We start from the raw sequence: 110,454 nt of genomic DNA on the forward strand, positions 1-110,454 counted from the left end.
AGGGATGGACTTTCTCAGTTTGTCATCTCTTTTAGAGCGGCAAGGGATTTTATTGTTTGATATTGTGTTGGTTTTATTGTTTAATAAACAGGTTTTTTCCACCTTTCTCCAAGGAGGTATTTTTCTCCCCGACCAGTTGGGGGGAGGAGGCGATTTGGATCTGTTTTCCCACTGGAGCTCCTGTGGGGAATTCTTCCCCAAATTTGCTCTAAACCTGGACAGTCCATCTCAGTAAAACAACTCAGTCATGTAAAAATTAAGGACACGTTACACTTCTGAATAGTTGTCTTATACATCAAGAGTTCTATTATAATTATAGTGCAAGGATTTCATATCACCAGAGCTTCATAGCTCCTCGATGTTTCTCACTGGCAGCTCCTCTAAGCACTGATTGTTCCTGGTCCTCACAGTAGTCATCTCACTCCTCCAACTCCCACCAACCCACTCTTTTATACCACTGTTCTTATTGGTTACAGGTGTGGCCTGTTAAGATCAGCCCTGCTCCCAATCTTTAGTAATTGGTTCAGCTGCAACTCTTCAGGGGATAAGATTACATTCTATACCACCTTTGTTTACCCTACACCGAATATGTGCAATAAACAAGCATATACAGCTTTCCATTTTGGGGGTCCTTATTTAAATATACCTGTGCCTAAAACTGGTCATTAAGTGTGTTAGAAATTGAAGCCTCATTGAATTCCCAGCTTTGCCATCATCAATTGGCACTCTGCTGTTGACTTTTGTAGAATCAGGATTTCATCCAAGACACTACAATCTAAAACAAGTTCTGAGAAGTTTCAGCTGCTGTATTTATCAAAAGAGGGGTTTATCTTGAAATTATAAAAAGTGAGATTATACAATTTACATTCTTTTTCACTGCTAATAACTTTTATTATTGTGCATATATATAACCATTGAATCAAACAAGAATTATAGAAGTAGAGACTCCAGGCTTGCAGACTGTCATACATTTGTATAATACTCAAAGTTCACATTAGGTTCATTAGAAAAGTAGACAGAAAGAAAATAAAAAGTAACAAACTCTTCTGTTCTTTCTAGTGTGCTTAGAACAAAGGAATAACTTCCTCTCCATCATCCAAATAGGAACCACCAAATAAGAGTAAATAGCCTCCAACAATTTTCCAAGAGCCAAAAGCATCAATTATTCCACAAACAGATGTCTAATCCTTCTTCTCTACTTGTAACAATTTCTACAATACAGTTATGAGTTAGTCAAACAAAATAGACACAACAATACAAAACCTCAGGCATAGCATGGAAATGGAAAGGAGAATGTAGAATAACTAGTGAATATATTATGGTAGAGCCTTTGCATCCAAAGACTTGCCTATATTTCACCCACATCCCTGCAGAGATATCAGTATGTGTAATGGAATATATTATCTTTCCTTATAAACCTTTCCTATGGTAGTCAATATTGAACAGAAATTGTCCCTTTATAAAATGGTAGAAGGACTTCAGAAAGCATACTAACTGAAATATCTGCATGCTATATGAACTGTCCCCTAAACCAGAGAGGAGAAAATCAAGGTACAGCTGGAGAGTTCAGTTTCAGTAAAGAAGTCATAGCTCAAATACTGAGTGCAACAGAAATTCTCAGGCAAATCACAAAAAATATCAGCTGATACAACTATCAGGTTGTCTCAGATTGCTGGATTGTAATTTTCACATACCAAAAAATGTAGAGGCAAAGACAACAGATGACCAGCAGTTAATAGACTGTCCTTGACTTCCTCTTTGTCCTAGTTTACAGGAATTCTTACAGTAAAATTACTATAAAAGAAACCCCATTATCCTGAACAGATATGCCCATAGTGTTTTGTGTAGTATGGGACACAGCACATCTCTCATTACTGACTACTGATTTCTTCTTTTTGTGTCAGTTCTCAGCATATTTCCACTGATTTATGTGTTAAGTCAAAACTTTTCCAATCTTCCCTCAGAAATATTTTGTGGATAAGTATTGATGTCCATGTTTCCCTTTACACTGTCACACACAAATGAACATTTAACAGTTCACATACAGATGTTTATTTTGCTCAGCCATCTGTTCCATCTGAAACAAGAGAGATCACAGAAAATGAACTCCCACTGTAACTCTCCTTCTGAATGCATAAACAACATGATTCTCAACAAAAAGTCTATTGGTTTTCACAGTGTGTTGGGAAAGATTGCACTTTATGGATGACTCAGGAAGTCAGATCCCTGTTCTGAATAGTGTGGAATATTGGTAAGATAATAATGGAAAAATGATGAGTGATCATTTTTGATCGAGCTATGAGTGATAGCATAGAGATCACTCTAAAATTTTTGCTTGAAAGATGGTGTTCTGTGGTTTTGGTTTTTTTTCTTTATAGTTATAGGGGTTTGGTTTTTTCTTTTCAGACAAACCCAAAACTGAGAACTGGATTGGACATAAGCAGATGCAGTGAAGGGCAATAAATCTGTTTCTCTGAGAGGAACAGATTTAATGAGAGACTTGAAGAGGGAATGTGGTGGGCAGTGCCAAAATATAAGAGCCTGTTTTCAATTGCAGGGATGAGTTGGCCCATAAAGACTGGGTCACAAAGCAGTGGTCAGGTAAGAGGTACATGGAGAGGGGGCATGAAATGGGAATAATAAAGTTTGCAAGAGGTATACACAATAGTATGCAAAACAATAACAAAAAAGAATTCTAATTTGGGAAAGCCATTAAGAAATATTTGCATTTGAGTCAACAAGAGGAAAGGGAGAGAACCATAAGAGAGTAAAGTTTGTAGTGAAATCTGTTAACTAAAATGAAAGTTCAGTTACTTAGTGTGACGGGAAGACAGTAGAGGAAAGGGAAAAGAAAATACAGCTGCTAAAGTATTGTCAGAGAACTGCTTCTCATGAATATGGAGAGATTTTTTCCACCTGGAAATAGTTCTTATCCATTCCTGCCTCCTGATCATATATCTGCATGGAAATTGTACCTTTATTTGTTTCCTGGCCTCAGCTGTCCAAGGCTGTTCCAAACTTTGGTCCTGAAAGTTTTCAAATGCCCTCAACCTAAAAACTGGGCAGGTATAAATAGCTAACCTGGGGTATGATCTGACCCCCAAATAAATGAACATTAAGCAGATTCAAATCTCACTGAAGAACACAACAGTAACACCTTGAGCCAAGCAGGTTCACTGTAACTACTGGCCCTGTTTACAGTGACCTATATCAAGTCAAATTTCTTCACACCAGCCCAGTTCTCACTACAGGTTTCACTTGGGTCTTAGCACATTAGCTCATGCACTCCTGCATTGCAATGGGTATAGCTGTACCATAATACCTGACTTCAGGATGAAAATTTTCCATATTTTTATACTCTCTGAAAATAAACAACCTGACAAAGCGTGAAATTTCATATAATTTAGCCAATAAAATTCATGTCCTGATACCTGCAGTCAGACTTTAAACCAGAATTGTACATGGGGACTAAAACCCAGGCCTAGAAGAAATCAAGTAATGCAACCTTGCCTCCTATTTAACAAGTTAAGAAAACTAAAGCAAACAAAATCCCAGCAATGACAATACTTAAACCTGCAGTTTCTGTGGAGGTATTCCTACATTAAGTTTCCAAATATGAATATCTACCTGCCACAACAACCTACCTGATGTCCCTGTGTATTAAGTGGCAAGTAGTCACTAAATGAGGTAATTTTTTTTGTTTCTTTTTTATTTCTCAAGGGACACTGTCTGGTATTACAGCAGTAATTATTTTTTTATGAGAAATTATAATTTTGAAAAATATATCCATAAAATATTTGCACAATAAAGCAAAGAGTAAAACCACTTTATCTGTAATATTACATTTGAAAAATATTTTGGCATATTTGATGCACAGACAAGTTTGGAAAGTAAAAGTTGACACTAATAAGGTAATAATTTATAAATCTGTTTTAAATTCCCACATATACAGCCATTTAGAATTACATTTCTAGATACCCAAAGAAGCACTAGCCAAAGATGATCAGACCCAGGAAGCAGTTCAGTGATGCTGCTTGGGTATAAACCTACAAAAGCTGACTCATCTTGTGTTGACACAGCAGCTGTAGCTGAGTTAGCCCAAGAGGGTTAAGCCACACCAGACTGCAGTAGGAATTGCAGTACAGCACCTCGTTTATGTCTGCCTCATAAGCCCATGCACTGCCCTGCCCAGCCCTACACAGAAAAACAGAAACAGCCAAGACAAAGAAGGAGCTTTTGAATACCTTAGATTTTATATTTAGTCCTATTGCTTGTGGCTAAGTTTTCTATCTGACCTCCTGCACTATAGAAAGTGTTTGTCTTTAACATGTGAAGCTTTCCGTTTTTAGAATGGCCATGTTTTACCACAGTGAACAAGGTTTTATGGAGCAACACCAGTGAATGGGACACCCAAGCCAAAGCAACTCAGATTCATTCAAGTTCATGTTAAAGGGAAACTGAAGCACCTCTCCTCTAGTCCATTTATTAGGTCACATTATTGATGATGTGCTTTTTCTGATGAGGGCTTAGGCATGAAATGATAATGTTACACCACATATCCAAAGCAAAAAGAATAGACACTCTTAAACAGGAGAAAAGATACATCCACAGCTGCTTTTACTGGGTGCTGGTCTTGATATAGTCTATAACACCTGATCTCATGGCATAGAAAGACTCAAATAACTGAGCTTCATATCACCCTTGCTGATTCCCTTATTCATGTACTTCAACATCTTAGACATTAATCACTAGGAGTTTACACACAGATTAGTCAGAAACACCCTTATTTTAGAAACACTTGTTCAGTCACTGCCATCTTGCTTTCAGTTTGTTTCATTCAAAATAAAGCCACTCTCACTGCTAGCTTTGATTTGATATACAACCCTTTCAGACTCATTTCTGTTGTTCTTGATGCATTCTGTACTATTCTCTACCTGGATATAAGCACACAAATTAATGCTGATGCTGTTCTCAGTACAGTGACAGCATTAATAGAGCACTGTTTTGTTGTCCACAATAAGCTCCCTCTTGTGCCTCTGGTGTTGTGTAATTAGGCCCCTTCAGACACACACAGTTTGGTTATTGTGGTTCATCAGCTTATAATCCATTACTCTAAATAGCTTCATTTTCATTCTTTTTTTCCCCTTTTCCTTTTTTTGCTGTTAAATTGAAAAACAAAAACAGGTAATGGAAGTAAAAAATAATTACTCACCCTTCATCTCGATCTAACATAATGTTTATGGGCAGCAGGGAGAGCAGGAAGATGTTCTTGTGAAGAGAGGAACTTGAACAGCTTTATAGGACAACAACCTAGGAAGAAATGACAAGCCAATACCCACATTTACTGTTTGTAAATCTGAGCATTGATTCTGCTTTCACAAGTGGCTTTCATCAAATGCAAATCAGAAGCCTGGCATCTGCTTGAGTAACCAGGCAGCCCTGTCCCCCTTTCAAGGGAACAAAAGCCATACAATCAAAGGATTTGAAGAGGATGGCAAACTTATTGTAAGCTAGAAAAGGTTAAAAGTCTGCCAGGGCTTGAATATACCTCTCAGAACTCCCAAGTATGGAAGCACTTCTGACCTTTATGTTTTTTCCCTGTGAAATGTTTCTGTATATTTGAAATATGATAAAAAGTGACCAAACAGAAGAGAGACAAACTAGTCATGTTTCTTACTTCCCAACTGATTTTAAAGCTCCAGAAAGCAAACTCATACAGTTTTATTTATCCTCAGATTCCAAAAATCCAGTTCTGATCAACAACAGTCTGGCTGTTGTACAGGACCTACCTGTGCTCCCCTGAACAAGTGACAGATCTTCTTCTGTACAGATGGGTAACAACAGGAATTCAGTCCAGACATGCTTATTCCTCTCTCAGAAATCTTCACTATCAGTGGCACACCCTGGAAAATGGCTGAATAACATCTGGGTAGAGAAAAACATATTTTTAGTAATATTTTTATTTTAAATTAATATTTTAATGATATATAACCCTTTCAGATACCTTGCTGTTGTTCTGCTTTGAATTAACTGAAATTTCACTACTTCTACTTGTTCAGTCAAAAGCAAACTTTACCAGCAACAAAGAAAACCAGGTTACTGTTTCTACTGAAAATCTCTGAAAAATGTCTAATATTTCATATGTATATTCATTGTGAAAATAAAGCCTTATACTGTATGAAAGCAGCATAAGACAGAATTTTTTAAAAATATTTTAAGACATAATGAATTCATCAGAGTGTGTCTAACTGTCTCATTTCTCATTCACAAAACTTATCCCAATGATTATGAAGTTAGAAACCAACATTCAAAGATTTGTAATAAGCCTTAAGTGTCAGTTTGGTAAATTTTCATCTTTTTATTTAGTGATCGATTCTAGATTCCAAAACAGAATGTCATTTCACACACAAATTTTAGCTTTATATGAACAGGATTTGTCAATGCTATTAATGACTAGATGGATAATAATTCACTCTGAGTAATGTCTGAAGGACCCTGCCACTGTGAGGCTTCGTTGTAATTATAAGCAGTTTAAGTTAAAACAGATCTTGGTTCTAATGTTCTGAATGATCTAACAGAGCAACCTGTGCTTTCTTCTGAAGGAATCATAACTCTCTCAGGTGTTTAGAGACAACTATGAAGCCAAGTTTGGCAATTCACTAAGGCAAAACCAGAACAAAAGAACAGCAATAGGAAGGAGGTTTACGTTTGGGTTTTTAATATGCAGTAGGAACTAGATAGATCAGATTATGAAACTCAGTGTCACAACATGGTATCCACATGCCCTCTGAACAGAGAGAAGCTGTGGGAGAAGGAGAGAAAAGAATTATCAAAACAATTCTTATCTCATTTGCTGCTCCTGTGTTTGTGCCCATGTGGAATGTGTTCTGGAGATTGTTTACCTGAGGTGATTGCTTGACTGGAATCTGGTGATGGTGTTTTGGATTCACTGACCAATTGGATCCACTTGTGTGTGTGGGGACTCTCGGGCAGAAAGTCATGGGTTTTCTAGTGGTTAGTGATAGTTCTTGTTAGTGTAATATAGTGTAATATAGTTATAGTGCAATACAGGTATAATATAATTTAGTATAACAAAGTAATTAATTAGCCTTCTGATGTCCATGGAGTCCTCCTCAACATTTCCTGCCTTCGCAGGGTTGCCCTGAGTTTTGATATCACAAAATGTCATAGAGCCCAAAAATATAGATAGTACTGAAATTAAATTACATGAGCCAAAGGAAAAATCTATTGATACCTATTGGTCCTGCTGGTAGAAGTGTACATCTGATCTTCAGGTCAGAAGGATGTACTAAAACCCACCGGGCTTACCCTATACTTTGTCTCTTTTTAATTCTATGTTTTCAGCGCCTCATGTTGGCAGGTATCTTTGTTGAATTTCCCAAGGAATAAGCTTGAAACAAACAGCCTTCTCTCTGAAACACAGAATCTGGGTTTCAAGTAATGCAGATACAAGTGATGAAAATAAAAAAAAAAAAAACACCAAACACAAATCAAAACAGAAACATTAAGAAGAGGAAGAAGATTCTGTTATCCATTTAAATATACAGGTAAAAGACTACTTCAAGGAGGAAATAATACATGGAAACAAAGAGTGAATGGTAATTCTGGACTAAGCATCCTGCATTCTGCCCATTACATCTCAAATACTCTCCCCTGTTTGCTGCCAGTGAGGATTTCTCCCAGACTCAAACCCCTTACAGAGAGCAAGACAGCCACAGAAAACAAACTAGAAAAACCAAATGAGCCCAGACCACAAAAATTGAACTAAAGGAAGAGGTCAGAGCATCAAAAGTGCAAGAGCAAGGGAACTGGTGAGGGATGTAAAACAGAGCATTCCTGACAGCAGCCCAAGTAACTGACGGATGCTGCCAAGTGATGCCCAGGAACAGAGACATCGCTGTCAGAAGGGAAGTACTGAGCTGAACTCAACATCTGATATTGAGCTGACACTTCCATCCAACTTCTTAAGGCAACACAATCAGGAAAACACAAACAGAAGTTACATGATGCTGTCTTTCAATACAACATCTTGTGTTCAGAGATGATCTGCACCCACAGCAAGGCTTTCCCCACAAAGACCTTGTTGTTGAGTAATATTGCAAGACCTTTCTCCTCCTAAGATCAACATCTGGATTTAGAGTATCTATTCAAATCAGACCCAGAAAACAAAGAAATTCTGTGCTGAGTCATACTCAGAATAATTCTTACCTTCTCTGTGGTTCCTTTCAGCTGCAGATATTAGACAATGTTTCGCAAGAAAGAATACAAATAAAGTACTTCATCATTAGTCCTGCAAATAAGTCACTTTCACAATACCAGCATTGCATAACTTGTTTTCATGTAATACAGTCATCTGCATAATAACTGGTCTTCCAAAATCTTTTGACAGAACCACAAAATGTAAGAAGTGTTGGGGTGGCATGGTATGTTTGCTTAAGATGGCTATTCTAGAATGTCTGCAGCAATGCACAATAAAGGTGATAAATTTTACCAGTGCTATCCAAAATGCTGATGGCCTAATGTTAAGTACAGGATCCTTTTTTATTATGCTTACATAAGATAGACCCATGTAATATGAGCATGACACAGTGATAAAAATTAAATCATACAGACATTAAACTACCATATCATTGTTTTCCCCGAGAATCCTATGGTTTTAGCCAGATCCCACTGCACTATTATCAGATAATACATGCTAATTATTTCTTGAAATATGAGTCAGAATTTTTTGAATTATTAGTTTCTACATCTCATTAAATCAATGGGACACTACATAGGATAACACAGATTAAAGGTCAAAATCTTTCTAGTCTCTTTGATATTTTTGATGTTGTCTCTTATTTTAAAATCAGCGCAGTGATAGTCCTAACTGTAAGATTTTCAAAGGCACTTCAAACAAAAACATCAAATATTGAAATTGCTTTAACTTCTTCACCTTCTCTGCCATCATTGCATTCACTTCTTTCTCCTCCCATACACACAAATACATTCTCACACACACTGAAAAACCACTGAAAATTAGAAAAAGTCAACATTTTTTTAATGTGAAAATATAGAAATACTCTCTCATAAATGTGAAGCTACCATGGCTTGAAGTCTAAACATTCAGCACATAATTTGTAACTTTAATCAACACATCTCATTTTGCTAATGTGTACTGACTGGCTGCCTGAGTGCTAATGAGCGTCCCTGAATGCTAATGGCTCTGTGAAACTAGATGGCCTCCGAGCATCACATGGATTATCTGAAACTTATTTGCATCTCACATTCCCAGCACCATTCAGCTTCACCTCTCTTTGACCTTCACATTTTATAAACTAGGGAGAACAGTTGTGTTATGAAAGGAAAGCCAAAACTGAACCAAAAAATGCAGGCAGGCATATATCCATCTAGACTACCTTAGGAACAATTTAATGAGTTGAATATTCTCACACTAGAATATGGTCACTGTAAGTCATTATACATATTGTCTCCCTTTCCTTTGAACTTTAATCCTTACAAGACATATGCCTAGGAATACAGTGTGTGTAACCAGGAAATAGTAAGAGGATTGTGAGAAGAATTAATACCTTTTAGAAGCAATTGATTTTCCAGCAATAAAACATATTGAATATATTATACATTACTGCATGTACTACTGTGAGGAAATAACATATATATATATATATATATCATAAATTCAGCACAGCTGGAAAAAAAGACAAGGATTCAAGTACACAAGACCTCCTTCAAATCCCATCCCATGTATTAAAATTGTATATTCCCTTTTGTCCAACATATAACATTTCTTTGGTGATGGTCAGATGTGTTCTGCAACATCACAAAAGCTCCACTATCTTATTCCAGTCAGTAGATATTGCATCAATGCCCTGCTATACTCAAGGTATTATTTCACTGCCTACTGCATGTCATAGGACTCTATAAAAAGTCAGAAAATTTTCTGTGAAAGCTTTTTTTCTTTTTGAATTGTGTTTCATGTTGTTTTGGTTTTTTGGTTTTTGGGTGTTTTGTGAAGAAATCCATAGATACAAATATATACACGTGTACATGTACAATTACATATTTTCAGGAAAAGAAACTTTCTTGTCTGTAAAGAGACATGAAAATTATAATTGAAGAATATGATGTAAATATTCTTTTAAAATAAACTGTCTTTTTCCTTTTTACTACAGTCAGAATAAACTGATATTCAGATCTGTTTCCCAGCTTGAAATACAGCGGAAGCACTTGACATATTGTTAAAGTCAAAACCCAGGAGATGCCATTAGATCATCTGGTTTGATCTCTGCAATGTTCACTCCATTTGACCACCAAATTTAATATGGAATCCTTAAGATGTGGTTGACTCAAACATACCTCCCAAAAAGATGTGTGACTTTGATCTGACAACTTCAAGTCATGGAATATCCACACGTTCTCTGTGTGTTTGGTTTGCAATGACTTAATCACTTCTTCTTTTAAATTTACTATGATAAAAGCTCTTGATACATGGAGAAAATTGAAACTAAAGACTGTAGGCTTCTGTATCTTCTTTAGCATCCATCTGAACACATTAGCATTGGCTACCTTATCCAACAAGTTCTTTTTCTTCTACTATTTACATTTTCTCCCCTCCGCTCTTCGAATTTTGCCTAGTATTTCAAGATTTATTAAAAATTACCAGCATGCCAGATGTCTTTTTTAATTCTTTAAAGACTGTTTGGTACAAATTATCTGCAACTCTGAAAGTGTTTATCCTTTAATGTCTATCTATGCCCTGAAAAGCACTTCCTTATCCTCATGGAATGCAAACACATGGCTTTCCAAGTACAGAACAGAAAGTCTTACTGAATATTTCTTCATCTTCTTTATAACCATTAAGTATTAATTTATTTCCCATTGGTAATGGATCTATAGCACCTCTAGGATTTCTCTGACTCCTCATTATGATTAGCTTTTGGTTTCTCCCCTATTGTCCTTGGATTCCTTAAAAGTTTTCTGTATTTTTTATCTTCCAAATTATGCACACTGCTACTTATTTACCTAAAGTACTTTTCTTTAACTATAAAAAATGGCATGTCCTACAAGAAGACAGCTGACATCATGAAACCATCTCCAGAGACAGCTGCATAAAAATCAGGTTTGTATAAAAATGAGGACAAGTTTTTAAAAGACAAAGCTCTGGGGTTCATGGATTTTTTGGGAAGAATGCAAATTAGTGTCTAAAACAAATTATGTCACTGAACAATCAAGAAGCCTAAGACCCCTGCATTACAAAGGTTATGATTTAACCTTTGTAAAACACAAGTCAGTAATAGAAATTTGGTGAAACAATTAGATTTGACATTGTAAGGAATTTTAGCCCATCCTAACAAGGATGAGTGTGATATTTGTTATAATCATACATGGCAGGTACCAGCATCTGCCACAATGACATCAAGAATTTATAAAGAAAAAACTGTTCTGTAAGAGAAAAGCTAACATTTTAGCAGACTAAAGCCTATGTGAGTAACTTTATTGGAGAAGTTAATTGTTCTGGGTTCATGCCTAACACTTTTCATAGCTAGTTTTCAAATACAAAACTATACATTACAAGTTGGACAAAAAATGAATAAAAATGAAAACATCATCATTTATAAACACATTGTATCAGTAGTAGTCAAACAAACACAAGAGCATCTTGGACTGATGAGATTTATTCAGAAGATTCCCATCAATACCACTGGGACTTTATTACAGTAAAGCTTCTAAGCAGTAATGGTAGAATAATATTCTGTAACAAACTATATCAGATGATGCTAATTAATTTTGGAGTCTAAAAATGTTGCACTTCTATTCTTTGCCTTCTTATGTTAACAAAAACAATATTAAAGATCTGAAAAAATTAATCTAAAAATGTAAACCTTGATTCATTTTGGCTTTCAAATAATTTGTAACTAAGTTAATATGACATATACAAAAACAGTCCTATCAGATATTTAAAGAATTTTGTGAAGTTTTAATTAGCCTGACAATTTTCAGCAGCTTGTCATCTAATACCATAGTGTAGTCCTCACTGTTTCCCACTTCCCTGTAAACTGCCTGAGTTTCTCTCACATCAGACAAGAGCCCACACTGTAGGGTGGCTTTTGCAACCACTTATGCGTTGTTGCGGTGGGTTATGTAAGGTGAACAAAGGACCTTGCCAGATACTTAATTCCCCACTGTTTCTGACAACATTCTCAAGGCAGGCAAAAGTCAATTCTTCATGCCACGTTACCTTTGCTGTGTTACTCCAGCACAGGGACACCTGAAAGAATCCCAGTAGGACAGTGAAGCTCCTCCAGGCAGAGCCCACAGGGAGGGACATGGGGCAATTCACTCTTCTCAGAGTTGCTATTTCAGGCTTTCTGCAGACCTCTGTTTAACTTCAGCTCAATTCAAATAAATGTTTGGAGGTTTTCCCTACATGCATACAGCAGGTAACAATTTTACATGTTAAAAGAGGAAAAGAATTAGGGAAGCCAGTGGCATATCATCAGATTATTCAGTCACTGTGGGAGTGTGGGAGAAGAGAGGCAATGATTGCCTGTTTGAGTTTAATCTGTGCCTTGATCAACCTTTGCATTTGCCACTAACATTTCTGCCACCTCCAGGCTCAAGCAGCCAATGTCAAACACTACCTGCTGGAGGTGTTTGAAGCAATGTGAACCGGGCTACTCTGAACCTGAGCTGCAAAAAAATTCCCAATTTCAGTAAGACACCCTGTACTGATTATCATGGAAAGCATTTATTGTTATAAATACTGTGTTATTCAGAAAACAGAGGAGCAGCAATGACTTTAAATACTCTTGTCCTGCATTCTGGCATATGGACCATGTCAGTTTGACCTGCACACCTTCTGTGGGACACATTTGGAGCTTAATCAGGTAACTGATGCAGGCTGAATGAAATTTTAAAAGCAAAAAAATTAAATACTAGAGCTAGCTCAGGCCTAAAAATTCTCCTTTTGCCATATTTGTAGCAAGGGTACATCCCACATCAGAGCTAACTTTCAATACTCCTCAAAAAAAAACCTACTTTTCCTCAATTTTCCTTTTTCTTTAATAACTTTTATATTCTGTGTGTTGTATATGTAAGAAAGGTACTTTGAAAGTTTTCTGTTCTTTAAAAATCTTTCCCTTTATTTTCTCAGCACATTTTTCCTGCATAGGCAACCCCCAGGGATGAGTAAATTCAGACAGTTTCTGAAATATATTCTACCAGGTTAGATACCTCTGGAGCTTTGGGGCTGTATATGTACTGCTCATTACAGTAGCCATGTAAATGCTGGTTTATAATCTCTGAAACTTTTGTCTAATTCTCATGGAAACACATGAAGACCAGCTACACCTTGTATGACTGACAAAGTGAAGCTTATCCTTTTATGATTAATCTTATTATCTCTAATAATGACTTTAAAAGCTGCTGCACAAATAAAAGATATAATAATAAATTAACTCCATACAGCACATCTAAATCCCAGTTTAACCCTTCTGGTAGGAAAAGAAATCCTATTAATTTGTGAAAACTTTGTGATAGACAGAGCAAGGTGTTTTCATTCAAATCCTTCTCCTTCTCCACTCAAGACCTAAGGAGCAATAGAGAGGAGCAATAGAGAACACAGCAGATCAGCAAGGCAGTAATCCAATGGCCCACCAAGCACTTTTGTGAAATGTTACCCCAAAACACAAACTTTGCATTTGCTGTGTGAAGTTGTCTGAGACTTTTTGAGCATTGATGCCACCCTAGTCTGCACCCCTAGTGTCACTGTGTTACAGGTTTACACAGCTAAAACTATTTCTTTGGCTGTTTAGTCTGTGAATCATGAAAGCTTTATTGCTACCAACTGCATAATTTTGTGCACATTTATTTTGCAGATTAGTAAAATTATAGATTAAATAAATCTTTGGAGACTTTGATTGGGTTTTGATTTTAACCTAGCATTTTAATTTTCAGTCAGGTTGTCTTATAACAGTAGGAAATTGATTGGCAAATTTCTATATTTTAGCACTTTATTTTTTTATCATTGATAAAAGTTATTATAACTTCCCATAAATTCACAAAAATGAAAAATATTGAGATGTAATCTTTTTTTGAGAAAATCTGAAAGTTTTAAAATCACATTTCCATTTCTTGAAATCTTTTCATTCCATTCGTGCTTTGTAACCTAAATTACCTAAAAACAACAAGAGAGTTCCTTCTTAGCAGGAATGAAAGGGGACAAGTTACTCTCTTCTACATACAAACAAGTCAATTTCTTTTATATACAAACAAACAAAAATCCAGATCCAAATAAAAGTCTCTCAGCTACAGTTCTTAGAAACAACAAGTAATTTTGTTGGTTTTCCCCTGCCTCCCTCCAAGGAAACAGGGAGATCATTAATTCTACAGTCAGCAGCTGAAAACAGTTATTCTGACTTCAGACCCTACTGATCACATCCCTTGTGCTCAGTAAACCCCAGACTACAAAAGATATATCACTTTTTCTTTCTTACTAGGACTCAGCAATCAGGCCAGAACATTATTCCTAATACAAACATGCATTTTTAGTCTGACCAGGCACCTCTGTGAGTATTTTGATTCAAAATGCATGCCTTTATAAGGAAGGGAAGACAGAACATAGAGTCAGTAATGAAAGCTATGTATTACTTTTACTCATATAACTTTATACATTCAAATTTCAGTGCCATGGATTTAACCAGTCACACCTCACAGCATTGCAGAATTACAAAACAGGAACAATCCTTGCTGTAATTTAATTTAAAAGAAGCATGGGAAAAAAAAAAAAAAAGCTTTAAAAAATGTTGGTCGTCCTGGCCAAAATCATGAGTACAAACTGGAAAAAGCAGTCCTGCTTCTATGAAACAGTTAAACACTAAACAACTGCTAATCTAGAGCCTTTAGAGCACACTAATTCACCAGCTCTCAGAGTCAGATTAAGAATGATTCTAAGGACAACCATTCGAATTGTAGGATCTGTGATCATTCTGGGCTAATGCTGTAGAGGACAAGAAGAAAGAGAGGGAAGAAAAGCAAGAACATCCCTAATAAATAATATTCACAAGAGATTGACCATGCAGTGTGTTGTCATGATGAATCAAACCCATCTATCATGTGGTCACTCTGCAGCTTTCTATAAAGATTTTTATAAAGAATGCATCTTTTGACTTGCAGTTTATTTGAAACAGTGCATTTCTGTGGATCCAATCTTGACATTGATTTCTCAGCAACCTATGTGATGTGAAAAGTCACTTCAGCTACAATATTGTAAAATGGTATTTTGCCACATGGTATTTTACAAAATTCTCATGGAAGAATGTGTGAGAGCTCTTTAAAATGCAAGATTCACCACAGGGGAAACAGCGGTTAGCTCTGCAAAGGAAAGAATGTCACATGGCTGAACACATTCTCTCATTATTCCCAGAAGCTAAAAGAGTAGCTAGAGGCAGAAAACTGACAATAATTATATTGCCTAGAAACTGACAGCATACATAAATCTACTGTATTAAGCCTTTACTCATTGATTTACTTTCCAAAGCTCATTTCAGCATTAGCCCAGAAGTAACACTGTGCAAGGCACTGCTCTTCAGTTCAAGGGAAATTTGGGTAAATTTTTCTTCCACACACTGTGATAATTAAGGTTTTGTATGGTTGCTCTCTCTATCTTGTGGCAACCTGAATTGCCATGATTTTTGACTGCAATTTTCCTCCTTAGTAGATTGTCAGTAATACACGACACAGAAAGCAGACATGCTTAAAGGAAGAGTAATTCAGCCCTTGTTGAAATTGTTGTATTTACAGAAAAAGCCTGGAGTGATGGCAAGACAGCAATTCAGTCCTGATGTCTGTTTATGTCAAATCAGGAGAGCACAGTGCAATCAATCTAGACCCGGGAGGACCTTTTACTGAACTAATTTTGACATAACACTGGAAAATCCAAAATCAAAGGTGTAACTAGGAGGGAAAAATAAAGGCTGGTGATGCTACATAAAAAGCGTTAACACGGTGCTGTCAGAATGGCTCAAACATGTTCCTGAAATTACCTCAAAGGCCAGTAAATTTAAAGAAAATAACTTCCCTTTAGCACCCTGCACTATTGCTGCTCCTTCAGACACTTGCTGTAGAACATCACTCACTGGTGGGTCCCCTGATGGAGCAGGGAAGCAGACAAGCCCAAGTGGCAGCCAAGGGGAAAAAAAAAAACAAATAAGTTTTAAACTTCCCATGTTTATGAAATCAGCATTGCAATTTGCTGCCATTGCTTGAGTAAACATCATAGCTTTGGTATAAACAGATGGACAAATGCAATTAGAAGTCTGAAAAGATGTTCTATCAAATCACTTTATTACTTATGATGATTCTATTATTCTCAGATTTTTGTACTTATTTTCAGGCATTTCTTTCATTTTGGATGTCTAATTATTAATATGGTACCATATCACTTAATGATATTTAAAATTCAGAAAGAATGTTCAGAATATTGAGACTTCTATAGCAACATCTACTGTACAATACATTACCAAGTAAAATGTCCAGTTTTTGGAGTGATAAGTATTTTTCCTCTATAAGTTTTGTGCTATACTGTCTGCTTAAAGTAATGTTAACAGGTTTGCATATTTCTGATTGCACAGGTATTTAGTGTTATTTGACCTCATAATCAAGATGAAATAAAAATTGAAGTAATTTCAGTACCAGCTATTTTTATGGGTTTTTTTGTGAATAGAAAGTGATAATAGCATTATGTCTTGAATTAATCTACCCTGTTAAACACTTAAAAAAACCCTTGTTTTTGCACCAATTAAACTAACTTTTATAGACCATTCACTGACAAACTCTACTGTTTCAACATTTTCTAATATACTGTCAATTAAATATTTGGTTGGGTATTACATGCACATTGTCTACAGGTTGTGAGGAATAAGAAAGTGTCATAAATATTTTGGTTTACCTTTCTTAAAATAAGTTATTCTACTTAAGTATTTCAAGAAATTATTTTCTTCTTATCCTACATGGAAAACCTTTAAAATTAATTGACTAGGGAACAAGATTATTGTGGGTTGTGCATGTACAGATTCCCAGCAAAGCCAGTCAAACTCAACTTTCTAGCCCCATCAAATACAATGTCCAAACATGATCCTTGGCAACATACACCTCTCACTCTATAAGTACAGAAGTACTGTTCATATTTACATGAAAGGTAGTGGGAAAGAATTTAGGTGAAGAATCAGGATGCCCCTTGTTCCTCTCACTTGTTATGTGATCATGTGCTAGACAGGCACAGCCTTGTTCTGATTCTGAACAACCTCCTTCTCTTGTTGGCTGAATGGTGCCTGTTAATTCTGGCTAAAACTCCCCCTTCTTGTTCCAATGCTTCTTGAAAATTAGTATAAAATAAATCTGTCTATAACAAGGAAAGCAAAAAAAACCCCAAAACATTCCTTTCTTAAGAATATTGAAGGAAGATTCACAACTGGAGAGGTGGAGGGTGAGGATAAATTCTTGTGGTGTGATATGTTTGAATCCTTTTTGTCTAGGGAGATTCTACAAGTTTTACTCCATTAATCCCTTCTACTAGAAAAACCACCCCCTAATATCCGCTCTTATGCATTCTTTCCTCACTCATCCTTTAGTCAGATTCCTTAGTCCTAACTCTGCATAGTCAGAAAGAAAACAAACCAATGAGAGGACAAGTGGGTTTAGAATCAGTGAAATAAAAGCCCTATCATGTGAAAAGCTACAGCAACCATCTGCAATCTCCACTGGATTATGCTGACAGCACTGAACAGTAAATTATGTATATTCAGAGAATACAAGGAGCCCCCTGCTAACCATACTGACCTTGCTGCCACTGGAACAACGTCAGCGATGTTGGAAAAGGTTCTCAGTGATAGAGGAAAACCTTCACATAAACACTGGCAGGAGGACAAAGTATTGAAAAGGAATGAGGAGAGTTGGAACACAAATTGATAGATCTTCAAACAGAGATTATATAGCATTTTGCCACTGGGTGAGTGTAGGAAAAATATTTGTTTTATCTGGTGTGACTAAATGATTTTCTCAAGTTGGTTGTAATTTTGCACAATACAGCTATGTTATGTAAACAGAAATGTTTATTCAGTGTTTTTGTTCTTCTGTTTTATACTTAGCAGATTGTAAATGCACATTATCTTAATATTTCATGCAATCCTTGCCAACATTCAGATGAAGAGTTCTTTTCAAAGACACAGTGGACTGGAAGGGAATTTGCATCCTATGTATTGACATGAATCAGTCTTCCTCCTACTCCATAAAGGGGGATGCCACATCCTAAATATGATTAATCTTTTGAAATAAAAAAGAACAAAATTTTTTCAACTGCTTATGAATCAGTAACTAACTCAAAAGACAAGTTTCAGCATTTCTTGGTAAAACAGATGGGATTCTTTCCATCTGTTTCTTATAGAAAACCAAATTTGGTTTAGTCACAATTAAATTTCCTGTTTAATATTTACAGTTTTTACTGCATTTCCCCCATTTCCTTCTTTTTTAAGGAGGAAGAAAAGGGGGTACCCAAAAATTTCCTCAAGTGTACATTCTCACTGTTTCCTGCATTTTATATATTTTACACACCAAAAACATTACGTAGAAGTAAAGGAAGAGGACAAGTTTTTTCCCTTTTGAAAAACAACTTTTAAAAGCTGTTTGAAAGTTTAATGTAATATACATAAAAATAAAGTATCTTTTCTCCAATTTCACAAAGTGCACTTATAATCTATTTACTACTTTCAGTCAACTTGAATCTCCTCATTACAGACTTAGCTCTAAAAAAATAGGAAAATTTCATTCCATTAGTGCTAAAATAAACTGGCTAGTAATTTTGCCTTAAATCAAGCCTTTCAGACATTACAAAGTATTAAATTACCTTTTCTTTTCCCTAAATGAGCTTTTAAAAAGGATCTGATCCTCCTCATGACTTTTCTTTCTCTCTTTCTTAAAATAGACTGCATTTTAATTCGTCTGAAAAGAGAACTTGCTTTGGTAGATCAAGTTAACTACTGAACATAATTGCAGAAAAGAGCTGTCCAAACCAGAATATCCATTGTGCATTTGAGATAAACAACCAAATCTTCAAAATAAAACTTGAAACTTTTTCTGTCAATTTGTGTGCATGGATTCATCTCCCTTTTGATATCTTTCAGCACACATAGGATTCTGCCATTACATTTAAATTATTTAGAGAATAGCTGCTAATATGAAAATTAGTGATTTTATTTTTGTAATGATACCAGAACAACCATCTAAAGAATTTGATTAAATCCTTGTCAAAGACTTTTTTCCTAGGCTTGGATTTTAAAGAAACCTTTTACAGAAAGTTTCTTGCTTTCACTTTTGTATAGAAGACCAGTGAACCTGCAGTCATGAATTATTGCTTTGAAATACAGTATCTTCATCATAGTGTATGTAAATTCAGTTCCCACTTACCCCTGATGATCCTTTGTTTGCCTCCCAATAAAATTATTTTTACTGCCACAATATATAAATTCATGTCTTGTGGCTTTGATTGATATATAAATAACTATAGAGTGATATCTGATAATTAGCAGATTACATCCATAGTTTCCTTATGCTACCTGGTGGTTTCTGGCCATGGCTGGGAGATTGCAACTAGATGTTCTTTAAGGTTCCTTCCAACCCAAACTATTGTCCTGAAAGTTCATTTATTCACCAGTAACAAGCATCCCTAGAGAAATCCTGTGGGTTATGGCTCTAGAAGGTAAGGGGAAGCCAAGACAGCTGGTCAGCATTGAAGCATCACTTCCAGTGTATTCCAGTGAGCAAGAAATCAAGTAAAGTGGGCAGGAGACCTGCATGAATGAGAAGAAATCTTCTAGCAAATCTCAAACAGAAGAATGAAATTTCTGGGACATGGAGAAAGGGGTAGGCCAAATGGAAGAGCTACAGGAATCTGGTATGCAGGGTTCCGATGAGGAAGGCCCTCTTGGAACTGATTGGCAAGGGATATCAAGAAGGACTTCTACCAGTACATCACCAGCAAAAGGAAGACTAGGGAAAATATGGGGCTGCTGAGGAATCAGATGGGTGTCAGATGCTGCTGGAATCAGATGGGTGTCCTGGTGATGGAAGACAGAGAGGAGGTGGAATTACTGAATGCTTTCTTTGCCTCAGCCCTCAGGAGCCCCTGTCCTGGTAAAACAGGAATGCTGGAGAAAGGAAGACTTCCCTTTAGTCATACACATTTGAATTAGAGATCAGCTTAACAGATTTAACACCCATAAATCCATGGGCCCTGATGGGATGCACCGATGGGTGCTGTTGGAGCTGGCAGATGTTGTTAAGACACTCTCCATCATCATTGAAAAAATCATGGAGAATGGGAGAAGTGCCTGATGACTGGAGGAATGCCAATGTTACTCCCATCTTCAAAAGGAAAAGGAGGACCTGGAAAACTACCATCCAGTAAGCCTCACCTCCATCCCAAAGCATACAGGCTTAGAGGGCAATATAATACTCACAGAATAGGCTGTAATTTACATTTACCTTTGTCTGACAAGGCTGTGCATGGTAGGGGCAAAAAAAACATTGCTGCCTTTCTCTCAGGGTATTAATAATAGGAGGAATGGCTAAAAAAAACTACCAACAAAGTAACAGAGCAGTGCCTGGCTTTAAGGACTAGAGGCAAGAACTTAGAAACACTTCAGCTGTGATAGAAGTGGAACAGTTCTCTTCATGACTGTAAACCATCATTCAAAACATCAGCAACAGCAGAAATATTTCATGGAGAAATACAAGTAAATAATGGATTTTTCTAACTATTGAAGTTTTTTGTTGTTTATTTTTTTTCTTTCTGAATCCTATCTCCTGACCTTAGAAAAACCAGTGTCCTTGTTGAGCACAAGATATACTACCCAAATACAGTACTGCTGCTTACTCCAGGGGCAGAGCAGACACGCTGCTAGAATCAGATACTGCATGACCAGCAATAACCCACTGCAGCAATAGGAATAACACAGACATTTCTTAGAGCAGTGGTCTATGAGTTCTCCCACGGATATCTTCAACACACTAGCTGTCTGTGCTCCCAGCCCTGAAGTGCCTGCCCACATGCCAATGGCTACTCCCCCTCATTCTTGGACACAGAGCAGTTTTCCTTTTAAAAAAGAAAAGCAGTACTGATTGCACATCAGACATGATGCTTCATCACATCAGAATTTCCCTCTCCTCAGCAAAGAGCCAGAAACACATTTCCAAGCTGATGGTTCCCCCTCTCTGTGCAACTTTGCTCAGCACTCCACAAGGCAAGAATGAAACCACAGGAGGGAAGACACTACAGGGACAGCATTGAAGATACACCTGAAATCCACTGATCATGTAGTGTGTAGTGGCTGAGCAGAGTCAGCAAGAAGAACCTCAAGTAGTTTAAAGACTGAAAAGACACTAATTACAAAATAATTGCAGTTTCTCAAGGGCCAGAGCTGGTTCTCCTGCCTTGCCTCAGAGTTAATCTCTGTTTGAGTTGACAGTCTATAGGAAATTACAATATTGTGCTCCCCTGTATGTGGTACTTATTTTTAACCTGTGCTTTTCATATCTGCACTTTTTTTCCTTCAGAGGAAGTGAAAAAAAAAAGTGAACCTTTCCTATATAAACAGTTTGCAATTAAATTGGTAGTGTGAGTGGGAATTCCCCACTTTCAAGTTAAAACCTGAAAAAAATTTCAGTGATGCCAATTTATTTTGCTTTTTTTCTTCCTCTGTAATGTGTGTCTAACACACTACATTTTTAGTCCTTGCTGCAGCCAGCTACAAATCATGTGGCTGACAGTTAAATGGCCACTCTGAAGATGTTGTCTGATGTTGCTGAGGCTTTGGTATGCCCCAGGATGTAGGTCACTGTTAGTGCACAGCCTTTCTCATATTCTTTGCTCCCATGATGCATTTATATGATGGTGCTTTAATGTGACACTCTTTCAAAATAGAAGTCAAGAGATGTAAAATATGTTTCCTACATAAATTATTTTTAATCTGTAATTTCCATGACTTGACATCTGCCATCAAACGAATATATCTTGTTGTTTTATTCTCAAGAGAAAGGCAGATTGTTGCTCTCTTTACTGCCAGCACTCATCTCATCATCTCTAAACAGCCTTATTCCTGGTTTCCAGAGGTGCAAAAGAGACTCATAAGGAGCAGAGGGTTGTGGGGGTTTTACATAAAAAACATTGGAGTGAAGAAAACTCCTAGGATTAGCAAGGCTTGCCCCTCCTGTCACACGTGGTCATATCACAAAATACTTCCAAATGTAACAAACTCCACCTAGTAGACAGGACAGTATTTTACCTCTCTCTAATCCCACTGAAAAAGCTCATCCAAAACCTCATAGATCTAATGACTGGAACCCTATTCTAATTTCTAGATTCACCCTGTTTATTGTTTAGTAGTGAGATAAAAATACTAAAAAAACTAAGAACAGGTATATTACACCACAGCCAAAGTCCATCTGTCTTGGCATTCTGTTTCCAACCATGAGTAGTATAGGCCACTTTTGGAAAGAATTTTAGAATCAAGAACTAGAAGAGCAAGAAAGAGATGAAGTTGTGTCAGAAACAAGCATGCTAATTGAGACATTAATTTACAACTGCAACAAAACTAAAAATTAACTGACTATGCATATTTTCTTTGGTCCTGTTCCTTTCTGAACACACTGAGCCTCCGAGAGGCATTTCAGATAAGATTACAGGTGATTTGTGATAAATTTTTTTTAAGTATTTTTAAGTAGAGTAAATAGCTCAGGCTGAACCTTGACCTATGATGCCTGCACTTTTGCCATATCTGGGTTAATCTAAAACTACTCTGTATTCCAGCTGGAAACATCTGGCTTGTTTGGGTGACAATGGATGTCACTAAACCATGTTCAGGGTCTGTAGGGACTTCATGACCTTGTACAGGTAGAAGTGTATGGTTTTGAAGATGTTTGACTTTGGCATGCCTAAAGTTAATGCCACTGGCTAAAAAGGATCACAGATGGGACTGTAATACTGCTAGAATCTGATTTGAAACTCGTAAGATCAACTTTTTCTATCTTACACCTCTTCACTTGACAAAAACCATCCGATTAGCCAAAGTACAAGTGAAATGTTTGATTTACCAGTGCTCATTTTTCAGTGAATGGAAGACAAGTTGGCTTTTGAATACTGGCTCCAAAGAGCTTCATAGATGAGGCTCTTGACAGGGTAAGATCAATTGTGAGTAGCAACCTAGTGGACATTTTGTAGTTTCATTTTCACTTCACTTGCCATGAAACATTTTATAACTTCAGGTTATTAAGTTAGAAGCAGTGGGGAACATTCAGTTCTCAGGGCACTGAGAACTCTAAATGCCAGTTTCATGACCAATGCAAGCACTGAAGCATTGATAGTCACATTCAGTCTTACCCCATGATATTTCATACTGGTTATGACAAGTTATCTGAATGTCTTCCAAAAAACGGAAAGAACTGAAAGACTGAACTTCATCTCTTACACTCCTTAAAATAAAATGTCCCAAACTTGGGCATTATATTCTCTGTCAATTATTGTAAGGGAGACTTTTAATAATTTTAAGTTCTTGGAGTGAGAAGATGCTGACAGTGAAAAGAACCACATTTTTAATTTCTGCAGTGATATTCCAAGCATTCCATCTCCTGATACAAACAGAAGGATTTAGAATGGAAACCTATTTGTTTCCCTAGGTTCAGTGAAACCACATTATATATTTTATTCCAAAACACAACTTGTGCCACCATAAATACTTGATAGTCTTTTAATATTAATTTTGTATGGTTGGAGAAGGCTCCCATCAGAACAGCGGGCTGTTCTGGAAAACAGACAGTGTAATTCATGACACTGTGGGAGCTCTGCATTACCACAAAGAGAACAGGAATGGCCAGGATTAGAAGGGACTTTTAAGACCACAAAGGTGTAACTCCCCTGCCATGGGCAGGGACACCCTCCACTAGACCAAGCAGATCAGAGCTTCGTCCAATCTGGCCTTGAACATTCCAAGGATGGGGCACCCACAGCTTCTCTGGGTGACCTGTTGCAGCACTTCAGCATCTTCATCCTAAAGAATTTCCATTAATACCAAAGCCTACTCTTAAAGTTTGAAACCATTCAGGCTTGCCCTATCCTCACACGCTCTTGTAAATAGTCTCTCTGCACCTTTTTTGTAGACTCCCTTTAAGTGCCAGAAGGGCACAATTAGCTGAAAATGCCTTCTCTTTTCCCTCTGGATGTGACCATACAACCACTTTCTTATCCACCTAACACTCCTGCAGAGGGTTTTTCCCTGAGGGCAGCGATACAGGATAATCTTGTTTGTTCAGGAAATACAGATCAGGAGTTAAAATTTCATCTTTTCTGCTGGAACAGGTGCATTTTTTCTATCAACTCGCTAATAATTTGAACTGTATTGGACATAGACCAAGTTAGTTGATATTTTCAATGACTGCATAAAGAACAAACATGTGGAGTCAGTTCCCTGAACACAGAAAGAATCAAAAAACAGAAGAAAATACTTTGCTAAAATTCATGTTTATTTTAGCTAATTCTTAACTCAAATTCACCTCTCTCATGTATTTTTTCCCCTCTTGGACATATATCCATGATTTCCCTCTTTACCTAGAACATTGGTCCTTCAGTATGATGTTGATATCTTCACACAGAACCCTAAAAACTAATGCTAGTACAACCTTACGTTTATTTTCTTATTCAACATGAAAACAGGGGCATTGCACAGGTCCACTTCTTGCCATATACTGGTGTTCTGGGCTTTTATTCTTACCTTCAATTTGAAGAGTAACCCCTTCTTTCTCATGTTCATGTTCGTTCTTATTTCACTCATCCATTTTATCCCACTCTTCAGTATCACCATCATGCTCCAGTGCTGTTCCCACTTGTTCTCCATCAGAACAGACTGTGCTCTAAAGCTCTAGTGTAACTTCACCCACATCAGAGACCCTCTCTTGTTAACACTTCCACTTTGCTCAGCAATCCAAAGAAACCTATAATCACAGTGGCTGGAATCATGCCTCACACAAAGTGGTTTTGATTGAGATCTCAAAAAACGAATAGAACAAAGAATAATAAGTTTAACAACGAGTAAGTGGAACAAAACTACTTAAGATCAATCCTTCTTTTTTCCTGCTGAACTTCAAAATTACCCTGTAAATGCCACCCTCAGTGAAAAAGTATTACAGGAAAAAAACCTTAACATTAGGAATTTTCTTAATTATGACATGTTCAGCTGCAGTCAGAGTCTCTGCATGAAATCCACATAAGGCAGTCATACACAAAGGAGTTGCTCTGTCTTCATCGGTTCCCTGTTGACTATAGTTAAGGTGAAATTAATGCATTAAATGGAATGTAACTCAAATTTGCTACAGCTTTTACAAGTCTCAATACTGAAGGTATTTATCCAAGAAATTTTGTTGTAGCAGATGTATACAAAAGCACATGCATCTAATATATTTTCCTGAACAGAAAGTATTGGCTTTAACCATTTAACAATTGTGAAACAGAAGTTAGACAAACCAGAGGTGTATCCCCTTACCTGAAATCCAGTGGTTTTGGCAAGTAAAAGCCCAAGAGTTAAGGAGAAAATGTTAATTTGAAAACTCAGCCCCCACTGGAAATAACCAGTGGACACTTGAAGAGTGACAATTCCTGTTTTGTTCCAATTTTAAACAGTCTTTCAAAAGGTATCATATCCTCATGAAAAAGTTAACTATTACATTGCCTGAAAATTCAACTCTTGCTCTCTACTGTTATCCACCTCTGTTACTTTGAGTACACCTATTAGTTTAGCCCTGGTGTACCAGGGGCTCCAGAAGCCACATGCCTGGGCACGCTGCAGGGCTGCCCAGGGGTCTCCTGTACCCAGTGCCCAGCAAGCAGCCCACAGCTGGGAAATTGTCCTTGCCCCTTCAAAGAGCATTTCATACCATCTTCTGTCTATACAGGCAGACACCACTTGGCCCTTTCTAATAACCAGCAAGATAAAATGTTTAAGTGCATACATGACTGTGTGCCAGCTAAACAGCTCCTGCATCATTAATAACCTGTCCTCCCCACTCCATTTATGCTGTACATGATGTCCATGTCTTTATCTACACCACTCAAGACATGTATATGCTAAGCATGACTTATGCCCTTCTGCTCCACCAGCAGGGTGAAGACAAACCCCCTCTGCAGCAGGAACATGGTGTGTGGCTGTGATCCCACCAGATGAGCCTTCAAGCGAGATGGTGAGAGCAGGAGCACCAGGGCACAGAGCAGCAGGAAAACCAGCAGGCAAAGTGGAGGAGAAAACCATTAGAAGCATAGAACCTCAACTTCCTACACTGCCTGACACCTCTCAGAACAAATTTGGTCTGAGAGACTACTTCACAGGGGAAGCTGAGACTGGGGAAGGGGGAGGATACATGTTTTTACACATTTGTGTGGCCTCATGTTGCTAATAGCATGGTTTCCTACATGCTAACTATACAGATGGTGTAAAGGCTTGCAGGGTAACACTTTGGTAAAGGAGAGACCTGAATTTGCAAACAGGAAGTTTTTGGGGGGCTGTAAGGAAAAAAAAAAAGTTATTCACAAAATTTAGTCATCTTAAAGCTATTTATCAGGTAATGTGGATAAAGTAGGTCATGAGCCCCTGCTGGATTATGGACTGATTTTTCTGATTAGTGCAAGCATGTAGGCATGAGGCACTTAGGGCATGCATAGCTATGCTCTGCTGCCCAGGATATGATTCAGGATACAGACTTTGAAAACTAGAAGCTGGCAGTTTAGGACTTCTGGTCATTGTTCTAACGGAGGGTGGAATAAAATCTGGACATCTGAGCATATGTACGTCAAGGATCTCAACAACTGGAAAAAAATATCTTTCTGGGACCCCAAGAAACCCTTTTCTTTCAGGTCATATTTGTGTATGGTCTTAAATAAACAAGCTAAACAACACACTAACTCATATTAATCCAGAATTTACTATGAGGCCCATTTCTTTTATTATCTCAGCCCTGTCTCACTGAGATGTAAGGATTCATTGACAGAAAGAGTAATTGGTTTGTTCAAAATTAAAATCAAAAGGTATTTTTAAATTCCAGCTGTGATAAACATGCAAAATTAATGCTTGTTGTACTGGAGAGAAAATATCACTACATACCACCAGACACACAGGTAAGTGATGTCCAAACTATCAGGCTGAGGCAGTCTTTGACACTGCACTTCTTTTGCAAATCACCAAATATGACTGGTGGTAACAAAGGGATATGACTGCTGCTTGTGGTCACAATTTTACATTAAGGTCAATGAACAAAAAAAGCACTTTGAGCTTTTATTATTGTACCCATTGAGATAACTGTGTTTTATTCATATGTTCTGATGCATCAATAGATCTCAACACACTATAAAATGGTCTCATATATATTTGGGATGTGAGGTACAGGCGCAGATTTGTATTCAAAATCTTCCACCAGACAAGTAGCCAAAACAGGAGCAGAAACCAGGGGCTTCAATCTTAAGGTTTCCTTCCATTTGTAAGAACATCCTACTTAGAAAGTGCTTAAGAGGAAGTTCAAAGAAAATTCTAAGAATAGTAGTGTAGTTCATATCTACAGAAGGCACTGGATAATGAATATTAAACTATAGAAACTACTGTGTGGCTTGCTAATTTTTGTTCCCTCCTAAATAGTTTTTAAAAAAAATATTATACATTCCTTCATTTCACAGGCAAAGAAGTTAAAACTTTAATACTCAAAACCCCATAGTAATTAATTTTTATGTCTCCAAATTCCACCTCTTTGTTAATACCAGTCCAGTCTGAACAGTTACAGGCTTTTTTGCTTGGCTTGGGAAATTCTTATACTCTTATGTGCAGTACAGCAGTTAAACAACCTGTTTCTATTCACACCATGTCCAAGCCCTTAAAGCTTTGTTGCAGAATATTGATTGTCATTCCATTTGCTGATAACATGCCAACAGCAATGGTACACCCTGATGTGGGACTCCCTTCACAGCCTTGGCTTCTTTTTTTGTTGTTTTGAGGGGGGTTTTGTGCATGTGTGCCTGTGTATTGGTGGTGGTGGTGTCTGTTGGGGTTTGTGACTGTTTTTTGGTTTGTTCTGCTTGAAGCTGATGGAGTGGTTTCTAAAACTGGTATACAGAGTTGGCTGTATGTGCTTGGCATAGGAAGGACCAGAAAGGTCAGACTGTGGGCAATAAAGCAAAAAAAGGGGATGAGCCTCTCAGCAGAGGCTGTGGCATGGTTAAAATCCTCACTGACAAAAAGCTATTCCTTAGCAGAAATCTCCCCAATCGGTGGAAGCCTCTGCCCTCTACTGGCATTGCCGAAGATCAGCCTTGCTCAGCCGTGGGAGGCTGTGATCAGACCCCGAGAGCCCCCACAGACCCTGCTGAGACCGGCCGTATTTATAGAGCAAATCCTTCAGAACATGGTGTTTCAGGAAGTGCAAGAATAACCGGGATCTAAATCTCAAGTGACATTTGCTATTGACTTCTGCAATGCCTTTCAGATGTCTGCCTACTTCTCACCTTGTTCAACACTGCAAGGGTTAGTCTGAAGCATCTCCACATGCTATTACAGTCCCCATCTGTTTTCTTCCAGTAAGCCAATACAGGGAAGAAGAAAGATAATAAATGTTACTTCTTGTTGTGGTAGTAATTTTCATTCTACTATTAAAAAAAAAAACAACACAACAACACATTTGTTTACCATGTTTCAACAAAAGATTTCAAAGTGCAATTTTGGGTTACAGTGGAACTGGACATGCTGAATGACTGCTATTACTGTACTTGAAAACTTCTGTTTTCCTTAGAAGCAGGGCATGATCATAAATGTTCATTTTGTGGCAATGTTTACTACTAATAATAATAATAGGTAAAAAACTGATTTTCTCATGAAAATATAACTAAATAAATTAAATATCTTGGTAAAATATGTTAGTTTCACTTCCCAGTGAACTCTGAAAACATTTTGGACTCAGTCCTGCAACAATCAAAAGGCTCTGCAAAGCAAGGGGCCTAGAACCAGTCAGGGTCTGCAGAACAGCAGCCACAGTCCACACAGCAGCTCAGGTTCCACCTACTTCACACTTGGAATGTCAAAAACAGGCTCTTGTCCAGAGGTCTTTGGATTTATAATACCACTGATATTCTACTGTACAAGGCTCTTTTGTTTGTGCTCTATTAAAATCTACTTTCTCTAAATGTGTAAGAACAAATCCCCTTCATACAGAGCAGGCCTGTCCCAGCTCATGGCCTTCTGACAAAGCCATGTTTTGTCTCTGCACCTTTGTATCAGATGCCACCTGCAAGAGCCATCCCTGTTTGGGGAGACTGGAACTGTGTGTATGGCTGGACCATGCAATTACATCATCTTCTCTAAGGTGCATTGGCTCTGCTCTAGAAAAGTTTCTTTTCAAACAACATTACACCTGTGAAACTCAGAATGCTGAGTGCAACTGAGCTGCAGTGTAAGCAGGACTGATCTGGCATGATTTGGGTTTTATTTTTCACCAGATCCCACTTGACCTCCTTCCTAGTAAACAGTAGCATGTATCTTTGAAGGAAGATTACATAGAAAAATGCCCTACTAAACAGGCTCTATGCATATGAATTCTGTAGTGTGACAACATCTGTAAAAAACATGATAAATTCAGCTGCTTAATATACATAAGAAATTAATAAATATTGCATTCCTTAAATTAAAGGAAGGTAAGCTTCTAACTTGTGTAGTACAGTGTTGGTAATCATGACATATTTCACTTTTGTAAAATATGAGCAATTCAGAAGTTCTCATCAACACTGGAGTGGAAATTCATCATGTACTTATTTCTGTAATAAGCAGTAAGACATCCCTGCCTGATGGGGGGGTTGGACTAGATCTTCAGAGCTCTCTTGCAGCCCAAACCATGCCATAACTCTGTGAAAATCTTCTCAACAGGACTACAGTCTCCATTAGTAGTGTGGGGGCACTGTAGAGAGCTCATCCATATGGAACACACCCACAAAAAGACACATCTCTGCTCCTCATTGCAGCACCACCAGATCTCTGGGCCAGCTGAAGGAAATAAAGTTTGGAAAGATACAGGATGAAACTGGTCACAAAAAGCCTCTTTAACATCAAACTCCTCAGGTTAAATCTCTCACCTTAGCAGCAATTTGTCAGACAGCTGGCTCATTGTCATACACTCACCTCTATTGTCACTCTCCAGATTCAATAATATCATTTTTATATCTTTCTGCTCATACCTGCGAACTGATGAGAGTTAATCCAGAAGTTTTGCACTCACAATTATGCTTTAACACTATTCACTGCTTCAGCTAGCTTGGCAAAGGGAAACCTTCAAATCCTGTTAGTTTGTAGTATGATAGCTACACCCTTTTCCAGAATAAAAGAGTAGCACTCTACAGTTTCATTCCCAACCAGTCCCTTGCAGTTTTTGTCTGTACTCTGAGCCTGTATAAACTGCTGGTGCAGCAGCATCATTGCAAGCTTTTCACTGAAAAGCAGATTTGCAAATGACAGTCCTGGTTTGACAAGACAGAAAAATTCCCCTCTACCTTTGCATCCTGCAAAACAAAACAAGTAAAGACAGTCATAGCAAAACAGGCAATCATTCTATGCTAAAATTAACATGGGCACATGTGAGCTTTTCCAGTGGGAAGAGGAGAAAGGTTTCCTGACTCATGGCAGTAAATCCTTCCCCAACACAACCCTGAAGTTAATAAAAACAGGAAAGTTCAGAGGGAGAACATACACACAACTTTGCATGTTTAATTGCTTTCAAGATGTTCCCAAAAATCCAATAGAACTGATTTCCTGTGAGTCCATGCTCAGAACAGGTAATGCTTGCACTCTTTATCTGAACTGTATTCCCATGTAACATGGCTGGATTTAAGAAAACATTTGCCCCAGCTGAAGGCCTGTCTCTGTGCATGGCTAGTAGATCTTCGGCACACACAGAAATGTATTTTATGCACCATCAGAATTAAATAAGTAAAAAATTAAGTCCTTTACACAACTGAACTGTATGTTCAATTAAACCAATTAGAATGTTATCAAGATATTGGGATTACAGTAATGGAGACAGCCCAGTACATAAAACATATATATATTTATTTGCACAAAAAATTCCATTTTCACTTGCATGTATGCTTTTTCTACTACTTTACAGCACTTTGCTTTTAGAAAAAGTCAAGAACAATCATGACCAAGAAAAAGACACACTATTCATTTGACAGAATGACTCTTATCCTACAACTGTAGGCCTGAGAGCAGCTTATGAACTGTAAGGCAAATTAGGAATTCCTTCTCAAGTGAGTAATCTCAGTTTCATTAACTCAAGTGGAACATTCACAAGAAAAGTGTTACATGACTAGGACATGATACATGACTGTGGTGTTCCCTATGGCTATAGCCAACACAATAAGCAGGTTATATTCTCAGACAGAAAAAGACAGAAAGCTGAAAGATCAACAGTAAGTTGCCAGAAACACTTACTGACAGAGAAAAAAAATCCAACTATTATGTATGCAATCACATGACATAGTTAAGCACAATTCCCATTTCAGGGAAAACAGGTAAATTGCCATAAAATGCTCAGAATTAGGACACCTACAGACTTTAAAGCCTGCAACCTTCATTTAGAGACAAGTTGGTATTATTTGGTAAACAAATGCTGATAGCTCACAACTGACAGCACACACATTACTTGAAATCTGGTTCCATTAATGGAATAACTACAAACACTGGATACAGAAGACCATTGAAATTATACTGGTGGACAGATTTTCCACATCTTCTCCTTTGCTGAAGTTTCATCACTTCAAGTGACTGAAATCAAAGATGTGCTGCTGAAACTAATTCAGTCTTCCCACCTGTAGTTATCACCTGGATTAGACTGCCAGAGCTGGGTCGATCCTTTCCTGTTATCCAGTCATAAAAGGTTCTGTTTTAAAATAAATTAAAATAAAATAGGGTGAGGGAGAACAAAAAAATTACAACTATTATCAGGTATTACTATTACTTATTCTTCTTTTCCTACTGCTCTCTCTAGAGATGTAAATGTGATATGATCACTGGATTCAGACCCTCAGAACTGTACAGAGGGCCCAGAGAAATCCAAGGGACATTAGAGTACACAGGATTTCCAAAATATCTCAAAAGAAAAGGCAGGAGCTTAAAATGTCAGTCACTAGGTTTTTTCCTATTTAAAAGAAGTTAGAAAAGGGGAAGGAGGAGTTACTTTAGTTGCCTTTATAGCATATAAATAAAAGAATTACATTTTTATGACTAGAATAGAGTTGCTAAATTCATTACTCTGCCACTGGCCATTATAACATTAGGATATTTAACTGTGAAAGAGGTCTCAGTGGGAGGGAAAAAAGCCTTAAGACATCCAAAACAGTGCTGAGTAAGATGGACACCTTCTAGGTAGCAGACCAGGAGACTCCTTATCAAAAGACAACATAATCTCCTTCCTTAAAATAGATTAGAGAGAGTGAAGTGTATTTTACAGGTCCTTCAGCCTTCCCAATAATGCACACATTGCAACTATCACGTTGGAACATCCCACAATTCAACAAGAGCTCCCAGGGCACAAAATCCAAGTGCCATATGGGAAAGGATTTCCTGCATTGTTCCCAAGATGCAGATGTTGCTCAGTGAGATTTTCAGTTTTCCAAGCACTGAGGTTAAACTTCAGGGAATTAGAAACAAAACAAACCAATCAACTCAATTCTCCTGTAAGGATAAATTATTTAAAAGTTCAACTTAAAAAAAGGAATTTGCAACACTGCAACATCTAGCTAAGCTATCCCTGGAGCACAATAAATTAGGGATCTTTTTCTGAACATTTCCAGGCTAGCTAAACTCAATTGATGGGGCCTGTTTTAAAGAGCCTCATCAGACAACTGCAGAGGCTTAAACTAAACAGATGCAACTGAAACCATTTCCATCTCTGGCATTCACCTTAAAAAACTTTACAGAAAAGGAAATCTGATGTCAGAACTAAACTACTCTCTGAACAATTAGCAATAGGTAAATTCAATTCCACTGCCAGTTCTAAAAGACTTTTAAAATGTGAGTTCACACTCAACAGAAACTCTGCTACTCCCCATCACATGGCAGAAAGCAACAGTCATGCTGCACCTTTTCTAACCCTGAGGGATGAGAACAGTAAGGCAGATAATCTCAGCCTGCCCTTACATAAACTACAGCTGAAGTTTCAGCATTTTGCAGCACCATTCAGGACAAGTTTTTGTAGATAGTAAAAAAAAAAAAATCTGTACTAAATTCTTCTGAACAAGGGCAGAAATGTTGCCAGTTGATAGAACTGAACTAATGTGCCATCAACTGGGCAGTAAAATGTGTTTAGAAGAAAAAGAATCCCACCCAAGTTGAAATGCTTATTTGCAGTTTATCTTTAAGCCAGGTGTCTCCTGCACCTGCTGTCTGCAATTTAATTTGTCTACAGGCTTTAGGAAATTCTCCAGCTTCCAGCTGCTTAAGGCTATCTTCCTTGCTGGAATCACTCATGCAGAGAAGCTGAAGTTGATGGAGTCAGGCTAATTTTCTCCAGTTAGGAAGCCTGTGCAATTAAACCTGATGTGATTTAGAAAGATACCCAAGAAGATGATAGAGCAAAAAAATCCACCCAAATCCAAGACAGCTATTTAAACAGAACAGGCACTGAGATGCAGCAGCAAGAGGGACAGGGAACAACTGTTTAGTTATCCCACAGATACTCACTCTGCAATGAAATCTAAAGGTGTCCAGGAGCTGAAATCTGCATCAGGCATTGATTTCCTGTTTGCTGGTGTATCTAAGGTAACCCTGTGATTAAAGAAGACAAGCAAGCCTTTTATTTATATATGATGTTTCTGATGAGCACCACCTGCTTCAATTCACTTCTGTGATACGTCCTTGACTTTTACACCAGGTGATATGGATCCCTTGCATCCTCTCCGTGTGTTAACAGTCTATAGTCATTAGTTTCAGTCTATATCCAAGGCTCCAACTAAGACTCCCCCCAGCATCCTGGCTAGCTGAAGAAGTGCCCATTGGAGCCATCACTCAGCCTGCAGTTCCCCTCCCACCCCTCCTATGCAGCTGGGGAATGGCAGCAATAAGCCTGTTCACATGTACTGCCCAGCACACCTGCACTACTTCCATGCTTTTGAGAGACCAAGTGATAAATATGGAAGCTGTGAGTTTGACAATACATATTTACACTAGATACAATGATATGAACGGGTTAACTTTCCAGAACTCCCTCACTGAAATGCTGTTGACAATCCAAGGTGTATTTATCCTCTCAAAAATTCAGTTAAGAACAGCATGCACAAAAATCCAGTGATCTTGGTGCATGCCTGGCTGTAAAGCTCTCTGGAAGGTGCTGTCAGTTATCCAAACACATTTAATGCCATTCCTGTCTGACCCGAAGAAGTGTCTTAAGAGTGTGTGTGAGGAAACCAAAAGCAGAGAATTCAGGTAGTAGATCAAATCTCTGTACAGAACTCTCTAGTCTTACATTTTGGGTCTTGAACTAGATATGGATCTGGCAAGAAACATACTTTCAATTTTTGCAACAGAACTGATAAAATTAAACATAGTAAAAACCTACTAGGCCATCCACTTTTCACTAGCTTTCCTAAGAAAAAATGAAAGCAGGTAAATACAAGCTAAATTTTTTGGTTTACAGGTCCTCAAAGTACCCTTAATTTTACCGTCCAGGCATGCAGCACCTTATGAAGAAGCATCTTTAATCAAGTGAAAGCCTGTCAAGTAATCCTTTGCTTACTATTATCACAGAGCTAAGTCTAAAACTTTGCTGAACAGTTTATCTCATTTTTACAGTTCATCTCATTTTTACAGTTCTGTCTATCCTGAAATAAAGAAATCACATGTTAATGCATGGCTACAGTTAAACTGGTTAAAAGTAAACTAAATTTTAATCCTAACATCCATGACTGTTTTGCAAAGGCAAAGAAAAGAATGCAATCATATTTAGGGTGACTTGTGTAATTCTTTGTTCATCCAGTGAAGATGCATCTTTTCCCTGTGAGTAGGTCTGAGAGGCTGTTTGTGTGCTGTGAATAGGACACTGCAAACATATCTGTTTGGCTCTAGGTTGCAGCAGTAATTAAATGAACAACACAGGCAGAGACAGCTAAGCAACCACTTACGGTAAAATGGCAACTGCAGCAGAGCCAGATGGCAGCCCACTGTTGGGACCAGCCAGACTCTGACAAAGCTGGTGCACTGCTCCTTTGGCCATGCCATAGGCAATCATCCCTAAAAATTAAAAACAGGCAAATCAGAGCACTATTAGAACAGCCCTCAACATCAGCAGTAACATGACAGAAACTAAAGACTGATAAATATTAGGACCACTTACCACAGCCAGAAAAGAATCAGACTTTCAAAACATATTAAAGCATACATATTAAAAGAATAATTATAATATTAATAAAAAGGATTTAGTAGACATCCAGAAACTACCACAGAACTCAGTTAACTCAGCACTACAGAAAAAAACAGCCTACCAAGTCAAGCATGTCTAGTCAAAGTATCCAAATGCACCCTGAAGGATGTGACCTACAGGGTTAAGTTTACAAATTTAACAGAGTAAGATGCTCACAGACTTTAACAAGGCACTCTTCTATTAATTTTCATCATATGACTACAGTATTTGTGAATTTGGACCCAAAGAGACACTTCTCTCTCAAATCTGGAATTCACTTGGTCAGCATCCCAGGTCTGACAGGCCCTGTGGAGAAAACTACAAAAAAACCCAAGGCTCGTGGTAGAAAATTAATAAATAATGTGCAGGAAAAGAAAGCTTTTTCCTCAAAACTGCTGCTTTCTAGGCAAGTCAGCATTTAGCAGTGTAAGAGCAGCAAGAACCAGAGCACAAGGCACACTGCTCAGGAACAAGGTCTGGACAGTCAGAGGTCTCAGATGTCTCAAGGCATGTATCTGTCAAGAAGTCCAGACACAGACAAAGTACCCAAGAAAACAGGTCTACTACAACTGAATGTCTTCCTTCCTAGCCATCTTTACAGCTATTTAGGCCCTTTCCAATGCTCCTAAAGAAGTATTCTGAACATAGTAGAAATACTTCTACAATGTAATTAAACATATTATATAACATCCATTTTTATTAGGAAGAATCATGGACAGCACTAGCTAACTTATTTTATTGTTATGATAAAAATATTCACATGTGTATCATATTCCTCTCTCGTCTTGCCTGAATCAAACATTCCAATTCTTCTTAGAAACCTTTTCATGCCTGATACATTTCTCAAACATCACACTCACCCTGCTTCTGTCACTGTTCATGTAATTTTCAATGTTCTTTGGTTTGCATTATGTGAGGCAAGATTTTCTCATAGGAAAAGAAAAATCTCATTAACAGCAAACAAGAAAAAGATTCTTTCTTCCAGAACAGCCAGTCATAACAAGGCTAATAAGGCATATTTGCAAAAGTTGAGTAACAACTCTTTCCCAATTCTTCCTGATGTTAATAAGTTGCATGTGTTTGCCCAAAGCACTGCTGTGACTTTTAGAAAAATCCAGACCAGCTGAAACCAGCTAGCTCAAAACAGGAAGGCTCATCACTTTGATTCCTGTGTTGTGGTCTCTACCTCCCAAGACCACCCAAACAAAAACTGTGAAAATCTGCCCGAATTCAATTTTTTTCATTTGTGTATAGTCAGTCAGCAGTTCACTGTAAATTATTCATCTGCTTATTCTCAAAAATAAACCTTTTATCTTTGACTATAATGGATGCCACTATAAAAACAAAAGATTAATCATTAACTAGAAAATATATAGAATATTTTTGCCTGAACAGTTTTAGACAAAGCTTTCAGGAATATTCATAAAATGTATATGTTTTAATATCTTAGTATCTGTGTCTTAAAAATATGGTTAAAATGACACTAATAAAAGCTTGGGAAATAGGAGTATTTGACTCAAACTTTCCTTTTGCTGCCTGTGGGCTTGTGTGTCAGTGCCTATTTTTTTTTTTTCAATTTTGAATTTCTCCCAGATTTCTTCCCCCATGCAGATCAACATGGTTGAGGGGTAAGATTAAAAATGCAATAAAGTTCCTATTAAATAGCTAGCTGAGGACAAAGCCAACAGTCAACAAGCTTATCTATGTTTGAAGCAAAGATAGATTGGAATCAGAACATGAACAGGACAAGCATGGTTATCAGAATCAGCTGAGTCATCACCAACAGAAAGATTGGTCAATTAAGGACTCTGTCTTTCAGAACACAAATAGGAAATTTAACTTTGTCTAAGCACTGTACTTCTATTGCTGTGTGCTTCTAGTCTTCAGTCTTCCAAACATTTTCCTGTATCATATACTAGCCAACTATATTTCACCAATGCATGTCAAATACTATTTAAATACTGATTCTACATGCTTGCACTACAGCTTCGAGATTCAATATTGCTACCTGTAAAATTACATTTTCTTTACACATTTCAGCAGCAGGATCCCATCTGTGCTAGATGACAAGAAACTGGAGTGTGAAGCTATTGCCTCACAAACAAGAATGCTCAGACAAACAACTGTCTCTGCCTGCTGGTGTCCCTGCAGCTGTCGTGCACAGAATTTTACCTGGGGTTCCAGACAAAGCAGCTTGAGCTCCTGTCAGAGTCAAGAGGCCACCTTCTTTCAGATGTTTTGTGGCAAGGTGGCTGGAAATAGTCGATGTCCAAACACTCTGCTTCCACATCAGATCACAGTTTTTGTATAAAGCTGATTAGGAAGAGAATTAGTGAAATTAGCCAAAGGAAGACAATGAACTCTGATTTCCTCACTGTTACACAGAGTGCAACAGCACTATAAAAACCTGCTTTCTGTAATTTTCTACCTCCACATTGTAAAATACTCATTTATGTCTTTTGTATCTCCTTTTTCTTTGAGCCTATAACAGCCAAACCAGAAGGGGGAAGAAAGCAACACATTTGACCAGATTTATTCCAGACAGAAAACAAGGCTATTTTTATTCTTGTATCTCTACAGTAGTGGGCAAAGTACAAATTTCATTATGAATGTTACATGTTTAAAAGCCTTTTTTCAGTCTGAAGTGTTTTTTTCTGTGGCATGATTAGGCAGTGCCTTCCAATATCATATTGCACAGTAACAGCTCAGAGAGCTGCAGAAGCAACTGAGGTTTTATGCATAAAGCAATGACTTAGGAAACAACATCAATGTGTCTTTCGTACCTTCCCTGACACAGGTAATCTCAGCAAAAATCAGCTCATAGATAACAATGCTGAGCTCCTTCAGAAAGCACATCAAAACTTTCTGATAAAAATTAGTGCAACAAACATTACTGAAGAAACGAAGTGCTGTACAAACTTAACAGAAAGCAAAAATTCAGAGAAGCACTAAGAAGCACTGTGACTAAGCTATTTTGTACTTCTACATTTTTGTCCTCTTATGGACTCAGGAAGAAAGATTTTTAAGGACTTCTCTCAGACATCATACATATTTTCACCAGTATGTCTATACCAAAGGCTTACATTTGGCTTTGGCACTGCCTCCAGCCCATCCTCCTGCCACACACAGGATTGCATCCACCTTCTCTTCACCAAGAAGTTTCCCAACTTCTGCTGTCACCTTCAACACACAGAACAAGAACATACTGAAAACACTGGACTGATAAGGTAAAGAGGTAAACACCATGAATGCCATAAAGCTACTTTTTCCTACTTATGTACCTGAGTAACACAGGGCACAGCAATTTAAACAGCTATAGAAAATTCATATTTGTGATTCATGAACTCAAAACAACTGTGTTTAAAAATAACTATAGATGAAAGTCAGACAAATGAAAGCCATAGAGTGTGTGATGTCACTGGAAATAAGTGATCATCAGGGCTGAAACACCTGACCCTTACCTCTCCTGCTAACAAAAATTATTACTGACTTGCTTTTGACAGGTTCTTTTCAGAGCATGGTGTCATTTAAGATAGGAAATGAAACTCCAGGACTACTACTGTCACTTTTGGTGACAGCGCAAGAAAAACAACTAAAGATTAGCCCTCCTTATTGCTTCTGTCAAGATCACAACCACCAGTTTGAGTCTGATCACAAAATTTGAGCTTGTATACTTTAAGATATCTATAATTTCTTCTCTTTCAAATAGAAGACCTCACAATTGGTAATGACTTTGTTGGCTATGAATTTTCTCTGTCAAAGCAAATAGCAAACTTTCCTCTCAAGAAGTGAAGAAAAACCAATAGCTTCTGCAAAACCATACTGAAAACTGTATTGTAAACATTCTATGTTAGTCTTCCAATGCTTTAAGAGTTGTGTATATATAAAAACCCATATTGGCTAGATATTCAGTATATCAGTAACAGAAATTGGCTTGAAATTTAAAATGTAAAAAATGAATGCTATCTGTAGAGAATAAAGCAAAGTACTTTTTTCGGCTGGCTTAGATTCTCCCACATTCCCATCTGTGGAAATCCCCCAGGGCATTCCCCTAGGCATCCCTTGGGGCTTAGGTTCATATGCTTTCAGTATGCCATCTACTTACACACAACACATCTTTAAGTTAGGGTATTTTAAATAAGCGTTGCGTTTTAAGGTGTCCTTACCCATCTTCATTACAACTCACCTGGTTCAGTCTGTGATTTTTAAAAGTCAAGACAAAAACAAAGCAAAACTGCCTTATGTGCTGAGCCTTTACTATCCCGGATCAAGCTCTTTCTGCGTATTCAATTAAAAGGAATTACAAAAAACTAAAAAGAAGGGACGAACAGAAGCTGAAGGACCTTGAGATTCGCGGTACGGCTGCTGCTCCCTTCGTGGAGCCGGACCCATCCCTGCAGCCGCCTTGATACCGCGGGCGGCAGCGAAAGAGATGCACAAACCTGCGTGCATCTCCCGGCCGAAGGGATGCGCACCCCCGGGGGAGGCTCCGTGCATCTCCCGGCCGAAGGGATGCGCACACCCGGGGGAGGCTGCGGGCACCGCTCGGCCGAAGGGATGCGCACCCCCGGGTAAGATTGGCCGCTGCACCGCTCCACCGCCTCACCCGGCACTGGCCACCCCGCGCCCGCCGCCGACCCACCTGCTCGGCCTGCTCGGGGAAGGAGTCGGTCGCTTTCACCACCACGTTGGCGCTGGCGTCCGCGTTCTCCGCCAGGTCGATGCTGGCCACCCACTGCCACGGCGAGAGGAACGGCGAGTTAGCGGCCCGCGCCCCGGAGCGCCCAGCACAGCCCGGCAGGGCACAGCTGCTCCCCCGCGGGGCTCCCCGCCTCTCCACCTCCCGGCCCGGCGCTTACCCAGTTCTTGGACTTGAAGTACCGCACGCACTGGGAGCCCAGCGCCCCTCTGCCGCCGTACACCAGCACCCTGCGTGCCGCCATGCCCGCTACTCCGGCGCTGCTCTCTCGGCGCGGACTGGGCCGCCTCACGGGGCGGGCGAGGGGCGGCAGCGCCCGGCCGTGGGCGGGACGAGGGGCGGGACGAGGGGCGGGGCGAGGCTGCCCGCCCGGGCCGTGCGGAGCGGGGGGAGCGAGGGAGGAGAAATCCCAATGCCTCGGCCCAGCCGCGGCAGGGGCCTTGTCACTAGTCCCCAGGACTCCTGCTGCTGTTAGTTGGTTAATTAATTAATTAATTAGTGGCTCTGAAGGTCCTGCCAGGGCTCGGGTAGCAGTAACCGTAGAAGTGCGGACAATTGCGGCCGGTTTTCTTTAGCGCTCATGGATCGCAGCTGTCGCTTGAGTTACCCCCCATGAGTGCCCCGATCTCCGGCCCGGCTGGCCAGGCCGCCCCCGCTGCCAGGGGCTTCCTGCGCCCCGCTGTAATTCAGGAGATTCCAGACCCGTCCTTTCTGTCCCTCTGATAACTCTGCCCGCAGTGACATTTACAGGCTGGGTGGGAGCAGGCGCCGGGAAGCTCAGCGCGGCTCAGGCGACAGCAGAATCCTTCAGACAAATTATGCTGTTTTGATCCTTTGTCCCTTGCACACAGATGTTTACCCACTTTTTAAAAAAAATCCAATAAACTGGATTCTTCTCCAAATTTTTTCTTCACATGAGGTTGCAGTAAGAAACTTGATGTCATTTGATCAGGACAATTAAACCCCTGAGGAAATATTAGACTAGCCATAGAGATAGGATTACTTGCTACAAAGAAGCATCACCGCACTACAATGTAATGAAGCCCTTACTTGCAACCATTTCAGGATGTTGTTGCAGCAAAATGTATTTTTTTGCCTTGATTTTTAACCATATGGGTTAATTGCTGGACCTCAAATACAAAGAGAAGTATCTTGAAATGCCTGGTATTCAGTTGTGGATTTTGGAGCACGATGAAAAATGGGAGATACGTCTGACTGCTGCAGAGAGAGCTTGGAGATGATCCCTTGAAGGCACTAGGATGCCTGGCTGCTTTAAAAAGACATTATTTGCCTTGGCTTCCCTAATAAGTTTTGTGTCTTTTATCTTGATTGTTGTTGCAATGGGGATCCCAAAGTGGATGACTGGAAAGATCCTTTGCAAAACAGGGGCTGATTTGGTCAATGCCACAGATCCAGAGCTGGTCAAGTTCATTGGAGAAATTTACTACGGACTCTTTCGGGGCGGCAAAATACGCCAATGTGGCTTGGGCGGGCGGCATTCCAAATTCACAAGTAAGTACAATTTTGGTTGAATATTCAGTCTAATATCTAGTTCAAATTTAACTTTCTATAATTTTTGTTTACAGAACTTGTAGAATGCAAATTTGTATTATTAAATAAATATGTAGTCTTTATGGTTTGACGTTTGGAGTGTGAATATAAAATTTCTATAATTTCATTAATACTTTCTGCTATAGTTATATTCTGTAATCCTGGAATCAAGCTGGGGACAAAAAATCCCTAGGGCTAGATGGGGAGTTTCTTTTTAGCCCTGTGAAGGGGGTGAAAGTCATTTGGAGATGACCCTGTAAATCATACTTTCCCTTGACTGACTTTTTCCTATGTCACGTTTTGCTCTGCCACCCCTCTGCCTCTGTTCTTGCCTTCTCTCTTGAACTCTTCTGAGGATTTTTCCCTTTAAGAAGCAGAGATTTATTTAGCTGGACACATTTCCGTACTTCTCTGGCTGTCCTAATGCAAATGTCTACCATAGCACATATCGTTAACTTTATTAACATGTTGAAGAAATTCTTACCTTCTTTTCTATTAACTTGGGAGACAAAAAAATTGCTGAACTTTTAACAAATATAGAAACTTTTCTAAACTTATTGCTTTTAACATAAAAGATTTTCATTGAAGTCTTGAAAGCACTGAGCTGTACTCTGGATGATTTCCAAATTTCACTCTTCCCGTTCTGTAGTGAAAATGGCAATTTGCATTGAAGATTTTTATTTCAGTGTACACATTTACTGAAACTTAAACCAATACAAGTTGAAGCTGTTGCAGTCTCACCATCTCCCTGGTCCACAGCAATGTTGTCCTGTCCCATCCTTTGCAATGGCTCTGGTTGCTGAGGTGAGGTATTTCAGAAGTTAAACTGGCCAAAACTTTAGCCTACAAAAATAAATACTTGTTTTCCGATAGGATCATGTCTGACTATACAACTATACAAGCACTTCTATAAAAATTGAAGGCAGGTGTGACTGTGGGACTTCAGAGGGAATGTAGAAAAGCACCAGAGCAATCTCAACTTAGATCAGCATGACCAGTTGTTAAACTGGATGAATTTGGACTGGTAACCAAATTATTGCTCAAGCTCTGCCTGCAACCGCAACTTCATGGCATGGACACAGCAGTCATGCTCATCCAGCCCCAGTTCTTTCAGGCCATCCTGATAGACAGAATGAGAAAAACTCTGTACAACTTTTTGGACTATTTAATGAACTTTCTGATTTTTTACTGTGCAACCTGAGAGGAAGGCATAATGTTCCACAGTCACTCTGGAGTACATCAATATGCAATTGGAGGACGTGAGCCGGCACTCCTTAGTCAAACAGAGCTCTCACTGAAGCTAGTAATAATTCTCTGGTAGAACTGTAAAACATTAAGTGCAGTAGGCACAAATATGCATTTTGGTCAACAAGTGTTCCAGAGATTTTCCCTTTTAAATATTTTAATAATTCTACTGAATTTGATATTTTCGCAATACTGGTTTCAAACAGCAATACACAAAGCTGATACTTTAGCACAATGGTAAGCAGGGATGGGGGTTCTGGGTTTGACTTGACTTTTTTTTTGTTTGAATGTCCCCCTTCATCTCCAAGCATTCTGCATTTACTGGGGTGCAAGAACTTTGAGACTTTTCATGAGGAATGTGATAATATAAATGGACTTCACTGGCACCATAGCTGAAGACAAAGCTAACATATCATATGGTGCAGTATTGCAGTACTTCTGACACTTCAGAATTTCAAATTGCAATAATTTGCTGTTATTGGTACATACCCTCTCACTTTGTTAGCATCCACTAGAGTAGACTTATGGCTGGAACGCTCTCTTTTAGCTAGGACAGTGACTCTGTTGCCATAACAGGTGTCTACTGCTCTTTTGTACTCCTCAAGATGTATCATCTGGCCTCTCGCTGCAGCTTCTGGAAGTGTCCCATCCTAAGCGCAGCATGTATGTTAGACCTCAGGCTTGTTATGATGGTCCTAAGGCACCTGAGCTGGCATGAGATGCTTCTGTTTTGACAATTGAGTCAAGCCCTGGAACAAGGGGGGAAGCCACGTGTTTTTCCTGTGCATAGCAAACACTGCTGGATTGTGTCTGGAGTCTCCATGGCAATATGCTTTTCATGGTTTCTTATTTCTGTGTACTAAGCCGGACTCCCTGGGCAGGTCATCAGGACTTGGCTGCAAGACTCAGAAAAGAGACCAAATAATCCTTACAACTACCCTAAAATCTCTGATTGTTTGTAAGGAGCCTTAATTCAACGTGCTTTGTTGTTACACTGCCAGTTATTTTCCAGTCAGAAAGCAACCTTGTTTTTAGATTCCCATTTCTCAGATGTACTTCTGATCCTCATTACTCCCCTCATTTCTTGTTGTCAGAGTCTTCTGCAGCTCTTCTGTGCACCAAGCCCAACTACAACCCCAGAATGAGCTACTGAAAGGGCAGATCTGTTGAATCACATCATTTTTGTGTGGGATTTGTACAGTACGATTTTTTTCTACAGGACCTACTGTAATTCTGTCCTGTCATGATCAAATTATATGCCTGAAGTTCATGGTGACATCAACAAACTGTTGCTGCCTACTTTTTAGGTGGTTTGTTTGAACTTTGTGGGTTTTTTGTCAGTTATACAGCCCAGGTAGGAATTTATTTATTTGTTTATAACAGTATACCTTCTTTGTAGTAACTTTTTAGTAATTGGGCAGTGAGTTTTTCAGAACATGTATGAGTGTGCAGTGCTATGCTAGCTGGAGGTCTCCTCTTGATCACCTTGTATTTTAGAGTTCCTCTCAGTCAGCTTCTCTCTTTCCTGTCAGTCAACATCACCTACAATTCCCTACTCACATTTCTTCTGATTCTGTTACTAGAGGGGTGCAAGATAAACTAAACACTCAGGTGTACATTTCCTGCTGCTCCTGCCAATCTGGCCCTCCAACAAAGGAACTGTGTCTGTGAAGACAGAACCAAGAAAATTACTGTTCTCAAGAGACAAGTGAGTGTCAGGCTGCTGAGGGAGAGCTTGTGCCTATAGCAAACCATGCGAGTGCTTCAGCTAAAGCCCACCTTGCAATACTTTACAAGCTTCCTACATTTGTGGCTAAAACACTGCCAGATGCCCAGAAAAGCATAAAGGGGCCATAAACACTAGATGAGAAACCAAGAAGGGAATCTTAAAGGGCAAACCTGTGGGATTAGGATGAAATCAGGGCAGATCTCACTGGAGCCAACAGTAAAGAGAGGATTAGAAAAAAAAGAAGAAAAACATGAGAAAATAAACACAGAAAAAGGTGATACTATTTTAGGCAGCAAGGGAACAAGGAAACTGAGACTATCAGACTTCAAATGGATGAGATAAAAAGCATGAGACAGGAATGAGAAGCTCAAAACCATGAGTCTGGTACTGAGAACAGAGGTGAAAAAGAGACAGGAAAGTCTCTTTTGCAGCAGACAATACAGCACCAGAGATAAAGACATTAACATGCTAGATAAATAAAGAGGACTTCAGCCTGAATCCTTATTCACAGATCCTGTTTAGAGGATTATTCCTGTAGCAGAAAATCCCTGGTTTGATGCATTGAAAAATAAAGCATCAGGAACTGAGATGTGTGCAGCTAGCTGAATTTCACATCTCCATAAAAAACCAGTCCTTAAATATAAGCTGAATTTGAAGTACCAGCACAGTGCGATGTTTACCACCATCAAGAAATCCAATACACTGAATAGACAATTTATTTTTTCTTGACAGTTTTCCCACACATGGTGAAAAAGTTGAATACAGGCCTGCATGTGATGATCATAATGTTCCTCTGTGTGGCCATTTTCTTTTCTCTGGTCAGTTTTGGATTCTGCATTCTTAACGCAATAAAAGTTCCTTACCGGGCTATTAACGGTCCAGCAGGAGCATGCCTTTGGAACTTCCTTGCAGGTAAAGTAATTTTCCAGTGTTTTTCTCTAGTCACATTCATAGAAAATGATACAAGTTTCCTTCTTTTGCCTTACTGAATACCTCCTTGATTTAAATATTGTGAATACAATGAAGTTGGTGGTGAATTCACACCTATCAAAACAGAACTTCCAGGTGGTATCTTGGCTTACTCTGTCTAGTTAACATTTAACAGGAGCTATGAATGCCAGCCTTGAGGCTTTATGTCATGGATAAAAGTATGTTTGCCCACACAATACAGCCTAAGCATTTTGAAGGTGTTTAAGCCATGCCTTGTCTATCCCTACTCTGTATAGTGCTCAGTGATGTATTCAGTAAGTCTTTTGAAGCACGACCAAAATATCTGTCCTGTTCTGATTTGATAATGGTGAGTACTCATTTCATTTCATTGCAGGTGCATTTGTGGTACTTGGAGTTACCAGCTTCATGGCTGCTGTGAAACTTCATCACCTCACAGAAAGAATTGCCAATTTTCGGGAAAACGTCTTTCGGTTTGTTATCTTAGAAGAACGCTTTGAAGACTGTTTTTGGATTTGTGTGGCGAGTGCCACAGCACATGCAGTGAATTTACTGCTAATAGCCATTAGTGAGATTCATTTCCCTAAAATTAAGACTAAAACAGAAGAAGTCAATGTTACAGCAGAGGATATCATGTACTAACAAATCGACACAAAACTATTTTGCTCACATGAACTGTTGTGACAGGAACAGCTTCTTGGCTCTTCATCCTTTGTTTTGGATAGATGATTTGTGTACAAACCTGAGTAAACATGTCAGTCTACAATACCAGCAACTAACATGTCTGTGAAAAAAAATTAAAAAACCAAATGCTATAAATATCATTATTCTCAAAACAAACTGATATCTGCAGTGAGTATATACTGTTTCCATTTTAAGAAAATTTGCTCTTTGTGGTATTTTAGAAAGCTAAGGTAAAATATTCATCAAACCAAATGTCTTCTTTATTTAGAAAGACAACATGTTTTTCACAAATCTTTGAAACTATAAGGTTATTTCAAAAGAGAAAGAATGTATATTTGGCATTTACTTTGACAGAATTATCTAGAGCATATTAAGAAGGACATATATCTTTCATGACGTTATACAGCATGGAAAAAGAGAACTTCATCAACTGTGAGGCTAAAGTTAAGGGGTAGTAAAGGCTAAATGTGTGTGTGTGAAATGTTTTTTAAAACAGAAATTATCCAATACCACAAGGCAAAAAGTGAAAAATTTAAAGTATATGGGATTCTATTAGTCTGTGAAGCAAAAATTATTAGCTGCTAGATGAACATTTTATTGCAGCTTCTGGAAGTAAACAGATTAAGGGTAAGAGTGCTTTTAGATAACCTGGAAAATATTAATCTGACAGATTAATTTTCTTCATAACTGTGTCAATTGTTAAGTCTATCTGAAATCAAGTAAAAGTGATGTATGATGAAACAGTATTGAAATGAATAGGATGAAAAAGTTACTTTCTTAGGAAGGGCCATAATTTTGACAAAGTTTCAACCAGTTCATGCATCCTGAGGAGTGAGTATTTTTGAGAAAAGGATATGGAATATACCATTAAGAATGGATACAGTGGCCTCTACCATCTCTGGGTTTGGCTCTACAAGGTTAGTAGGATTATGAGTGAAGCAGAAATTTGTGAGGGTGCCTCTGCAATAGGCCCTACTAACTTATCTTCTTCAAGACACCATGAGCCACTTTTGTTTTGCAGGAGCACTAAAGTTATTCTAAAAATTTTAAAAGATAGATGGAAAATTATTATGAGTCTATAGAACTGTTACAATTTTAGTATAAAGGAGACTTTTTAAAGCAGAAAAAGTTCCTATTTCATACTACCCTCTTGCTTCATTGTTCTTCTAAATTTACTGGTGCTTTGACTCAGACTGTGCCCTGGGCCACAACTCCAGGAAGAAGGTGCAATAGCCTGCACATGGAGAGGCAGCAAACAAACCCAGGCTACAAAGGTGTCTTAGATGGTAGCAATGCTATGGCCCTGAAAACTGTCCACAGGGGCCTCTGTGGTACCACCACCTTCCCCTCCCAGAAAATTCTGAATGGCTTTGAGATAGAAAAACTTGAAATGCAGCATAATTACACAAGTAGAAAATGTAATACTTGTCATTTGTAATTGTTCTATGAACATGTATAATTTAGACAGAGTTACTGTCTAAATTCTAAAGAATTATATTGTAGCATGTAACTTAGCTTTTACTAAATATAATTCTCTTCTGGAGGTGAGAAGGAAGCAGATTCTTAAATTCTCCATATTGAGTGATTGCTGTGAAAATGCTTTTCAGTAGCATTAATACTGTGTTGCAATACATTTTCATACTGATAATTAACTGCTTGATGGCCCACAAATTTTGAACACCTCCAAAAATATTACTGAATAAGAATCATGGGACCATTTAGGTAAGGACAAGATTAAAGATTTATTGGAGTGGATTCCTAGGAAGGTCACAGTAGCTCTGAAAGACCCTGTAGAATGCACTGTATACATGAAGTTAAAGGGGATGACTGGGCTGATTAGTGTTGTAATTTCTTGTTTTGAATCAATTCAAGAATGGAACATACTCTGCAGTAAAGGTCCAAAAGAAGATTTCTCTCACAGCAGACCTATGAACCAGCATTGTGGGATACTGTAGCTGCACAAGTTGAATGACCAAATAACATTTTCACCAATGACTGTCCTGTGACCTGTGAGAAAATAGAATTTTCAGTTCAGAGTGAACAGAAGTATCCTCATGCATGAACTAAACTTAATGAAATAGATGTGAGGCTTAATTAAACTTTCAGCTGCACAGGTTGTCTGAGTTTAGGCACTGCTAAGATACACTGATAGGTCAATGCATGGAATATTTGCCCTGGGATATTTTGTCTGGAGAAAAAAAGGTTAAATGCAGGTATACATATTTGAAATGTATAATTATAAAGCCCACCTTGGAGTTAACAATAAGTAAGTTTATCACTTAGACCTCTTCAGCTTTCCCTTGAACCTCATAAACTAATTTCAAAAATGTGCAACTTGATATATGTGGTCTACTTTATTTACACATTTTTATTATGCTTCACATAGTGTATCTGATCATATGCATGCTCAACATGTAGAAATGAGCACTTCTCTGGGGGCATTTCTTACCTTGGAAGATTTGAAATCCCAGATGAGAATATTTATGAATAATATCTACCCAGAACTTTGAAGATATTATGGGTCCAATCCTGTCTTTCCATAAAATTCAAGACAACTTCATATATCCCAGAAATACTCACTTAATTTGTATGTACAGAATAATATCTAGAAACTACATGAATGTGGAGAAGCTATGGAGTTCAAGAACTAAAAACCGATTCATTGTCCAAGAGCTTTGCCAAAATAAATGAAGCTGAAAATGAATTACCACTCTGATTATTTAAATAATATTGTGGTTTAATGTTAAAAATATGTATTTTTACAAGATAAATCAAATTGGATGCAATTTTCTTCAGTCATTGTTTCTGAGTGCTGCTGTCCTTAATAAAACATGTTATTTGTCTCTGTACCACTTCATGGAAAAAGCTGTGAGGTGGGAAGTGCAATGGACTCCTAGAGAAGAGGCTCAGCTCCTTCTACATCATGTTCTGCTCATCTAACAGTGTAACTCCACTTAAGGATGTATGGAAAAGCAAACATTGTTATACACATTGTCAGAAGGTGTCTTATTCTTACATATTTAAATGAAATACTTAAAATCTATGCTTTACACTTCAGGGGCAGGGAAAGAAACAAAAAAATGTCTCAATCACCTGAAATTAAAATCCAGTGCATGTTCAATGCTCTTCAGACTAACAATACAATAATTGTCAGTAAACTCCAACCAGTTCTTTTCCATGCAGTGCTTTTGCTCACCATAAATCTACTTCTGATATTACAGCAATGACCCTGTATTCTGCTCTGAACTTTCCTGACAGAATGTAACCACAGTAATTCTCATTGTTTTGTGTTTTTTTCATTTGCCACATTTTTATTTTTCTGTAATTTCAGCCTGAAATTGTTACAGTAATATGTGTTTGCAATAAAGTTTTATTTTTCCTAAATAATTCACATTTTAATCTTCAATATGCAAATTAAGTACACGGACTAGGGCTGCCTAAATCTGTGATAAACCCCCGAGAGAAGTACGACCACCTATCTAGAACATGCCACGAGAGGGCAAAAATCCACTGTGAAGCTGAGCCGCCCCCTCGCACGAATGATGCCTGTGAAAAACGCCAATCACTTGTTTTTAAAATTTTAAAAGTTTAATAGTAATAAAATGGTTATAAAAACAGTAATGCAATTAGAGTAATAATAATTTGGACAATTTGAATTAGGACAATATGAGACAATAGAGACAAAGAGTTACGGACGTCCGGGTACCTTTTTCTGGGCAGCTCTGGCACGAAAAAGGACCCCCATTAACAAAGGATTAACCCTTAAAAGCAATAGCCTGTTCCATATTCATACACTTCATACATGATGCATAAATTCCCTTCAAATAGAGGATTCTGTCTGGTCATCGTCATCTTCCTCTGAATCCTAACAACGCCTTCGATGCGGGAAGAAGTTCGTTTCTTCTGATAAGAGGGCAATAAATTCTTTTTCTCTGAAAGATGTAGGTGTCCTGTGGCTGCTATCTCGCTGTGAGTACTTTCTTTTAAAAAAGTATCCTACATAGCATAGTTTCTATTTTAACATTTTTTGTAACCTAAAACTGTATTTAACACACTACTTAAGATAATTAACACAGCATTACTTTCTAACACAACACATATAATATTCATTTTAATATTTGCGAAAAGCCAATCATAAAATACATGCATTTTTCACAGTGCCGGACTGTGAAGAAACCCTCGCCGCCGTCCCGCGGGATGCCCGCTCGGGAGCGCTCCGGGGCTCTGCTCTCCATCCCCATCTCTCCATCCCCGCTCGGGAGCGCTCCGGGCCCCGCTCTCCGTCCCCGTTCTCCGTCCCGGCCCTCCCCCGCGGCCGCCGCGCACCGCCCCTCGCGGCGCCGGCTGATGAGGCGCTGTGCGCGCCGGGCCCGGCCCCGCTGCTCCTTTCCCCTCCCCTCCCCTCCGTGCTGCCTTGCCTGCCGCTGCGTGCTCGGTGCCGCGCCCGCTGCCATGCTGCTGCCCTGCGTGCGGAGCGGGGCTGCGCGCCGCCTCGCCCGGGACGTGCCGCGGGCCTGCAGCTGCTCGGCGCAGGGCCCCTCGCCGCGGGGCTACAGCCGTGACACGGCCGGGAAGGTGAGCGGGGAGCCGGGGTTGTGTGTCCCTTCCTCCGCTCGGCTCTCGGCTGAGCCCCCCGTGTGCCCCCCGGAGCTGAGTCAGGAGCGATGCGGCTCCCTCCGCTTCTCTTGGGGGTGCCAGACTGGGCGTCTGCGCTGGTGGGGAGAAGCTCTTTTGTACTTAAAATTACTGATTGGAAGAGTTATTGTCTTTATGTGATCGGCAAAATTATTGTAAGTTCACTTATGCTGTATCTGACTTCTTTTTCACACTCTAAAGTAGTTGTAGTTGATCTTGGTTTACAGAAGTGTTATTCTACGCATCATGTTCAATAAATTCAAAAACTGAGATAAATACATAGAGAATTAGCAATAGTTTGAAAACTGTGCTCGCTGACTCTCTGATGGGTCTCTAAATTTCGTGTTGTTTACGTTAACGCGTGTTCTTTTCTAGGGTCTTGTTCTGGGAGTCTACTCTAGTGAAAAGGCCGATGGTGCTGCCCAGTTCACTAGTGCGGGAGATGCTTTTGATAGGCTTGTGTCTGGAAAGCTGAGAGCACTTCTCTCCCTGTAAGTGTGTGATAAGCTTCTGAAATGGACTAAAGTACCTACAAATACCAGTAGGAATTATATTTTTTGTTATTACTGTCTGTGTAATACCTGTGAAGCAGGTATTTGCTTCCGCAGTTTGGACGGGAGCTCCCATGATAAAACCAATCACTGAGCAAACATGCAAAAATTTCATGGTAGCTGTCCTCTTCTCTGAACAAGCACAGAGCCAAGCATCCGAGTACATGTGTTGCACACTGTGTGGTTGTGGAGTAAATGCAGTACTGTAAGGTTGATCACAAGTAAGGCCTTCTGTATTAAAAGAATCTTTTTGTGTCCTAGATGTGGGCCACCTTTGAAGAAAGGCAAAACACGTATATTTCATGGTTTGCATCAGGTATGAACTTTGTGGTTTTGTGTGCTAATTGATTGATGTGTGAAGTTTGTTCTTACATCTAATTTTATGCTGAGTTCACTGCTCTGCTTGTATAAGTGGCTGGCTCTTCTTCCCTCTTCTTGACTGTTTCAACTCCTGTTCTGCACTGCCCATGTTTGCACAGCCTTTTGCACATTTCTGCACTCCCTCCATGGTGCTGCAAATGGAGAGGATGTGAACAAGTCTGCCCCAAAGGTGCTGTGCTCTGAGTAGCTGCTTCCTGAATGAGCTAAAGCATGGCAGTTTTGGATCTGACTTCCATGCCTCCTGTGTCCAGGAGGGGTGAGTCTGTGAGGAGTTACTGATAGGTGCAAAGACCTTCCAGACCTGACAGTTTTCAGACAAGGTAGTCCCTTCATAGGCTTTTGCCAGAGGTTTTAAGTCAGGTGCTTGAAACCTCTGAAAACAAGTTATGGGACTGTTCTTCAAGCAGGACTTTTTTCTGCACAGGCATGATAGAACACAAGGCTATGAGATGAGGATTCATCTGCTCAAAGTCAGGCTTTTAGTTCCACTTGAGAAGCTGGGATAGAACTAATGCACATATGTGAAGCTGACCAATATGGCATGATCTGTGCCTTTTTGGAGGCCTAGTAAGGCAAGGCATGTGATGTGACATTAGTTGTTCCTCTCTAAGTAACCAAATCTTACATTAAGGCTATTTCAATAATCTGAAATAAATCCATTTGTAGTGAGAATTGCCTACCATGTATAAATTCCTGTGAGGACACCCCACACAGGTGACACCGGACTTGGTAAAAGGCTCTCAGAAATTTCATGGAAGTTGAGTGCACTGAAGGTCCCAGTTCTGCGTACAGGATGGGCTCTGAAGTGAGTAGCAAATCTCTGCAATAGAAGACAGGAGAACGTTAACTGATATCACAGATTTTCCAGAAAGCTAACACAAGCTTCAGCATTTTGCAGACTAAAGGGCTTTACTACAGTGTAGCAGTTTGACAGCTGATTGTTCGAGGCTGACAGCGATGGGAAAGCCTAACATTAACTTAATTTTTTCTTAAGAGTTATAGGAACATTATCTGTGTTCACATATATAGCTTGGAGCTTTATACAAATTTGACTTCACTCTTAAAAGTCTCCTTTAATTCCATTGTTTCTTTCCTTCCACTTGCATGCAGCTTACAAGGCAAGCATGTAGTCTGCTGTGCTACATTGTTTTCCTGAGCTCTGGAGAGGTCTACCCTTGTGCAGCTTCGGTTTGCTACCTGGCAAATCTTGCCAGCAGAACTCCTGAGATGAGCTAACACACTGAGCTTTTGAAGTGATTTTATTTTCTTGAATATAGCACTGTGCCAGAAAGGGTTATGATTCTCCAGTTAAGGTCTATCCTTTCTTACAGCTTGGAAGCTGGATGTGCTTTCCAAGGACTCTTAGGCTTGCCCTTGGGTGCCCAGATTTACCAAGTGTTGAGCATAAAGCCCTGCCTGCCATGTGCAATGCACATGATTCTGAACTGGGCAACAGAATAACTGACTTGCATGCCTGTGGCAAATTTTTGGGAGCACAGCACAGCAGCACCATGCAGGCATTCTTAATGGAAAGTGCCTGATATAGAAAAAGTACTGCATCTATTTTAATGCTTTGCTTGATTTGATTTGGAAAGTAAAGTCTTTTAAACAACTCTGCTGTGGCTGTAACAATGGGGAAAATTAATCCATTTTTGTGTTGGCTTCATCTAGGACTTTCCAAGTGTGGTGGTAGTTGGCTTGGGTAAGAAGAATGCTGGAATAAACGAACAAGAAAACTGGAATGAAGGCAAAGAAAACATCCGTACGGCTGTTGCAGGTTAAATATCTTTAAAATTTTTTAGGCATTTTGTCTGTAAAGCAGTTGCAGTTGTGCAGCATGTTCCACTTTTGAAGACCAAGTCTAGGTATGCCTTTGTTTTGAAATGCACAACTTACTGCATGGTTTGGTAAATGCATTTACTTGTCACTGATACTGATGGAAATTCTTCCTTAGTGAGCAAGGAGTTATCAGGAATTTAAATCAAATCTGAAGACAGGTGACTGAAGTGAATTATATCAAATAACTTTCCTAAACAGTGTGATATTGAAATTAGTCTAATTAGTATTTTGGAGCCCAGGAGCCTCACCAATTGACTTTATGGTCACTCTCTACTTAAGTACACACATATATTATATCTATTTTATATAAATATCTATATTTAAGTATGCACACTTATATAATAACTAAGATATTTGTGTTATAAATTAATATCTTTCACAACATCAGTACTATGATTCAGTATGTTATTTGTTGAAGACAGAGAGGGCTTATCTTAATCAAGGATGATTGTTGCATCTAAGTGTCTGATTGGATGACAGCTGTTTGTCCAAAGTGCTAGCCTGTAGCTGCCATTAACATGGTTAATTAATGTTCACTTTGTAGCTGACATAAAACATTGTTAAATTATTTAGGAGCAAAATAGAATTTATGGAATACATTGTTTATGAAAGTATATATAAACTCATCTGGAAGAAAAGAACAGTCATATTCTTAGCAAAAATCTAAATTATGGCAAATTTCTGATACCTGTAGATAGCTATAATTCATAGCACTCCAGAATGATAGAGCCTTGCTTTGCTATAGAATGAGCTTTAAGGAATCAGAACAACTGTGATCTTTCCTTTTATATTCTTGTGAAACATTTTAATAATTATAATTTACCAATTGATATTTTAGTAAAAAATTTCCAGTATATGGACATAAGCATTTTTAATTCTTCTACTGCATGATTTGACTGACTTATTTATAAACTCAGCTATCTCTAGTTAAAATTGTTTTTTCCTTGCAATGTCCCATTGATCACCTCAGACAGCTGTTTTGCTGTTCTGTATTTTTTATTTGGCCTTCAGTTCTGTGCTGTATCATTTAGTTGGCTGCAGGCAGATCCAGGACCTGGAGATCCCTTGTGTGGAAGTTGACCCCTGTGGAGATGCACAAGCAGCGGCAGAAGGTGCTGTCCTTGGATTGCATGAATATAATGAGCTGAAGCAAAAAAAGAAACCTGTAGTTACTCCTCAGCTTCATGGAAGGTGATGGCAAAGGAGAGATTGCCTATTTATTCTTCTGTTTGTTTGCTTGTTTATAAAACTGTATGCATGGCATGTTTGTGCTTGAGAAAAACAAAACTGAAAGAATAGGGGTAGCAACAGTACTCTTCTTACCTCCCGCTCATTTGAATTTCCTGAAGTATCTTACATCTCAGGTATATTTATCGTGTTTGTTCCATGTGTTTTGATGCCATATTCAGAGGTTAAGGATAAATAAATGCTGCTTCATAGAAAAGAAGAACCAGGATAAAAGTAAAAAGTAAAAGCTACCCAAAGAAAAGTTGTGATATACTAGGACTTCTGTTGGTATTGTGTACCAGAACTGTGGAGAGGAGGTATTTCAAATCTGTATCTGTAAATACCAGAAGAGGTATTTCAAATTCCATAAATGGATAAATCCTTTGGAGAATCAAGAAATGCTAACTGACACCAGACCAATGTGCTATAGATATATTTTACATAGTTCATTTGTTATATTTTCATTCACAGAGTTTAATGCAAGAAGAGAAGCCTGGGTTGTTCTGCTCTCTAAACAGACATCACTTACTGAGAGCAGAAAGTAGAACCGGGGCTTTTGGTTTTAGAACAATTATTGGAGTGGACTTTGGATATCTGGTGTAGGATATTCTGTCCTGCAGGGGAGAGGAATTCCCTGTATGTACTTTAAGCAGGAACAAGTTCTTCCTTACAAAGAAGTTAGTGAAATAAAGTGGAAGCATCTTGATTAAGCATGTTTTGATAAGTTATATGTAAAATACTCTGCCTATTTTGTAGCACTGCAGATAGTTTGGAAACTGATTTAATTTGTATTAAATAAACACTTCCTGAAAACACAGGTGGTCCTATGACCAGTTATGGAAGTAACTTTTTTTATATAGTAATTTAGGTTGGAAAAGACTTCTGGAGGTCATTCAGTCCAACTCCAGCTTGGATTAGGGATAACGTGGACATTACATACAACATTAAAGTCTGGCCTTTGTTTAGTCCACATTTAAATATCTCCTGAGTTGAAAATTCCACAACCTCACTGGAGCATCTGTTCTAGTACTTAACTACACTCATAGTGAATTTTTTTCTTTGTGTCCTATTGCATTTTCTCTTGTTGAATCTTGAGATTGTTGTCTGTTACTGTCTTACTGTTCAGCTCTGAGATGTGTCCATGTTCAAACACACTCCTGCTTCAATTCATGTTTTCTCAATTTGTCTGCAAGGACTCTGTCTGAAAACCTAGCTAAAGTTAAGAAAAATCACAGAGTTGGTAAGGCTGGAAAAGACCTTTAAGGTTAATTACATCCATTGTGGTCCTCTGTGACAAACTCTCTCATCACAGAATTCATTTTAGTTGATCAGGAATTTGCTGCAAATCTAAAATTATGGTTCCCAGTGTCCATCTTGTCCTTCATATACCTAGAACTGGCTTTCAAAATTACTTTCTCTACAAACTTCCAAGGAATTAGTCCAGGATAACTGGCTTGTAGTTCCCCATATTCTCCTTGGCATTTTTAAAGATGCGTATTTGTCCTTTTCAGGGATCTCAGGGTCATCAGGGACCACATTCAGTTTTACCTTTCAAACTGAAAGAGCCTAGGCTTGCAGTGATGCCAGCCAGCTCCCTCAGAACCCTCAGATATGTTCTGCCTGCTACCAAGGAGTTGTGTATGTCCATCATCCTCAGGCTAAGTCCTGAGTCTCTCTTCCTGTCATGAGGAGTGCCCCTCTTCCTTAAACTCTATTGCTGAGCACAAAGAACTGTGGGATCTGGAGGCAGATCCTTCCATATCCAGGCAATATTTGTATATTCCTCCTGCATTCCTCTATCACTGTCCTGCTCTTTTTAGAGGCAAAATCCTGTTCAATGCCTTGCTTTGTGATAACTTATAAAGTAAATTGTCTCAGTAAAATGAAACGTTTTGTACTGGTCATTGTCAAAGTAACCAGAGAGACTTCCCCATTTCCTACACAGGCAGCTCTGTGAATGTTTGTTCTGTCATTTCTTTGTGAAGTGCCTTGAATGCACTGAGAAATGAGATCCAAGTTCCATTCTTACCACATAACCATATTTCAGTAAAGGGAGAAACAGAATTGGAGATTTTATATGGTAAATAAAAACTTTAAAGGCTGTTAAAAGTAATGTGATTACAAACTTCAGAAGGGGTATTAAACCTTGTGTTTAAGGATTTAAGGCAACCTTTGATTAGTAAGGATTAGGATAAGGCCTAATGAATTGGATAGATAATTTTCCATCTGTCTACTCTTGGATTCTCCTAGCTTTCTCTGAAGTATTTGGCACTGACTAGAACCACAGCTGAGTTACTATACTAAAGTCCTTGTACCAAGATAACTGATATTCTTAATTTCTCCAAATTAATGATACTGCATTTTAAGAAAGAAAATATGTGAATGCTTTTCTTACTTTTGCAAATGTCTATAATCCTGATCATTGTGTGTTGCTGTTCAGTGCTGAAAGTCAAGCCTGGCAAAAAGGTGTTACCTACGCTGAGGGGCAGAACCTCGCTCGGTACCTCATGGAGGCTCCAGCTAATTATATAACTCCAATCAAATTTGCTGAACATATTGAACAGAAGCTCAGAACTTTCAGCAATGTGAAGGTCCACATAAGGTAAATTCCATGGAAATGATTCCTTTGTAGGGTAGAGGACCATAACAGTGAGATAAGATACCTTCCAGGTTATTCAAATCTGAAGTTATTCAAATCTCATTTTCCCTTTGCTACTTCAAATGACAAAAGACGGTGAAGTGTTTGGGGAAAAGGTGTGAGGGGTGCCCAGACTGCAGGCTGTTGTCGAGGGTTAAATGAACTGCTAGTTTGCAGAGGAAGCAAGATACTGTGATGCAGTAAAATCATTAACTGTCAATTAGCCATGCAGTCAATTATTGCTTAATTAACACATGTGCTGTGAAAAGAAGCCTCAGTGAATAGAGGGCTAATATTAAGTACCTTTTGTTTTCTTCCCAAGTGAGTTTTTACATACCTTTGCTTTTTTGTGTGGATATGGTAATAAAACATCTATTTATTGCTGTTACTGTTGGGATTTTTTTAATAGTTTTTAAAAATGTGAGATGGAGCTATAAAAGCCCTTGCAGGTGAATTTGCACAGTTGGTGCTCTCGCCCCTGAATTTCTACTTTCTTCTCTATAGTAGAAATGCGCATACTGGTTGTGCAAGTGTTGGAGACTATTTTGTTGAAAACAAAAGACTGGAGGAAATCTTGCTAGCAGAAAACTAAATGTAAGCTGCTGCAATATTGTTACTTCATATACCTTTAGCATCTACAGCCTCACAGGAAGCGAAAGATCAGTGTTTCTGATGCAGAAACTATAGACAAGCTGTTGTTTTGTTGGGTTTTTTAAAACAAAACAAAAATCAAAGATCAACTGAGGAAGTATTTTTCTGATTCACCAAAAAAGGTAGTAGTGGTTGGATTTCAACTACAGTTGCCAAAATAACTAACTAAAATGAAATGGTTTGTGTACAAACCATCAAGAATCATATCTTAAAAAAAGTCACCTTGGTCAAAGTGTCCAGCTGGGAAAAATAATGAAACTAATACATGTTTCTATTCCAGACCAGAGTCTTGGATAACAACACAAGAGATGGGAGCATTCCTGAGTGTAGCTAAGGGTTCAGCTGAACCTCCCATCTTTCTGGAGATTCACTATTTAGGAAGTGCCAATAAAGATGACTCCCCATTGGTATTTGTAGGAAAAGGAGTTACATTTGACAGGTATGTATGCTTGTATGCCAATATTTTAATTACTAGAGGGAGAAAATGCTTTCTTGCTATTCATGTTCAACAGGGAGATGCTTTTTCTTTGCTCAGCACATCTTCCAATGCCATTCCACTGAACTTGCATTATATAGCAGCTTGTGCTCCCTTTTCTGACAATAAGATAACATCAGTTGACCAAAGTAGGAATTAATATGCCATCATCTTGTAAGGGGAAGAAAGAAATTCAGAGGGAAAGAAAATAAAGAAGGTGCTATTTCTTTTCTTGTCTTGAACAAACCTGTGGATGAAGGATTTGCATATTAAGAATTGCAGTATGTCACTGGACATTAGATGATGCTTAAAGAAATAGAAAATAGTTCATTCTTCACAGCAGTTTCTTATAACTACTTGCCATGTCACATACTGCTGAAGAATTTATCAGTCAGTTCCCCATCCATATGTTGATTTTTACCAAGTGTATTCTTTTGTTTGTTACGTGCACTGCCATTATGAAGATCAAGGAGTTACTCCACTGCAGTTACCTGGATTTTTATCGTCTCCTAATTAGGAGGAGGTAATATTTTATCTGAAATGAAAACCCAGATACCTTGCTTCCAGTTTATTTACTAGGCTTGTAGAGGTACTTGGAGCCCCAGGTCTAGCATTTACTGCTATTTGGTGTTAACACACACTGAGGGACAGAACATCACCAGTGTATGTGACATGGAACTTGAGCTGTTTGTTCCAGCGGTGGCATTTCACTGAAGCCGTCGTCGGGCATGGATGCGATGAGAGCAGACATGGGAGGGGCAGCAACTGTCTGCTCAGCCATTGTGACAGCAGCAGCTCTAAATCTGCCTTTGAACATAATTGGTAAGTGTTTTTGTGTGGAGAACCCAAAAATCTTAGTTCTACAAGGTTTTGTGAGAGAGCGTTTTTCTAGTATTAGCAATGGTAAAAGCCATATACAAACATCATGGACTCTTGCACATCCTCTTAGCTCATTCCCTTGCTCAATCTCTCTTCCATTTTTACTGGCATATCAAAAAATTACAGTTCTTGAATAAAATATTAGAACACCAAATCAAGATTTTTAAGGTATGATTTTTACATCTTAAGCAAGAAATATTTGTCAATAAAGATACTTCCAATGAGTCTTTGTAAAAGTCCTGATCCTTCATTACAAGAAGGAATGTGCATCTCTGTATAAGCAGTTAGAATGGAAAGGAGTCAGGAGTGCCGAGCTACTTCCATAAGTGCATGCCACAACTGAACAGGAAGAGGGATCAGCTCTAGTTTCCTTAGGTGAATATCTTAGCAGAAAACGAAAACAAACCAAACCAGTCTGCTGATGCCTTTATGCATGTGCAATGATTTTTTCTTTCCTGAAAAAAAGTTTATTTTTTCTACAGTGGTAAAATTAAATGAGCTGATTCAGACGCTGTGGCAAGACCAGTTGGCAATGACATGGCACATGGTGTGCAATAAGTTTTAGTTTGAGAAGCTCGACTTTGAGTTAACCTGGTACTTTAGTCACTTCTGTGCTTCAGCCAGGAGAGGGCAGCGGTGCCCACGGACATCCTCATGGAGTTCCTCACCAAGCGTGCCATGGGAAGGGCTGGCAGTGGAGCCCGTCTGTACATCATGAAAAGTGGTGCTCCACTTGTGCACCTTGTGCCAGGTGCAGGCTTTCTCTATGAGTGAAATTCCTCGTTCATTCCATGATCCCAGTCATAGTTGCAGTTTTGACACTGAGCCTGTGTTTTGCTCATTTCTAGTTGTTCTTGGTGTGGCTGGAGTTATGTGACAAGTCCTTGGACCACTCTAGACATTATACAATGAGCACAGCTTGAATGGCTCAGTGTTTATTTGAGAAGTTTTTAATTTCAGAAAGAAAGAAGTTCCTTTACATGTGAATAATTATACATGGGAGACAAAAAATAGCATTTATTTCTCCTCTGATATCACTTGCCTGGAAAAAATGTAGAAGAAAACCTTAGTGGTAAAGTAGTGTAGGTGAGAGAGCCTGGTGGTGCATCATGCAGAGGAGTTTCCCTGATTGAAAACTGGACCATGTATCTTCCATCAACTGGGAAAACTTGAATTTTTACTTCAATTTCAAAATTAAACTTGTACTATTTTCTTAAGGAGGTGTTTGGCATTTATCTAAGTAGGTTTTTTCTACAGCTTTTCTGAGAAGGAAACAAGTAGTTCACTTTTCTTTTTCTCTCTCTGAGGTTTGGCACCCCTCTGTGAAAATATGCCCAGTGGTAAGGCAAACAAGCCTGGAGATGTAGTTAGAGCCAAGAATGGGAAAACAATACAGGTATGCATGTGGAACTTGAAATTTGGGTACTTTTAGTGAACTGGTTTCATCAACCAAGTTGACTGCAGTCAGAGTACATTTAATAAACCCTTATAGATAAGCAGTGCAAATGTTGTTTTTAAAATTGTAAGAAGCATGTTACTAACTAGAAATTGCTATGGTAGGATTTTTTCAAATATAGATTGAAGAGATGGGACATGTCTTATAAATTGCTAGGAAAAGCTGCAAAGTAAGGTCATTTATTGAGCACACTGGAAAAGCTCATTTGGCACAAGAGGTTGTTACAATGCTCATAAATACAGGCTCTAAGTCCAAATAAATAACTATAAGTGCTTCCAGCAGACTCTTGAGGCAAATTCTTTGCTATCTGGAATAAGACATCAGAGAAAGACATCAGTTTCCTGCTGATGTAACGCCGTCCTTACATTGCCAAAATGCTCAGTACAATCAGAACTCTGAGTCATAGGGGCTCTTGGTCCAAAGAAGCCTGCCAAATCAGTACCCAAGATACATATTTCATATTTATTACAAATGGTTCCATACTCATCTAAGAGATTAAATTGTACTGAAGGTCCTTGTGCTGTAGATAACTGATTTAATGCAGAAGTAGATGGCTTTCTTTTTGTCTGAATTTCTGTGATTCTGCCACTTTTGACTCGCTGAACCTTCCTCTTTTTTGACATTCATCTCTGCAAACTGAGTTCAGTCACCCTCTGCTTTGAGGGAAAAAGACTGGGCGGGTATTCCCCCACCAAGAAGAAATCTGCAAGTAAGTGCTGGTAGCTCCAAGCACATGCTGCAGCCTCTGTGCTCCCCTGAGACACCTCTCCAGTCTCCAGGCTCTTCTGAGGAGCCAGCAGTACAGAGACCCAGCATGCAAGGAGGTTGTAGTGCTGAAGGATGACTGACGTCAGCTACAGATACACTTTTACTTTATACACATAACTGTGTATCAATGCTGTATTTTTTCTTTCTTCTTTTCAACAATGTAGTTTGAGTAAATTTTCATTACCTGAGGTTTCTAGGATCTCTATCCAGCAGCTATTTAAGATAATATGTGAGAAATACATCAGTGAAAGAGGTGTTGACAGTACTTTATCTGTTTTTTACTGATTTTGCCTTTGAAGGTAGATAACACAGATGCAGAAGGAAGACTGCTGTTAGCTGATGCTCTCTGTTATGCCCACAATTTTAATGCAAGGGCTATTGTGAATGCTGCAACATTAACAGGTAAGCAGTGTTCCTTCCCTGCTCACTTTGAGCAGTTTTGCCTTACTCATTAGTTGGGCTGTGGATTAGTTGTGCTGTGTATATACACCCCCCTTTAATTCAAAGGCAATGAGATGATTTTACATGTTTCAGGACAGCAGCTTGTGTGACTCTGGAGTGGGGAGGGGACATGCAGGGTACATGCTCAGCAGTGGAGATGAAGTTGGGTTGGCTCAGCCCAGCTGGAGCCCAGAGCAAGCAAACCTACACAGACATCAATGTTTGTGCACAGTGTTTCCCAGTGCTTCTTCCATCTCTGAGCTGAACCCTCTCAGCTCCCAGGCCTGTGTGATGCAGAGGTGGTGACATGTTCTTGGAGGAGTCCTGCCCAGTCCCTCTGGCACAGAGCCCAGGCAGGTTCCTGAAGGCCTTGCTGGGTGCCTGAGCTCTGACCCTGCCAGTGCCAGTTCTCCCACCCTGGGAGCTGGCTCAGGCCTCCACAATGTCATCATTCCCCGGGAAATTGTTCGACTGAAGTATTTTTTGTGTAATTTGCATACTTTTAGGCATTATGAAGTGTGTTTTAATTGCTTCATCTCTACAGTTGTATAATAATGAAGTTGTAAATTTAAATTTAAAACCAGCAATTTTGTATGCATGAACTCACTAACAGGCTGTCATGGGTGAGGTGACTGTAGCTGAAATAAAAGCAAACAGGGAAGAGTAATTCAGACAGAACTCTACTCTGTTGCTTAATTAATATGTTAAGCAAAATAATTATGCTTACATAGATTCTCTGCTAATGCCTTAAATTATGTTCCATCAGTTTTACCAGTTCAAATGCTGTGGAGAATTTCAATAGACAGAAGGGAAACTGATTTTAAGATTGTTGGCTTGTATAAAAGTATTCCTATCTGGGTTCCTTGGGCACCAAGCAGGAAGAAGGAGGGCTCCCATAGAAATTTCTTTGACATATTTTGCTAAACTACTTTTCCTTATTTTCATCTCACTAAGGATTAAGTGTTGCTATTAGAGAAGCAGTTCTGAGGCATGAAATAGATAAATATCTAATCCTATGGTTTAATATTTTGATAATGATTATTTTAATAAATTAAATATTTAATCAAGTAAATTTACACATGATGTGCAAAAGACTATGTAAGTGAAATTCACAAAAAAGAAAGTATCAGCTCAAAAATTGTAGAGGTCTATAAACTGGAAAAGGCCCTTTCACTTGTGTTTTCTATATGAAAATAATAATATCTAGGGTTTTTTTAGACGATAATGTTATTGTTTAATACATGATCTTAGAACTATTTCTAAGAAATATCAATCTGAAATCAGAAAATTTAGTTTCATGGAAAGCTGAATAATTTTTATGATTTCTTGTGTTTTTTAGAATATATCAATGTAATAAAAATGTTGAGAATTTCAAAAATATCAGTATACTAAAGTCTTCAAGTTCTGCAGTCTGATAAATTCCTGTTACTGACACTGGGAATTAAAAGTGGAAAGTTCTGTGAGGAGTCAGGATGCAAGGAATAGCTCAGTTCTACCTTTGCCTTATTTCATGTAAACTTGAAGGTGTGTTCCTTTAGGTGCCATGGATGTTGCATTGGGATCTGCTGCGACTGGAGTGTTCACAAACTCATCTTGGCTTTGGACTCACCTCTATGAGGTAGATCACCTGCATTATCGTTAAATCATAATAGCAATAAATCAGTGATACTGATTTATTTGACTTGTCTTATTGAAAAGTTAGTACACTACTGAAAGTCTTTATGCAAATCTGAATGTTACTATGTTTTGAAATTTTAGAGGAATGATGTCAGTACTATATTTAGTTGAAAATAATGTTGACTATTAATTACTAGCTCTTCAGTGAGATGTAATATCATACACCAAACATCTCATGGATCTGCATGTTCTGATAACTCACTACATTTGCATAAACTCTGGACTACTGGCAGTAATTAGTCTATGTTAAAAAGATAATTAACAAGAGAGGTACAGAAATTCAGAGAGGCCTTGTGAGTGGCTGAGGTGTGATGGATCAAGGAAGCCTCTGAGGGGAAGGATTTCTGTTGTCAGGGAAAAGGAAAACAGATAAAAAATGTAGTCTTTTGATGTTGCCTTTTGGCTGACACCACAGTACCTAAAAAGCAGGACTGCCTGTTTTGTTTTGCAAACAATGTATTTCCAAAAACCTAATATCTTGGGCTGAAGATTTTTAGACTGGTAAAACCTAAACAAAAAGAAGCATGCATGAAAACAGGGCTTACAAGTACAGTTAGAAAAAGAAATTCCCAAAACATCTTTTTTTTTTTTTTCAGGCCAGCATTTTGACAGGGGACAGAGTTTGGAGGATGCCTCTTTTTGAGCATTACACAAAACAAGTCACAGACTGTCCTCTTGCAGATGTGAGCAACATTGGAAAGTACAGCAGGTAAGATGAACCAACTCCTTCTATGTGCCCCTTTCTTTCAACCCATTTGTTTAATGTGTGTGCTGTTGGAACTGCTTTGGGAGCAATACATCTTTCTGTTTCCTACAGGGCTGGAGGAGCATGCACAGCTGCTGCATTCCTGAAGGAGTTTGTGACTGCCTCTCACTGGGCTCATTTGGATATAGCTGGGGTCATGTCCAACAAGGATGAGGTGCCGTACCTGCGCAAGGGCATGGCGGGGCGGCCCACCAGAACGCTCGTTGAGTTTGCAGCTCGATTAAGTCAAGACACTCACAGTGCCAAATAAAAATACTTGTTCTAAAATCATCCACTCTGCCTTAAGAAACAAAATCTTAAAAGGTATCATTCATAAATGAATGCCCCAAGCATATTTTCACTATGGCAATTAACTTTATAAATTATTACTTGGCTAAGAATATCTCAACTTTGAGATTTTTCATCCCATACCATATTATGCAGCAAAATAAAAATTATTCTGTTTGAACTACTGAAATATTTCATACCAAAACATCACAATGGGAACTATTGAGACACCTATTTTATATGCAAAGTATGCATAACTATCATAAACAATAAATACTTTATTTGGATGTGAGTTTTGATTGAGAGAGAATAAACAATCAATGATAGATGTACGTCAGTTTTGAGTGAACAGTAGGTGGTGTCAATGAGAACTCTGCAAAGATTTTCATAGAAACACCATTCTGGCATTTTTTCCTTAGAAAAACTAAACTGCTTTTGGTATGTACTGAGGCAGAAATGATGCTGTGTGATTAGCATGGATTCAGCATAGAATTATGTAGTAAGTTATAAACATGTCAAAAACTGTATATTGTAACTTTTTTTCAGAAAACTAGTGGGTGCAAGTTAGTGCTTGTGTGTTTTTAGGGGAACCTGCCCTTATCTCACATGGTTTTTGTCATCCCGATAGTTCCTCTCTTTCCTGGTGTGAGGTGGCCACCCTCCAAGCAGGGATATTATTCCCAGACTCAGTTCAAACATCAGACAGACCTGACACATAAAATGTGAGATGATGTTTTCTTGACAATTTGGGGGATCCAAGCCCATGAGGTGGGGATTTATTTTGGTTTAGGGTGGGTTTTGGGGGTTTTTGTTAAATGCTGTTGTGGATGCTGAAACAGTGCTTAGCCAGGCTCGCACCTGTGAGACTGAAGCAGGGCAAAGGCTGGAGGAGAGTCCCTGTGGGGAGGATGGCTTTGCTGTCTGTGCTTGCCTGTCCCAACAGGCCCAGTGCTGTCCTGGGCTGGAGTGAGAGGAGTGCGGCCAGCGGCTTGGGGAGGAGATCCTCCCACCTCCTCTGTCCTACCGAGGCCATTTCTGGAGTGCCCTGTCCGGTTCTGCGCTGGTCAGTGCAAGAAACACATGGAGCTACAGGAGAGGGCAGTGAGGATGGACGGTGTGGAACATCTCTTATGAGGAGAGACTGCAGGAGCTGGGCCTGTTGAGTCTGGAGAAGTCTAAGAAGGGACCTCGATACATTACAATATCTCTGACAGGTGCCAGGACAATGGTGCCAGACGGTGCCCAGTGACAGTACGAGGAGCGATGCACCGCCCCACACGCCGCGGCCGCCCGACGCTCCGGCCCTCAGCGGGCGGGGCCGCCCGGGCCCGCCCCACTCCCTCCGCATGCGCGGCCGCCGCTCCCGCCATGGCGGGCGCGCTGGGCGGAATGTTCGGCTCCCAGGCGCCGGGGCCGCCGCCGCCGGGCCCTCCCGGCCCGCCCGGCCTCATCCCGCCGCCCGCGGGGCCGCGCAACCCCAACAGCACGCTGGTGGACGAGCTGGAAGCGTCCTTTGAGGTAAGTGGGGGCAGCCGCAGGCGGGCGCTGCCTGCCTGCGCCGGCTCCGCAGCCGCTCAGCGCGGTGCTTCCCTGTCCGCAGGCCTGCTTCGCCTCGCTGGTGAGCCAGGACTACGTGAACGGCACGGACCAGGAGGAGATCCGCACCGGTGAGCCCGGGCGGGAGCAGGGCGCCGCTTGCCGCTGCTGGGAGCGGCGGCTGCAGAGAAGCGGAGCCGGGAATGCCCCGGGTGTGGTGGGAAGGTCGGAGTGTGCCAGGCGTCTCCTGAGGTTGGGTTGGCGTGAAACGCGTTTCGAGCACCAGGGAGGTGATGTGATGCATTGGGAAGCTGAACGAAGCACTTCCAGGGAACGGAAAAGGCCAGGCAGCTCAGCAGCGCTGCTTTAGGGTTTGGGTGACCACCTCCGTGGAGGTGGAATAAATATTGTGTGAACAGGAGTTTAAAAAGTGGGCCTTTAGAAGTGCCGTTGTCCCTGAAAATTTTCTGAAACTTCACTCAAATGGCGTTTCAATGATTTCGGCATAAATGCTTTTCAAAACTCCTTTCTGGTTATTTGATCATATTCATGTGCTGGCATGGAACAACTTTTATTACCAAAATAGTAGTGTGTAGTCAATGAGGGCAGAATATTCTCCTCAATAAATGCATATTTTAGAACTCTACACTGAGCGTGTTGCTTAGGCATGCAACCAGGTTCCATGAATTACGTTATTACTTCTTTTCAGAAATAAAATAAAACATGGGAGGAAGTGTTGCACTTCTAAAATAACTTGTCCATTTGCAAAGCAGTGTCTTATACAAGGACTTACTGGTTTATAAATACATTATTTTAGATAGTCTGATGATTTTCGTTCTAGAAGGTACTGTGAAAAGTGTTTTTAATAGACCACTACCATTACCAGCCTGAAATCCTATTTTTTTGCAAGCTGTTCTTTCAGTACTGTTATTATATGTTTAGGTGTTGATCAGTGCATCCAAAAGTTTTTGGATGTTGCAAGACAAACTGAATGCTTTTTTCTACAAAAAAGACTGCAGCTATCAGTCCAGAAACCAGAACAAGTAATTAAAGAGGTATGTTAATTTACCTATCCTGTGCTAGATCAGATAAGCTATGTACCTTCATCACCATGTTCATAGTTTTGGATTTTTCAACATGATGCTGTACCTTAAGTTGGTAGAACTTGGCTGTTATCATAACTCTCATCATGAACCTGGAGAGGCTGGATACCTGCTATGTGGAGTATTGGAACACAGCTGATAATTCATTGGAAGAGACAAACTAGTTAGTCAGATTTTGCTGGGGATGGTGATCTCTGCAATATGTGACATAGGTGAACGGCACTAGTGCATTCACAGTGCTTTCCCTCTGTATCATTAGACACTTTTCCATTATTCTCTTTTTCCACTGTAAGTTCAGCTTGAAAACTCAAGGTCTAAAAATGTTACATACTCTTTATGTGGGGTGATTATCCTTTTGAATACTATTTACTAATACACCATTTTTTCATCCATAGGATGTTTCAGAATTAAGAAATGAATTGCAGAGAAAAGAAGCATTAATTCAGAAGCATCTGAGTAAGCTGCGACACTGGCAGCAGGTCCTGGAAGACATCAGTGTACAGCACAAAAAGCCTGCAGAAATGCCTCAAGGTCCATTAGCTTACCTAGAACAAGCATCTGCAAACATTCCTGCTCCAATGAAGCAAACATAATCTTCAGTTTTACACAGCTCAATATTTTAAAAGCAATGGTGTTCTCTGTATGCTTTTTGTATAATGTAATTTATACTGCAAATATAGTTAAAACAATTAAGCCAAATAAATTTTCTTGTTTTCTTTTGTTACAGAAATATGGATTGGTTTTATGTTTTAATGGAAAATATTCAGAGTGGCTGTTCAGGGTGCTTTCTGGTAGAAGTGTGTCTCCCAGAATGCATCCTTGTTCCTTCTAGAGAGAGTGGCCCTTGCTTTCCCCTCTTTTTGATATGATCAAAATATTTGCAAAGATTAGTTTTTGATTTTTCTGGAATATTTAAATGTTTTGTGATCCAGTAATTATCCATGAGTACCACTGCAGAAACATTCTTTAAAATTGTCTGTATGTAGGTCTGATCACTTTTTTTTGAAGTGAATTGTCACACTCCATCATACTGGCTCACCTCATGGAAGGGGTCTTGGGATATTCAAATTTGGTTCTTATGGGATGAATTGAAATGGAAAAACACACACAAAAGAGTGGGATATGTAATGCAGGCCTCATGCTACTGATGTTCTGACTCTCAGGCTACTGAAGAGGTGTTCCAAAATACTTACCCCAAAATACAGATCACTCATTGTGGAGGTAGGATCACCACCACTGAGCAGTATACAGAATTAGCTTCTATTGCAGTGCTCTATTTAGTAAGTTAAATGTAGCCGAAAAAGCTTTTGGAGGTAGAAATAGCAAAACACTCCTGTGTATTACTAAGCAACAAATTAAATTCATCCATATAACACTTTTCTACATATACTTATTTAGGGGGGCAGAGTTGAATAATTAATTGTTGTAACCCTGGAAGTAAGAATTGCTAATTGTGTATTGAAATTTCTAGTGTTCTTGGGGCAGCATGGATGAAAAGTAATGAGAACAGCACTGTACATTTCCATCCTCACAGATGCCAAGGTACCCATCAGAGTTTCTGTACGCTATTTAATCTCTTTCTTGATTACAAGTACACAAAGTGCCTTTTTGCCAAATCTACTGCCAAAGTCACTTTTCCAACCAAACAGTTCCTCTTGCAAAAAATACTAGATAGCTGGGATGAAAGCTTTGGCATGTAGAAGTGTTCTGCCCTTCCTTCCACCTTTGCACCACCAGTGAGATGCAGTGGCTGTTTTGTCTGAAATGATTGCATCTGTTGGTGTAGCTCTTGCTGGCTGTTGGATGTGAGCAGAGGTTAAGCTGGAGGTACATCTCTTTGCATGTATAACATTTTTTTAGGTAGCTGGGCCCTGTTAGTTGAAATGAAATGGGGATTCAAAGCAACCGAAGAGAACTGTCCTGTCTTAATAGCAGGCTGCTGGTTGCACATTTTCCTGCCTTTTACACTTCATGGGTTAATAACCCGAGAGTCAACTTCTACATGGGTTCTTTCCTGCCAGCAATGAATTAGCATGATCTGATAAATGTGGTCATTCCCCCACTTGACTTTTATGTGGGCATAAAACTAGTATGGAGTTAAAAGGTACAAGGGTGCAGTTGTCATCACTAGAACTCAGTGTACAAGTCTGACTTCAGCATTAACAGAGAATTCTTTTGAAAAACACAGAAATTGGATCATTTACAAGCTTTAATGTTCATACTTACATATCACCCTAATTTATCAGGCTGATACATATATTGAAATTCAATGGGAATATTACATAGCAAATAGCTATAAATATACAAACAGTTTAAGAAGCAAACCAGAAATTATTTCTGAATCAGCCTGCTATAAACATGTTAGCATATTTTTGAAGGTGTACTACATGCTGTGCAGCTTAAAATTAATTTAACAAAAAGCATTAAAAGCTTTTAAAATTACATTATTATATGAAGAACTTACATAAACAGCTGATGAAGCAAATGTAAATGTACAGACGGAAGATTTTTTTTTTCAGCTGGTGCCAAATTGACAGAACCTTTCAGAGTCCAAATTCCAAATTTAATGAAATAGTGGAGTGATATAGTCTCTTCATTAAAAAGTCTTTTCACATAACTGTATCCAAACTTTTCCTTAATTTTTTATAGAAGTTGTTTAAAAAAAAAAAAGCATTTTCCTGAACTTCATGCCTGTAACTCCATAGTTACTAGATGAAAGAGAATGCAGGTACTTCCTTAATTAGAAATTACTTTTTTTCCTTCCCTTAAAACAACTATTGGATTATCATTCCTAAACAGGAATGACTTTTATAGTAATTCTGAGAAGTATGGCAGTAGTTTGCTTTAAAATGAAAAATACTTAGTAAGCCATTCTTGATGTTGAGGGTCTTGTTTTTGGTCATCTTTGGTTTGTTCATTGTTCGTTTGTTCATATTCATTGCCATGTGTCCTGTGCAAACAAATAAGCATTAGCATCACCAACCTACTTACTTTCAATCCAGCAGCACTGATTGTAACATGAAGAAAAGCATGAAGCCGAGCTTAACAGCTATGCAGAAACATTTGAACATAGTTCTTAACTTGACACTCCCAAAAAATTAAACAAAAGTATGCATCAGGATATGAAGTCTTGAAAATCAGAGAATGGCAGCTGCAATTCACTCTTAAAAATACCAAATACAATTTATGCATTAAAAATGTTGGGTAAAAGTTCTATTTGAAATGGAAAGATCTATCTGAACACTACCTAGGATTCATAATCAATCCTATTACATAGTCCCTGATTTTCCATAATTCAGGATTTTTTTTAACATATGGTAGCAAATAGGACTTAACTTATGATTGACTGATTTAAAAAAATTAAGGGAGCAGCAGCCAAGCTCAGTCTCCTTGCACGTTTGTTTCCCTCTAAAACAGAAATCCCATTTGCCTTGGCAGTCATCTGGGATGACACAGCATGTTTGTATCTTAAAGAAGTGGGAATTGCCGAAGAGGATCTAAGCCTGTGTCCCAGGTTGTTTTTGTTAGCAGTCAGCACCATCTGCCCCCAAGGAAAGAATTCTCTTGCACATAATTTACAGGATAACTAAATCTCCTCCAGGAGATAGCTGAGAAGGCTAGATTTTGCCCTGAAATACAGTGGTAAAGTTTGGGGATTTTTTAACAGTATAGTAGCTACATACATTTTTAACTATTTCTTTAAGAGAGAGTTTATGTTATAAAACACTGAACATCATTTACATAACTCGAAAATTTGAAGAATTTAAGCTCCTCAGAAAGAAAAAAAACAAAAGAAGTTAAGTATCTGCTAATCAGTTTTCAAATCCCTAACCTTTGCTAAATTATCAGCCTAGGTTCATTCAAATACTTCTTAAAATAAAAACATGACATCCACATCTACCAAGTGCAAGGTGAGGCAATAAAAATAAGGAAGACACACATCCTTAACAGAACCATTGAAAGATGCCATGTTAATAATTAATTACATTCTTAGTAAAATACTTGCAGGTCCTTTTGCATTTTTTGTGTGTATGTGTGTGTCTGTGTGTGTGTTTTGTTTGGTTGATCTGCGTTTGGTTTTTTTCTCCTACCAGGAGGGGTTGCAAGCATAAGGTCTGCTGGGTAGGGATTATAGCCCACTTTTGCAGTAAAGTTCTGGATCTGTCTGCAGAAAACCAAACACACAGAGTTCACTGCACAGCAGGAACCTTACATCGTTGTGTATTTCGTGTCAAATGTGTTTGAATTGCCTACAAGATTCTAAATAAGAATTCATTTATCATCATACAAAATGGACAAATACCTTGTGGCAGCAGTGCTGTCTGAGGACTGTGTAGATGGAGAGCCCACCCTGAGGCAGCCAGAACTCCGGTCTAAGCTTGTAGATTTTGTTATTTGAGGAGCACTTCTTTTTGATCTCAAGTCACAGCTCAAAAAGCTCTTTGCGTAGGAAGCTAAATTCGGAACACTGACAACACGACTGGGCACCTCAACCTTTTTCTTCTGCTTTTTATTGCAACAGAAAACTTCATTACATACACATTTTTTACATTTTATTCTATGAAACCTTAACAATACCTCATTCCCAAATACCTTACAAGGAACACCCAGATAGGAAGATTTCTATATTTTTCTATAGGCATTTAAATTAAATTTCCAGGGTATGCTGTATCCATGCATTTTGCCATCCAATTAAAACAACGTGTATTTGACCCTGAAATTTTTGACACATGAAGGTGCTTTCCACCAATTTGACCTCCCTTCTTTCTATGGATATTTGAAGAAATATCATGCAGAGGGGCTGGAATGACAAAGGGCAGATACCAAGCAACGCAAACAGATGCATAATTTGCCTTGATGCATGCAATATCCCAATTAGCACATCCCAAATCTGCAAGCAATTGCCATGCTTATCCCAATGGAAGACTGATGTCAGAGTTCTGTTGTTTTATATTGGCTTAAACACCAGTTATCTGTGTTGCATATATACTTCTAATGACTTTCTCCTATGCTCAACAACTGACTCTAGATTGGCACTGGAAATAATTCTACTGAATGTCATCATAAACCATGGATAGAATTTTTGTTGTCCTGATATGATTCAAATAGTAATAAAATGATCACAATTTGTGATTTTAATTGCATTGTTCATCTTACCTTCATGGAGGGAGTCAGGCATGCTGTATTGGGGTTGAAAGAAAATGACCGATTCCTGTAAGATTCAGTGTTGGCTGCAAGTGAATGCTGACATTTTCTTCCTTCCTGAAGGGAAACAAAGTTACATGTCTGGAAACATGTATTTGTTGGAAGCTGGTATGGAAAGACTCATTTGTCAAAGTATTCCAGAACAGAAAGAAACAACCAGGGTGAAGCAATGTGTGAAACACTGAATAGAGCCTTGCAATAGATTCCAAAAAACATATGTCCATATAAAAAACAGTCTTACCACCAGCTGCTTGATAATCTCTTCTCTCTCACTTAATTTGTCTTGCAGACAGTTTATAAGGTGTGTATCTTCAGGCCTGGACTCCCACTTTTTTGACTTTTCTTCTAATTCTTTAAGTCTGTACCAAAGAAAATACAGACCAGAAAAAAACTTCCTCAGATTAGGTTCAAGAGAAACCTTGGATATACTCTGCCCTATTTTCCAAGCCTAAAATACAGGGACATAGCCAGGCCTTTCCAATAAAACAGGATTTTTATAAAATGGACACCTGTACATGGTTTATGCAGAAGTATAGAATCTTCTGGAGCTCCAAAATAAATTTCCAGGGTTAATCCACAACACCTGTCCAGTGTAAAATCCAGCCCCTTATGTAAAATAGTAACAAGCTTACATATCATATTGCTAGTCTAGTTTCCTAAAGAAAGAAATCAGTGTCAGAGCATCTATACATATCTATAATCATCTATTTGTTCTCTTTTCTGACCCAGTAACCTTGGAATCCTCAGAATTATTCAATTCCTGTAACTTTCATGAAGATAAAGATGGATTTGCATGCTGCTTTAGTAACCCTGCTAAGTCAAAACCTGTAGTCTGAGTTCAGCTTTTTAAATTCCTTAAATTTCCCGGTTTTTATGTGTGGGTAAACATTTTTGAGAGGACCATCCCTGACTCTTATTATCTTGGAGTTATCTCTGAGTTAAAATAAAAAGATGAATCTTTACATCTGAAAGGTTTAAAGGTTAGAGGCCTGCTTACATGCCAAGTCTCTCTTCTGTCCTTCTGCTGCTTCTGAACAGTTGGGATAAGAGAAAAGGAGGAGAGATATATATATAAGGGATTATTTCTGAGGGGACTCAATCTGAAGCACCACAGAACTTCTTAAATCCACAGGGGGCTGCAAACTGCATTTATTTACATGAGCATCTTTTTCCTTGGAAATTTTTAAGGGAGTGAGAATGAGGTTATGAAGTTTTACTTAACGATGCCACTCTGCTGAACAAAATTAAGTACACGATTATGATCAAGGCCTCTGGTGTTATCTGTAACACAGATGATTTTACACTTAATAGAATTTCTAGATCCTACATGCAAGTTTTAATTTAGCTCAGTAAAACTTCATGTACAGTACTTTTGATTAAGCAATATCCAGAATTTATTACAATATGGCTGGGTCTTTTTGGTTTGCAAAGACAATACCTATACACTTCTATTTTGATACATGCAAGTTTTAATTTAGCATTGTAAAACTTCATGTATAGTGCTTTAGATTAAGCAATATCCAGAATTTATTACAAATTGTCTGAATCTTTTGGTTTGCAAAGATACTACCTATGCACTTTTATTTTGATCCTTATAGTATTTTACTTATGATTAATAAAAAACCTGTATATACTAAGGATAATAAATAGAAACAGAACTCATTGCCAGCATGAGCCAGAGTTTATTGTTAAATTACTTACGCAGTTTCTAAGGAGAAAATCTTTGCTTGGAGATGTGCCTGAGTGCTGCTGAAATCAGACACTATGGTTTCAATTTCCTTCCGGTGATCTCCTTTCAGTATGTCCAGTTCTTTTTTATGCTTGATATTGAGGTCTTCTACCAGTAGCCTTTCATTGGTATTAAAATATGTCTGAATTCTCAGGTTTCAATATTAGTTTATTATCATTGATCAAAGCATGCAGTTTTGAGGAGTTTTATTGACTGCAAGGGTAATTAACTGGCCAAAGATCTGGCTTCTGCCTACAGATTTGACATTTTGGTTGCAATCTGAGAAGAAATATTTTAACACTGAGGAAGAGAAAAATTATTTTGAAAAGTACTTTGCCTTCACCCTTCAGAAAATTCAAGGTCTATTCCATATAATTGTGCTATTGATATTGTGTCGAGGGTTAGTTTGTACATCAATCTTAATGACAAAATATGACAACAAAGTACCATAGGAACTCATTTGTATTAAGCAAAATCATGTTGAAATATCTGGCATTTTAACATGAGGCTCTCATGATATATTTCACTACATCATGACACCAGAAACATTTAATACTGCCTATCATCATCCTAAAACCAAAAAAAAAAAATTTAAAAAATTTTTAAAAAACCTCTTTTGTTTCTAGTTTCTCCCCTTGAAATTAGAGCACAGCCATGGAAGTGACTAATTTGGCACTTAGCATAAAATAAGCAGCAGAAGAATAAGGGCAAAAAAGGGAGGAGGGTCCCTTGAAATGAATATTCAGGAGTAGAATATTTTCCTTCAGAAGACCCACTTAGGGACTTGTTTTCTCTTCCCATAAAAACACCTTTGTCTGCTCCTATCCTCATCCTTGTAAAAGCTTTCTGTACTGGAGGTGGAAATCACACAGTTCAAGAGAATGGAAAGAGGAATTATTACTTCAAGCAGATTATGGGTTTCACTTACTCGGCAAGAGTAGGACTAATAATTTTAAGTAATTTGTTATAAAAATTTGTCACATGCAAGTAACAAGCCCCTATCAGTTTTCAAATCAGAAAAGAAACTGGCATAAGACAGGGGCACTGTTGTTAAAAGTAAAAATAGCAATTACTTATATGTACCAATTTAACTACTCCCCTATACAAATTATTAGTCTGGCAAAAAAAAAAAAAAAAAAAAAAACCAAAAAACCCAAACAAACAAAAAAAAAACCCAAAAAAACCCATGAGCTGCAAGTTAGTTGTTCAAGTCTTCCATGGGTTAATTTAAGAGCAGCCTGTATCAGAGGCCTAGGTCCACTCCAGTGCTTTGGTCCTATCTCCAGTTATTTGAAGGATTTCTCCTTATGTAATTTCCATTAATGCTTCCTTCCCAAATGCTTACTGTAGTAGAGCTACACCATTCATTCCCTGTAAAGCAAATCCTCCAGCCCAGCAGCCTTAGCATTTGAGGCCTTTTAGACCTCAGCACTGACACGTGAATAATTCTTCTCTTCATGAACAGAGGCTCTAAATTCCTTCAAGGTAGCTTGAGGGCATTAATGAAACTCTCTGGTTTGCAATTCTCTCTATTGATCTTGCTTCAAAAGCTTGAAATGAAATTCACTTTGAAGTAACTCTCCAAAGAGTGCAATGGCAAAAAAAAAAAAAAGTTACTCATTCTTCAAATATCTACTGACTGGTAGACAGGAATGGAATTACTCTAGCCACTCTGACAGTCTGCAGAGAGACATTCTATCCATTGAATGCTTTTTTCTGGACTATATATGCCATAATTTTAAAGATTCCTTTAAGGGCACACTCTTCAGAAATCCTTTTATATACATGCTTGTGTAGTTAGGGGCATATATCCTGCACCACTGCAAAAATGACTTGAAAGATACCCAGTCAGAACACCAGATCCTTCAGTCTCTCTGCAAAGAGAATGTATTAAGTATGTTCATCCATAAATTTCAAAGGATTCAACACCCATACAAATGCAGTGGGCAGTGAACCCAGTCTTGTCTCCTTTGTAAGTCATGCCAGGGGACGTTTAGGTGGGACAATAGAAAGAATTTCTGCAAAGGAAGGTGATTAGACATTGGAATGGGCTGCCCAGATGTGTTTAAGGAAAGACTGGATGTGGCACCCAGTGCCATGGTCTAGTTGACATGGTGGTCATAGGCTGGACTCAAGGATCTCAGAGGTCTTCTCCAACCTAATTGATCCTGGCATTCTCCACTTTTTCTGAACAGAAATGGGAAGACCCTTTTGCACCATGTGTGCTGAGCCTCTGGCTACCCTAAGACATGGTTTACCTTCTACAAGATGGCCAAGACTCAAGTCACCTTGCCCCTCCTGTGCCCTGACAGCCCCTCACAGTGCCAGGCTCACCATCAGCCCAGGGGCACTGTCAGTATCCACTGGCACTGCCCTTGCTTCCCCTGTGCAAATCTGGCTGCTACAGCCAAAGCAAACTCTTACAGGGAGTATATGGCATTCTCAAACATCCCCTTTGGAATTAACAGTCCATTGGTTTCAGCTACAGAGTATGTATAAAAACCTGATATTTACTCAGAAATGTCTATATTCCTTTTAATAGCTCTTTGGTGAGTTTGGGATTTGTCTCCCAGTGCCTTTGAAAGGCTGACATCATGCACATTTTCTCAGGTCACTCCTGGGGGGATACACTAGACATACTTTTCTGTAACATATAATGAACAATTAGTTCAAATGCATCTATTATGGCTGGAGGAAAATGTGAAATGAATTACTGCTTTTGCAAAATTCCTAGCTTCTAAAATTAGTACTTTAGGAAGGAAAGATTCTGACATGCATCACGCTTAGAATACCACTCACTCTGGCATAATTATTGAATCTCTAGACAGCACTGCCAAGTGTGAATTCAAGGCAAACCTTCTATGCTGTTTATCTCTATCCTGAAGCTGTGCAGCTTCTTGCTTCTGTGTCTCCAACTCAGCACTGAGCAGCTCCATTGTGTCCTTCAAAAGTAAATTCTCTCTCTTGAGTTCAGAAATTTCACTCTGACATTTTTCCAGTTCATCATGAAGAGATCTGATCTGGCTTTGGCTACTTCCTTCCTAAGAAAAAGGCCAAATTTAGTTATTCACAGCCTCTTACTTTTAATGTTAACATCTTCCTGGATTTGCATGCATTGCATTTTTGTGATCTGATTTTTCAATTATATGTGCAAGACAAAATCAGGGATCAAAAGTTTCTGAATATAATCTATAGTCTCTACACAATTTATTTTATTGTAACATTCTTTCATTTACTTCTTTTGTAGATTCTGATCTTTAATTGGAAAGAAAAAACCTGCCCACCGGGAAAAAATTACAAACAGTTAAAGTGAGACCTAAAGGCAGAAAACTCATTGCATTTCTGGAAGAGACCGTATACTTTTATTATCACTGGAGAGAGAAATTTGATATTATTGCTTTTGCTGAACCCAACACAGCAATGAAGTACAAACTGGTCCCTTGCCTGTTGCTTCTTCAGTGTCCTCACACTCCTCAGCTCCATTTGTAGTTCTTCTATTTGCTTCTTTAGGTTTGTGCATGATGTCTGCTGCTCAGAGAGTTCCATCCTTAGAGATCCTAGTAACAATCAGACAGTCATTTAGGCAGTCAGAGGCCAGCTGGATGGGGAAGGCAGATACAGGGAATGTAGATGAAAACATTAATTCATTATATTTTGCTTTGTTCCTCAACTCCTTCCCCATTAAGCATAATGGCCTCCTACTACTAGAGAGGTAACTCAGCTGAGTAATAATAAGGTGATATGGAGCTACAAAAGCAATAAGTCCACATCAGACTCAGAGAGATAATTCTGTGGCAGTTGTATTGCAGATCACATTATCACCATTGTTTCTTCTAATCTTGAACTTTACTGTTAATTCAGCTGGTGTTCTACAGAGGGCCACAGGGCAGAGTGAGGAAAGCTCTGGTTGTGTTAGAGAAGTACAATGCTTATGCAAGCTCGTCTGTCATATACTGCAACTTTCGGGAATTTTAGGTACAAATTTTTCAAGTACAAGAAGAAAAAGGTTTTTATCTCTGTTGTCTCCCTACAATCTTTCTTGAAGAAGAGAATCTATCTATCTATTTAAAGTCTAAACTTCAGAAAGCAAGACATCTTTCGAGAAAATTTTAATTACTAGTGGAAAAAATCCAAGAATAAAATTCAGTTTGTATGTAAAATACTTTCAAATTGTTCTTTATTTAATTAAAAAACATTTTATAGATGAGCTTTAATAACCTGAGATTAAACCTGAAGATATTACACATCTTGCTAGTGCAGTGTTCTGTTGAGTTCTAAACAGTTTTGGGCACTTTTGAAACTGACTAAACAGCACATAGGGAGCAACTCATCTCCACTGCTGAACTCAATAGAGCAGACTTGAAGCACATATAAAAATTCAATATAGAAAAAGAAGAGTAAAGTCATATGAACTAATAATTTTCCAATCTAATATGCCTGATAATGCATACTTGAACGCTGTACACCATACTACGCTCTCTGCAACATTTTGCTGCTGACAATTGAGAGCTTGGTTAACAAAGAATATTAAGACTATATTGTTGAAATTGAAGGGTATGACAAAAGAGATTAACAAAGATCTGAGTTCCCAGAAAATGGGAAAGAAATGAATGGGAAATGAAAGTCAGTGGCTCTCAGCATATATATAATCAAGCAATAGGAACTGTGCATGACATGAGACACTATACCTAGCAAGAGGGCTTGCTGCTTTTGTATCTGCTCAAGTTCATCATGTAATTCTTTCTTTGCTTTCTCTTCCAAGGTTTGTATTTCCAGCCTATGAGACTGATGTTGGATCTTGAAAGTCTCATTAAATTCCTTTTTCAAACGTTCTTCTGCCTCCTGTAAGCAAAAGTTCCCCCAAAAACAAAGTAGTTGGAGCCTGTTTATCAGCTTGTTGTTTTACTTGTAATGCTAGGATGAATGTGGCCTTTCATTGTGGAACTTAAATTTTCATCACCACTTTACAAGACATTTTATCAATGCAAGCATAAAAATGAGCTGAAGTTAAAAAGTAACACTTAATAGGTACAAGATAAATTATCAGTGTATCACCTCAGATTTTTTGAGCAGGATAAAATAACACGGATATCTTTGCACTATTTGACATTAGAAAGAAAGGGTTTTTTTCATCATACAAAGGCCCCAGATTTGACCTGTTTGTCATTACTTATCACAATGTGTTAGACAAAGGCCTCTGTCTTTCCTTGAATCACTCTTGGGTCATGCTTCCACTGTCATTAGAAGTACTGCTGGTACACTGCAAGGGATGGAGCAGCTGCTCTGTAGTGGCTCTGAAAGCAAGCTCCTGTCCTCAGTTTTATTCTTACCAACTCACTGCCTTCAGCTTGGTTTTGTCAAAACTGGAATTTTATTTGGAATATATAAACAGGATATTAAATTCTACTTACAGTAGTTTTATTACCTAGGTTTTATAAAGTTCTCTAAGCTGTGGGAACCAACAGGGACATCTGAACTCCATGTCACAATCACATGTACATTTTTCAAGTTGATTTTTTCTTGGACAGCAACAGTATTTAGAGCTTCACTATATTGCATTAACATTTTGTCACTGAAATCAATTCACTTGAACCTTTAAAAGCCTTGGCTATCACTTACGGAATTGATTTCTTGAAGGTATATAAGGCAATACACATCACTATATGTGTCTATTATACTTCTTAAGTATTTATGTATAAATTAATAATGGATGAAACATAATAAAACTGAGTCCTGTTATTAATACTCGCAGGAATTCCCTTGTATTTCTGAAGTAGGTGCACAGATAAAGGAGCTTATATTCATGGCAGCCTAACTGTAGGATATATTATATTCACACTGTGGTCTAAGTTAAAATGTTAAAATTATTAAAAAACAGAACAAAAGTCCCATGATGAGGAAGTTTCAAAATCCCAGAATAATTTATTATGTGCAACAATAGCAACCCGTCATTAAGCTAATTGGAGGTAACTGAGCTTTGGCTCTCCCCTAGATGGTTTATCCCATAAATATATATATATTTTTAACATTAGTATGTAGTAAACTGACCTTGAGTTCCTGATTCTTGCTTTTCTCCAACATTTTTAAGACTTTTTGATGTGATGCCTCCAACTGCAATTTAACATTTTGGTTTTCTTTAATGGTGTTTTGAAGATCCTGCAAAAGCTTCTCTTTTTCTTTGTTGGACTGTAGATTATGTTTCTTCAGTGACTCCTTGAAATTATTTGCTTGTTGTTCTAATATTTGCTTCAGCTGAGCCACCTTCCAGAAAAGTAAATCAGCAGGACAGGATTAATAGCTGCATTCACAATGGAGAGGAATTATGTAAAGTTGAATACACTTTATGAGCTTGTCTTGCTCTATGAAAAATTAGCAAGATGCTTGTTTAGTGCAAGAAAATAACACTTTTTTCAGTGAAGAATGACAACCTTTTTGCATACACTGTCTGTTGCTCATCAAGTACTTTTTAAGAATTTCAGATCATCTTCATCTCATATGTGCAATCCACAGATCAATTTGCACAATAATATGGCAGAAACCAGAAGGCAGGCCCAAGACTCTGCTGAAGCTATCCAACAAAACTGATATATTTAATTTGAAGCAGCACCTAGCTTCACCTGCCTCAGACTGAGTTTAAGTTCACTATTCTTCCAGTTTTTTCTTGGCTTCTTCCACTGTGTCATCAAATGAAACCAATTTCCCTGATCAAACTAGTGAAGAGTAATTGCCAAATACTATTTGTAATGAAAAACATTAATTGCCTTTAATATATCTATGTACTGGGATCTGTCTGTAGCCTGGATACACTCCAAGAATAGGCAGATGCCAAAGCCACTTGCCAAGCATACTTTTGCTTCAAGAGATGATGAAATTTCTTTTATTACTTTTTAAAGAAATATGTGGTAAATCATAAGATTTAATCAAGGGAGCACTTTGGTTTCTGGCTACAGGCAAAAAAAACCCTACTTTGTCTTCACACCTATTGAACTCAAGCCAATATTTTCCTGTATAAAGAAAAGAAACACTGCAGTTTTTAGGTACTGCAGTTCCTCATAAAACTAACCTCTGATGTGAAAGACCTAATGCTGTACAATGCCTCTTATCAGCTGACACAATATGCATTAGCATCACTACACCCAAGCATGCATTTTTTATGGGCTTCCTGGAAATAAAGAGACTGAAAAAAATGTGTCAGAAAAATAGGCTGTGTATTTTATAATAGAAAAATCTGAAAGAGTAAAAATGTTACTTGGAATACTTCTTAAGCAAATTAGTAATCTAGGCAGGAAAGATGAATAGAAGCCGATATAAACTTAATCTGTGGTCACAACATTATAAACTTCCCCAACTCTTCAGAGACAATTATTGGCCCAAAGAACTTCTAACATGAAACAAGAGATCATACTAACTAGAAATAGGCTGAGCTGGGAACACAGTGTAGTAAGAAATCATATGGAAAAGTAGTTTTAAAACCATTGTTTTTCAGTGATTAAGGGGAAAATCCTACAGAGAGGTATCAGACATCCAAACATGTTCTTTCTCATGAATCCTGGTGCTTCTAACATATTAGAAGTTAAGAAACCAACATTTCCATCCCATCAGGTTTCCTCCTCCTCTTTTGCAATTAAAGAAGTTTTCAAATCCACCAGTGAAAATCTTCTCTGGAGTGTTTTGCAGCGCCCAAGTAATTTTTTGCACTTCCTGACTTCTAAACAGATAGCCAGACCCTCAATTTGCTGAAGTTGGTAAAGCAGCATTTAAGCCAATGAAACTGGCAACTCACATCAGTCCAGAATCTATTTGGATGTTTTCATTATTAACAAAGCAGCAACACTCTGGAATTTTGTTTTATAATGTCCTCCTGCTGCAAAACAAAAGTTCTTGAAAAAACTGTACTTTAATTCCATTACAAATTCACTTTTATCTACCAGAATTGCACAAAGTGATCTCAGAGATGCAAACATTACCTAACATAACATAAACAGTAATATGGCATAAGAAGTAAAAACAAAATAAATTGTATTTTACTGGTTTTTTTAGGTTTATTTCAGAGTTACTTCAATTAAGTTCTCAGTAAACAATATTCCTAAACTTGTGGCAATTCCTGACCTGAGGAATTTCTGACTGTGTTCTTTGGCTGCTATTTGGTGGAATCTTCAAGATCCATAAAAACTCTGGGTGTTGCTGTGCTGTACATTGTACAAAGATATATCAAGACAAGCTGATGTTTGTACTGTCATTTTATGCATCTTCTAATTCCAGAATAGAACAGAATCTTAGAATATTTGGAGCTGGAAGGGACCCACAGGGGTCATAGAAGTCCAACTCCTGGCTCTGCACAGCCCCATCCCCAGGAGTCACACCATGCCTGAGAGCATTGCCCAAACACTCCTTGAATTCTGCAAGGTTTGATGCTGTGATCACTTCACTGGAGAGCCTGTTCCAGTGCCCAACCACCCTCTAGGAGAAAAACCTGTCTCTAATATCCAACCTAAATCTCCCCTGAGAGCTTCAGGCCATTTCCCCTGGGTCTTGTCACTGGTCACCAGAGAGAAGAAATCAGTGTCTGCCCCTCCTCTTCCCTCATAAGGAAGCTCTGGACTGCAGTGAGGCCTCCCCTCAGCCTCCTCTTCTCCAGGCTGAACAGACCAAGTGACCTCAGCTGCTCCTTATACAGCTTTTCCTCAAGATCCTTCACCAGCCCTGTAGTCATCCTTTGGACACTCTCTGATAGCTTCATATTTTTCTTATATTGTGGCACCAAGATCCTTTAACACATGCTGAAGAGATCCTGTAGTTCAAAACCAAGGAACTGGAGGGCCCTAATGAATTAGCATTCAACCCACACAGGATCTCACATCTTTCCTTCCAAATGACCAAACAGATAGAAGTTTGATTTCTTTATCCATAAAAATCTTATTAGTACAGAAATACTGACACTTTGAAGTGCAACCCCAGAGAGATGAAATTATCATTCTTCTGTCTACTCTGCACAGTGCTCCAGCTATGTCAGGCCAACCAAAACCAGGTCTTAGGCAGCCAAGGAAGCTATTTTTAGGTCTGAAATTGTATCCAGGTTAGAACTGGATTAGTAACAGCACATTGCCTAACCTTTGAGGCGGAAGCTCTGGGCTGAGCCATTGTGAAGGTTTCCAGATGGGAAACATGCCCTCACTGAAACATAACATTATATAGTGAATGGTGCTTTCTTGGCTGTGAATATTCATGTACCTATAGCAGGAAATTATTACAAGTTGAAATGACTTCACTACCCTAGCAATATTGCCAAGTAATTAGTTCAGAAAGTAACTTCTGGAGTAATCAAGAAAAATGCAAAATTTCTCTTCAAATGGAGCATTTGCTCCTTTTTCAGAGCAGTCAGATTCTAAGATACAATAAAATGTTTTTTAGTGTATCTGTTCATATTTACCATGGCTCTGTGGACATAACATATGGCATGCTATGTACTATTTAATACTATTTATGCTTATAGTTGCAATAATTTTCCACCACTCTTTGCTAATTTACCATGATCTTGTGATGCAAGTGGATAAGCAGTTAGAAAACATAAGTTTCCTTCATATTTTACTGTCCTGAACATTTCAAGAAAAGTAATTTGATTACCCACAACCTTATTTTTTGCATCTGCAAAACTTGAGGAATAAACCAGAATGTCATAAACCTTTCACTCTGAATAGGCCAACATAGGTTGGATTGACCCAAAAATCTCTCAGAGAAGATTCTGTAGGAAACAGTGGCATGCAGAAATGTGCAACGAAACTTAAAAGCCAGAAATTTCAGAACATTGAACTACACTTAAATTCTATATTTGTAAGACTGGGAAATAGACAGACTGTCAGAATGCCACTGTTTGATAACAGAATGTATAAATATGTTTTGGAGGAGAAATGAAAAAGAAACACCCATGCTGCACTCATAACTAGTACAGCTAATGTAGCACAGATGGGAGAAAAACCAGGTGTGGCTTACCCGAAATGAGCACAGCCCATGGCCTGGTTGCTGGAACATGCACACCAAGGGGCAGTAATGGCATGTGGGAAGGTGGAGGCAGGAAAGGGAGGACAGGGTTTTGCTTAGCCTCCTCATGACCCTATCTGTCCTTTCTCTGTCTTTAACCACTCAGCAAGAGCTTATTGTGACCACTGAGAGGCTAGAAATGTCAACTGAAGATCTATGTCTTCATTTTTTGCAGAGCTGTTGCCACACAAACTCCCACTGAACTTGAGGGAAGTGAAACTAGTTAGAATCTGTGACGATACATCTCTATGAATTACAAAAAAATCAGGAAGTTAGCAGGAGTTGTAAGGAAGATTCTTATCTCACTTTATCCTGTAAACAAACAAACAATCAGAGTCACTCTGCAACCTTGATACGGCCAAACTCCTCACCTTAGAACATCTGCACAGTGTAATATGTGAAATATTTAGAAGTTGTTATTTCTATCTGGAGTCCTTACATATTTTATTGAGTGATAGACACAACAAATATTATTAAAATCTAATCCAGAATCTCACAGATGGGAGGAAAAACAAAGAGACTTTTTATTACTGCATTACATTTATGCCCAGTTTACCTCCAGTGAAGAGTTTTGAAGTTTCCCAGTAAGAACTTCTTTCTCTTTCTCTAGTTGCTTTAGTTCACACTCAGATTTTCTTTTAAATTCATCTAGCTGTGTCTGGAGCTCCTAAAAAAAAAAAAATAAAAGAAGAAAAGACAAGAGCATGCAATAGATGGGACAAAACATGCAGCATGAAAAAGAACACTCTTCTACATTAACCTAGATAATACAGCAGTGTGCACAACGGTACATGCTACAGTCAATTAATGTCAGTTGTGTTATTTAATTTAAAATATATAAAGAGTTTGGTTTGCTTCTTTCTAATATTACTGTGAGACAATACAGCTCACATCATCCTAATCTTTTACTGAAAGCTTCCCTAAGGTGTAAAACTGTACAGCATGAAGAGTCAGTCTGTTTTGCCTAGAGTGGTGTTAATCTTCAAAAATAATTTAGTATGCAAGAGTCACCCACAAGACCTGAAAAACTGTAACTATACATTGGCCAAATAAATAACAAGATGACTAATGGGCAATTAGTGCAAAGAGAATCAATAGGAAGCAATATCTGACAGCATCCATAAAGAAAAAAATGGTGAGGAAGTAAAAATTTAAAAAAAAAAAAAAAAAAGAGGATTATATAATCACCATGTTGCTGGAAATAGTTAAAAAAATCAATGAGAGCATTAGTTGCAAGACAGTGACCAAGAGCTTGTAGCAATTGTTTGTAGTAAGTGGTAGCAATTACTTGTAGAAAGACTGAATGTGCAACCTCTAGAAACTTCCTGAAGTGATACACACAACAAATTCATTAGTGTACTTTCTCTTCCTATTTGTGCAAATTTGCTAACTCAAAAAACATTCTACAGTGTCTTCATGCACTACAAATGAAGGAAACAGAAAAAGAAATAACTACTTAACACCTCCTCCATCCTGTACAGCTCCTTCTCACACACCTCTGTGTAAAACCTAGGTAGCAATTAAAGGATGGAATTAAACAGATACATGAATATTGCAAGGGAGGAATTAGCTTTAGTTTTGCCTGTACAAAAAGGAGCAGATGTGTCTTTTTGATTAGAATGTGAAGATCAGGTGCAACATTCCCACTTCAACTCTGTCAACTGACTTTCTTCTCTGTATCCTAATTTTTCTATCTGGAAAAATAGATACAACACTTCCTTAACAGCTGTTACAGGACTTAGTTGAATAAGAGGATATAAACAGCATCAATAATGAAAAAAAATTGTAATTTTGTTTGTTTTACTAACTCAATATTTTCCTGATTAAATTAATATGATTATCTAAGAAGATATTATTATAAGTAATAATATTTATTGTCTATAAAAGATAAATGTCTACTAGTAGGCCTTTTTTCTTAAGTATGAAGTGTTTGATACTTAAATTAAATCTGACTCACATGAAGAGCTTCAGCCTGGCATAATTTTAAGAATACATGTACAAGCTAATAATAAGTAGAATACACTATATAAAAGGCAAAGCAATTTCCATGAGGCTTCACTAGTTTAACTGTACCTTGAAGAATTGCATCTTCAGATACTGATCAAAAGTGAGCCATTCCACAAGCAGATAAAATAATTTACTCGCCCGGGTTCAATTTTGAGAAATAAGATTGTATAAATGTATAAACTCCAGCAGTTTCATGGACATTAATTCTTTGGGCAAGCACTAAATACAATTCCTAGTCTCCAAGACTGGGCAGGTACTATGCAGCTCAACATTTAGGGACAGCAGCTGCTCAAGTAAACACTGAACTCAGAAAGTTATAGCAGTGTTAACTACAGAAAATGGGTAGAAGTTCATTCTTAGCACCAAGAAGGATCTGAAAACCACTTGACCAGTAGTCTTATTGTCCCATTCTACAAACTGCTGAAATTAACCTTCTTTTTCTGTCTAGAAGACCTTTGATGAACATCAAAGTCCATTAGGAGTCAGAACCTAACTTCCCCCTTAGCTTATGCTCAAATTTGGCAAATCACAGACAAGCACTGACTTGTGAGCTCCACGAATCATTAAAACATATGTTTCAAAGTTATCCTCCCTTTGAACAGAATTCAGCTCACACTTAGGTTCCTACTGCACAAAAACATTAGAGACTGCAAATTTCCTAAAGCCAAAAGATTCAGTCACAGACAGCAGCTCTGATGAAAGTGAAATTCTCTGAAGAATCTCTTAAGTCAACTGCTGCTAATGCATATCAACAACAAAAAATAACAGCTTCCCCACTTAAAACACACTGAAAAAAAGGTATTGCTCAGGTAAGCTGTTTGGATCTGCAAGAAGATGAGCCTTCTTTCTGACTAAAGTTAAACAGAGACACACACATATATATATATATATATGTATGTTTGTATGCATGCACTGTAAATAGTTGCAATTTCACTGGTAGCACATGCACTCTGAATTAATTTAACAACACTTTGCAGAACTAGATCCTCTGCCTAATTAATGCAAAATTCTGATTAAATAAATTTATCTGAGTGTTTCACAGCAGCAGTTCATGAAAATTTAACTCAGGAATTGGAACAACATGCCCAATACAATCTTCTTCAGGAAGAATCTTCTATAAAACACTCCAACTGCCACATGCAAAAAAATGCAAGGATAAGGATTGCTAAGAAGGCCAGTTATCCCATCAAGGATAAATTCACCTGTCTTCGGAGCTTTTCACAGAAATAAATCAGTCTGACCTTTTTTTTTTTCCTTTTTCTGATTTTTTTTCTGTAGCAAGAAAATCCTGGCATTTTATGTTAATTCAAAGTGCCTACAGTGAGCATAATTCAAATGATGTTGCTGTGACCAATAAGATTAAAACCAGATGAATTAAAGCATCTATAAATAGAAGAAATTCCTACCTTCTGTTTTTTTGTTTTTTTCAGATTCCATGAAGTTTTAGACTGGCCTGATTTCCTTTGTAGTCTTTATTACATGATCTACCATTCCTTTTACCAGCTATTCCTTCAGAAAAATCTTTTCCTTATAGGATTTATGCTTGATTTTGCAAAGAAGGTTCTCTCTTTTATTCATACCCTCCTTGTAAACTGCTACAGTTTCCATAGCCTATAAAACACACTAGATATATTGTACAAAAAACCCCCCAGGGTAGAACTCTGGGATCACAGTAGCCTATTTTGTAGTGAAAATGCTATTTAGGTGGCAATACTCCATTGAAAAATATTAGCTTTATTTTAGTTAAAAATGTAGAACTGTACTGATTCAAGATGGTAAGCCTTTTCTGCAGTCTAGGAATGATTGGGGATTTTTTGCTGTTCTAGTTTGAGCTTGGGTGTGTAACTCACTTCCAACCATGCAGGCTCCCTCAAGGACATCCTTAGTCCTGTGAAAAAGTACAGTAGATGATTTGCTGACTGTGATGCCAAGTCTAATTTTCCTAAATGGTAGCTTAACAATAGTTAAAGAGAACTAAAAAGTGTAGAAAAGATTCAGGGCTGAACAGTTGCTGAAGGGGAGATATTGTACAGAGGGTACTCTCAGGATACACACATTGCTCATTTTACTGAGTTTATTCCTGCTATCATTTCTGCACAGCTTTTCAGAATAATCATTTCATATATTTAAAAATAAATAAATCAGTATTCCAGCTTGACCTCAGCAGAGATAGTCTGCCTTAGACGTTGTTCTCTTTAAGGGTTTGGTTACAGAAGCAGCTGAACACTATGCCCTGGTCTAGCCCAAGGACTCCTTTGCTGTCTTTGCAGGAGCTCAGGTGCTTCAGGTTATGAACACAAGTCAATGTTCCACTGAATGAGCTCAGGGATCTGGGAATCTCACAGGATAGACTCCTGTACAATAAAGCCATCAATTGTAAAAAACCCTACATTGATTTCTGTACTTTTGGTATGCCATGTCTTTGAATATTTGAGAGCAAATCACCTGTTAAAGCTCTTGCACATCTTCAGAGTTGCTCTTTTCCTGACTCTCTTTGGTACAAGTCATTTGCTACAGCTGCGTTATTTGATGTTTCCGTTCATCTACTTTTTTAACAGCTTTGCTTTGGGAATTCAATACAGCTTCCATATCTTCTGTGGTACCAAAATTTACATTTCAAGTAGCATAAATAACTTGCAGAATTTCCAATATCAGTGACTACTAACATGGGAAATACTTTAGAATGACATTAATGAGCATCTTACCTGCTTTATGCAGGATTTCCTTTTCTTGATGTGAATTTCTCTCTTTGACTACACTTAGATCTTCTTCCTCATTTTTCACTATACATTTTGATCCCAGAATTTCTTGCTGTGTTCACTTAAGCTACACTTCCAAATCCTAAAATATGCATGACATTACTTTCATGTTTATTACATATGTAATTCTCTTGTAATAAGAAATAAATGGTCATTTTCTCTCCTGGTGTTCCACGATATAAATCACCTACAGAGCTGATTTAAATGGGTTTTTTTTTTTTTTTTTTGCTCTTCTATACCCTTAAACTGTCTCTGCTGCCAGAATATTTGTACTGTGGAGCCCTTCCCTCACATATAGTTGGCATCATTGTAAAATGAATACCCATCAATAGTTACCATCTAAAAGATGTCTGAGATTATTCTAAACTTGAAATAGGCTATACTTCAAATAATTTGAATAATGACAACTTCTAATAATGACAGCTTATGCCAAAAGTGAATGAATATTAATTAAGGTTTTTTCAGTTGCTGAAATACAAAAGTTTGTAACATAATCCATATACAGATGCCTAAACTCAGAAAAAATTGTGCCCTACTTTGCTGGGACTTCTTGTCCCCAGACTTTGCTGGGAGCTGTCTTTCCATTACTAATGGAAAAAAATTGAATCATACTGAATGTGCTATTTCTGGAGGTTCTAGTTGCAGTTTCAGATGTCTAGCATAATACTGCAATACTCACTCAGATAAAACTGCCATTTTTTCCTATATGAATGTCAAGTAAAATCTCAGGGTTAAAACTAACTTGTATTTAACATTCTCGGTAGCTCAAAACTTCAAGGTAAGCTTGTTACTTTTACCTCTGGCATATATGCCAGAATTCTTCCAAAACTAGACTGAACAGATCAGACTTAATGATTTGTCAACCTTTGTATTCTCCCTTCTACAGCAGTAATAATAAATGTGTACTAATGCAATGCCTTTCATCTAAAGGTCTCAAACCTCTTGGCAAACTCTAAGGAGAAAACAGGAAAATTCATCTTATTGAATCAACTGTCCTTTCACCTTTCAAGCCTTATAATAGCTTTTCCTGCTAGTATTTACTAATGCTCAAAGGTATTTCTGATTAGAATGATGTTTCTACTTCCCTGCCTGCCATCGTCCATGGAAGTCTGAAAAAATGTATTTAATGGTGGCATAAAAATAGCCAATTTAGAAAGGAGAAACTTTATATTTTTTTTTTCAAACTGTGAAAGAAACAGAAAACAACTCTTTCCCTCCTTCCAGATTTATCCTAGTCTGAGGGTATCTTTTCAAAGATTCAAGGCAATATGCTCCAGTGGTATGTAAATCAGCCTCATTCCACAGATTTAGAGGATTTGAAATGTACAAGTTGAGCATATGTCCTTCAGAAAATATTTCAGTTTTATCCAGCTGAAACCGAATTTAGAAAATAAATTGCTAATGACACCACATTCTTACTTCCACTTCCTATCATATTTTACATTATTTGTTCCTAAATTACTGCATTACTTATACAATAAATCAGAAGAGTCAACCACGTGCATAAATTTTCATGTGTTTATTCTTAATTTTCCCTGAATGTCACCACAGTATCCACAGACAAAAAATCAAAATCTTCCTTTCTCTCTTCCCCTCTAAGGCTTCCAATTTCTACAGAACCCTGGATACTTTTTAGTATTGAAACAGATATTAAAATTGACTCAATTTAAAAAAAGGGCTTATCTTCATCTTTGTATCCTCTACACTTTTCTGTTAAAGATAGAGGTTGTTCTGCTACAGATCTACACACTGAGACAATGAAATCTGAATAATGTTGGGGAAGGTGTATTCAATTTATCCTCTGATCTTGTGAAACAAAGAGGTAGGGACTGTATTGAAGGCTGAACTCCCTCTAAGAACATCCTAAAAGAAGTAGCTCAGAACTCTGCATTGTCAGCAAAACAATAGTGGCAAGCAAGATGCGAGGGCAGATGGTGGAAAGAGTGAAGAGCTGCCTTGGAAGAACACAGCTGACTGGGCTGACCCTGCTCCCTGCAGAATTCTGGGACTCTCTCTAAAGGAAGAAAATCTTCTTTCCCATTAGGGAACCATTTTTATTATTTTGTAATACTTCAAATCTAGACCCTCAAGGTGTTTTCTTACCTAATATACAAGATTTCTGTCATAGGGCTGGGGGCATGTCTGGTAGGTGAGTTTATGTGATGTAAAGGATCAAAATAATCAGATGGAAGTTGAACTGATGAGCACAGAGCATGGCTGGGTGTTTCAATTTCAGCACTGAGCATCAGCATCTCTCCTGCACTCTGACCTTATGTACCAAAAGCAGCTGTTTGGCAGATTTCCCATGACATGCCAACCTCTGAAACTGCATCTGACACATGATGCAACCAGGAAGGGTCTGCTGAGCTGTGCTGCAAATGTGTGAGATACACAGCAGTGCGCAGGCAAAGTGCAAGGTGAGAACCAATGGCCAAAGTCTCATGGCTCAGCACATAAAACTTCACAAGTGTAAAGGACACTTCATTAATGGCACTTGGTACAAGCCACTGCTGCAAGAGTCATACAAAAAACTTGATTCCTAGTCTGCCAGCTCAGGTCTCATATCTAACCCTCTTTGTATCCATGCACTGAGCTATTGGCAACCTGTCTTAGTTTGGAAAGACAGTGGCAATCCAGGACACAACAACAAGGGAAAAGGAGAATGTACTCTCTCAACAAACTTACATTGGTAGCAGGAGTGCCTGCTTGCTGCTCTTGTCACATTTCTGGGCAGAAAAAGTAAAACACTCTTCAGCCAACAGATAAATTTTACTTCACTCCTCTCTCAAGGAATACAAATTATAGTGTTCAAAGTGTTCTCCTAATGAGTTACTAATCATCTTAACTCTTTCTTTAAAGCTGCTAGCATTATATCACTCCTATTTCTATTCTAAGCTGTTAAAACTGCTTTACTACTTAAAAAGCATTTGAATCAACATGATCTTTAAAAGACCATCCTTTCCCGAACTTTAAAGGATTGATAATTTTCACTTTCTCAGGCAGAGATAGGGATTAACTCTACCTGTATTCGCTCCTTCAGCTTCTGGGAATGCTTCTTCTTCTCATTTATCTTCTGGCTTTTCTCCTCTAGGTCTGCTTCCAACTTCTTTACCTGCTGCAGCAAAAAACCTTCCTCACTCCCTGAGCTCTTCTTTTGCTCTGTTTCTCCTTGTTGACAGTTTGTTTCTATCATAGATTGCTGCATGGTTATTTTCAAAGTCTCTTTTTCCATCTCACAAGGGGCTTGCAGTTTTCTTGTTTTCTGAATATATTCTTCAGTTGTTTTCTGGTTCTCGCTCTTCAGGTTTTCAATCTCATTCATTGCAGTGTGCCTTTTCATACTACATTTTTCATCTAAATTTACTCTTTTATCTAGATTTTCTCCTCTAAATGCTTTACAGTCATTTAGCAGTCCATCAAACTCCTGATTTAAATGTGGAAGTTTGTTTTCAAAGCCTGCAGTGGTGTCTGCTGCTGTCTGTGCTTGTTTCTCTTCTGTTCTTGACTCCTTCTCTTCTGCTTGTTTTTTACACAATATTAACTCTGCTAAGGCTTCTTCCTTCAATCTCTTGTGGTGTGCTACTGCAATTTCAAGGGCCTGAATATGCTTTCTCAGTAACTGTTCTTCTTCAGCTTTGCTTTTACACTGGAGAATTGTTTCTCTTGTCTCAGCAAGAATATTCTGAATTTCTTCTTCATGAGCCTCTCTCAAAGCCTGTATACTGTCCTCATGTTCATCATTCTTAGTGTTCAGGGCATATATCACCTATTGAACAAGAAAAATAGAAAAGTAAAGTATCTTGTCAGCAATAACCTTTAATCCAGTTACTCTATTTATCAAGGTGTTAAACACTAAAAGTGAATTACTGCTACAGATTAATATTTTTCTGGTGGTGCTGGCTCTTTGTGTTGTTTCAGGGGTTTTTTTCTCACTAGGAACAGAAGGGACAATTATCAACTGAAAAACCTTATAAAAAAGGCGACAAAGTATTTTTTTAACTTTTTGACAGAAATTTTTTTTTATTTTTTGTCAGAAATTTCTTTTTTATTCTAGGCAAGTTGTCACTTCACATTGCTAGTTTGATCTCTAATACAAAGAAGGAAGTTGGGCTCCTTCTCTAGCTAACTGACTCCTTATTTGAAGTCCAGTCCATCTGCCCTTCAGTGCAGCAGGAGTACTAAAGGCCACATTGCCTTTAGCACGACAAAGTGCTGGGGACCAGTAGTGGCAAATCTGAACAGTGAAACCTGAGCTCCTGACATGCTGTTCATGCGGATCAAAATCACCTATTGATGTAAATGAAAGTATGAAAAGCAGATTAAATTTTGCACTCCAGTCAAAACACCATGGAAGATGCACTCCTGGAATCACATTCCTGACAAGTCAGTTTGGTCAGCATTTCAGGGTAGGTATTGCAGGGTAGGTAACTCCAAGCATCTTTGGACTTAATTCTGAGAAGTGTTCAGGCAACATTTCAGGGTCTTTTCCCCATAATTTCAGTAACAGCTATAAATCTCAAGATAGCTTTTAGCAGATTCAAGCAAATCTCTAATAACAATAAGCAATTTTTCCAAAAAACTGATTTAAATCCTTTAATGCTTTATTTCTTTTATAAAATGCAGAATAATAATTCTCATTACTGTAAGACCATATTACCCTAAGCAGGCTTTATCTGTTACCATAACATAAACCAGCTATCTCTCACAGAAGCTGTTGTACAAGCACTCTACTGCTGCTTCAAAAAGAAAACACATTTAGAAGCCCACAGTAGCCTGAAAGGAAGAGTAAATGCCCAGCTTAAATTTACAGCTACACATAACTGCACAAACAAAATAGCTGCCTTGAAAAGACACGTGCTTGTCTTTTCAGACCTCCACTAGGACATGTGGGAGCTAATCTAGTCTCTACCAGATAAAGTTATCTAACTTAAGGAGAACAACACATTATGTAGGAAAGCTTTTGACTTGCTTGGTTGGTTAGGATATTTTAGGGATAAATTACTGCTCTAAAAAAATAGGTTTGGAATTTGTATACAAGTTTTGACAGACATTTTCAGTGTGGCCTGAGCCCACAGAAGATAATGAAAAGATTCTTAGACAATGTTTGAGAAAATCATAGCCTTAAGTAGATAAATAAATACAGAAAGAATGAGACAATTAATTCTTTAATTATCTCACTAAATTATTCTCATTATGCTAGAGTGGTGGCCCTATAATTTTCAAGCCTTTACCAGGGCAAGTCTCAATTTAGAGTTCAGAAGTGTCTTGACCAGAATAAGTGTCACAAGCCTGCAATTATTATGTAAGTCCAGATTCTGAAGATGTCTTCAGAATTATTGAATTTGCTTATCTATGTCCAACCATTTTTTGTGCTATCTGTATATGAATAACACATTGCATTTCAGTCAATCATAAATGAAAGCAAATACACAAATAAATCTTGTGGATAGTCAACTTCCTCCCTGGCAGTAATGAATTAGGTACAGAAGCCTTAAAAAGTCACAATTGGAAAACACAGTCTGAATATATTTGACAAAACAGAATAACAGCATCATATTTCAGAAGAATACCAGACAATAAGTTATTGTCTACATTTAGATAAGTATATTTTGGGGCCTAAGATTACATGTCATTAATTCCTCTTGGTTATTTTTCACCATTTCCCTTTGAAATTGAAAGAGTTACAGTATGCTGAGGAGATTTCTTCATCTCACTAGCTAAAATCATCTATGAACAGTTCCTATCCATTCAGGAGACAGACATAAAAACTCCAAGAAGATTATTCTTGCCCACATTTTCCACACTAAATGACCAGTAATTAGGTTGGGTAACTCTTCAGTTAACTAGGTCACATGCTGATGATCACATTTCTGTATTTCATTCCACCACTAAAACAGAAATGAACATCCAACCTTTGTGACTCAGACTTTCACTCAATGATAAAGTTATCTAGTAAGTCACCATGGCCTGTCTCATGCTATCTTGTGTTCAGGATTCCTCTAAAATCTGACCTAATCATACAGATTTCCCAAATTCCACTAAGCATTAGAGTACCACCAGCACCTTAGGTGAGTTATCTAAAACTATGGAAGAACCTGGCCTCCCTGCTCCATCTATGAATCCTACACTCCTGTTCAATACTGGCTAGAACCACAGTGAAGCATTTTGATTTGCATGCCCTTAAATTTAATCTTCAAGCTTGAGTGCTGAAATTGACTCCTCCATATCTTAACCTTCTTAAAAGATTTAATTTTGAGACAGCTGCTGCTCTCTTCTTTATGAAATTTAAACCCTTTCCTTTCACTCCCTACTGAATATAGCTCCTATATTCCTATTCCAGATACCTCATTTTGAAGACTGGAGTTATATGAGATGAATCCGGTGCTTTATGTGCTGAAAGGAAAAATACTGAAAAATTATTTCAGACCTGTACATTGTGAGTGTACACTAATGTGGTATAAATCCCTTAACAGCTGTGTTGATAAACAGCTTTTAAAATGCAGTTCTAAAACTGATCATTTGACAGTACAGGCAGAACAGCTTTCAAGTGAAAAGAGCACATCACTGCTCTGGGAGGCACTACCATAATACCAATGGCTTCTGCCTCCTCTCAGCTCTCCAAAACCAAATGGATTGGGAAAAACTGTACTGAATTTATAGCACCTGAGTGTTGTATGGCAGGTTGGTAAAACAATTATTACACATATACACTTGAATATTAACAGTGCAGTGTGAATCCATCTTATTTGCCCTATTTTATCCTCCAAATGCTGTAAATCTAAATAGCATTTCCTTTCTTATTTTTCTTATGGTGATATAAAATAACAAACAAACAAAACAAAACAAAAAAAATTGAAAAAGAAAACTTTCAACTGCACCTTAACAGTGAAGGCAGAGTTAAATCATTCAAACCAAAAATTGGTCTCTTCCTACAGTAGTGTTAAATACTATTCTTAGAGGAACCTGACTATCATAATGAAAAAAATGGTTCTAGCAGGTTGCTTTTCTAGCCGAGTAAGACAATTTGGTATGGTAGGTGGAATGATGATATTAAGATGAATCTAAGAAAAGCAAAAGATCATAAATATTCTTCCTTCAGGCCCAAGCTACTAGACACAAAACCTCCCTGACAAAAAAAAAAAAAAAAAAAAAAGAGTTAAAAGCAAAAAAGAAAAAAAAACAAAAAAACAAAAAATCCCAAAAGAATGAGAAGAGGCCCTGGATGCCCTGGATGAAGGTGTCAAACAGCGTACTCCCAGCATCGCTCTACACAAAGCAGGGAAGGAGACAAACTTCTATTTCTAAGGAAGAAGTTTGCTAGAGGCTCACTGATGCCAGGTGACTCCATGCATCACCTCCTTTTCACTTTGAATTCATTCTGTCTACTTGCTGAGCAGGGCAGTGTGAGGTACTGATAAACACATCAGCCTCAAATGGTCTCTTTAAAAGCAAAGGACAGAGAAATTATCAAAAATAACTTCAGTTATTTAAACAAATGGCTTCTTTATCCCTTAGCCTCCATTGTCACCAACTCCACAGGCTTTCTAGAAAATAAACCCGCCTCCCACAATTCATTAATTAATATTTTAATCAGTCTATCATGTTCTAACACTGAAGAATAATGTCTTTTAATTAAGGTACAGGCTTAGGCTATGATTACCTACAATGCTGATCCCATTTTACATCTGTGCTGATTTCATATATAGGTGGTAAGTGATAAATGATACTGCTCTAAGGCATGACCTGGGACCTAAAGAACGAAGTATCAGCTCTCTCCTTGCATTCTTAGTAGTTCCCTGGAAACACAGGAATAATTTCATGCATCCAAATATTTGCACCAAATGTTCATAACATAAACACATATGTAGTGTTGTGTAGAATGAGAGAAGCTTTAAACAAATTGTCACTCCAAACATCCCAAAGACGTGCATGGCTGGTATCCTACACCAGAATGACTCCTAACTACGATAATAAAAAAGGATTTTGCTCCAGAAGGTTTCCTTTTATTTCAGGGTGAATCTATATCCTTTCATCCATGATAATAAAGCCCTTGAGACCCTGGAAGAGTCTCCTAGCTACCTTGTGCTGCAGAGCCCTGGAAGAGATGGTGCAGCACAAGGGCAGCCAATGGCTCTGTATGAAATCCACCTGTGTTTCCAAGATCTGATGTCTCTGGGGCAGAAGCTCATGGTGCAATGTCTCACCCTCCTGGAACTGCCTCACGCTTGCCTTATCTAGGGATTCCCAGTAAAAGAGGGCAAGTTGATCTTACATTCTTCAAATTTGAATATATCACCCATTTTCCTACACATACCATGTGTTACAATCGGTCCAAAAAATACAATGAAATACTAAAATGTATCAAGAAAGCATAAGCATAAAATGCTACAGGTTTCCAATATATTTTGGCACACTTTTGACTCTTTCTGCTACCCCTTTTGTTTCCTCCTCCCTTTAGTTTAGTTTATTTGGTCCCATCTTTTACCTTTTTTTTTTTTTTTTTGCTCGGTGTAGTGTAATACTGCGCACAGAAAATGGTACTTTAGTGGTTTATGTATTGCACCTAATCTCTCAAGTGTGATCTAACACAAAATGAGCTCTGGCCTAAATTTTACTAAAGAGACATCCAGTTGTCCCTCATTTGTATTTTACAGCTTCTAATAAGCCACAAGAAAAACTGCCAGGCAATTTAAGAATTAGGAAGGTAAAACTATATTGCAAGAATATTTCCACAAGCAGAGCAGGTGCTAAAAAAAGACAGTAATAATCTCAGCACAGAAAAAAATATGCTGTAGAACCACAAAAGTTAATTGGGAGTCCAGGAAGTGTCTTGACTGCAGTAACTGTCATAAGACTAATCTGTGTTGTATAAACCCCAAAAATGTCTCCAGAATGACTGAATTTGTTTGCCTATGTCTAGCCACTCTGTCTGATGTATAATGTGCAAGAAGTAGAGGATCAGTCTGACAAATTTATGTCCTCTGTCCATTGTTGTCACTGTAAATTAGGTGGATTTTTAATACGCAACTGAAGTAATCAATTCTGTGTCAATTCAAGAATTAAAAAAAGACCTTATTTGCATGAAATTCACTGATAATTTAGCACTGTTTTTTGTTACATGTCAAACTCTTCTAGGATTTAAACCTATCTAAAACTCATAGAAGTTTGATCTCAATTATGCTTCAAAAATATGAGCTAATGCATTTCATCAAACAGATTTAAACACAGTGCTGATAGAATTCATTTACCAGACTAACACTGTATTTTGTGAAATGTTTCATTCCATCCCAGACTTTTAAAGAACTTCAAAGAGTCTAAATTGCAGACATCTGTTCAGTGCTTTCAAGAGTTTTGTTTGGCTGTTTTTTTTAAATTATTCTAGATATTTACCTGAAATTTTATGCCTCCAAAACACCTTCTGATTTGCCAATTACAATAAAGCAACATTGTTCAATTTTACTCAAAGAGAGTTGTCAACTAAGCTCTCACTTGATTCCCATCTTTCCAAGTATTTACTTTAAATATAATATGATTTGAAAGTCTTGCAAATGTAAGTTGCAGAACTGTTGATTTAATTACAGCTCGAAGTGGAAGAGTTTTTCCCAAACAAATACATGGTTTTGTAGAAACAAATATTATAATTTATTTAAAACACAATATTTATTGCAAGTTTTTGCCCTTTATGTAGATCTATGAGAAGCATAGATAAAATGAGTCCTGTTTGTTCCTAATCCAAACTAAAGCATTGTACAGATTGGATCAAATTCTTACTCTCCTGTAGTTTGCATTCTCAGAGAGGATTTTTTAAAATTTAAAAGATTTCTTTACACATTCTAGATACTTTGCTAGTTAAGAAAAGAAACCATCAGAACCCTCAGGTGTCTATGAATTTATAATACCAGTTTCTGCTACTACAGGCACCAAAATTTAAATTCTTGCTGCTGTAAGCAAATTCAACTAAAAGATCACAGGGATTCAAGAAGTGATTGTAAAATGTATTGAATAAAAATCCAGTTAGGGCAAGGAAGTATTAAAATACGCTGCCAGTCTGGAAAATCTCACAGATCAATGAAGGCAATGAAACTTTTGACAAGAACACCAGATGCATGTCATATTCCTGTAACTCTCTGGGCACAATCAGAATCAGGCTATTGTCCCAGACAGACCTCAGCATAGTGTTTTTTAAAAGATATTTTTCTTTCAGTTTCTCTCCTCATTTTCAAAGCAGCATCATTAGACCCCAAGTCAAAATAGTGTTATGAAAGGCTACATAATAATACACATCATAATACTACACCATCACTGATGTATCCAGGACATTTTTACACAAACATCTGTAACAGTAAAATGGAGATAGATTGAATACAGCCATTACATTCCCATTTCAGGAAGATGCTCTTATTAAGCACATGCTGGACACATTCTGGAATTGCACCAATGATCATAAAACCAAGAAAGCTTAACCACTATTTATCATCAGAAAAAGTGGAAGCAGTCTGCAAAGAGTGTAGCAGCAATGCTTTTTTGCATTGGTAAGTCTTGTAGTCTACAGAAAATTCATTATTTTTATTAAATACTAAGGCATATCAGTATCTTAGTAAAAATATTTCAACATTGTAAAATATGTAAAAGTATTAGCTATAGTTCTTAACAGCCTTGTTGTTAAATTCTAGTAGTTCTCTCTTGCTGAATGAAAAAAAGTAAAATAATCAACTGCAGGCTCATATTTACATTTAAAGGTAGCACTTCTATAACCCTCTAAGAGAGTTATATAGTTTCAACCAGTCGGTGCTACAGCTACAGTGCTGTAGCTTCCAAAGATAATTAAAACAGAAGACTTTGCTGGTAGTAACCCGTTATAAGTTAAAACTGTGTTTAAGTGCCTAAAAACCAAGTCAGACAAAGTTCTGAATGACAACCACATTAAAAAAAAATCATCTTCCTTCAGAAGATTTTCACCCAGTTCATTAACTTCAGGGAAAAAATCCCTATTTGAAAGCAGTCAGTTTGTAGTTTCTTTTTGAAATAAAGGTAATATTTCCTCAGTAACAGAGTTGTGTCTGTTCTGCTGTCTCCAAGCTTTGAAAGACAAATGAATATACATGAAGTAAAATGCCAAGTTTGAGCCAGCATAGAGAAGTTTGAGTGATTGTGACCCCTGGGGGGGGGGGGTTGGATAAATTAACTCAGACTTGGTACTGCTCTAAATACATTCACAGATTTCCTTCCAGCTTTAAGCACAAGCCAAAAAAACCATCCAAAACTCATATGTTTATCAGCTTCTACTTAAAAACACAGGTTAAGTAGTTTTTTGAACCAGACTAAAGACAATTTGGTAAAACAGTGAGACACTTAACATGTTTAAAATATGACTGTAGAGGTGGCAACAGAGGGAGTTTTACCTCAGTGTTACAGCTGTTTTAATAAAACATAGAAAATCTTTTAACTAATGAGGATGTGATTGCTGAGGGGGTGGGGCAGGAAAAGCATGATACTTAATGGAAAAAAAAGGTATTTTATATACAATATTCAACGGTGGAGTGTTCAAAAGCCTAAAATACACAGCTCAGAATATTTACATGAGAATGTCTTCAACTGACTTGGCACTGACTTCTAATTTGGGTATAATTGTCACAATTGTATCACACTGCATGTACAGGCTGGTTAAAAGAAATATTAGGAGACAGATACTATTATAGTGTCACTGAAAAAGGGACTTGTAAATATTACCATAAAAAAAAAAAAAGACAGAACATGAAAAAGCTATAAGCTTGCAACTTTCTTTTGTGCAATTAATGGATCATTAGATATTTTATTCCCTATTGTCTGTAATTTGCATATTAATAATATCCAAAACATGTTGTATATAAACATTAACCAGTATTCATTGATAAAGAGACTTGAATTCATTATGTACTCTCCATTATAAAGAGTAAAAGTCAAGGGGGAAAAGTCAAGGAGGAAGACAAAACTTGGAGGGGAAGATATGAGGGACGTGGCATGGATACTTAAAAAAAAAAGAGCTTTGCGTTGTCAGTTAATAAGACCATCAGATTTTCTACAAACTTGATATAATTAGTGCCAAATTTCTAAGGTAAGGAAGTAATTCCATACATAGATGTCATTCTTATCCCTTGAATGAATTTAAACAATTTCTAGCTATCCAAATAAGATACTTGGTTTTTCCTAATAGAAGTATGGGTTTAATACTGCTTTTGACTAGCTGATCAACACAATTTTATTTCATTGCACATGCATTTAATAATACAGTTCCTTTTTGGGGAGGAACTTTCTGTAAGGAGAAACATAGTAATGACAAGTTAAGAAACCAGCCTGCACATTCTTATCAGCTCATAAGCAAAAATAATGCTAGCTTTGGTAGCAAATTGTACAAAAAATTAATGAAAACAAATACATCAGAGAGTACTTACGGATAGGGATGGCTGATTTCATTGGTCTTCTTAGCACATAATTTAAGACGTTTTATAAATAGATTCTCTCTATTTGCCTACATGGACATAATTTTTTATATTCCTTGCCCAAAGGAAAAATACTGTTACTCCAAAAGCATGATCCTACTTTTTATTCTATTCTATTTTCCTTCATTTTTGTAGAATATTGAATACATCCCTAGAGAGTTGAGATCAAAAAGCCTCAAGGACACAGGAGAGCTCTGGTAGCATAATAACTAACTGCACAGCAGCTGAACTTCTGCAAGCACTGGTTACTGAGAGCAGCAAACAAGGTCAATAAACTTAAACTATGTGAAAAAGGCCACATTTTTCAACAGGAATATGAGTAGACCACAGAGGTGGGTAGCTCTTTTAGAGTTACCCAGCTCTTAGGTGCTTCCAGAATAAACCATTAAAATTTGATCATATTTCACGTCTGAAACCAAGAAATGTCTGATAGCTTTGTGGCAAATAAAGCAGGAAAGGTTAAAAGATCTAACATATGGCTCTGTTACAAGACACTGCAGTGGTGTACACAGTTTATGCCCTCACACACGTGCCAGGTCACTTGTTAATTCTTCAGTAAATTTCTACCCAGAAGAGTGAAGCCAACAGAACTAAATATGAGCATATTAGTGCAGCAGTCAGCCATCCCTCCCTTAAACAATGAAGGAAAGAGGGTTTTGCTTTTCTAGCTGATTTTCCACTGAAGCTTATTAAATAATGGTCATATTTTCTACCCTGCTGACTGAGCTGAGGGGCTGAACCTCCTAGTGACTGCTGGTGAAAGGCAGTCAGAACATGTAACACTTTGAACTGCTCCGCACAGAGTCATTAAGGAACATCTGCCTACGTTGCTGCTTCTGGAAGGGGAATACACTTGCTTCCCTTTGACATTTCTTTCCCCTAAAGGGAAAAAAGGGTTTGCAAGCGCATTTTACCAGCAATTAACTTTTCCTTGCATCAGCACTCTCTTCCTCTGTTAAACTGACAGTATCCATACATACACAAACTTTTTGCCAGGCTACTTGACTTTATTTTTCAGTAACAATCTACTTGACCAGTAATACTGCAATTTAAAATGTGTTTCTTACAACAAGGCTCCCAGATTTGCAATGGACAGTCAGATGATCCCTGAGGGGAAAAAAGTACTTGAGAATAATTGTTTTCTCTCTTTAAAAAATACCCCTCCATTGGTATCCAGGAATTTGTTTCTAAGAAGGAAACAGAACTATTCTGTGGCTTAGGTAGCTCTGTGATCACCAGGTACTGTCACCTTTCTAGGTATTGATATTGGGCTTGGTTTCAGAACTGCAGTCCAGAACAGGAGGTTTGGTTTGAGCAGAGGTTTGCAAAGAAGCCTGAATAGCATGGATATCTGCAGTGTAGCTAGTTCCTGTCAGCCCTGTCCAAACTGCCTCTGTTAATGAAAGCTGATCCTCAACACTCTTCTTCAAGAGCTCATTTGAATTTCTCATCCTATTTCAATTAAAAAGGACTATGCTGAGAAACCATAAGCACATGAAAATCCCTTAATAGCCAGTAGATGTTACAAATCCATAACTTGAAGCAGCAGGGAGTGACACCCCAAGTCTTATAAAAAGTCACCATGCATCTTAAACTCCACATCATTGCTAAACAGATACAGAAGTACAATGAACTGGAAAGTCTGAAACAGCATGCCATGAGTCCAATGGCTGACAGAGAAGCTTGAACGTCACTATTGGTATTACTTAATAACTACTACAAAGTCATGCATTCTGCTACAATCAAATACAATGTATATACACCCACTTCAAGAGCAGCGAGCTACAAAAAACTAGTGATCTGTGGCTCAAAGCAAGCAAAATATCACTAAAGGTTTGTATTTTTTGTGGCTACAGCCAAAAATGTGCAGAACAAAAAAATGCATGACTGAAGTTATGACAACTTGCTATATTCTACCTCTACACCTTCATGTACTTTGCCTTTGAGAGTATGAGGGGGTCCCTAGTGACTATGTAACAAAGAGAAAGGAAGTCAAGATATAGATCTTATACCTAATTTACATATTTTGTATTCATCTCACCTGGCACAACACTGAGTAGATGAATAATGAGATCATTATCTCCTCATCAGTGAAAATGTACAGTCACTGAGAAAGGAAGTTGCAGCTGTGCAGCAACACACAGCAGTATTGCATACTGGGTTGGAAACAAAAAGGAAAGTACTATGGGTCATTTAAATTTAGAAGGGATTTTATTATAATCATTCAGACTGTAATATAACAAAGAAAACAGTGCTTTAAATGGGAGCTCTCAAAATTCCTAGGCCAAAAATTGCTATAACAAATTTCCCGTATAGCCATTTTTCAGTTGATCTGGTGTCAAATTTTGCTTCTTATACGCCTGCTGTTGGTACTGCATTAGTCTACACAGAATTCAGAAGGGAAAGCATGTAATTTAAATTCCAGTTGTGCCATGAATTCTCTGTTAGTGTAGTGTTATTGCAGTGAAAATTGCTTCTTAAAAGCCACATTCCAAATCAAAATAATTTGCTTTCCAGAAGTACTTTTTGAGCTTCAGGTATAAATTATCTTTATTTCAGATAACCGAAAAGCATCCAGAGGGGAAATTCTATCAAAACTAAGGAAATCAACACACACACACTTTAAAAGTAGAAATTTAACAAAAGACATCTGAAAAAATTACTGCAATAAAATTATGCAATGTGTGGGCAAAAGTAAGGATTATATTGTGCACAAATTCTATTAAAACATACAATCAAAGAACCTGTAAAGTAAGTATTGGTATAGTACAGAAGGTATTATATAGGAAGTATATGTAATTAGAGGTAGCTCTTGTTTATGTATTAACATGATGCACATGATGTACATTATCATGTACAGTTATCATGAGAATGATAGCACTGTAACTAGTAAGCCATTCTAACCTGAACATCTAAATGACTTATTCTTTTACCTGTTTTTTCAATGGTTTTTTTATTGCTAATAAGTTTCTATCAATTGCAGCGAGGTTACAGACCATGTAAAAGCTGCATTAGTAAACAAGGGTAGTAAATAGGTTTTCCTCACTGACAAAGACGCAGCATAAGAATAGGTTAATGGATAACTGCCATTTCCTACATACTTTCTCTTACTTCTTATCACGGTGTGGAAAATATCGAATAGTTCAGTATTGACTATAAGTTTTAAGTACAATAAACGACGTAATTTAGTCCTGTCTCTTCTCCAACTCCTTTTACAAACGTCATTTAAAGTAGCTCTTTTTACGCACATCAGGAACAATTGGCCGCGAGTCAGAGTACCATTGTACTGTAGCACCACGCGTTGGCTGCAGCTTTGCAACAATATTACTTGAGAACATAGAAAACTCAAATTACTTGCAGTCTTCGTAATTCTAGAAGCAAAGCGGATACTGTCAATCCGTCTCAACAGCTCCCAGACAAGCCCCGCGTCTTCGCGGAGCTGGAGCTCTTCCCGCTATGGTCGCACTAATTAGAGCAGCTCAGTGCGAGGCGTCCATGGGCTGCCACAAAGGCACCCCCTAAGGATGGGCTGCAGCCCCCCGGGGAACTGTGCGCAGGGAAGTTTGTGCACAGCGATGTTCTGGCAACAGCCTAACAAGAGAGGAGCCGCTTCCCTTCCCTCCTCTCACACAGGGGGACCAGAGGAGACAATTCCCTGACACCCCCGGACAGGGCAGCCTCACCTCCCTGGAAAAACTGCAACAGCGAGACTTACCTTAGTGAGCTGGGCAATCTTCTTGCACATTTTCACGTGCATTTCCCGATTGCATTCCTCTGCCGAGCTGCTGCGAGCGGCTTTAGATTCATTGCAAGTCCCGGGCAGATGAATGTTGTTTATGCCAGAGGCCATTAGGCTTGAATTTTAATCACGTCTGTGTGCGTGCGCTGCGGGGAGCGCGATCCCGGCCCCGCTGCTCGCCCCCCAGGCTGAGCGCACCCACAGCCCCCGGCGCTGCAGGAACTCCAGCCCCGAGCAGGGCACGCTCCGGCCCCGCCGCTCCCCCTCCTCTGCAGATGTCCCAGTCCTTCAGCAGAACACCCAGGCGAGCGAGCCGAGAACAGCATGTGCAAGCGTCCTGATTGGGATATATTTTTCCCTCCCCTTCTCTTCAAATGGTTGAGCTTCCGCCAGGAGAAGACGCCAGCGGCTGGGTGCTACAAATTCCCCGCTGGAGACGCTGAGCCAGCCTAGAGACAGTAGCACAGACACTGCTGGGGATCTGTTGTAGGAGAGAGTGCCTGAAGATCAGATCATGCTGCCTTGTTAAGTGTCAAAGGACTGAAGCGGTCATCTGAGAAGAGAGTGTTGGCACATTTCACACGCTCTGTTATTTTGGCAATCCTCTCTAAACCAGGATGAGCCCAGAGGTGATGAAGAAAACCTTTGCTTAGCTTTTGCTGCTGTGCTGAAAGCAGAATGGGCGCCAAGGGGCCCACGAGCACAGCAGAGCCCAGGAGCTGTGTCCTACCTTATCCAAGGAGACTTTGTTCCCTTCGCTTATACTAAATGCACTGGAAAGGTGCCTGAAGAAAACTGACAGTATTACAGGTCTTTCTTTCTTCCTTTTTTTTATTGTGCATTGTTTCAAAGAGATCAGGTTTGGACATGTAAAATAAATAAAGGGACAGAAAAGGCAGAAAAATACACACAAGAAAGGCAAGCTATTAAGATAATGGGATTTTTAAAGAGAATGCTTCAGTGAAGTGTTATACAAGAAGAAAACTGTTGGTGAACACGTTTAAACAAGTCTAGAAGAGAAGAAGTAGGAGAAGGCCAAGTAGAGTGAAGAGAGGTAGAAAAGAGGAAAAGGGAGAAAGAACAGATGAGGGAAACCAGGAGCTGCCCAACACCCCTCTGATGTGTCACTGCAGGCAGTGCAAGAGACCCCATGGAAATGCCAAGGGCTCCACTCAGGCCCTGCTGACTTGCAGCCACCCAGAGGGGTCATGAGGCTGCTTCTGCCCTGCTGCCCCTACCTGGAAAGGCAGGCAGCTTTCCAGTCTCATCTCCTGGCAGTTCTTGCCATCCTTCTTGGGTGAGAAGCTTCCACTTTGCTAATGGTGGGTTTAAAAAAAGAGCTTCCTGAGGACTATCAGAATTGAGGAGGAAGATTATCAGGTGTCAGTTAACGGTAGGGCAGAAGGAAAACAGAAAAAACTTGGTGAGGGCAAAGAGAGACAAAGAACTGTTAAGAATAACACTCCTAAATGGAAAAGATCAGGGAAGAAGAACACCTACAAGGCAGTGGGGAGAAGGAACACTGTAAAGATGTAAGAAGATAAGAACTTGGGACAGGGAAACCAAACCCTTGATTGCCAGGAGAAAAGGAGAGATTCTAAATCTCCAGAGGCTGAAAGTCTGCACTCCAGGAATGAGAGGAAATGAAGACTGAGAAATGCAATGTCTAAATGAAAATGATCACAGTTGCTGAGACATGCTAAGCAGACAAATGATGATTAGCCCAGAAAGAACATGAATAAGAAAAGGTGAGAAAGAGATCCTTGCACAAAGGAATGACAAAATACAGTTTCTTTGTTCACTGGCACTAGTGTCCAAGATGCTGCTGGAACTTCTTCTGTGACTAGGACATAGGGACATGCCACTGCTAATTGTCTGATATCTGCTAAGACATGTACTCACACATAAGTTTAACTCAGTTAATATTTTGTAGTACCTTATCTATCTGGTCATCAATTTGAGAAAAAGCCTAGGAATTTAATTATATGTAAGATTTTGATTAAATTGACAAGCTTATTAGGACAATCAAGAGAAGAGCAAGGGCTAGAGCAAAGTCCTAACACATTGTTTCCTCAGAAAAAAATAGAACAAACTAAGTGAAAATAGAAAGCAAACTAAGAAAATTGCAATAGGTTTTACAAGTACTGACAAGAAGTTACCTGTGTTGCACACAGGTGGACAGCAACATTTATGGTTGCTCTATTAAACACTGGACCTGAATGCAGGGGTGGATAGAGACTTAAGACACCTGTATGGGCATAACAGAACAGAGAAGAACAGATCTTCAGATACATTGGAAAAGGAATAAACTACTGAGATATCTTCAAGCAGGCTGTTTATTAATTTTGGGGCAGTAGAAGGAAAGAACTTGAGACTTTGGTACAAGATGATGTTTTAGCAGAACACAATTTGTCACTGGTGAAGTATTCTCAGTCCAGACTTCTCAGACAATACTTCAAACCCTGGAAAAGTTTCAGTCAGATCTCATGCACCAGAAAATGCAACAACAGAAAATAAATTCACAGATGACTCAGGTCCATTAGTTTCATTACTCAAAAAACCCAACTTAGTATCAAGAACAGAATTTCAGCAGATAATGCCAAAATGTTCCAATGAGCATTTAGCTTTTTTTTCCTTGTAACTGATCGAGGAATCATCTATGAGATGAATGTCATAAGATGACAAAATAAGGATGTCACAAAGCCTAATCTAAATGTGTACGACACAAATATAGATTTTGTGAGAATCACATGGAACACAAGTAAATTCCAGAATGTGTCTGAACTTGGGGCAGTAGATGACAAAAACATTTTAAAATAAAAATCAAAAAATCTAACAGAAAATGCTTCTGCTTGAATTATTATTGCTGCATTAATTTTGGTAAAAAAAATTGTGAGAGAAGGTGGTCATGTCACTACAGTTTTTATACGTCTTTGATTAACTGTACACAGGTTTGTAGCTTTGCTGTTCAGATATATGAACTAATTTCCTTTCCATAAAAAAACCAAAAACATACATGAGCAAAAGACTATAAGTCTTCCATTTTTACCTCCTGCTTGTTGAACACAGACCACATAACTTCTGCAATCTCCTGACTAGCTACTAGTTACTATTAAAAGAGCCATACTCTGAAATTCCAAGACATTAAAAACCCATATTTCTGTTGCAAATGTTTAATACATAAGCTTGCACCTTTGTTTAACACATTGCAGACAGCTTTCCTAAAACACAATCAATACAGCCCAATTCTTTCACTCTTTGTCTGAACATCAGTGCTCAGCGAGATTTTTTTTTTAAATATACAACAGCAAAGTTAAACTGATTCCCTGGATTACATTCTACTGCTGTTTTGCAGTCCAACAAAGTTTGCCTCTGAAAATGGTAGAACAAGCTTTAGTCATTAAGTGTCATGTTATGTCAAGGCTGGCAGCAGGGGATCCTGGGCACCCTGAGATAGTGGTGGCATCCCTGCCCCTGGCAGCGCTGGGGTGGCAGCAGGAATTAGATGATCTTCAAGGTCCCTGCCAACCCAAACCTTCCTGTGATTCCATGTTTCAAATGAAAAAGCTGTAGTACTAAAACTGACATAAAATCTCTCAACTTAGTGTGTAAGTAAAGGAAGATACACCCCTGAGATTCTAACTCAATCCCTAAATCCCTATCCTCATTTTTGATCTCCACTTACATTCACTTTGGTCCTAGAGTAGCTTTGTGATCCCAGAACAGAGAATCCAGGAACCATTTTCTCTTTTTTTGACAAGCGGAAAAAAAGGGAAATAAGGATAAAAATAGCAGTCAGAAGACTCATAAAAGTTATGCTGTTCACCTAATTCACTAATCCATTTCCAATAAAACTTGTTTTGGGATTAAGTACAAGAAAAATAACAAATATAAAGTGTTGCCACTGATACATCTTGGGTAATTACCCATATTATACATAATTACATATAAAAATATTATATATAACTACTTTATATTTTTAATTTCTCCCCACCTCATAAAACAGACAGGATTCCAAACACAGCAGAAGAACTACTGATTTCCTCTTTGACTGAAAACATTAACCATTCAAAAATATATATACAATTTTATAGCTGACTTACATATATACAAGTTTTGGAGCAATGTGGTGGATATAAGCTCAGACTCTGTTGCATATTGATGGCTTAATTATGGATGAAACATTATTATGTTTATGTTTTAAATATGGAAACTGGAACCAACTAGACACATCAGATATAAAAGCCCTTGGATATCTAACAGGATAGCATCAACTTCCATTTTTTGCTACTTCCATTTTTTATCCAATGACCTACATTTAATATTACCACAAAGTAATTGGCATGCAGCAAGTTTGGCTTACCCTGTGGCACTGTATTTGCTCACATAACAGGACCAACAAAGGAAAGAGAAAGGATCTAGAACAGTGAGTTATGAGAATTAGATCATGGCAGATAAGGTCAGTACTTCAAAGGATAAGGAAAAAAGCTGGAATTAATAGAGTGCATTACCCTCTAGGGCTCAGAGCACCATTCAAGGTTCAGAATTTCATCATTCTTTTCTGGATAGAACTGTGGAATCCCACTGGCTATAACCTTTGGGGCTTCATTACATCCTTGCCCTCCTGGGCAGTCATCATACCCACCCCTCAGGGAGCAGCTGGTCCCCAGTGAGCCCCACAGGCAGCTCAGCAAGGAACTGAAGGTGCAGGGCAGAGCTGGAATGGATTCCTGGGTCCACAGGCAAAGGCTGTGGCTCCAGGCCTCAGGTGAGGCAGGTTGGGACTCATTAAAGCTGATCAGTGCAGTCAA

The 110,454-nt window shown here is 38.3% G+C and overlaps 5 protein-coding genes across 6 annotated transcripts; 3 read left to right on the forward strand and 2 right to left on the reverse strand.

Annotated features, from left to right (window-relative positions):
* Positions 1-31,172: 31,172 nt before the first annotated feature.
* Positions 31,173-40,562, reverse strand: QDPR (quinoid dihydropteridine reductase). Its single transcript, XM_064711843.1, has 7 exons — positions 40,401-40,562; positions 40,184-40,276; positions 38,625-38,721; positions 37,714-37,854; positions 35,264-35,372; positions 33,828-33,911; positions 31,173-32,025 (listed from the first exon to the last, which is right to left on the reverse strand). Exons 1-7 carry the CDS (start codon positions 40,482-40,484, stop codon positions 31,917-31,919), a joined length of 717 nt encoding a protein of 238 aa, XP_064567913.1. The 5' UTR covers positions 40,485-40,562; the 3' UTR covers positions 31,173-31,916.
* A 937-nt stretch (positions 40,563-41,499) lies between these two features.
* CLRN2 (clarin 2) lies at positions 41,500-46,537 on the forward strand. Its single transcript, XM_064712415.1, has 3 exons — positions 41,500-41,752; positions 45,498-45,677; positions 46,090-46,537. Exons 1-3 carry the CDS (start codon positions 41,500-41,502, stop codon positions 46,353-46,355), a joined length of 699 nt encoding a protein of 232 aa, XP_064568485.1. The 3' UTR covers positions 46,356-46,537.
* A 4,204-nt stretch (positions 46,538-50,741) lies between these two features.
* LAP3 (leucine aminopeptidase 3) lies at positions 50,742-65,051 on the forward strand. Its single transcript, XM_064711844.1, has 13 exons — positions 50,742-50,972; positions 51,408-51,523; positions 51,845-51,899; positions 53,636-53,741; positions 54,835-54,994; positions 57,471-57,632; positions 58,600-58,758; positions 59,492-59,616; positions 60,981-61,069; positions 62,197-62,299; positions 63,877-63,956; positions 64,612-64,724; positions 64,833-65,051. The coding sequence occupies exons 1-13, from the start codon at positions 50,745-50,747 to the stop codon at positions 65,029-65,031; spliced, it is 1,695 nt and encodes a 564-aa protein (XP_064567914.1). The 5' UTR covers positions 50,742-50,744; the 3' UTR covers positions 65,032-65,051.
* A 1,338-nt stretch (positions 65,052-66,389) lies between these two features.
* MED28 (mediator complex subunit 28) lies at positions 66,390-68,417 on the forward strand. The gene is made up of 4 exons (XM_064711847.1): positions 66,390-66,566; positions 66,649-66,715; positions 67,527-67,639; positions 68,083-68,417. Exons 1-4 carry the CDS (start codon positions 66,417-66,419, stop codon positions 68,278-68,280), a joined length of 528 nt encoding a protein of 175 aa, XP_064567917.1. The 5' UTR covers positions 66,390-66,416; the 3' UTR covers positions 68,281-68,417.
* Positions 68,418-69,888: 1,471 nt separating this feature from the next.
* Positions 69,889-106,127, reverse strand: FAM184B (family with sequence similarity 184 member B). 2 transcript variants are annotated; one of them, XM_064711845.1, is made up of 12 exons: positions 105,620-106,127; positions 92,448-93,191; positions 85,216-85,326; positions 80,670-80,882; positions 79,310-79,463; positions 78,066-78,178; positions 77,478-77,662; positions 74,594-74,740; positions 73,134-73,251; positions 72,845-72,949; positions 71,991-72,193; positions 69,889-70,637 (listed from the first exon to the last, which is right to left on the reverse strand). In XM_064711845.1, exons 1-12 carry the CDS (start codon positions 105,752-105,754, stop codon positions 70,532-70,534), a joined length of 2,334 nt encoding a protein of 777 aa, XP_064567915.1. In that variant the 5' UTR covers positions 105,755-106,127; the 3' UTR covers positions 69,889-70,531. The 2 variants fall into 2 exon arrangements, with proteins under 2 accessions (XP_064567915.1, XP_064567916.1); XM_064711846.1 differs by lacking the exon at positions 74,594-74,740.
* Between the last annotated feature and the right edge of the window lie 4,327 nt (positions 106,128-110,454).

The sequence above is a fragment of the Zonotrichia leucophrys genome, chromosome 4, assembly GCF_028769735.1.
Source record: "Zonotrichia leucophrys gambelii isolate GWCS_2022_RI chromosome 4, RI_Zleu_2.0, whole genome shotgun sequence".
NCBI classification, from domain to species: domain Eukaryota; kingdom Metazoa; phylum Chordata; class Aves; order Passeriformes; family Passerellidae; genus Zonotrichia; species Zonotrichia leucophrys.

Coding starts and splice junctions, on each gene's coding strand:
- QDPR (XM_064711843.1), bottom strand. CDS start 40,484: ATGGCGGCACGCAGGGTGCTGGTGTACGGCGGCAGAGGGGCGCTGGGC. Junction 40,277..40,400: donor ACTTCAAGTCCAAGAACTGG/GTAAGCGCCGGG, acceptor TCGCCGTGGCAG/TGGGTGGCCAGCATCGACCT. Junction 38,722..40,183: donor TCCCCGAGCAGGCCGAGCAG/GTGGGTCGGCGG, acceptor TGTGTGTTGAAG/GTGACAGCAGAAGTTGGGAA.
- MED28 (XM_064711847.1), top strand. CDS start 66,417: ATGGCGGGCGCGCTGGGCGGAATGTTCGGCTCCCAGGCGCCGGGGCCG. Junction 66,567..66,648: donor AGCTGGAAGCGTCCTTTGAG/GTAAGTGGGGGC, acceptor CCCTGTCCGCAG/GCCTGCTTCGCCTCGCTGGT. Junction 66,716..67,526: donor CCAGGAGGAGATCCGCACCG/GTGAGCCCGGGC, acceptor TTATATGTTTAG/GTGTTGATCAGTGCATCCAA.
- CLRN2 (XM_064712415.1), top strand. CDS start 41,500: ATGCCTGGCTGCTTTAAAAAGACATTATTTGCCTTGGCTTCCCTAATA. Junction 41,753..45,497: donor GCGGCATTCCAAATTCACAA/GTAAGTACAATT, acceptor TTTTCTTGACAG/TTTTCCCACACATGGTGAAA. Junction 45,678..46,089: donor CCTTTGGAACTTCCTTGCAG/GTAAAGTAATTT, acceptor ATTTCATTGCAG/GTGCATTTGTGGTACTTGGA.
- LAP3 (XM_064711844.1), top strand. CDS start 50,745: ATGAGGCGCTGTGCGCGCCGGGCCCGGCCCCGCTGCTCCTTTCCCCTC. Junction 50,973..51,407: donor GCCGTGACACGGCCGGGAAG/GTGAGCGGGGAG, acceptor GTTCTTTTCTAG/GGTCTTGTTCTGGGAGTCTA. Junction 57,633..58,599: donor AATGTGAAGGTCCACATAAG/GTAAATTCCATG, acceptor TTTCTATTCCAG/ACCAGAGTCTTGGATAACAA.
- FAM184B (XM_064711845.1), bottom strand. CDS start 105,754: ATGGCCTCTGGCATAAACAACATTCATCTGCCCGGGACTTGCAATGAA. Junction 78,179..79,309: donor GCAGCAAGCCCTCTTGCTAG/GTATAGTGTCTC, acceptor GATTGTTACTAG/GATCTCTAAGGATGGAACTC. Junction 74,741..77,477: donor AGAGATAAACAGCATAGAAG/GTTTGCCTTGAA, acceptor TACCAATGAAAG/GCTACTGGTAGAAGACCTCA.